The sequence below is a fragment of the Mustelus asterias genome, chromosome 16 (assembly GCF_964213995.1).
Source record: "Mustelus asterias chromosome 16, sMusAst1.hap1.1, whole genome shotgun sequence".
Taxonomy (NCBI): Eukaryota; Metazoa; Chordata; class Chondrichthyes; order Carcharhiniformes; family Triakidae; genus Mustelus; species Mustelus asterias.
The window spans coordinates 65,520,211-65,637,877 of record NC_135816.1 but is presented as its reverse complement, the minus strand read 5'-3'; the positions used below and the strand labels follow the sequence as shown (position 1 = coordinate 65,637,877).

Here is a 117,667-nt window from a genome sequence, read left to right as displayed (position 1 = left end):
CAGCAATAATTCAGCTGTGCAGTTGTATGGCAGTCAGGTAGTGGGTTTCAGCTGGACTGGGGATTTTGTTATGTGCTATTATAGCCAAAGAAGGACTCTAATTGCTGTGGTAATGATTAATTACTTTTATTTCTAGACGCTCTCATGCAAAGGTTCCCAAACATTACTCATTACATATCTCCTTCCAGCTGTGTGTACTTCTACCAGCATAGTTTTAGATGGTTTAATACCTAGGCATCGAACAAAATACACACATTATAATAAACACATGTATACAACTTAACCAATTACTTAACGGTGCCACTCACAATTAATGGATGAGGTTGTTTGTTTGAGCTTAGGTGCATAATGTTTGGAGGGATTGTTAATGGCTTGTTTTCTACACAAAGGCATTGACTGTACTCTGATTTAATTCCAGTGAGTGATGAAAATCCACTTTCAGGCATGTGGCAAATAGCAGCAAGAACTTGTAGCCCATTCAGGGAAAGGCAAGTCAGCTACGACTCTCACCAACATTTACAGATGCACCATAGAAAGTATTCTTTCTGGTTGTATCACAGCTTGGTATGGCTCCTGCTCTGCCCAAGGTCACAAGAAACTACAAAAGATCGTGAATGTAGCCCAATCCATCATGCAAACCAGCCCCCCATCCATTGACTCTGTCTATACACTGCCTCGGAAAAGCAGCCAGCATTATTAAGGACCCAGTGCACCCGGACATACTCTCTTCCACCTTCTTCTATTGGGAAAAAGATACAAAAGTCTGAGGACACGTACCAACCGACCAAGCTTCTTCCCTGCTGCCATCAGACTTTTGAATGAACCTACCTAGCACTAAGTTGATCTTTCTCTACATCCTAGCTATGACTGTAACACTACATTCTGCACTCTCTCCTTTCCTTCTCTATGAATGGTATGCTTTGTCTCTATAGTATGGAAGAAACAATCCTTTTCACTATATACTAATACGTGTGACAATAATAAATCAAATCAAAGCTCAGACAACAGCTTATGTTGGAACTTAATTTTGATTTCACTGCCCATTGAGTCATCTAGATTATTCTCTTGGTCTTGTATTGACAAGTTGTGTGGCATGGGGACTGCGGCAAAAATTTGTGGAAAGGGTAGTGGACTCAGTTGCTTTCAGTTCTCATGAAGGAAAAGTAAAAGGAAAAGTAGGGCGGCACGGCGATACAGTGGTTAGCACTGCTGCCTCACAGCCCCAAGGATCCGGATTCGATTCCCAGTTTGGGTCACTGTCTGTGCGGAGTCTGCATGTTCTCCCCATGTCTACATGAGTTTGCTCCGGTTTCCTCCGAAATACGTACTGGTTAGGTGCATTGACCATGCTAAATTCTCCCTCAGTGTACCCGAACAGGCGCCAGAGTGTGGCAACTAAGGAATTTTCACAGTAACTTCATTGCAGTGTTAATGTAAGCCTACTTGTGACACTATTTATTTTCTTCTTCTTCTTTCTTCTAATCACATAATGGTCTCCCGAGTTTTGTTCCTTGGTGTCACCTTTAACATGTCCTGCAGTTGGTGACCTGCATCCAAAAATTAAATCAATTAGTGCTGGTTATTATCAAAGATAATTAAAGCGAGAAAAGACAGAAGTAATTACAAATCAAGAAATGGCAATAGCGTCAATCTGGAACAACAAAAAACAAAGAAATGTACAGCACAGGAACAGATCATTCTGCCCTTCAAGCCCATGTCAAAATCAAAGTGGAAGAACAGCTGGAACAAAGTACTCAATTGTGTTCTGATGAGAAAGTCCCAAGGGCATGGAGAAAAAGCATTTTGGTCCCAATATTCAAAGAAAAGGAAGACATTGAAGATTGCAAAAACCAAAGAGGAATTAAACTCCTCCCACATACCTTGAAACTGAAAGGAAGAATCTATAAGCCAGTTGTGAGACAAATCTTGGGCAACATCAGGAAGAGAGGAACAACATCTGGATACTAATGAGATGCAGATCCTGAGATGGATGTGAGGAGGACAAAACCTGGAAACAGCACATCAGGAGATCAGTGAGGATTGTGGGAGCATTGAAGAAAGTAGCCAAGGAGAGACTGAAATGATATGATCACATGTTGCAGAGAAAGAGAGAGAGAAAGAGGAAATGCGATGAGGCGAGTGATAGAAATGGCGCTGCCAGGTAGAAGAAGAGGAAGGCCTGAGGCTAGAGAGAAAGATGCAATGGCAAGAGACAAACACAGCAGCACTGGAAGAGAAATAGGTGACAAGAGGATATGGAGAATGGTGATCATCCAGCATTGTGGTGACCCCAAGTAAAATGGGAGAAACTGAAAGAAGATTATCAAAGGGCACAATGTCACACTAAATTAATGACATGGCCAGCAATGTCTGAATTCACTTCAGGAACCATGTCATTGAAAGCAATGCTTTGCTCTTTAGCTGAACAAATCCACAGACATGGCAATAGCTCAATTCTGATGTACATGAGATATGTTTATAAAGTTGCAATACAGGCGGGCATTTTGATTAGTTGGACGCTGCCTACCAGAGTAACAACTTTTCTCCTTGCTTGACAGATTCATAAATCATCTGGTTACAAGGTAGTGGTATCTGCAATAATGGAGAAAAGTCAATGACTGGTTGGAGTGCCATGTACCAGAGCAGCTCCTATGCAATATGACTGTATTGCAGCACATATGGCGGGGAAACACTCGCTATCAAAACCATGCTTCTCAACTTGAAGGAGGTCCTGGATAATGGTGCAAAGATGGTAAACCTTCTGAAAGCTAAACCTTGAATTGCAAAATACTATCTGCTCCATCTAATGATTTGGGAAGCGGGCACATCAATCTGTTGCTGCATGTGGAGGCTCAATAGCTGTCATGTGGCAGGGTCTTGGCATATTTCTTTGAACTCCACTCTGAGGGCAAGTTAATCTTTACAGATTACCCATTCCGACTCTCTCACTGTCTGCATGATACAGCCTGGCTCTCATGGCTAAGCGCCTTTATATTCTCCCACCTGACTACGTTAGATCTGGGGTTACAAGGGCCAAGTGCGGCCACTTTCAATCCCTTCGATAAAATTGAGTCAACGATTTGTGGAGGAAAACAACACTAATTGTTTTCTGAACATACATGAATTCCTGACAATTCAGTGACAATTTCTGACAATCCCTCTGCTATGTATTAGGTTATCTGACTTTGCAACTCTGTGACTCACTAAGTATGGGGCCAATTAATACTAAAATCAGCAACACAAAACATTCTTCCTCACCAATAGCAGCATTCATGATTGTTTGAAAGAGTCTGGCAGTTTGTCTTGGTTCACATTTTGTCCCCAAATGTCTGTGTAAAAGAGTTAAAGTCTTAATTTTGGCCATTACTCAAGAGGTCTTTAACACACACACTGTGGCTGACGAGGTATTCAATGGTTCTACTCTAAGTGAATCCCATTTCAATGTACCTTTGCTCATACTTATGTGTCTGTAATATCAGTCTTGTTTTATGCCTGGTGTCAAAGTTTCAATGACATTTGCGGCTTGAGTCACTTGTTATCTTGCCAGTGATTTCACCAAGTAGACTGGCACTAGCAAGGCCGATTTCATTCCTTTACCACTTTGTGTTTTCTTCTTAACATGACCTCTCTGTTTATCGATTTGTCCATTTTCCACTATTATGTTTTGGCAGATTTAGTGATGTAGTTAGAGTGGAAACGTATACCACAGGTAAAAACTGCCAGCTCCCTACAACAAACAGCAACTATTTCCAAAACTCCTAAAAGCACCAAAACTGGCCCCAGTACCCAAACAAATATCAATTATCCCCCATTCCCCCAGATACCAAATCACCCACCTCCCCAGGCCACCCCACCACAGTGCTTCAATATCCCCTGAGGGGATGATGGGCTGTCAGGCACAGTCCATAATAATTTGCTTATTCTCCGCATTTGGAATTGTACACATGGCCCACATGAAGCAACTAACACACACTGAGTCTAAGAGTCAGAAATTCATACTGTGTCTGGATTCCTTCCAAAAGCAGCCCTAGGTGTCGGTGAAATCCTGAACTGAACAAAGTAGCCAGGATTCCAGACTGGCCATTCCACAGCCCAGACAAGGGGAGTAATGGGGTACAAAAACAGAAAATGCTGGAGAATCTCAGCATCTGTGGAGAGAGAGCATTCCAAGTCGGGATGACCCTTCATCAGAGCTGAAGTGGAGTAATGGAGTTGTTTTTGGTGAATTTGAATGGTGTGCAACAAAGATCAGAAAAATGATGTCACATCAATATTACCCTCTTTTTTTTGGAAAATCTTGAGACGCCAGCACCCTCCCGCGCAATAATTCTACTAAGAAATTGCACACTTGTGAATGAAGCGAAAACAACAGAGGGAGCACGGGTGAGAGAGCACAGAGGGGATTCACAAGAGAGTGTGTGCTTGGAGGGAGCGTGCAAGAGAGAGCAAATTGAGGGAGGCATGGGGGTGCAGGAGAGAGAACATGAGAAGTGGGGACGTGCAAGAGGATGCACCATTGGACAATTTCTCTTGCGCAGCCCCACAGATGCCCCATGTAGCCCCAGCTCCACACTACTCCTTCGGTCAAATAACGATGACCTTACTCACTGCAATGTGTTTACTCCCATCAGGGAGCCATCTAGTGTTCAGTGATTAAAATGCATATGTGATACATGTGTAACTTGTTTTCTCCTTTGCATTTCATCATGTTGGCATCCATAACCCGGTGGCTGTAAACTACAACCACATTGTTACAGAGCAGCATTCAGCAAACCAGGTCTATGCCAATATTTTTCTCCATGAGCTTCCCAGAATAAACCATCATCTTGCCACTCACTGTGACCTTTTAATATTCCTCATTTTCGAACAACTGATACTCTCCCTCAACAATTTCTTACTTTAATTCAATCATGGGATCCATCACTGAATAACCAGTATTTGTTGTCCATCCCTAATTCCCCTTGAGAAAGTGGCTCCCCTCCTGAACTGCTGCAATCGGTGTAATAAAACCATAGAAATAGAATCATAGAAAGTTTACAGCACAGATGGAGGCCACTCGGCCCATCCTGCCTGTGCCAGCTGAAAAACAAGTCACCCAGTCTAATCCCACTTTCAGCATTTGGTCTGTAGCCCTGCAGGTTACAGCACTTGAAGTGCATATCCCAACATTTTTTAATGTGCTGAGGGTTTACCGCCTCGACTACCATTTTAGGTAGTAAGTTCCAGACCCCCACAACCCTCTGGGTGAAAAAACATTTCCTCATCTTCCCTCTAATCTTTCTAACAACCATTTTAAACTGTACCCTCCAGTCACTGACTTCCCACCCACTCTATCTAGGCCACTCACAATTTTGTACATCTCAATCAAATTCTGAGGAAGGATGTTCTTGCTCTCGAGGGAGTGCAGAGAAGGTTTACCAGGCTGATTCCAGGGATGACGGGACTGATATATGAAGAGAGATTGATTAGATTAGGATTGTTTTCACAGGAGTTCAGGCGAATGAGGGGGATCCCATTGAGACTTATAAAATTCTAACAGGACTAGACAGAGTAGATGCAGGGAGGATGTTCCTGATAGTGGGGGTGTCCAGAACCAAGGGTCACAGTCTGAGGATACAGGGTAGACCATTTAGGACAGAGAGGAGACGACATTTCTTCACCCAAAGTGCGGTGAGCCTGTGGAATTCATTACCACAGGAAGTAGTTGATGCCAAAACATTGAGTGTATTCGAGAGGCAGCTGGCACTTGGGGCAAATGGGATCAAAGGTTATGGGGAGAAAGCAGGATTAGGCTATTGAATTGGATGATCAGCCATGATCGTGATGAATGGCGGAGCAGGCTCGAAGGGCCGAATGGCCTCCTCCTGCTCCTATATTCTATGTTTTGATGCCCCTCAGTCTCCTCTGCTCCAAGGAGAATAACCCAAACCTGTCCAGTCTTTCTTCATAGCTGCAATTTTCCAGTCCTGGCAACATCCTGGTAAATCTCCTCTGTACCCTCTCTACTGCAATTACATCCTTTCTATAATGAGGTTTACCAGATCTGCACGCAGTATTCAAGTTGATTTGATTTTGATTTGATTTGATTTATTATTGTCACATGTATTAGCATACAGTGAAAAGTATTGTTTTTTGTGCGGTATACAGACAAAACATAGCATTCATAGAGAAGGAAACGAGAGAGTGCAGAATGTAGCGTTACAGTCATAGCTAGGGTGTAGATAAAGATCAACTTAATACAAGATAAGTCCATTCAAAAGTCTGACAGCAGCAGGGAAGAAGTTGTTCTTGACTCGGTTGGTACGTGACCTCAGACTTTTGTATCTTTTTCTCAACGGAAGAAGGTGGAAGAGTGAATGTCCTTGGTGTGTGGGGTCCTTAATTACTCTGGCTGCTTTGCTGAGGCAGCGGGAAGTGTAGACAGAGTCAATGGATGGGAGACTGGTTTGTGTGATGGATTGGGCTACATTCACGACCTTTTGTAGTTCCTTGCGGTCTTGGGCAGAGCAGGAGCCATACCAAACCAGAAAGAATGCTTTCTATGGTGCATCTGTAAAAGTTGGTGAGAGTCATAGCTGACATGCCAAATTTCCTTAGACTTCTGAGAAAGTAGAGGCATTGGCGGCCTAACTAAGGATTTATACAATTCCAGCACAACCTCCCTACTCTTATATTCTACAGCTTGGCTAATAAAGAAACGTATTCCACATGCCTCCTTAATCGCTATGTTGACCTGCCTTCAGTGATCTGTGAATATCCAAAATTCTTTACTTCCTCTCCACCTTTGAATATTCTCCCATTAATTGTGCAATGCTTTGCCTTGAATGAACTCTCCAAATGCATCACCTCACACTTCTACAGGTTGAATTGCATTTCCCACTTTACTTCCCACCTGAGCAGCCCATTGATATCTTCCTGCAGTCTACAGTTATCCTCCTCATAATCAGCCATGTGGCCAATTTTTGTATTATCTGCCAACTCTTTTATCATGCCCCCTGCAGTTATATCCTAATCATTAATGTATACCACAAAAGGTGGGACCTAAAACTGAGCGCTGGAAACAGTCTTCCAGTCACAAAAACACTCATCAAAAATTGACCTTTGTTTCCTGCCACTGTGTCAATATTGTACCCAGCTTGTTACATTCCCCTGGATCCCATGGGCTTAATCATGGGCTTAATTTCTTTAGTCAGTCTGCCAATTCGGGACCATGTCAGAAGCCTTGCTAAAATCCATGTAGACCACATCGACTACACTCCCCTCATCAATCCTCCTTGTTACTTGTTCAAAAAATTCACTCAGGTTAGTCAGACATGGCCTTCCCTTAACAAATTCATGCTCACTGTTCTTGATTATTCTGTACCTTTCTAAGTGACAGCTTATCCTCATTGATTTCAATAATTTGCTCACTACTAAGGTGAGACTGATTGACCTGTAATTATTCGGTCTATCCCTGACTCCCTTTTTCTCAAAGGTTATTTTAAACAAACATTAGCAGTCCTCCAATCCTCAGACACCACACCTGTATCCAGGATTGGAAAGTGATGGTCTTTCCAACATTTTCTCCCTAGCTTCTTTTAATAAGCAGGGGTACAGTTGATCCAGCCCTAGTGACCTTTCCACTTTTAAGGATGCTAATCCTACTACTTCCTCTCTCCCTATGATTATTATCCAATACTTCACACTTCTCCTCATCTACAATGTCTGGATCGCCGCCTCTTCTGCGAACACAAACGTAAAGTATTCATTAAGAAACATACCTACATTTTCTACTTCTACAGATAGGTTACCTTTTTGGTCGTTAATGGGCCCTACTCTTATGGGCCCTACAATCCCACCCAGACCCTATCACCGTAACCCCAAGTATTACCCTGCTAGTTCCCCTAAGGGAACACCAAGGGGCAATTTAGCATGGCCAATCAACCTAACCCGCATATCTTTGGACTGTGGGAGGAAACCAGAGCACCCGGAGGAAGCCCACGCAGACACAAGGAGAACGTGCAAACTCCTCACAGACAGTGACCTAAGCCGGGAATTGAACCCGGGTCCCTGGCGCAGTGAGGCAGCAGTGCTAACCACTGTGCCACCATGCCGCCTCATCTTTTGTGATTATCTTAAATTAGTCCCCTATTGTTACCACTTGCTAACCGATGGAAATAATTGTGCAATGTATAAAAGTTTTTCAAGATGACCAGTTCACAACCTTTTTGTCTTTCAGCACTCGTCAGTTAACTTGCTCAACTTCTTATTTTCAAGTGTTCTTTCATAATTGTAAGTTCACTTCCCTGTCTAGGCCCTAAGGTCTGGAATTCCCTCTGCTCCCAATCCCACCTCTCTGCCTTTTTCACCTTCTTCAAGATGCTGCTTAAAAGCTGCCGCTTTGACGAGTTATTGGTCACCTATCCTTCTTTGGCTTAGTGCCAATTTCTGTCTAATTATGCTCCAGTGAGGTTCCTTCAGCTGCTTTGCCATGTGAAAGGGACTTCATAAATGCAAGTTGTTTCTTTGGATATGGCAACTGAGCCAGAACAACTCAGCGGCAATTCACGGCCATTGTCTTGACTTATTTTTTATTCATTTGTGGAACATGGGCGTCGCTGGCTGGCCCCCGAGAAGGTGGTGCTGAGCTGCCTTCTTGAATCGCTGCAGTCCATGTGCCGTGGGTTGACCCACAATGCCGTTAGGGAGGGAATTCCAGGATTTTCATCCAGTGACTGTGAAGGAACGGCGATATATTTCCATATCAGGGTGATGAGTGGCTTGGAGGGTAACTTGCAGGTGGTGGTGTTCCCATGTGTCTGCTGCCCTTGTCCTTCTAAATGGAAGTGGTCGTGGGTTTGGAAGGGGCTGTCTAAGGATCTTTGGTGAATTATTGCAGTGCATCTTATAGATAGTATACACTGCAGCTACTGAGCGTTGGTGGTGAAGGGAATGGATGTTTGTGGATGTGGTGCCAATCAAGTGAGCTGCTTTGTCCTGAATGGTGTCAAGCTTCTTGAATGTTGTTGGAGCTGCATCCATCCAGGCAAGTGGGGAAGTATTCCATCACACTCCTGACTCTTATTAAATACATTTCACATAAACCCAAAGCAAAAAGACTTTTCTCCCTTGTGTAATTGTTAAATGGTTCATTTTTTTGTCACAAATACATTCATTTGGGTTCCTCGCATGCAAGTCAGCAGGCTAGATTTGGGGTCTTCACAAAGTAGATGTGGAAAGGATGTTTCCTCTTGTCAGAGAATCTAGAATCTAGAACGAGGGATTACAGTTTTTAAAAAAAAGGGGTCGCTCATTTAGAACGGAGACGAGAAGAAATGTTTTTCTCTCAGAGGGTCTCTGGAATGCTCTTCCACAAAAGGCAGTGGAAGCAGAATCTTTGAATATTTTTAAAGGCAGAATTAGATAGATTCTTGATTAACAAGGGGGTGAAAGGTTATCGGGGGTAGGCAGGAAACTGGGGTTGAGGTTACAATCAGAACAGTGGTTAGCACTGCTGCCTCACAGTGCCAGGGACCCAGGTTCAATTCTGGCCTTGGCTCAGTGTCTGTCTGGTTTACATGTTCTCCCCATGTCTGCATGGGTTTCCTCCAGATGCTCCGGTTTCCTCCCACAGCACAAAGATGTGCGGGTTAGGTTGATTGGCCATGCTAAATTGACACTTAATGTCTGGAAGATTAGCAGGGTAAATACGTGGAGTTATGGGGATAGGGCCTGGTTGAGATAGTTATCGGTGCGTGCTCAATGGGCCTAATGGCCTCTTTCTGCACAGTAGGGATTCTATAATTCTATAAGATCAGACATGATCTCGTTGAATGGCAGATCAGGCTCGAGGGGCTGAGTGGCCTACTCCTGCTCCTAATTCGTATGTTCATATATATATGTTCGTATGGAAGCCAGGGTTATAACAGATGGGTCCCAGTATAATCTGGCTTAAAATGCTCCAAATCCTCTGTGAAAGGAACAATAATTGTCATTATAAAGCTTCAGCATGAGCAGCTGGAAATAACAATAGCCTTTTCCAAGTTTCTTTTCATGACACTGCTGACCTCTCCATTGCCAAATGCTTCAAAACGTTTAATGAGAAATTTTTGTTTACAGCAACAGAACAAGATCATTAAACCACCACCAGATGGCAATAATTTGGCAATGTACTAAAACCAGCATAGATTCTTTGCAATAACTTATAAAAAGGCAACTTTAAAAAATAACAACCTGGCGAACTTGCTCTCTTGGGCACCTGGACATTGCATCACACATCAGGAATTGACCATAGGAACATGGAGCAGGAGTGGGCCATTCGGCCCCTCGAGATACTCTGCCATTCAATTAGATCATGGCTGACCTTCTACCCAACCCCATTTTCCTGCATCATCTCCATATCCCTTCATATCTTTAATAATTAGAAACTTATCAACCTCTGTCTTTATCATGCTCAATGGCGCAGTCTTCATAGCCCTCTGGGGTCTCTCTAAGTCAATCAAGTCTTCCTCATCTCAGTCCTAAATGGCCTGTCGCTTATTAAACTGTGTCCTCTTGTTCTAAACCACCCCTACCCCCCTCCCCCTCCACCACCCCCAGCCAGGGGAAACATCCTTCTTGCCCCTACCTTATCAAACCCTGTAAGAATTTTATTTGTCCCAAAGAGGTCGCTTCTCATTCTTCTGAACTCTAGAGAGTACAAGCCCAGTCTCCTCAACCTCATACGACAATCCTACCATCCCAGGATCAGCCTGGTGAACCTTCATTGCACTCCTTCTGCAACAAGTATATCTTTCCTCAGGTAAGGTGACCAAACTGTACATAATATTCCAGATGCAGTCTCACCAAACGTCATGGTCAAGATGGAAAGAAAAATATATATATCCGCCAGCCAGACTATTTTATAAAATTAATTTTCTCTTTCTGTTTTTCAAAATGGATAATTGCTGGGCTGAGAAAATGGCTCCAGCTGGTCACATGGTGGCTTCTGGAAATTTCTGTGCAGCTTTGAAAGCAAACAAAGGCTAACAGCTCAAACAGCCTGGAATGTAAGACTCTTTGCATCATATAAATATTCGAGCCAAGCCAACACAATAGCTTAGCCTCAGCAGAACAAAAGCAGCTATTGGGTACCCCCAGTCTCCAATCTGGTGCCAATGATCTAAGCATTACCTGTTCAAACACACAATGGCTCTCAACCAGGGGCCTTGTTTAGTCAACCTACAACCAGTGTTTCCGAGAACAAAAGGAATCCTGACTCCCATTAAACACCTCAAGATCCCAGCCCTGGGAAAATTCAGCCTTTGTCCAAGAACTAGAAGAAGTGGTGGGAGGCATATAATCACATGACTTCCTCCTAGCTGCTGGAACCTATAATATAGTCCTGTGGAGCTGAGCTGAGGCAGTTACAGTTTGACCTCCAAAGAGAAACAGTAGCTCCAGACAAATAGCCTGCGCTGTCTACCATCAAGCAGGTGGCAGCAAACAGAACTCTGGCCCTCATCAAAACTGTGATACGAGAGGAGCATTGGACATTGCACCTTCAGCTCTACATTTCTGCTCCCCTGGCAGAATTCTCATTTCTGGAAAGACAGAATTGTTTCCTATATCATGATGCCATGGTCAGTTTGCTCATCCACCTTGCACACCCTGCTTTTGTCCACACAGGCTGCAAGAACTTCAAACCTGTTGGACAATTGCAAAGGCTGAGGCTCCTCTACTACTTTCTTGATCCCTTTACCTGCTTTGCTTTCTGTGTTGTGTCCCTAACCATGGGCCAAATTAGCTGACCCTATCCTTAGGCATGTGCCTGTCTCCTGGAACAAAGTGTCCCAGTAATTTTCTCCCTCCCTGATGTGCTGCAGTGTCTGCTGCTCAGCCTTCAGCTCAATGACTTTGGGCCAAAGTTCCTCCAGTTGCAGATACGTACTGCAGATGTGTTTGCCTTGGATCATACAGGTGTCCATGAGCTCCCACATTCTGCAGCCGCTAAACTTACCTGCCTTGCCAACTTTATAACAATTAAAGTTTAAAGTTTATTTATTAGTGTCATAAGTAGGCTTACGTTAACACTGCAATTAAGTTACTGTGAACAATTAATGAATTATTTCACTGATTAATTCAAATTAATGTCTCTACATCTTATGATCGTTATTTTAATAAATGTTCTAGAACTATGATTGAAACTCCCTAGTTAAGGTAAGTACAAAACACCAGCAAAATCTACTAAACTTTATTGCTATTAGTAAACTGTCTATTACAAATAAAATCTTCCAGTTACTAAAATTGCCCAAGTTTTGAACGATAATTGAGAAAAATATTCACCAACTAATCAACTACCTGTTTTCCTGTGACGTTGCAATTGGTTGTTCTCAGAACTTGGTCCAGTCCTTTCTGTGGCTCCAGAGTAGACGAGCCTGTTTCGTGGTTCTCTTCTCGCTGCTCCACTAGCTCATCACATGATGACAATTCTGCAAGCGTCTAAACTCACACCTTAGATCAATAGTCAAATTAGTTTAGGGAGTTAAGAGTTATTCATTTTTCAGATGGCAGGCAATGGGAACAGGTGGTGTGATTTTGTTTCTAATGGTGAAGGGACTGGCTGTAGACTTTGGTTATTGACATGGATAGTAATAGTACAACTAGATTGCATGCCCACAAAATACAAAGAGTCAGGTTAGATGCTAAAATCAGATATGCCAACCCTCTAACAAGTTACTGATACAAGTAGTAAGTGAAGGTACAGTGGGACCCTTTTAGAAGGCACTCCATATATTTGTGATGGAGCACACAGCAGATCTACATGGGTTAGTTAAGTTCACCTAGCAATATGGCACAGGTCTCTGGCATCTTGCTTGATTGCCTTCTCGGATCAGAGAGGAATTTTCCAGAGTTCCCCTGAAGTTGGCCATGGGCCAGTTGTTGTGCTTTTGCTGGCTTTCTCCCAGCGATTAGCATTTTGGGCGGTTGCACCATCTAGTGGATCACAGCATCAATACATGAACCCAAGACTTTTATTGGCCTTCCATTTTTTTTCAAACACCAGTACACAAAGTCATGCTCAAACCCCCAGATTGGCGAGAGGAGAGGAACCTGGCAGGGTGGAGAAACTACCTCTTCATGGTGCTTTCTCAGCAAATCGCAGTAGCCAAAATAAATAAACCACACAAGGCCTGAGAAAAACAGTTGGTACTTATGTTGTGTCACAAAATCTACATCGAACATTGCCAACTTTTCGCATGGATTTTGTAAAAATTGAGTAATTTAACTATTATTGAGCAACTTTGAAGTGCTGAGTCAATGTCAAACATTTAATTCTGTTTTTTTCCATTTCGAGATGCGGGTGTCACTGGCTGGGCCAGCATTTATTGCACATCCCTAACTGCCCTCCATTTCAGAGGCCAGTTGAGAGTTAACCACACTGTTGTGGATCTGGAGTCACATGTGGGCCAGACTGGGTAAGGACGGCAGATTTCTTTCCCTAAAGGATATCAGTGAATCAGATGGGTTTTTACAAATCACAACGGTTTCATGGTCATTGTTAAGACTTTTAATTTCAGATTTTTTATTGAATTCAAATCACCATCTGCCATGATGGGATTTGAACCCAGGTCCCCGAATCTTACCTAGAGTCTCTGGATTACTAATCCAGTGGTAATACCGCTATGCCACTGCCTTCCAGCAGTACATCAAAATCAATTGCACAAGTCAATCAATAGTAAGAAGGCAGCAATAAATACACCAAAGATAAGAATTTCTAAATGACCCTCTCTCTGCCATACTAAAACATGGTTTTATCATTTAAAATTTTATTTACCATTTCAGAAGGTGCTCCAGCTCTGTCTTTACAACATTAGTGAATACTCTCTTACAATTAGTTTCATGGCATTAAATAGACATCTGTGAGGGTGTTACAGAGCTTCCCAAGTGATCAGTGTGTCACAACTAAAACAGCACTGAATATACTGGTACAATATTCTTTCACTGACCTCTATTGAATTTTATTTTCAACAATGCCTTAAGGGAGTGCAGTCTGAACTGAAAGGGAAGATTCACAATGTGCTGTTCACAATTATAAGTAGAATCAGCAGCAGCCGTTTTTTTACAAGGCTGTGTGGGATGATAGCATACCACTTCTCACAAAGTTGCCTTCATTTGGTATCCAAATCTTTTGCGAGCCTTGAGCCATGTTCTGAATGCCTCTTTCACACTTCTCCAAGCTAACTGGCGGAGGAAGGTGAGAATGATCTATTTGGTGATCAGCATGATGCTGAAGACTGAGTCGAGCATTGGTACAGCATGCTATCACATCAATGCAATACAACAGCACTGCTGGCAATGGGGGAAACTGCATTTCAGAGTTAGCAGTCAAAAGGAGTGAAGATTGATGTACACAACTAGGTTATGGGCCAAGGCAATTGATGCACATTATAGGAGCTATATGTCTGTACTTACAAAACACACCATTGGTCATCAACAGTGAATTGCACTTCAGGATGTTTAATCAAGAAACACTTCATTAGGGTTGGCAAACTGGTTGGAAGTACATCTAAAGGTTCAATTTTCAGTCAGGAAATGTAGAGGTCATGGGCGAGGCCAATATTTATTGCCCGTCACTATCTTGAGAAGGTTTGTGACTACTGCAAGACATGTGGCATTAGGGAACAAGTTTAATTTTGATCTCGTGACAATGAAGGAAAGATGATTTGTTTCTTGGATGGTGCATGACTTACCAATGAACTTAAGGGGGGTGGGGGGGTGGGGTTGTGTTCCCATCTGCCCGCTGCTTTGTTCTCCTGGTCAAGGTCACAGGTTTGGAAGGTCCTCGATAAGGAATAAAAGCAAATTACTGCGGATACTGGAATCTGAAACCAAAGGAGAAAATGCTGGGGAATCTCAGCAGGTCTGGCAGCATCTGTAAGGAGAGAAAAGGGCTGGACTCATCTGGACTCGAAACATCAGCTCTTTTCTCTCCTTACAGATACTGCCAGACCTGCTGAGATTTTCCAGCATTTTCTCTTTTGGTTCCTTTAGAAGGAAGGTGAGTTGCTGCAATCCAATTTATAAATTGGGCATTTGTAGTGCAAGAGGTGCACTTTTAAAGTTGTATCTGGGCACCTATCAAGTGTTATGATTTATCCTGGGTGGTTTCTTGCTTTGTACTATTGGAATGGCACTCACCAGGCAAGTGGAGAACATTCTATCACATTCCTGACTTGTGCCTTGTAGATGGTCACTGCAGAACTCCTAGCTTCTGAATTGTTGCTATAGTTACAATATTTATATGGTCGATGGTAACCCCCAGGATGTTGATATCGGGGATTCGCTAACGTAATACCATTGACTATCATGGGGAGATGGTTAGATTTTCTCACATTGTAAATAGTCATTGCCTGGCACTTGTGTGCTACAAATGCTACTTGCCACTTAGCAGTCAAAGCCTGAATGTTGTTCAGGACTTTAGGCATCTGGGCGCACAGTTCTTCAGTATTTTGAGGAGTTGCGAGTGGGACTGAACACTGCAATCATCACTGAACATCCCATTCTGATCTTAAGTTGGAGTGAAGGTCACTGATGGAAGTAGCTGAAAATGGTTGGGCTTAGGACACGACGCTGGGGAACTCCTTCAGTGATATACTGGAACTGAGATGATTGGTTGCCACCATAATCATCTTCCTTTGTGCTAAGTATGGCTCCAACCAGTGAAGAGTTTTCCCAATTCTCATTGATTTCCATTTTTGCTAGAATTCCTTGATGCCACACTTGGTCAAATGCTGCCTCGATATCAAGGATGGTCACACTCACTTCATCTCTGGAATTCAGCTGTTTTGTTTGGCTCAAGGCTGTAATGAGATTAGGAGCCAAGTGCCCCTGGCGGAACCCAAAATGAGCCTTGATGAGCAGCTTATTGCTGATAATGGCAGTGCTTTCAAGTGACACTTTAACACCTTTCATCCCTTTGCTATAACTGAGGGTAGACTGATGGCGTGGCAATTCGCTGGATTGGATTTATCCTGTTTCTCTGTACGGGACATACCTGGGCAATTTTCCAAATTGCTGGGTAGATGCTGGTATGGTAACTGTGCTGGAACAACTTGTCTAGGGCACAGCTAATTCTGGAGCACAAGTCTTCATTACTATATCTCTGAGAAAACTGTCCATAATGTTCACATTTAGATCAGTGGACCTTCTCTGCTGCTGGGCAACTAACCAACAGTACTTTTCCGCAGCTTTCACTATATCTGCTTTACCATCATCAGGTGAAAGCACTTTCACTGTAGTTGAACATGATTAAACTTTTCACTACTATATCAGGGGCCAATAACCTCTGCTGTGCCTTTACTTGTTTCTTGCTATCACATGGAGTAAATCGAATCAGCTGAACCCTGACATGTGTTGCTGGAGTTGTGCTTTGAAATGTGATCCTAACCTGAGCATGACAATATTGAACATTCTTAAGTTACCAGCATTTATCTGCCAATAGATGTTCACTCTATTTGTGATCATTCTATCTTGCAACTGATATCTCTGCTCGCTCTCATTTAAATTAAAAGAGCAAACATTTCATTTGCAGTTTGCAAAGTTAACTGTCACATCTTGTTTCAGGAGCGGAGGAAGCAGGGTGAGAATTGGCATCAGGAAGGTGAAGACAGGATTGGAATCAGTTCTGAACCTCACACTCCCAAGTCAAACCTGCGAACACACCCTCAAGGCTGACACATGAGAATCAGCCACTTTGGTGAGGTAGTCTGGCCAGTGATATTCAGTCATCTACACAAACGAGCTAGCACTTTCAGGAACAGAGAGACAGGAGACACCAAAAGAAAATACGTGGGAAGAAAGTTCAAATCAATTACCCAGATCTTGGTTATATGCAGACATGACGAACCACTTTATACAAGTATTCCTAGGTCAAACTCAGTCTGCTCACTGTTCTGTTACTTTTCCATTCATATTCCCAATCTCAGCACAGATGAAACATTTCAGGCATGAAGTCTTTAACTGCTATAGACATTATTTACATCAAAGGAGACTAGTATTTCTGAGGCAAAATTTCCAAACATGCCCCTTCCACCAGGTAAGCTTTTTACTTATGGATCATCAGAGTAGTTGGACCACACAACTCTGTTTGCACTTCCAACTGTACGGCTATGGCAAATAGAGCACAACTTCACACAGCACTGCTATGTAAACACATCGCACTATGCAAAGAAGTGGCTCCACGGAGAGGAAGAGATGCACGTGCACACATTGACAAGGAAAAGGGAGAAGGGAATTGGGGGAGGGGCACTAATGGGTAGAAGACCGAGGGTGAGGAGGAGCGTGCCCTGTGAGGCGAAGGGATGGAGCAGCGCGCCCAATAGGGCAAGGGAGCAACTGGAGAGGACACCCAGCAGATGATGCTGAATATTTGCAAGAACTATCCAATTAGTCCCACTCCTCTTGCATCCTCACACTGCCTTGACAATTGTACCATTTTTGGTATACGAGAAATTCCCTTTTAAAAGTTACTACAGAAGCTATTTCCGCCATCTTTTCAGGCAGTGTATTTCAGGATACAAATGAACATGAAAGATAAAGGCAATTTTATATAGACATGGCGGCTCATAGTTAACACCTTTCGCCTACCCAGAGCATAATGAAAATTACCACTGGTTTTACATAACAAAATACAGTAACCGCCTGACAGGTTGTCTCAAGAGTTTTGTCTTTTTGTCGATTTTATTAAAATATTTCATACCAATGATTACAGCCACAAACATGATTTCTAACAAAAAAATGATCAAGGAGCAAGAGGGCGTGTGTAAGGGATAGAGATTAAAAATGTATTCAGCAATCGGACGCTGGGACTCACAGTATCAATGGCCGTAACAACACAACAAAATGATTCAGGTTGAATTCCTAGTCTGGTTTCTACTTCACATTACAACTGACATTATAAATTCTCATTCTAAACAGAAGAAAAAGAAATAACCTTGGACTTTTTTTCCTTTAACGTTAAAAAGGTATTTTGTGAAAATTCATGGTGTAAAGATAATACGGTTGCTTCAAGTCCCTTCAGGTACACCTGATGCAAGTTCTATTGCTACGTTTTAGAGTGTGCTGACTGATTTAATGCTTGCAGAATTAGACGTTAAAAACAAAGTTTAAATAAATTCATCGGCTTTTTCTTTTTAAAATTGAGAGATAAAGCAGAAAGGCCAACCTCTCATTTCCAGAGTCGTCACCCAATCCCCACACACTTACTGTAGTGCTCCATGCAACAAGCCAAGTAAAAGCTCACGTGCTGCTTATTTAATGAAACCCATTTCTAGTTCATAGTGATTGTATTCAGGGCGGGGCAAGACAAGGTGGGGGAAAGGAATGGCAAGATGTGAACACGCTGGCAGAAGGAAAGATGCAATCTTTGGGGCAGAGCAGGGGGGGGGGGGGTGTAAAGGAGTCAGGATCAGACTGCCCCACGGATCTCCTTTCAATTGGAGAAAGGATAGGTAGATGTCAACCTTACCTGAACGTGTCAGGTTGAACTTTGAACATACCAGATGCATTATACACAGGTTTCCTCCCCCCCCACCCATGGAGTGGGGGTACACGGTCAGAAGGCCCGGTATAGTTTCTGAAATTGGATATGATGCATCTTCCACCAGACACTGTAACTGGGAGAACTGCAGCTACCCGAGTGGGGCTCTCTGAACCTCTATAGCCACTATTAACAAAGACTCTGAAGGGACTTGGTGCAAGTCACCAAGTAAACTAAGACAATAAAATCATGAAGTTATTTTTTTTCGCCTGAGAATCTTGTGCACTGACAAAGCATCTCCATATGCAAAAGTAGGAAGTCTTGTATATTTTCACTTTTTCTTTTTAAAAAGTATATTCACAGCTAAACAAATCTGTGGCTTCTACAAAACTGTACACAGACAGAGTACATTCATGGCTGACTTGAGGTACTACAAGGTTTTTTTTTCCTTTTCATACAAGGTCACAGAATTACAGACGTCAATTGGAAATGCAGTAAGACTCCACACTTTGCTTCTGTTTAACTGCATAAACTACACTTTGCAGTCCCAGTTTTTTTTTGCTGTGAACTTCAGGGCTACTTCCTAGCGGAAGGTTAAAGGTCAAAAGGTGAGGAATGCCATTTCTTTTCTTTTCTCGAGAGTTGCTATTGGTCAGCTGGGATATCTCTGTCAGGTTCCGATTTGGCTGTCTGGCTTGGCGATGGCGTGTGCGAAGGGTGGGCTACTGAAGGCATCCCATGTTGCATGGGGATGGCACCTGCTACAATTCCTTCAACTGCAGCGGCTGGGATACCTGCTGCTGTTACCCCGACCACTCCACTTGGAAATCTGCAATGAATGAGACAACCGTCAATGAACTGTCCGAGTACAGGGTTGCTGAGCTCAGCAACAGAACTGTTACACAAAGGCCGAGATCCAGACGGGGTGGCTCAGTGGCTAACTCAGATTTGGGTCTAAGCAAAACTCACCAACAGATTCAAAGGGACATGATCTGAAAATTAGAATTAACCCAGTTTGGAACTTAACTCAAGAAAAAACGTATTCACACACTGCTAAGAGCATGTACAACAGGCAATCCTAAGGTTGTATTGGATGCAGAATCAACTGGCTTTCAAAAAACCATTCAATATTTGCCTGGGAAGTAAGGGATGTGCACAAAGGTGTGAAGAGATTAGAAATGCTTGGTCACTATCTGTGTAGAGTTTGCACTTTCTCCCTGTGTCTGCGTGGGTTTCCTCCGGGTGCTCTGGTTTCCTCCCACAGTCCAAAGATGTGCAGGTTAGGTGAATTGGCCACGCTAAATTCTCCCCTCAGTGTACCCGAACAGGCGCCGGAGTGTGGCGACTGAGGGATTTTCACAGTAATTTCATTGCAGTGTTAATGTAAGCATACTTGTGACGAACGAATAAATAAACTTTCCTTGACTTTAAATGGGATGAATAAGAGGAGACATGATTAAGGAAATGGCAGAAGAGGTTCAATGGGTTGAATGGCCTATTCTTGTACAAGCTTTCCATTCCTCAATGCTTCTGGAAAGCGCGAGGATGATTGCGGAGAACAGAATTAGATTCAGCATTAATTCCTCTTCATGACTGAATATTCCGCTGATGTCTATCGTCTAAATTTCCATGTGAGGAACGGTTTCTTGGTCAAGGTACTTGGCGGGGGGGGGGGGGGGGGGGGGGAGAAAGGAGGAGGAGAACAATAGAAATGTATGCAATGAGGTGGAGCTATTGGTTCATTTTAAATCTGAGATTTCTAAATTCTTATTATTCAAAGGTATTAAGGAATATGGGACAAAGACAGATATATGGATAAAAACAAAATTCTGCGGATGCTGGAAAATCTCAGCAGGTCTCACAGCATCTGTGGAGAGAGAACAAAGCCAACATTTCGACCGTTCGTCAGAGCTAAGAGCAAAGAAAATCAGAAGAGATTTATACCATAAGGGTGAGGGGGGGCATAGGACAAAGGGAATGTAAATAAGGATGAAGAATTTGATTTGATTCATTATTGTCACATGTAATAGTATACAGTGAAAAGTATTGTTTCTTGCGCGCTATACAAAGCATACCGTTCATAGAGAAAGAAAGGAGAGAGTGCAGAATGTAGTGTTAATCATAGCAAAGGTGTAGAGAAAGATCAACTTGGGGCGAGATAGGTCCATTTGGAAGTCTGACAGCAGCAGGGAAGAAACTGTTCTTGCGTCAGCTGGTATGTGACCTCAGACTTTTGTCTTTTGCCCGACGGAAGAAGGTGGGAGAGAGAATGTCCGGGGTGCGTGGGGTCCTTAATTATGCTGGCTGCTTTCTCAAGGCAGCGGGAAGTGTAGACAGAGTCAATGGATGGGAGGCCGGTTTGCGTGATGGATTGGGCTACATTTACGACCCGTTGTAGTTTATAAGAACATAAGAACTAGGAGCAGAAGTAGGCCATCTGGCCCCTCGAGCCTGCTCCGCCATTCAATAAGATCATGGCTGATCTTTTTGTGGACTCAGCTCCACTTACCCGCCCGTCCACCATAACCCTCAATTCATTTACTGTTCAAAAATTTATTTCTCCTTGCCTTAAAAACATTCAATGAGGTAGCCTCAACTGCTTCACTGGGCAGGGAATTCCAGATTCACAACCCTTTGTGTGAAGAAGTTCCTCCTCAACTCAGTCCTAAATCTGCTTCCCCTTATTTTGAGGCTATGCCCCCTAGTTCTAGTTTCACCCGCCAGTGGAAACAACTTCCCTGCTTCTATCTTATCTATTCCCTTCATAATCTTATGTTTCTATAAGATCTCCCCTCATTCTTCTGAATTCCAATGAGTATAGCCCCAGTCTACTCAGTCTCTCCTCATAAGCCAACCCTCTCAACTCCGGAATCAACCTAGTGAATCTCCTCTGCACCCCCTCCAATGCCAGTATATCCTTTCTCAAGTAAGGAGACCAAAACTGTACACAGTACTCCAGGTGTGGCCTCACCAGCACCTTATACAGCTGCAACATAACCTCCCTGTTTTTAAACTCCATCCCTCTAGCAAAGAAGGACAAAATTCCATTTGCCTTCTTAATTACCTGCTGCACCTGTAAACCAACTCCTTGAGATTCCTGCACAAGGACACCCAGGTCCCTCTGCACAGCAGCGTGCTGCAATTTTTTACCATTTAAATAATAGTTTCTTGTGGCCTTGGATAGAGTAGGAGCCATACTGTGATACAACCAGAATTTTTTCTATGGTGCATCTGTAAAAGTTGGTGAGAGTCGTAGCTGACATGCAAAATTTCCTTAGTTTCTGAGAAAGTAGAGGCGTTGGTGGGCTTTCTTAATTATAGTGTCAGCATGGGGGAACCAGGACAGGTTTTTGGTGATCTGGACATCTAAAAACGTGAAGCTCTCGACCATTTCTATTTCATCCCCATTGATGTAGACAGGGGCATGTTCTCCTTTACGCTTCCTGAAGTCGATGACTATCTCCTTCGTTTTGTTGACTTTGAGGGAGAGATTATTGTCACCGCACCAGTTCATCAGATTATCTATCTCATTCCTGTACTCTGTCTCGTCATTGTTTGAGATCCAACCCACTATGGTTGTGTCATCAGCAAACTTGAAATTCGAGTTGGAGGTGAATTTGGCCACACAGTCATAGGTGTTTAAGGAGTATAGTAAGGAGCTAAGAACACAGCCATGTGCGACACTGGTGTTGAGGATGATCGTGGAGGAGGTATTGTTGCCTATCCTTACTGATTGTGATCTGTAGGTTAGGAAGTTCAGGATCCAGTCGCAGAGGGAGAAGCCGAGGCCCAGACCACAGAGTTTGGAGATGCATTTCGTAGGAATAATGGTGTTGAAGACTGAGCTGTAGTCAATAAATAGGAGTCTGACATAGATGTCTTTGTTATCTAGGTGTTCCAGGGTTGAGTGCAGGGCCAGGGAGATGGCGTCTGCTGTGGCGGTAGGCGAACTGTAGTGGATCCAGGCAATCCAGGAGGCTGGAATTGATTCGTGCCATGACTAACCTTTCAAAGGCTGAGACGGTGCTAAAAGTGTCCATTAAGCAATCAGAATGCATGAATGCCAGAACAGTGGTACAGATGGTTAAGGCAATTGCTCGGGGGGGGGGGGGGGGGGGGGCTGCGGTACGGCAAGGAGAGCGGGAATGGAGAAATGGAAGTGAGAAAGAAGGATGCTAAATTGGATGAATGAGATGAAATAAAATAAAATAATTGGAAATGGGGTGAAGGTGGAGGGGAGAGTTCATGCTCTGAAGTTGCTGAACTCAAATGTTCAGTCAGGAAGGTGTAAAGTGCCCAATCGGAAGATGAGGTGCTGTTCCTACAGTTTGCGCTGGGGATCACTGGAACATTGCAAAAGGCCAAGGACAGACATGTGGACAGGAGAGCAGGGTGGTGTGTTGAAGCGGCAAGCGACAGGAAGGTCTGAATCCTGCTTGCAGATGGACCAAAGGTGTTCAGCAAAGCGATCACCCAGTCTACGTTTGCTCTCTCCGATGTAGAGTAGACCACATTGGGAACAGCGAATGCAATAGACCAGATCGAAGGAGATGCATATGAAGCGCTGCTTCACCTGAAAGGGGTGTTTAGAACCTGAGACGGTGAGCAGGGAGGAGGTAAAGGGGCAGGTGTTGCACCTTCTATGATTGCATGGGAAGGTGCCATGGGCGGAGGGTGAGGTGTTGGGTGTGATGGAGGAGTGGACCAGGGTGTCCCGGAGAGAACAGTCCCTGCGGAATGCTGCAGGATGATCCTTTGAATGCAGAGTCTGAGGAAGGAAGACAGACATATCAGCAGCACTATTTTGGAAAGTGGCATCACCAAAACAGATGCGGCAGAGGCGAAGGAACTGAGTGATGGGCTGGATTCCTACAGGATGTGAGGTGTGAAGAGCTGTAGTCAAGGTAGTTGTGGGAGTCGGTGGGCTTGTAATGGATACTGGTGGACAGCTTATCACCAGAAATGGAGACAGAGAGGTCAAGGAAGCGAAGCGAAGTGTTAGAGATGGACCATGTGAAGGTGATAATGGGGTGGAAATTGGAAGCAAAATTGATAAATTTTTCCAGGTCCGGACAAGAGCAATAAGTGGCACCAAAATGTACCAATAAAGGAGTTGTGGGAGGGGGCTGAAGTGGGACTGGAACAGGGAGTGCTCCATATAATCCATAAGAGACAGGCATAACTTGGACCCATGCGGGTGCCCAAAGTCACACCTTTTATTTGTAGGAAGTGAGACGAGTTAAAGGAGAAATTGTTGAGTGAGAGAACCAGTTCAGCCAGACACAGGAGAGTGGTGGTGGATGGGGATCGTTCAGACCTCTGTTTAAGGAAGAAGTGAAGAGCTTTGAGGCCATCCTGGTGGGGAATGAAGGTGTAGAGGGATTGGACATCCATGGTGAGGAGGCGGTGGTTTGGGCCGGGGAACTGCAAGTTGGTGATATGGCGTAGGGCATCGGAGGAATTGCGGATGTGGGTGGGAAGGGACTGGAGAAGAGAGAATGGAGTCAAATAGGAGGAAATGAGTTCAGTGGGGCAGGAACAGGCTGACACAATGGGCCTACCGGGGCAGTCCTGTTAGTGACATATACAAGGCATTAGGTACAGGCCTGTTGTACAAATTAATGCAGTCGATGTCAATGAAACAAGATTGTAAGGAAACCCTGAACAATGAGGTTCATACACTACAGGCTGCGGCACAATAATTAGTATGATCATGCTGGGATATACAGAGCCCCAGGCTCATTGTGCCCAAGACGGAAAACTGTAGTTGTAGAACCCGATCTACATTTGCATTAGATGTGAAAGACAAATGGAGGGTCCACTATGACCTGCTCCTTAAACGTCCTTTCGACAAAGCTTTCAGCCACCTCTTCGTTATATCTTGTTCTTTGGCTTGGCATTCATGTTTCTCTGATGCCAGCTCTGAGAACGGTGTCGGCAATGCACCACAGACAGACCAGCACGCTGTGACTGCTGCTCACTCAGGTGAAGACAGCATTGAGAGTGCAGTTCAGCAAGCTTGGCCCAGGCTTCAGAGTGATGAGTACCTGCAGCCAATTGCCTCAGTAAGAATCCATGAAGAAGCCCCTGCCCTACCTGTAAGCAGCTCCGTTCAGTTCAGGATGTACAGCCACAGGATCAATGCCAGTCCATTGAGCCGCTGCTGCCAAATACTCTTTGTTCACACAGTTTTTTAAGGTATCCGGAATGCGGCCTGTAGAGAAGTAAACATAGGAATTAGGAGCAGGAGTAGGCAAGTTCAGCACTTCCAGCCTGCTCCACCACTCAATCAGATCATGGCTGATCTCTCAAATCCACCTTCCCACCTGTTCCCCTTATCCCTCTTTCCCTTTTTTATTAGAAATATGTCTATCTCCCTTTCAAAACCATTCAGCGATTCAGACTCCACCAGGCGATGGGGCAGTGAGCTCCACAAATTCACTACCCTCTGCGAGAAGTAGTTCCTCTGCATCTCAGTTTTAAATCTACCGCCTCTCAACCTGTGACCTCTTGTTCTAGATTGCCCTATAAGAGGAAACATTTGGTCTACATTTACTTTATCAACCCTTCTTAAAATTTTATATCGTACCTCCATCAGATCCCCTCTCATCTTTCTAAACTCCAGCGAGTACAAGCCCAAACTGTTTAATCTCTCCTCGTATGTCAATCCCTTCATCCCCAGAACCAATCTGGTGAACCTCCTCTGAACTGCCTCCAATGCCACTATATCCTTCCTCAAATAAGGAGACCAAAACTGGGCACAATACTCCAGATGTGGTCTCACCAACACCCTATACAATTGCAACAACACTTTTCTTTTTATACTCCAGTCCTTTTGCAATAAACGTCACCATCCCACTTGCCTTTCTTATTATGTGCTGCACCTGCATACTGACTTTCTGCAATTCATGAACACAAGACACCCAGATCCTTCTGCCCAGGCGCATTTTGAAACTGCTTCCCATTTAGGTAATAATTTGCCTTTTTATTTTTGGTTTGCCAAAATGGATAAGCTCACACTTATTAGCATTAAACTCCATCTACCAAATTTTGGCCCCTTCTCCGAGCCTATCTATACCCATCTGTAGAATCTTTAGATCCTCTTCACTGTCTGCTTTCCTACCTATTTTAGTATCATCCGCAAATATTGCTATATTACACTCTCCCTGCTTGTATAGATTTATATAGATTGTAAACAGTTCAGGTCCGAGGACTGACTCCTGCGTCACCCTGCTAGTTACATTTCGCCAGCCAGAGAAGGACTCATTTATCCCAACTCTTTGCTTTCTATCAGTCAGCCAATCCTCAATCCAATCTAGTACTCTGCAATCCTCTGCAATCTCACCTTCTGGATGTTTGTTTTATGCGGCACCTTGTCAAATGCCTTCTGGAAGTCTAGATATACCACATCCATAGGCTCCCACTATGCAACTTGCTGCTTATGTCCTCAAAGAACTCAAGCAAGTTTGTCAAGCGTGACTTTCCCTTCATAAAACTATGCTGCCAATGGTGGATTGAGCTTTGTCTTTCCAAATGCTCAGTCATCTCTTCCTTAATGATTGATTCCAGCAACTTCCCCACCACAGAGGTCAAACTAACTGGCCTGTAATTTCCTACGTTTTGCTTCTCGCCCTTTTTGAATAAGGGTGTCACATCAACAGGTTTCCAATCCACCGGGACTTTACAGAATCCAAGGAATTTTGAAATATCACAACCAATGCATCACTATCTCTGCTGCCACCTCCTTTAATACCCTCAGGTGCAGGCCATCAACTCCCAGGGACTTATCTACCTTTAATCCCATTAGTTTATTCAGCGCCCTCTCCCTAGTGATGGTTATTGCATCAAGGTGCTCTGCATTAACTACAGTTTTTGGAAAATCTTCATTATTCTCTACCGTGAAGACAGAGGCAAAATATTGATTTAGTACCTCCGCCACCTCTAGGTTCCCCATTAATACCGTACCAGTATCATCCTCTAAAGGGCCAACATTTACTTCAGCTATTCTCTCCCTCTTTAGACGTCAAATTAATGCCTGGGCAAGCACAGGAGCTAACATGCAGGGGAGGATGGCAAGACCACCCAGTCAGGAGTCTGAGGCAGGTTCACCCTCATACAACCCCACTCCTCAGCAGCCTTGAGGGACAGTCACCCAAAATTACTCATGTACACCTTTCTGAAAGACATGATTAGGGAAATGACAGAGGTCTGGTCACCTGCTCTCTCTCATGAGTTTTCATCTAGAAGTGCCCTGCGGGGGTAGGCTGCCTTGGCAAACCTCTTCCTTTTAATTTAAAATCACCTAGTAATCTTCCCTTAGTTATAATATTCTGATTTTCTGTTCTATAACATGCACCCAGAATTACACAGAGTCTGAATAAAAACGAGGGATCAGAAAAATACATTGCAGCATACAATCATTTAAAGTATTGTTGTAATAACCAAATACTTGTGTCTTATATCGTGAACACAAAGTTATATTTTACAAGAATATAATTGATTCACCCATATAGCAGATCTTGCATATCTCTTCACATATACGTATGTTTATGGGTTGAAAGCATATCCTGTGATGCTGGCAACTTCCTTACTTAGATAATGCAGTTTGACATCCTTACCACACCACTAGGCAGAGGAATTTCATGTAAATCTGTTAACTACAACGAAATAGCGAGCGACGGGACAGGGGGGCCGCCCAGCGACAGAAAGACAGACCATTTATGCTACTCGAGCAGCCGTACTCCTTTTTTTAAACCAGTGGATGGCCAAAGTACACCTTGCAAGCGGAGAAGCAACGGCACATAACTGCCCTCTTGTGGCAGGATAAATACTTCGCTCAAGAGCAGAACGGCAAGAGCTCAACACAAATGATTGTATTTAATCAATTGTACCAGAGTTTTGTAACATCGATCAATCATTTAGACAGTACCTTAGTACTACACATAACAGCACTAGCTCTAGATCTCCACTCTCCCATCCAACTTTTCTTTCCCCCTCCTGAAGGAATCAATGCCCTTTCACAAGATGCAGTGAAACAATACCTGTGATAGCTCTGCGAATCTCTCGAGCTGCCTCCTCTCGCACTTCAATGGACGCTTGCTCGCTGTACCATGCTGTGTGCGGGGTGCAGATAAGGTTTGGCGCATCCTTCAGGGGTCCCTGATTAAAGCTGGAAGACGACAAAAATAAAATACCTTTTTAAAAATTCCAGAAATTTGATTTAAGAAAAACTACAATTCTGAGAAACGTACAGAAAAGTAGAAAAAAAGGTAGCAACACTACCAACACTATGGGCGGCACGGTAGCACAGTGGTTAGCACTGCTGCTTCACATTTCCAGGGACCTGGGTTCGAATCCCGGCTCGGGTCGCTGTCTGTGTGGAGTTTGCACATTCTCCCCGTGTCTGCGTGGGTTTCCTCCGGATGCTTCGGTTTCCTCCCACAGTCCAAAGATGTGCGGGTTAGGTTGATTGGCCATGATAAATTGCCCCTTAGTGTCCCGGGATGCATAGGTTAGAGGGATTAGCGGGTAAATATGTAGAGATAAGGGGGTAGGGCCTGGGTGGGATTGTGGTTGGTGCAGGCTCGATGGGCCAAATGGCCTCTTTCTGCACTGTCGGATTCTATGATTCACTTTGGAGGCACAGATAGCAATGTGTCATTTGTTCTTTTTCCAGCTGGAACTGGAAAAAAGTCTTTCCTTTGCAAGAACCCCCCACTAATCCCTCTCCCCGAATCCCAGCAAATTTTCTCACTTTAGATAATTATCCAATTCCCTTTTGAAAGCCACGTTTGAATCTGCCTCCATTACACCCTCAGGCAGTGCTTGCACGTTAACCAATCGCTGCATAAGAAAGCTTTCCCTGATATTTCCTTTGGTCCTTTGGCCATTCCTCTCAAATCAGAATCCTCTGGTTCTCTCCCTTTTATGTTAGTATCTAGTCTCCTCTCACAGCCTTTGCTTCTCTTATTAGTTTTTCACTTCCCCTCAACTTTCTATATTCATCCTGGTTCTCATTGTGTTGTCAACCTGATATATGTCACGTGCACCCTTTTCCTGCTTTGTCTTCCTCTCCAGTGCTTTCGTCGGCCAGGGAACTATGGCTTTGTTAACCCTAGCTTTCCTCTAGTGGAAAATTACCTCAATTGTGGTCCAACTATCTCCTCTTTAAAGGCAATCCACTGTTCTATCAGAGTTTTGCTGCCAACCCTTGACTAATTTCCCTTGGTCAGATCGGTTCTCAATCTACCAAATTGGCCCCCCCTTTACTAATGATACCTACGCTCCTTCGCTATAGCTTCTCTAAATCTTACGCTATCATTGTCCCCCAAATCTTCACTTGACTGATGCTTGATCCACCTGACCCAGCATACTTGCCAGAAGCAGGTCCAGCAATGCCTCCTTCCTTGTTAGGCTGGAAACATACTGATGTGGAAAATTCACCCAAATACACCTTGAACTCTTCCCCTCTCTGCCCTTCACTATTACTATCCAAGTCTATATTAGACTTAAAGTTTGCCATTATAACTACTCTATACGTTTTTTGCCCCTTTGTGATTTCCTTGCAAATTTATTCCTCTATATCATTTCCCCCAGTTGGTGACCTTTAGAATACACCTTGTAATGTATTTGAACTTCTATTGTTTCTTAGCTCTAATCAAATAAACTCTGTTCTTGACACCTCTAGGACATCCTTCTCTCTCCATCACTACAACATTCTCCTTCATCAATACCGCCACCCCTCCTTCTTCCCTATCTTTCCTGAACACACTATATGCAGGATTATTATTTGAGGCAGGTCTCTTTTCCTACTGCAACATCGTGTCCCCTGGTGATGCCTGAACCTCATCAATTTTATTTACCACACTTGTAAATTCACATACATGCATGACAAACATAACTTCGATCTTACTGCATTCCCTCTTGCACTGACCCTACCTAATGCCCATTTCTTACTCCAGTGCTAGCAGTCTCACCCCCCCACCCCCTCCTTTTGTGCATCCTGTTTCTCCTTTCTCCTCCTGCTCAGTTAACTTAAGTACTCACCAACAACACTGGCAAACCATCCCCAAAGATGCTGGTCTTGGCCCTGTTAAGATGCAACCCACCAGGCCTCAACGCCACTAGAACCAATACTAACATCCTAAGAATCACTAAAACTCCCTCCTGCACTATCTCTTGAGCCACGTATTCATCTGCTCAATCCTCCTATTTCTATGCTCACTAGTATATGGCATTGGGAGTATTTTGGAGATTACTACCTTTGACCTACACTGTAATACAGCATTATTCTAGCAGGTTGCTAGCATTACACTATTACACACATGCGTACTTTCTGCTGACTGATTGTGCACTGTGTAGATGCTCTTTCTGGGGCATGCTCTTTAAACTGTCTCACTCCAGAGGAGCTCCATAATAGACTATAATTTCTTTTTGAGAGGCAAGTCTGGTACTTTGCAGATACGTGTGATCTTAGCACATTTCTCTCCCCATCTTTCCTGAAGGTGCCGACTCCCTGTTGACATACTACTCCAATATCACATTCAAAACTATTTTTATTTGGGTAAGCTTGGGCAGTGAATGTCATCAGGTTACTTGACAATGTGGGGCATTAAAAGAACTTGAACCTGTGGGGATCTGAATTTTCTTTTATTCATTTACGGGATGTGGGTGTCACTGTCTGGGCCAGCATTTATTAAGCATCCCTGACTGCCCTCCATTTCAGAGGGAATTTGAAAATCAACCATTGCTGAGGATCTGGAGTCACATGTAGGCCAGACAAGGCAAGGATGGCAGACTTCCTTCCTTAAAGGACATTAGTGAATCAGATGGGTTTTTACGACGATTGACAATGGGTTTCATGGTGATCACTAGACGTTTTTTAATTCCAAATTTTTAATAAATTCTAATTTCACCATCTGCCATGGTGGGGTTCGAACTCTGGTTCCTCAGAGTATTACCCTTGGTTTCTGGATTACTAATCCAGTGACAATACCACTACGCCACCACTTTGCCTGTGGGTTCTTCTCAGTCTGTTTGGCTCAATTACTCACTGGGGCTTTGACAAAGGGTGATGGGGGCAGTAAAGTACACAAACACATTCTGGGAGAAAAATTATCTTGTCCCTTTCCTACCTGCCCGCTCGTGCCACCCAGCCCCACCAAACACAGACAATATAAAAATGAAGGAAACTAAACATGCACACCAACCAGCCTTGACCAACCCACCTCCCCTTCCTTTTTGAAAGCCACTTTGCCCAACATGCTGTACCTCACCTGAAAGGTTCTGATTCATGAACATCTAAAGCTGCCCCTCGTATCCGTCCATCCTTCAGCGCCTGGCTCAGTGCTTTCTCATCCACCAGCCCCCCTCGTGCTGTATTCACCAGGAACGCTCCCTGACGCATCTGCAAATTGCATTCACAGTATTACCAACAGAAACAACAGGGCAACATTGAGAGATCAGATGTAAAATAGTTCCATGAACTAATTTAACATCAAATTAAATAACACAATAACGTACTGTAATATACAACAAAGGCAACATTCTCTGATGCACAGATTGCCGCTCAATAAACCAGATTAATTAACCTCTGTAAAAGTTCTTATGCATTCAATGACACTAATCAGTTAGCATCTGAACTGACAGCTAATGTCTGCAGGAGTGACCCCAACAGAATTAAAGCCACTTGAAATTGAGATTGTGCGTATAAAGAATTAACTGCAAAGAGAGCGAGATTTACACATCATCAAAATAGCCAATTTTCAAATCAAGGGCTTGGCAACTCATAAGTATTCAATTAGCTGATTGTAACAATTTATTAAATTACAAACAATAGTTACAACTTTTAAAGCTTATTTATTAGTGTCACAAGAAGGCTTACATTAACACTGCAATGAAGGTACTGTGAAAATCCCCTAGTTGCCACACTCTGGCATCTGTTCGGGAACACTGAGGGAGAATTTAGCATGGCCAATGCATCTAATCAGCACGTCTTTCAGACTGTGGGAGGAAACCCACGTAAATACAGGGAGAACGTGCAGACTCCGCACAGACAGTGACCCAAGCCAGGAATCGAACCCGGGTCCCTGGTGATGTTAAACAGCAGTGCTAACCACTATGCCACTTGTCTTGACTCTCATTCTTAACAGATAATCTTGACATGGCATTAGTGGTCAATGATGCACTTATGGGCACAAAGACGATGAGCAGTGAGCTCTTATAAATTGTCATCTTGCACCACATGACATGAGTTAACTTAGTACAGACAGGGGATGAAACTTGGGGTCTTCACAGTCTGTGTGGTTTAGCTTGTAAGTGAGCCATGGGGGGAAACATCAGACTCGTGCGCTGTCGGTGGAAGTCTCAGCTTAAGCACAGCTACAGTGGTTACATTGCTGGAAAAATTCAAGAAATAATTCAGAAAACTCAGGCAGTTCAGGTATTTGAATTCAGTTTAAAAAAAAAATCTGGGAATAAAATCAGAAGGCGATCACAAAGCTGCTGGGATTGCTGCAAAATCCGAATTGGTTCAGTAAGGTCCATTAGGGAAGGAAACCTGCTGCTCTTACCTGATCTGGCTCTAGTCACACACCAACATAGTCGATTCTTAACTGCAGTCTGAAGAGGCCTAGCGAGCCATTCAGTTGTACCAAACTGCTACAAAAAATAATAAAACTCTTCTTTCAGTAGTTCAAGAAAGGACTTTAGGGGTGGCCAATAAATGCCAGCCTTGACAGTGATGTCCACAGCCCAAGAATGAATTTAAAAGCCTTCCCTGAAGCTACACCACCTAAATGTTTGTTCTCCTGTTTGAAAGAAATGGGGGTGGGGGGGGTGTATGTATTTAAAAAGGAGCTTGGAGAATGTACTAACAGCACACTCACATTCAAACAGCACAAGTGGTCTCCAAGGGTTTCACATAACAAATTGCTCTATTTCCCCTGTGACACACTGACACAGTAACACACAAGACCTTGTCCTCTCTCTACCTGTTTGATGGTGAAGTCATTGATGAGATGGTGATTGTGCTCATTCAAGCTGCAGTGCAGGGTCACACAGTCGCTGTGAACCAACAGGTCCTGTAAGGTGCTTATTCTCTGGAGACCAAGTGACTTTTCCACTCCGTCTGGCAGGTACGGATCATAGAAAATCACATTAAATCCAAATGTTTTTGCTCGTAAAGCCACCGCCTGACCAACACGACCTGTAACAGAAAAGGGTCACGTGAGGCGTCTGAAACAAGTACCACTCCCCCTTGATGGTTCAGTTGGGAAAAAGCACAGGGAAGGCAGTCCCAGGATCAATATCAGATCCGTGTAGGGTTAGCTAAGCTCAGCTGGGGCAGAAGTCAGGATAGGTTTGGGCACTGTTCCTGTACCTGATCATCAACCAGGAACTGCAGGAGACGAAATATACAGCCGAAGGCAGGATGGGTCAGCACACCACGTTGGCAATCTTTGTAATTTTCTTTCACCAGGCTCCTAGCTGCTGAAACCTGTTCTCCTTAGCCAGTTCCAAACATTTCTGTTTCTACCTGCTTTTCCTCCATCGCTTCATTCAAACATTGTCTCTCTCATGTCTTTCATTTCTCACGTTTATGCTTATTGTCTCATGCCTGATTTTACATGAGCCATTAAATCATTACCTTTTCACTGATGCGCTTTGCAAGCTCAATCTATTCAATGGAGGGGTGGGGTGGGGAGAGTTGTGGGGTGGGTAATCCTTTCCCCTCATTGTTCTGTTTTAAATGCTGAGTTCAATATCTTCCAGTTTTGGCAGAGCATCTCCGCTGAAGGCAACAACTCGTCTGTTCTCACTACAGATGTTGTTTGACTTGCAGAGTCCTTCTGCAATTTCTAGTCCTGCTGCACGAGTTAGCATCAATGCCCACAGAGCTAGAAGAAAGCCTTCAGAAAGGAAGAGAAATGGGTGGCGGGGTGTGTGTGTGTGTGTGTGTGTGTGTGTGTGTGTGTGTGTGTGTGTGCGCGCGTGTGTGCTTCACAGCATTACAAGGCATCTAGCTAACATACCCAGGCCAATGATACCCAGAGTCTCTCCACGGATTCGGGCTGCTCCTGCAGCTACCTCTCGGATCTGTTCAACACTCGATACCCTTGTCCCCTCTCGCAAAGCCTGGTGGAGCCACGTTGATCGTCTGTAAAGGTTTAATATGTGACACAGTGTAGAGTCTGCTGTCTCTTCCACCGACGAGGAGGGAATGTTACACACTGCAATCCCTGTGACGAAAAAGAGAGTCGTGAATTTAACATTGCCACTAAGTGCCCGCAACCCTACTTGTTACCGGATTAGCATATTCCCTATTAATCATAGAATCCCTACAGTGTAAAAGGCAGCCATTTGGCCCATCAAGCCTGCACCAACAACAATCCCACCCAGGCCTTATCCCCGTAACCCGACGTATTTACCCTGCTAGTCCCCCTGACGCTAAGGGACAATTTAGCATCGCCAATCCACCTAACCCATACATCTTTGGAGTGTGGGAGGAAACTAGAGCACCCGGAGGAAACCCACGCAGACACGGGGAGAACGTGCAAACTCCACAAAGTCACTCGAGGCTGGAATTGAACCCGTGTCCCTGGCGCTGTGAGGCAGCAGTGCTAACCACTGTGCTACCGTGCCACGATTGATCAAGTTGACTTTACCAGTATTATTAATTGGGCTGGGAAAAAGACAAGTCTTATAATTGAAGTGAAAGAATATTGATACTGGGGCATGGAACCGTTCTCATTTTGGCATACAATATTTGCACCAACCACATCCCAAATAAGTAGAGCAGGTTAGGCACAGAACTAAGTTCCATCTGGATTTGCTGCACAGGTTACACACAATATAATGCTCCCACTACATCGCTCTAAGTGGCAAGCAGCTTTCAAATTACAGCCTCTGGACTGGGAGTTAGTCTATTCAGCCTGCAAAGACAAAACCTACATGTAAACTCACCCTTCCCACCATGATGCTGCCAGTCCCTAACACTTGTAGCTGCTCCGAATACATTCCACTTTCAAAACCAAATTAAGCTACTCCAGCAAACTACCAGACCGGCAAACAGTTCTATTCACATTTACACACACTGCTCTCAGATCTCCCACTTTTTTTCATTCATTCACCTATCCAGCTAATGTTGACATTGCTGCCACTAATCCTGGAAGTCAATTCCACAGCATCAATTTCTGTGGATAAAGTGGCTTCTGACCATTGCTCTAAATCTCTTACATGTAATCTTGCACCTATGGTCACTCTTTTTTAACCACTCAATTAAAATAGTTTCTATCTATCCTCCCTCATTCTTTCAGTCCAAAACATGCTTATTACGTTGGTTCATAATAGGTTGTTAAAACCAGTTTCTTTTTTAATTTATTTTTCCTCAGACTGGGCAGCACCCTAGTGAATCCATACTATACCCTATTGGACAGTGTCGCACAGAGAGCAGGCATGTGAACTGACTGGGAGATGCGAAGGAGAAGCATTCAAGCATTAAAGAACATTGAAATGTTTTTTAAAAAGGACATTTCAAACAGGCTTCCTTTGACTATATTCAAAAGTGTTGTTCTCTGTGTAGCCATTCGGCTCAATGATTAAACGAACAGTGCCCAACCCTCTCATGTCAGATGCTTAAATGCAATCATTTAATCGCTGTTCATTGAATTTGATGACAACGGCTGTATGTGATATTATTGCTCTGTTGGGCAACACGATGGCACAGTGGTTAGCGCTGCTGCCTCACAATGTCAAGGACCCAGGTTCGATTCACTGTCTGTCCAGAGTCTGCATGTTCTCCCCGTGTCTGCGCGAGTTTCCTCTGGGTGCTCCGGTTTCTTCCCAAGTCTAAAAGACGTGCTGGTGAGGTGCAACAGCCATGCTAAATTCTCCCTCAGTGTACCCAAACAGGCACCGGTGTGTGGCAACTAGGGGATTTTCACAGTCACTTCAGTGCAGTGTTAATGTAAGCCTGCTTGTGACTAATAAATAAACTTTAACTTTGTAAGGAGCAGTGGATTGCTGGAATGCAGATTTCCAGTTCTGCGCAACATGGACATTTTCGTACGATATATAGTAGTGACAAGTTTAGTGAAAAGTGCTGACATTTCAAGGTATCCTGTCCAAAGTGTAGACTTGGCAAGAGGGCTTGCAATCAACGTGCTTCAAGGTGCCATTAGTCTAAATGGTACCTGAGAAAATCGTCATTTTAAATCTTAATCACCCTACTGGAAATGCCCTCATCACCCACTTATCCCCTCTCCCAACAGTGGGACAAGATCTGGAACTCACCAGTCAGGTCAAAACAAAAGGCAAAAAGCTCTCACTATTCTAAGGGACAGCACAGAATTCCAGTGAGCTGTCCCAACATGAAGGGAAAGTCAGTGATTATGGGAAAAGCAATTTATGTAGTAGCAGGGGAATAAATACACCAGCTACAATAAATTAACAGTAGTCACTAAAATCAATAAACAGCCAATACAAATAATTATTTGTCGCACTCAATCCTTAAATACATCAAACGGGACACGCATCAGACCAAACTATGCACTAACAAGGTGCCCATTAGCCACCATACGACTGCAGAGTGGGACAACACAGTAGTCTTGTGGTCACCACTGCTTCATTGGGAGTTGGTTTGATTCTCCTCCATCTCACAGCTCTCTAAGTGGGCTGTAGCCCGATCCCTTACCCAAATCTGCAGCCGATTTGATGTCGACATTGTCGTAGCCGCTGCCAATCCTGACGATAATTCGAAGTGCTTTGAATTTCTCAAGGTCCTCTCGTGTTAATGTAATGGTGTGGTACATCAGGGCACCCACTGCTTCATTCAGTACCTGCATTGAAACAGAGTCTGATCAGTCTGGCTTTTTCTTCATGTACACTCAGGGATGCAGCACAGGTGTAGATGCAGAGCTCACAGCTCCCCCTACGGTCTACCTTTGCAAACTTCAGTCACTTCAATTTAAAAAAACTGATTATTCAATAGTGCAAGTTAAGCAGTTTTAATATAAAAGTCACGTTTTTTCATTGCAAAGTACAAATTAAAAGGATAAGTCAAAATAAGAAACATCAAATTGGAGAGGAATAAACCACAGACCATTCTATCAAAGTCTGCTGGGTTAGGCACAACAGGAGATTATAGTACAATGTTTTCTGCACCATCCACCAAGCATTCATAGCTTGCATACTGCGTGGGTTAAAAGTTCTCTAAATACTGGCTCTTGCTGGATGCAGTTCTACAGGCTCAAATCACCCCTCCCACCATCCATTTGTTCAAACACACACATAGCGTGTGCAATATTCTTATACATCCGTTTCAACATCTGTCACTAGTGCAAATCTGTGTCAATGTCAATCTAACACCGCTTTACACTTTCCAAGCAACTCTCAATTGAATGGAGGAGGATACAGTAAAGCTTTGTGAGAATGGTTTCAGGAAAGAGGAACATCAGTTACTTGACTAGATTGGAGAGGTTGGATCTGGTTTCCTTAAAGAGATTTGGAAGAAAGTTGATTGGGGTGTTCACAACCGAGGGGCCTGGCCAGAGTAGATAGGGAGACTGCTCCCACTAGCAAAAGAACCAGGGGATGCCAATTTAAAGGCGATTGGCAAAATGAGCAATGGTGGCATGAGGTGACATGTTTTACCCAGTGAGTTGTTAAAATCTGGAATGCAGTGTCTTAGAGCATGTTGGAGGGAGACTCCATTAAAGCCTTCAAAAGTGAATTGGATAATTATCATAGAATCCCTACAGTGCAGAAAGAGGCCATTTGGCTCATCAAGCCTACACTGACAACGATCCCACCCAGGCCCTATCCCTACATATTTACCCCGCTCATCCCCCTGACACTAAGAGGCAATTTAGCATGGCCAATCAACCTGACCTGCACATCTTTAGACTGTGGGAGGAAACCGGAGCACCCGGAGGAAACCCACGCAGACACAAAGAACAAAACAGCACAGGAACAGGCCCTTCGGCCCTCCAAGCCCGTGCCGCTCCCTGGTCCAAACTCGACCATTCTTTTGTATCCCTCCATTCCCACGCCGTTCATGTGGCTATCTAGATAAGTCTTAAACGTTCCCAGTGTGTCTGCCTCCACCACCTTGCCTGGCAGCGCATTCCAGGCCCCCACCACCCTCTGTGTAAAGTATGTCCTTCTGATATCTGTGTTAAACCTCCCCCCCTTCACCTTGAACTTATGACCCCTCGTGAACGTCACCACTGACCTGGGGAAAAGCTTCCCACCGTTCACCCTATCTATGCCTTTCATAATTTTATACACCTCTATTAAGTCTCCCCTCATCCTCCGTCTTTCCAGGGAGAACAACCCCAGTTTACCCAATCTCTCCTCATAACTAAGCCCCTCCATACCAGGCAACATCCTGGTAAACCTCCTCTGTACTCTCTCCAAAGCCTCCACGTCCTTCTGGTAGTGTGGCGACCAGAACTGGATGCAGTATTCCAAATGCGGCCGAACCAACGTTCTATACATCTGCAACATCAGACCCCAACTTTTATACTCTATGCCCTGTCCTATAAAGGCAAGCATGCCATATGCCTTCTTCACCACCTTCTCCACCTGTGACGTCACCTTCAAGGATCTGTGGACTTGCACACCCAGGTCCCTCTGCATATCTACACCCTTTATGGTTCTGCCATTTATCGTATAGCTCCTCCCTACATTAGTTCTACCAAAACGCATCACTTCGCATTTATCAGGATTGAACTCCATCTGCCATTTCTTTGCCCAAATTTCCAGCCTATCTATATCCTTCTGTAGCCTCTGACAATGCTCCTCACTATCTGCAAGGCCTGCCAATTTTGTGTCGTCTGCAAACTTACTGATCACCCCAGTTACACCTTCTTCCAGATCGTTTATATAAATCACAAACAGCAGAGGTCCCAATACAGAGCCCTGCGGAACACCACTAGTCACAGGCCTCCAGCCGGAAAAAGACCCTTCCACTACCACCCTCTGTCTTCTGCGACCAAGCCAGTTCTCCACCCATCTAGCCACCTCCCCCTTTATCCCATGAGATCCAACCTTTTGCACCAGCCTACCATGAGGGACTTTGTCAAACGCTTTACTAAAGTCCATATAGACGACATCCACGGCCCTTCCCTCGTCAACCATTCTAGTCACTTCTTCAAAAAACTCCACCAGGTTAGTGAGGCATGACCTCCCTCTCACAAACCCATGCTGACTATCGTTAATGAGTTTATTCCTTTCTAAATGCGCATACATCCTATCTCTAAGAATCTTCTCCAACAACTTCCCCACCACGGACGTCAAGCTCACCGGCCTATAATTACTCGGGTTATCCTTCCTACCCTCCTTAAATAATGGGACCACATTAGCAATCCTCCAATCCTCTGGGACCTCACCTGTGTCCAGTGACGAGACAAAGATTTGCGTCAGAGGCCCAGCGATTCCATCTCTCGTCTCCCTGAGCAGCCTTGGATAGATTCCATCAGGCCCTGGGGATTTGTCAGTCTTTATATTCTCTAACAAACCTAACACTTCCTCCCTTGTAATGGAGATTTTCTCCAACGGTTCAACACTCCCCTCCGAGACACTCCCAGTCAACACATCCCTCTCCTTTGTGAATACCGACGCAAAGCATTCATTTAGGATCTCCCCTACTTCTTTGGGCTCTACGCATAATTCCCCACTTTTGTCCCCGAGAGGTCCGATTTTTTCCCTGACAACCCTTTTGTTCCTAACGTATGAATAAAATGCCTTGGGATTCTCCTTAATCCTGTCTGCCAAGGACATTTTGTGACCCCTTTTTGCCCTTCTAATTCCCCGTTTGAGTTCTTTCCTACTTTCTTTGTACTCCTCCAGAGCTCCCTCCATTTTTAGCTGCCTGGACCTAACATACGCCTCTCTTTTCTTTTTGACCAGTCCCTCAATTTCCCTGGTTATCCACGGTTCTCGAATCCTACCCTTCCTATCCTTCTTTTTTTACAGGCACATGCCTGTCCTGCAGCCCTAACAACTGTTCCTTAAAAGACTCCCACATGCCAGATGTGGATTTACCCTCAAACAGCCTCTCCCAATCAAGAGCTGCCAATTTCTACCTAATCCCACTAAAGTTAGCCTTCCCCCAATCCAACACCTTACCCTTGGGACACCACTCATCCTTTTCCATCACTATCCTAAAGCTAACAGAATCGTGGTCACTATTTGCCACATGTTCCCCTACCGAAACTTTGAAGACTTGACCAGGCTCATTCCCCAGTACTAGGTCCAGTATAGCCCCCTCTCTAGTCGGGCTATCTACATATTGTTCCAAAGAACCCTCCTGCACGCATTTGGTAAAATCATGACTGATAAGACTGTCGCCTCAACTCCACTTTCCTAATTTGCACCCCATAACCGGACTCCTTTGCTATCAAAAATCTAACAACCTCGAACAAATTAAATGACCCAGCCTCCACTGCTCTCTGGAAGAGAATTCCACATACTAGTGGACTCCGAGGGAACAAACTTCTTACCTCAGCCTTAAACGGGAAACCTTTAACTTTTACACTGTGTTCCCTGTTCTAGACTCCCTACAAGGGGAAACATCCTCAGCACCCACCCTGTCAAGGTCCCTCAGGATCTTATATGCATCAATAAAATCACCTCACCTTCTAAACTCCAATGTGTAGAAGCCCAAGCCATTCAAACTTTCCAATTAAAATTTTCTTCATCCCAGGAATCAGTCGAGTGAACCTTCTCTGAACTGCTTCCAATGCAATTATATCCTTTAAATAAGGAGACTAAAACTGTACATAGTACTCCAGATGTGGTCCATTTGATGGGTGCCGCATTTTAAAATTAATTAATTTCAGGTGGAAGCAGTTCGAGCTGTTCCTCAGTGACATGGAAACAGGCTGCACGATTGGACATCTCTCTTCTTTTTCAATCAAACTGGTGTGAACCTCACGTCGTCTCAGAACTCATTCTGTCAACGCAACCCACCTCCTGCTTCCTCGACTCTAATCTCATCAAGCTAGTGACCGTCCAACCTCTCTTCCTGGCCCCCACGCCAGCCAAAACTGTTGGAAGTTTCCTCTCCTCTAATAGTGTCCCCCTCCCTTTCAAATCTATCACCATTATCCCATTGACCCCAATGTTCTTGTAAAATATCATTGCATCTCCAACCTCTTTCCCCTCAAATCTATGCCAATCTTCCCTTCAATTCCATGTTTAAATGTCTCAAATCAAATGTCATCAGCGTCCGATGTAAAGTGTCTATAACACTGCAACACAGGCTGTACCGTCTGCTTGTTCCCTTGCACCCAGTTACAAGATATAAACACTAACTCCTGCCAAGGCAAGATGACCACCGACTGCACATGACCCAAAGAATGTTATTGGCAGGAAACACAAATCCACCCTCAAGTGGTGAAAGCTCCTTTTCCGCAGTCTTGAAATTTTTCATAATGAATTTTATTTTATTGCCCATGGTTCCCCAAAATGACTCTCACCACAAAAAGAAAACTCAGCCAGGTGGACTGTCCCTCTAAACTAGTTAAACGGTTGGTCTGAAATTTCAAGCGATTGCACAGTCCTGAGCCCCGCAATGGGCACCCGGACCATAACCCATTTTCCTGTCTTTGTCTCCGGCTTTCTCTCTTTTGTCCCAGATACCAGCTTATTTTAATTGGAGGTTGGGGGCGAGGATGGGCGGATGGAGTGGGTCCCATTTGCCCTGTCTAGCCCTGTGAGCTGTGGGGTGAGTTGCAGACAGAGGGAATTATTAAAAGTGCTAACTTGATGCTGCCAGTGCTTTAATATTTCAAATTCCAGGGCCAGTGATGACCGCACATCTGTCCTACTGCACACTGCTCCCTATAAAGATGACAGCCGTTCATCAAACTGCGCATGTGTGGCATTGGTAGGAAATGCAGCCATAAGAAAAACATGCACTTGCGGGATGAAAAACGAGGTGGATTAGTAATTTGAGTACAACATGTCATGGCTGAAAAGGACAGGGGGGGGGGGGGGGGCTTGACCTATATGCCACATACATGCAAAGACATGATTTTTGGGGTCGGAAAAATGAGGTAACTTATACAACGTGATTTACAGGTATATCATCTTTAAAAATATAGCTATTGCTGTCACTATCAATGCCTCTGCCAATTCCGCAAAGCAACGACTGAGTTTGCAGTTATGCCTTGACTGTGCTATACTTCTTGGGGAGGGAAAAGTGCAGTAAAATTCCACCATTCGTGACTTCCCATTTCGTAAACATTTTTACCTGCGCAAAAGTCTGTGCACACAAGATCACCCATTGAAGACTGAAATCATAGAAATCATAGAAACCCTACAGTGTAGAAAGAGGCCATTCGGCCCATCGAGTCTACATCGACTACAATCCCACCCAGGCCCTACACCCATATCCCGACATATTTACCCACTAATCCCTCTAACCTAACCATCTCGACACTAAGGGGCAATTTTAGCACGGCCAATCAACCTAACCCACACATCTTTGGACTGTGGGAGGAAACCGGAGCACCCGGAGGAAACCCACGCAGACACGAGGAGAATGTGCAAACTCCACACAGACAGTGACCCAAGCCGGGAATCGAACCCAGGTCCCTGGAGCTGTAAAGCAGCAGTGCTAACCACTGTGTGGTTTGAGAATTTCTTTCTGCATGTGGCCAGGCTTATCTGAGGGAAAATAACTTGTCCTTCAAGGCCCTACTTATTCTTAGGAACGCACCTGGACATCCACACTATTGCAGATCCAGATCCAGATCCAGATGTTGGTTTCTACACCCAAATACAACCTCACTTAGCCAACTAGTGGACCAGGGGGCCACTACATCCTTCAAAGCTTACTCCCCCCCCCCATACAAGTTTTAGCCACATTCACAACGTTATGAAAGCAAATCCATCGGCCACAGTCCATGATTGCTGGAAAGAATTCAACATCCTCACAGCAATAGGGATAATAGGTCTTCTGGGATGAGGTTAGAGAATCACCCATAAATGCCTGCTGGCTGTGAATGATTTCACAGGTTACTCCAAAGTGAGTGTTGAAGTGACCAAGATTTTTGAATTGGCAAAACAAGTAAATGGGGAGGGATTTGAAAACCTGGCCAGGAGTACAAGAGTTGCATCAGTCTCATCAAAAGGAACTCTCTGCACAGAAGTTGGTGGAACAAATTAAATTGAGTGAATTTAAACAGGTGCAGGGAGAAGAGCGTAATGTAGCTCATTTTACACCTAAGACGATGCTAGATCTCAAAAGATCAGCTGAAGATCTGAAAAAACAAGCAACAGACCATGATACAAACATGGAAAGAAGCATTGCATTTTGTAGAGTGATTGACATGGCTACTACTCCTTACTGATTTACAAAATTGAAAGGCAAAAGATGAAGCATTATTCTTTTTAAACCACATCTAAATCAGCCACTTCACCCATTTCCTCCACCCCCAAGTACAGTACTCAAATTGTGACAGATTTTCTATTGTTCTTGTTTTATTGCTTTGTTCAACAATTTCACCAATAAATTTCTCTACAATGTATTTCAGAACACAACTGTTTTTGCCTCTGTTCCTTCATAGATGTCGAATTGTGGGATAGCTGGAACCTATCTAAATTGACTCCTGTTGTGAAGTACGTTCACTGTTTGCAATTTCACCCTTTGAGATTTTGCAGGAATGTAACTCACGTGAACAGCGGGACTTTACTGTCTACAAATAACCCAAGTATCTTTCATCCTTCACCTGAACTCTTTGCTGGGATTTATTCTGAGCAGCACGCCCCCTTACTTGTCCAAGTCTTCACCAGTGAGCAATCTTGGACAGCAAGTATCAGCAGAAATGTAACCATGGAAGGCATCATAACCAAACCAATCCTGTCCTTACCTGATAGCTCCACAGCATACTTGGTAGCAGGAACTACCAAGAGTAAAGTTAAAAGCAAAAAAAATCCCCCCCCCCCCAAGATTTGGTTGGGACCAGAGAATACAATTCCATTTCATCCTTTCACATCAGTCTATTGAGCCATGTAGCACCAACTATGGGGACCTTGCTCCCAAGCCTTCACACCAAAACAACTTGCGATGGCTGTTTGGAAACAAGCAACAGCACACAGGGATGTGACTCGCCTGGGAATTGGTCCTCTTCTGGAAGAAGGCATCTACAACTTCCCAGAGCAGTGGTATGGGAAATAAACGTTCAGCAGTATTGTAATTGCAATTATCTGATTACAATTAAATATACCACCGCACCATATATTTTATTAAAAAAAAGAAAATCCAAGAAGAATGCATACAAAAGCAAATCCAGAGTCACCCTACCTTCCAGGTCTCATTGACACTATCATAATTACCAGCAAACATCGGTACCTGTGCTACTTAGTTATGTAATATTTATTTTATACACCTGGGACAATGAATTAGACATTTGTTCATTTGAAACAGCCAGGCAGGTTCAACTGCAGTTTAACAGGAAATGAAACATCCAGGGCAAATGACTGTCACAGAATGGCTGCATCACTGAAGGAGGCCTCCGTTCAACTCATCATGTCTGTGCTGGCCCTCCGAAGACACATTCACCTGGTGTCACTCCCCTATCTTTTCCCTGTAGCCCTGCATTTTTTTTCCTTTTCAGATAATGATCTAATTCTGGAAGTTCACCACAGCAACTGCATTACCCTCTTCAACCCTCTGTTACTTCATCAAAAAGCTCAAGCAAGTTAGTTAAACATGATTCGCCCTTAACAACTCCATGCTGAGTTTCGCTCGTTAACCTGCATTTGCCCAAGTGACCCGTTTCTGAACAAGAGTGTAACATTTGCAATTCTCAGGTCCTCTATCACCACCCAGAGTCTGAGGAAGATTGGAAAAATATGGCCAATGCCTCCACAATTTCAACTTTCTCTTCCTTCAGTGCACTGGGGTGCATATCATATGGTCCTTGTGCCTTAACAATTTGAAGTACAGCCAGCCTACTCAATACCTCCTCATTAGTTTTAAACTGCTCAAGTGTCTGAACCCGCTCCTCTTTCACCATGATCTGGGGAGCATCTTCTTCCTTGATAAAGATAGGTGCAAAGTACTCATTTAGTACCCCAGTCATGCCCCGTCTGCATGCATAATTCTCCTTTTTGATCCTTAATCAGCCCCATTCTTTCTCTTGTCACCCTTTATTATTTATATGCCTAAAGAAAACTATTGGATTCCCTTTTATTTTAGCCGCCAGTCTTTTCTCATGCTCTCTCTCTGCTCTTATTTCCTTTATCAATTCCCCTTCTACATTTGGCCTGGTTCTCAACTGTATTTTCTACCCGATTTGTCAAAAGCACATTTTTTTTTTGCTTCATCTTAATCCCCATCTTTTTTGTCATCCAGAGAACTTTGAATGTATTTGCCCAGCATTCTCTTTTGTGGGAATATACCTTGACTGTATTTTACTGAACCCATCTTTAAAGGCAGCCCTTTGTTAAGCTACAGTTTTTGTGCTAATCTTTGATTCCAATTGGCTCGGGTCAGGCCCATTCTTACCCCATGGAAGTTGGCTTTCCCTGGGTTAATTATTTTTACTCTGGTTCATTCCTTGTACTTTTCTATCGTCAATTTAAATCTTATGATACAATGATCACTTTTCTTTAAATGCTCCCCCTCTAAACACTTGATCTACTCAGCTCACCTCATTCTCAAGAACCAGGTCTAACAATGTCTCCTTTCTCATTGGACTGAAAACATGATACTTTAAAAAAATATTCTCCCGAACACACTATCAATTCTTGTGCTTCACTGCCCTTTACAATACTACTATCCCAGTCCATGTTCGGATAATTGAAGTTCTCCATTATAACTATTTCAAAATCTTTGCACTTCTCTGTAATTTCCTTGCAAAGTTTTACCCGTATATCTTTCCCACTAGTTGGCAGACAAGACTACACCGAGCAATGTAATTACACCTTTATTGTTCCTTTGCTCTAGCCAAATAGATACTGCCCTTGACCCCTTTGGGACATCTTTTCTCTTTCTTCAGCATTAGAGATATTCTCCTTGACCAATACTACTCTGCCTACTCCTTTCCTATCTTTCCAGAACACCTCGTATCCAGAAATATTTAATACCCAGTCCTGACCTTCTTTGAGCCAGGTCTCTAATTGTCACGGTCATTTTTGAGCATTGCCGAAAAATACATTTTGTTGAAGCTTTTTGTCTTGTACTCATCAGGTCAATTATAAGACTACAAAATGTAACGGGAGTGCTGCTTGATTGGCAAGTGGACGCCGATTGGTAGAGATATTGCCATGAAGAATGCACCAGTTAATGGTGACTGACAGTTGACTGCCAAGCATCATCTGAAAATTTAAACCAGGCAGTGTGACGCTGATTGGTCAAGGCATTATCCTGAGTAATGAACCAAATAGTTATCACTTAACCATTTCAGTGCCAGTGCAATGTTAGGTATGCAGGCTGCACATCCCAAAGCCTGGCAAATCATAGCAAACAACATGCCCCTTCTGCTGTTTGCAACTGGCAAGGTACAGATCATACCCAACAAGCCCATGCTTGCAAAACTCAAAAATGTCCAACGTCAGATGTCATTTTGCAAGTGGACAACATTTGCTAAATAATCCTCAGTATGCTAAAGATTACACTGACAATCAGGCTCGGTATGCAGCAATTACACATACTGGAAGCTATAAGTATTAATACATAAGGCCCTGTTCTTTGCACAGATGTGAATGGTAAATAAGATTGAGTTACAGGGCTAAGTAACCACATTGAAATATATAATGGTTGTTTGGTATCACAAACTTGATTGCTGAAAATAGACACTGTGACAAAGCTTTTTGTCTTGCGCTCATCAGGACAATTGCAACAATAACGATGTCAGCGGAAAAGAGCAACTTTATACTGTATGAGAAGAGAATGCTGATTGGTTGGCAGGTGGATTCTGATTGGCAGAGGCATCACCATGGAGACTGCATCAGTTAATGAAAGAACATATACACACATTATACCTGCTTCAGCTAAACTATTTTGTTTCAGCAAAATAAGCGATAACCATTCGCTGGTTCATTCCTCAGGCCAACGCCTTGATCAATCACAGTCAAGTTGACTGGTTTAAATTTTCAAACAATGCTTGGCAGTTAATTATCTGTCACCTTTAACTGATGCATTCCCCATGGCAACGCCTCTACCAGAGTCCACCTGCCAACCAATCAACACTCTCTTCTCATACAGTATAAAGTTGCCGTTTCTCCTGATGTTGGTATTATAGATCATAGAACCCGACAGTGCAGAAAGAGGCCATTTGGCCCATCGAGTCTGCACCGACCACAATCCCACCCCGGCCCTACCCCCATATCCCTACATATTTTATCCACTAATCCCTCTAACCGACGCATCTCAGGAAACTAAGGGGCAATTTTATCATGGCCAATCAACCTAACCCGCACATCTTTGGACTGTGGGAGGAAACCAGAGCACCCGGAGGAAACCCACGCAGACACGAGGAGAATGTGCAAACTCCACACAGACAGTGACCTGAGCTGGGAATCGAACCCAGGTCCCTAGAGCTGTGAAGCAGCAGTGCTAACCACTGTGCTACCGTGATTGTCCTAATGAGTGTACGACAAAAAGCTTCGACGCTATGTCTATTTTCAACAATCTTCAAGTTCTATACTACTAAACAACTATCATACTTCAATGTGACTATCTAGCGCTGCAACTCAATCTTATTTACCATTCACATATGCGCACTGCAGCCCTAAACTCGACGTTATTATAGAACATAGAACAGTACAGCACAGAACAGGCCCTTCGGCCCACGATGTTGTGCCGAGCTTTATCTGAAACCAAGATCAAGCTATCCCACTCCCTATCATCCTGGTGTGCTCCATGTGCCTATCCAATAACCGCTTAAATGTTCCTAAAGTGTCTGACTCCACTATCACTGCAGGCAGTCCATTCCACACCCCAACCACTCTCTGCGTAAAGAACCTACCTCTGATATCCTTCCTATATCTCCCACCATGAACCCTAGAGTTATGCCCCCTTGTAATAGCTCCATCCACCCGAGGAAATAGACTTTGAACGTTCACTCTATCTATCCCCTTCATCATTTTATAAACCTCTATTAAGTCTCCCCTCAGCCTCCTCCGCTCCAGAGAGAACAGCCCTAGCTCCCTCAACCTTTCCTCATAAGACCTACCCTCCAAACCAGGCAGCATCCTGGTAAATCTCCTCTGCACTCTTTCCAGCACTTCCACATCCTTCTTATAGTGAGGTGACCAGAACTGCACACAATATTCCAAATGTGGTCTCACCAAGGTCCTGTACAGTTGCAGCATAACCCCACAGCTCTTAAACTCCAACCCCCTGTTAATAAAAGCTAACACACTATAGGCCTTCTTCGCAGCTCTATCCACTTGAGTGGCAACCTTTAGAGATCTGTGGATATGGACCCCAAGATCTCTCTGTTCCTCCACAGTCTTCAGAACCCTACCTTTGACCCTGTAATCCACATTTAAATTAGTCCTACCAAAATGAATCACCTCACATTTATCAGGGTTAAACTCCATTTGCCATTTTTCAGCCCAGCTTTGCATCCTATCTATGTCTCTTTGCAGCCTACAACAGCCCTCCACCTCATCCACTACTCCACCAATCTTGGTGTCATCAGCAAATTTACTGATCCACCCTTAAGCCCCCTCCTCTAAGTCATTAATAAAAATCACAAAGAGCAGAGGACCAAGCACTGATCCCTGTGGCACTCCGCTAGCAACCTGCCTCCAGTCCGAAAATTTTCCATCCACCACCACCACCACCCTCTGTCTTCGATCAGATAGCCAGTTACCTATCCAATCGGCCAACTTTCCCTCTATCCCACACCTCCTTACTTTCATAAGCCGACCATGGGGGACCTTATCAAACGCCTTACTAAAATCCATGTATAGGACATCAACTGCCCTACCTTCATCAACACACTTAGTTACCTCCTCAAAAAATGCAATCAAATTTGTGAGGCACGACTTGCCCTTCACGAATCCGTGCTGACTATCCCAGATTAATCCGCATCTTTCTAAATGGTCGTAAATCCCATCCCTAAGGACCTTTTCCATCAATTTACCAACCACCGAAGTAAGACTAACCGGTCTATAATTACCAGGGTCATTTCTATTCCCTTTCTTAAACAGAGGAACAACATTCGCCACTCTCCAGTCCTCTGGCACCATCCCCGTGGACAGTGAGGACCCAAAGATCAAAGCCAAAGGCTCTGCAATCTCATCCCTTGCCTCCCAAAGAATCCTAGGATATATTTCATCAGGCCCAGGGGACTTATCGACCTTCAGTTTATTCAAAACTGCCAGTACATCCTCCCCCCGAACAACTATTTCCTCCAGCCTATTAGCCTGTAACACCTTCTCTTCCTCAAAAACATGGCCCCTCTCCTTGGTGAACACTGAAGAAAAGTATTCATTCATCACCTCGCCTATCTCTACTGACGCCATACACAAGTTCCCACTACTGTCCTTGACCGGCCCTAACCTCACCCTGGTCATTCTTTTATTCCTCACATAAGAGTAAAAAGCCTTGGGGTTTTCCTTCATCCGACCAGCCAAGGACTTCTCATGTCCCCTCCTAGTTCTCCTAAGCCCCTTTTTCAGCTCATTCCTTGCCAACTTGTAACCCTCAATCAAGCCATCTGAACCTTATTTCCTCATCCCTACATAAGCTTCCCTCTTCCTTTTCACAAGACATTCCACCTCTTTCGTGAACCATGGTTCCCTCACTCGACCATTTCCTCCCTGCCTGACAGGGACATACCTATCAAGGACACCCAGTATTTGTTCCTTGAAAACGTTCCACTTTTCATTAGTGCCTTTCCCTGACAGTTTCTGTTCCCATCTTATGCCCCCTAATTCTTGCCTAATCGCATCATAATTACCTCTCCCCCAATTGCAAACCTTACCCTGCCGTACGGCCCTATCCCTCTCCATTGCAATAACAAAAGACACCGAATTGGGGTCACTATCTCCAAAGTGCTCTCCCACAACCAAATCTAACACTTGGCCCGGTTCATTTCCCAGTACCAAATCCAATGTGGCCTCACCTCTTGTCGGCCTATCCACATATTGTGTCAGGAAACCCTCCTGCACACACTGCACAAAAACTGCCCCATCCGAACTATTTGACCTACAAAGGTTCCAATCAACATTTGGAAAGTTAAAGTCCCCCATGACAACTACCCTGTGACCCCCACACATATCCATAACCTGCTTAGCAATTTCTTCCTCCACATCTCTATTACTATTTGGGGGCCTATAGTAAACTCCTAACAACGTGACCGCCTCTTTCCTATTTCTAACTTCAGCCCATATTACCTCAGTGTGCAGATCCCCTCGAAGTGCCTTTCCGCAGCCGTTAGACTATCCTTGATTAACAATGCCACTCCTCCACCTCTTTTACCAGCTTCCCTACACTTACTGAAACATCTATACCCCGGAACGTCCAACAACCATTCCTGTCCTTGGTCTACCCACGTCTCCGTAATGGCCACAACATCGTAGCCCCAAGTACCAATCCACGCCCCAAGTTCATCTACTTTGTTCCGGATGCTCCTTGCATTGAAGTAGACACACTTCAACCCACCTTCCTGTCTACCAGTACCCACCCTTGACCTTGATACCTTCCTTCTTGTGTTGAATACTCAATACCATTACTATTTTCTACCTTCGTTTTATCTGTTTCTTTGCACCTTGGTATTAGTCTCTAGTATTACCTCAATTCCCACACCATTGCCATGAGTTTAAACCCTTCTCAACAGCACCAACAAATCAGCTTGTTCTTACCTTTTCGTGTATCTCCTGAGTAGACTGCGCATCACAGAATGCCACTGTTGCGACATCTTTCAGGACTGGCATCTCGACAGTGCAATCCCGGCCATCCAACAGCGCCACTAAGGGCCGCGGGTGCATCGGGCCATTTAAAATGGGAGGACGAATGCCTGGAAACAAATGGAGCATGAATCAATGATTCCACCAAGTCGCAAGAACTGACTGTCAGCTCCTTTGTAAGTTGATTTTCTATGAATCCATCAGCATTTGACTGAATCACCCTCAATGTTTCTGTCACTTTCAACACTGGCTTTCCCGTGCTTGACTCAGTTTTAGCAATCATGCCTCTGAGCGAAATGGGGTTCAAACCCCATAGTAAGAACCTTGGCACACAATCTAGGCTGAGAATACCAGTGCAGTACCAAAGGAGCGTTGCACTATCAGAGGTGTCATTGTTGAATGGGACATTAAATAAAAGATCATAGAAGATCATAGAAACCCTACAGTGCAGAAAGTGGCCATCTGGCCCATCGAGTCTGCACCGACCACAATCCCACCCAGGCCCTACCCCCATATCCCTGCACATTTACCCGCTAACCTCTCTAACCTACACATCTCAGGACACTAAGGGGCAATTTTAGCATGGCCAATCGACCTAACCCGCACATCTTTGGACTGTGGGAGGAAACTGGAGCACCCGGAGGAAACCTATGCAGATACGAGGAGAATGTGCAAACTCCACACAGACAGTGACCCAAGCCAGAAATCGAACCCAGGTCCCTGGAGCTGTCAAGCAGCAGTGCTAACCACTGTGCTACCGTGCAGCCCTGCCTTCCCTCTTGGGTGTACATAAAAATTCCCAAGATACAATTCCAAGAGAGGGCAGTTCTCCTGTACGTTCTGGGCAATACACATCCCTCAACCAACCTTAGCAAAACAGGTGAGACTCACTGTCATTCTCTGACTATAATTTCAAGGTAGTTAACAGGTTGCTAAGAGCTTTGAGACTGACTGAAGAAATGAAACGCATTATTCAAAAAAATGCAACTTTTCATTTATATATATTTTAATGTTATATAATATGTTCAGGTGTGACACTAAACTATTTCCTCAAATTATTCCCACCATTAACACCACCAGTTAGTTAAAGCCAAATAACCACCAGAACTCTGTCCTAGTTTTGTATAGCTCAACATGTTCTTCTCAGACACAACCCAAGTTTGAAAGGAAATAGAACTTGGCATTTTCAACTTAAACGCAGACTTCAACAACTTCAGTCACCCCATATAACACCTCAATAAAAATCTCAACATAAGCATTGATACGTCCTTCCTGTCATTCCGTGCCCAGAGCTGGATATATGATTCTAGATCAATTTGTTTTTGACATGTTTACTGAAAATTTTCTTATATTTTACAGAGCAAACAAACACAGATACAGATCCACACAGTGCTCGCGTGTACATTCCAACCCGACTGGGCACAGGGCTCACCGTGGCCAGGGGACAAGCCCCTGGTACCCCCGGCACCCACCCCACCCAAATCCCGTCTAATTGCACCAGCAATTACAGTAATAATATAAAAAACAAAAAGACAGAGGAACGCCGCTGGAGATCCAACTGGGTGCCCAAAATGATTCTAGGTCAATTTAATCTGCCATTTACCTGCCTGGAAGTGAAGCGGGTATGATGAGCCTTCGACCAACAACTACTGCCTCAGACCACCCATGCTCTCTTCCTTTGCAACTTGCCATCTGCCCAGAATTGTAATATTTTCTTGCAGCAGTAGTCAAGATCATCAATACTGTGAATTCTGGGAAGGCTCTGGGGACATCCCATCACCCTCAATAACTAGTTGGGATGTAAAATTTCAAATTATGTTTCACCACAGATGAGCAAACTCAGATTCAAATAGCCAAGGTTACTTATGAGTCAGTTGTAATCTCAAATCAATCTGGCGAACAGGGCACCTAAAATCAGCACAGTTCCACAAAAGTCAAGTGAAACAAGTAGCACAGTGGTTAGCACTGCTGCTTCACAGCTCCAGGGACCCGAGTTCGATTCCCGGCTTGGGTCACTGTCTGTGTGGAGTTTGCACATTCTCCTCGTGTCTGCGTGGGTTTCCTCCGGGTGCTCCGGTTTCCTCCCACAGTCCAAAGATGTGCGGGTTAGGTTGATTGGCCATGCTAAAATTGCCCCTTAGTGTCCCGAGATGTGTAGGTTAGAGGGATTAGTGGGTAAATGTATAGGGATATGGGGGTAGGGCCGGGGTGGGATTGTGGTCGGTGCAGACTCGATGGGCCAAATGGCCTCTTTCTGCACTGTAGGGTTTCTATGAAACGAGTAATGTACTATTACAAAGGCGGCCAGGCACATTTATTTCACATTTGAAAATAGTGTTAATCAGTGGGGCACTCTATACAAAACGCACTCCTGACATAGGCTATTCTGACTTAATCCTGGGAGTTTTTCCATGTATGTAATATTTATTCTGACAAGTGACAAAGTTAGCTGCCTGCATATTGAGCATCACTACAATCATGGATTCGGCCTGGGTGTCCCATATAGGTCACCAGGGCACCACATTCTGACTTCAAAGACGGTGCTAGCGCCTAAAGTTAAACAACTTTACCAATGCAGTGGTTTTTTTCTTAAAAATCATCTTTGTGCACAAAAAGACAATCACAGCACGTCAAAAAATAAAGAAAGCCGAACGACTTTGTTCCTTTAAGTGGGTGGGGACTCAACAGTTTTGAATATGTATGGTCTAGGTCATTGCGAATCATGAACAAATGTCAAGGCTGATAGGAATTTAGCTGCAGCACAGCCCTGACAGTTCCTGCAGTCTAAAAATAGGTGCTTATCATTCCAACAGTAGACAATCAGATTCAATGCAATGCCCATGGCAACAAGGCAGACCATACAGGAAAAGAAGCACAGGGACTGTAACGTTGGATGGTTAACCCATTAAGAGGTCAAAATTAAATATCATCACCCGACTCAAAAGTTTCACATGCCATGAAGAGTTAAAACAGAAGTTTTCCAAAATACGCAATGAAAATATGACATCTTGAAAACAAGAAGAATGAGCAACTTCACTTTAGTTAAACGACCCAAGGCACTTCACAGAAGCTTTAAACAGAATTTGACACTGAACCTTAAAAGGAGAGATTACAGCAAATGGAAGTAGGGTTTAAGGAGCTCTTAAAGAGGTGGAGGTGTTTGTTGGGGGAGAAGTGTGGTGGATAGAATTCAGGCTTAGCCTTAGCAACGGAGGACACTAACTGGAAAGCTCTGAAAAGAACCACCCGGTTTCTCTTGTCCCTCCACACACCTGAAGTCTGTTGTCCCTGGTATGATTCTGGGAAATCTCTTCTGCAATCTTTCCAAAGTATTGCCATCCTTCTTGAAAATAAAAGAGTGGTTCCAGAACTAGGCAATAATGGGAATCCTAACCAGTAATTTATGAAAGTTTAGCACAACTTTGCTGCTGTACTCTCTGTTGCTTCTTATAAAACCAGGATCTAGTATGCTCTTAAAACCATCATTTCAATTTCTTCTCTCCTCTTCAAAGATGTGAAGCTAATCCAAGCTCTACTTTGGAACCATGCCGAAACTTGTACATCAATGCTATCATCTTCGAACATACAGGGCTCCGGGCTAAAGGGAAAAAAGCGATGGTTGGAGCAGATGGTTGAAACAGGAGGAGGAAAGGAAGAGTGAAATCAAAGGGCTAGAAGGGAAAACTAGCTTTGGGGGAATGATTGGTGACAGGAGAGCACAGAGAGCATGCCACTGAGGTACATGAAAAAGACTCGGCAAGAAACTGCAAGCAAGCAAACACAAGTATATTTTGTAGACACAAGGAGTTGGATGATTGGCTTCTGCAGAAGACTCCACCCCTACAGCTCAGCTGCTTGCTGTTGGGTAAGCAGTGGCGAGGGTCCACTGCAATAGCAAAGTGTTTTCTCACGGCACTGCCTGCACACCTGTGCCCCCACAGCGTACACAGGTTACAGCTACTGCCAAGTTTTCTACCAACAGTTCCCATCATGTTGCAACAGCTGCGGTCTGATGGAGATGACAGAAAGTGAGGAATGCAAGTGTCAGACTGAAGCACTGCTCCCTTTGGAGCAATAGAGGGAAATTTGATACAGTTGTGCAAGAATATGACAGGTTTAGATAAGGGAGACAAAGAAAAACTGTTCACCTTAGCTGAAAGGACAAGAATTGGGGGGACACTGATTTAAGGCTTAGGGCAAGAGATGGAGAGGGGGATGTGAAGATGCAGCGAGTAGCAATGACCTGGAACACTCTGCCTCAGAGGGTGGTGAAAGCAGAGATGCTCAATGAGTTCAAAAGGAAATTAGATGGGCACTTGAGGGAAATAAACCTGCAGGTTTACAGGGATAGAGTAGGGGAATAGGACTGACTGGAATGCTCTACAGAGAGCTGGCATGCACTACAAATATACAGATACTACCTACATGTTCATTAATTATGGATTCATATATCATTCAAATCAGGGCTCCCATGTTACATACTAGTATTGTTGTGTAAATAAAATTTAAAAAAGAAAACTGATAAAAGGCAAAATGATATTAAATTCATCATTCTGTTCAGCAATATTTAGTTAAATAAAAAGGGTGTGCAGATTACTAGATGAAATACAGCCTTTTCCTCCAGCTGCTATCAAATGTATTTGCCTTCGAACGGAGCAGGAGAAGAAAAGCAAAAGCGTCTCACTTGAGACCATCAGTAGAGCTGGACCGAATGGAGACTCTTTCTCTCAACTACGCAGTGTGGTGCTAACACAAGTCTTGTTAGCAGATAGGGATGAGCCTCCAGTGCACCGCATTTCACCTGAGGCAAAGGGTTTCACAAATGAATCATTACCAGCTGTGTCATTTGCTACTTGCAACAAAAAGGATTTTATCATGATTGATGGGGACAATGCAGTTTGAAAATCTCTATTAGTCATCATCACATAGCAACACCAGGCTCTCTCTCTCTCTCGGCTGAGTGGTTTAAAACAGAAAAGTAGCTCAATTTTCCCTTCTATCCTCATCAAAGATGGGCAATTCTCCTCTTCATTTTCCAGGAAGTATCACTTTAATAAAATTGCTTCATTTTCTCCCAAAGGTAACAGCTCTTACTGGAGCACAGTCATCATGGAAGGGGCCATTTCCTTTTTAACCCTATGGCAGCAATGGAGGGAGCAGCAACATGCAGTGAGGTCTGAAAGTAAGCAAAGTACATGCTAGGGCTTATTCAGTTTTGTTTCAGACAAAGCAGGCCACAAAAACAATAGCTAAAAATGTTTAGAAGCATCATATTTGGCCAAATTTCAACTCAGGAATCTCTGAAGTGCCAGGGGAGATTGCGATAGAAACAGCACTTCATTCAACATCACTCCAGGTCGCAATGCACAGTGCCAATAGTGGCAAAGACACCACTCTCGGAGCAGCTGTTACAAATGCATACATTTTAAGATTATTTTTAGTTTGGAAATTGTACTTTTTTTATATGCAAGATAAATTAAAGAATGCCTGGGCTGAGGGCATCACAGAAAGGCATGGGGTAATTACTGATTAAAGGGGTGACGTCACAATGTGAGGTGTTAAAATTAAACAATGGAAGTCTCGTTAACAATCTCTCGAGGAGACTGTCTTTCTGTGAGGGTTTATGAGATTCATGCAATTTCCTTCGGTGAGCTTGAAGGTCACTGTTACTCTCCTCCACTTTCTTCCGTTGGGATCTCGGCCTTTTGGCTAAGATCAAGTGTATGGTCGGCACCCCATTGTCGGCCGCACTTGGTCGAGGTCATTAGGTTACGCTGAGGCTTCATATGTTTCATATGAAGCAATTTTTTAAAGCGGCATCTCGGCCTTTTGGCTAAGATGCAAATGAGCTCAAGTCTTGGAGGAGGAACCTCCCCCTTCTCCAATCAGCTTGGCTCATGTAGATCAGGCCCAGGACAGGGTGGTTTGGTCGCTCGCCCTGTCTTGTCAGCCTGGATCTGAAATGTCTCAACTTGTTGAGACTCTGAATTGGATTTGATTTGATTGAATTGGAAAAGTATTAAAAAAAAGATACAAAAGTCTAAGGACACATACCAACCAAGAACCACTTCTTCCCTGTTGCTGTCAAGACTTTTGAATGGACCTACCTCACATTAAGTTGATCTTTCTCGACACCTTAGCTATGACTGTAACGCTACATTCTGCACTCTCTTCTTTCCTTCCCTACATACGGTATGCTTTGCTTGTATACTAATACATGTGACAACAATAAATCAAAGGAAAGTTTTAAAGTATCCATATACTCATTTCGAGTAGTATATGGATACCCAGGTTCAATTCCAGCCTTGGGCGACTGTGTGGAGTTTGCACATTCTCCCTGCATTTCCTCCGGGTGCTCCAGCTTCCTCCCACAGTCCAAAGATGTGCAGGATAGGTGGATTGGCCATGCTAAATTGACCCTTAGTATCCCAAGATGTATAGGTTAGGGGTGAATACATGGGAGTTACGAGGATAGGGCTTGGGTACGGTGCTCTGTTGGAGAGTCGGTGCAAACATGGTCGGCTGAATGGCCTCCTTCTGCGGTTTTGGGATTCTATGACAGGCGGTGGGTCACGTTGCCATGGAGATAGCTTGAGTGGAGTATTGTTGTATCTGGCAGTCTGTGAATCAGTATGTGTCCGGAGCAGCTTGGAGAAGAGGATCTGCCAGCAGATAGAGCAAGGAGCCGAGGGCCATCAGGAATCAAGGATGCTTCTGATTTGGAGTCACTCGCAAGGATGCGAATGAGGCCCATGCTTTCTTAGGCGAGTAAAATCCAAAATCATGAAGTGTTGAACGAGGGTTGGAGGATTCACCTAACCGGATGTTCATGAGAGAATCCCAAGAAACCTCTCACCTCAGGAATTAACTGGAATAATGGGGGAAAAAATGCAGTAAATCCATGGAAGTTGGTTGGGTTTCAGGAAACCCGAATGGACACACAAAACTATAACATTTAAGGAGCTCTTGGTGCAAATTAAATATAGAGTTCGGTTTGGAATTGTGGTTTAAAATATATATGCTGACAAGATAGTGTTAAATGCTTGCTTGCTCTCTTCAGTAAAAGTTTTTACCCCTTTAAGACACTGGTGTTGCATTGTCTTTTCAGTTAGTAACTGGCATTTTGATTTTTTTAAGTTACCGATTCACCCAAGATTGTAACAGCGCAGTGTGGCAACCACGTCACTTGCAGCATCAGTGCAAATTACACAATTAAGTACACTGGATTAAGTTCAGGACAAGTACAAAACAGTACACACTTCACATCTATCTTGGGTGTTTTGCTGTTTTATCAAATTGCTTTTGGTTGTGTTTTCAGGATATCTGATGCCACTGTCATACCATAAAACTATGGTTTCCCCTGCCAGAGTGACACAATGAGCTGGAGTTGCACTGCACTGGAATTTATTGGATTTGGCAAGGTTTTGTTGAGGCTGTGGTGGATTGTCTGGGGGCACTCCTTATCCATCGACCTTGTACCCTCGATCCCCATGAGTTCCTGTAGCTGACCCCAGGCCCTTGAGGAGAGGCTCACCATTGTGCTCACCTCGGGCTGCAGTATCTCAGCCAGTTCAACAACATGAAGCAGACCAAGCTGACCCGTTGGGTTTATACTCACAATCTGAACCACATCTATCCCAACTTTCAGCCAATTAGCCAAAAAAGATAAAAAGTCTGAGGTCACGTACCAACCGACTCAAGAACAGCTTCTTCCCTGCTGCTGACAGACTTTTGAATGGACCTATCTTGCATTAAGTTGATCTTTCTCTACACCCTGTTTCCTTCTCTGGGAATGGTGTGCTTTGTATGTATAGTGCGCAAGAAATAATACTTTTCACTGTATGTTAATACATGTGACAATAATAAATCAAATCAAAATCAATTCCCAAGACATCACTGATGGGATTTGTCTATGGTTCATTGCATCTAATTAGAATCCACAGAATTCCTACAGTGCATAAAGAGTCCCTCCAAAAACAGCATCCCACCTAGACCCTCCCCTCCACCCTATCACCATAATCCCGTGTATTTAGCATGGCCAATCCACCCAACCTGCACATCTTCGGACTGTAGGAAGCAACCAGAGCAGCTGGTGGAAACCCACATAGACGCGGGGAGAACATGCAAACTCCACACAGACAATCACCTGAGGCTGGAATTGAACCAGAGTCCTTGGCGCTGTGAGGTAGCAATGCTAACAACTGTGCCACCACGCTGCCCCTGTCTCGTACTATGTCTTCAAAACTGATCAGACAGATAAAGAAATGCTCATCGGGGAGAAAATTGAGCCATGATTTAGACCATCATCTTGAGAACTCAAAGCAGAAACAACGACGGGATTGGTACAGTATATACGGCAGAAATTGTAAAATATCTTAATGCTTTAATAAATGAATTAATAAACAATCTGGTAATCTGTGGGCAGACATCATTAAAAGAATAACCAGACTGTCAATTAGTTCACTCATGACTGCCACCCCAGATGATACTATGTTCGGAGGCAGAGTATGTTATGTAGAGAAAAGGGAGTTACAAAGAGGCACAGGCTAAAGTGAGTAAATCTATAGCAGAGAGTTCAATGTGGAGGAGGTCTGAGCTCATCCATGCTGGATCTCAGAAGGAAAAATTAGAATTTTTTTCATGGTGCAAGATTAGGAGCTATGGAAGAACAAGAGAGATAGATGTTCCTGTATACACATCGCTAAAAGCTAGTGCACAGGTACAATAATAATCAAAGTAGCTAATGGAATGCTGCACTTCATCTCAAGGGAGGCAGAATTCAAAAGTGAGCAAGTAAACCTTCATTGGTACAGCCATGGTCATACCCCATCTGATGGCACAGTGGGTAGCGCTGCTGCCTCACAGCACCAGGGAGCGGGGTTTGATTCCCTGTCTGCACGTTCCCCACCATGTCTGCGTGGATTTCCTCCGGGTGCTCCGGTTTCCTCCCAAAGTCTGAAAGACATGCTGGTTAAATGGATTGGCCATGCTAAATTCTCCCTTAGTGTACCCGAACTGGCACCAGAGTGAGGCGACTCGGGGATTTTCGCAGTAACTTCACTGCAGTGTTAATGTAAACTTTCTTGTGACACGAATAAATTTTTTTTTTTTAATCTAGAAAATTTCTGTTCGGGCACTAAAACTCAGGCAGACGCATCAACCTTGGAGGTTGTGCAGCTCAGATTCACCTGAGCAATAGAAGAGATTAAAAGGTTAAATTATCAGGACAGGTTTCACAAACTTGCCTTGTATTCCCTGGATTTTCAAAGGTTAAGGGGGTGATGTAACGGAGTTGTTTAAACCGATTAAGGGATTCTACAGGGAAGACGCTGAGAAACCGTTTTCTCTGGTGGGGAAATTCCGAAGCGGATACAATCCGAAAATTCAAATGAGGTCACTTAGGAGTGAAATCCAGGAAGCATTTTTTCTACACAAAGGGCAATGGAATGCTCAAACGTTCCCATTGAAAAGGCTGTGGATACAGTCAATTGTAATTTACAAGATTGCGATTGACAGATTTGTTAGATAAGTATCAAAGGATATGGGGGAAAAAGGCAGGTAAACGGAACTGCATTACAGATCAGTCACACCGTAACCATGTTGGAATGGCCTGTGTTGACCCTCCAATGCTGTTTGGCTGACCAAACTGTTCAGTTGTAAATGCATTTCAGAGCAGCCATTTTCTCAGGGCCCACAAGGGGAGAAGCACCACACACACTCCCAAAAACTAAATCCTTTGTCAGCCTGCCATACTGTTGAGGATTGGACTCTCTCTCTCTCTCTCTCTGACTTGTCAAAAGATTCAGCAGCACATAAATAGCAGCTCTAGCAGCCTGTGCTCAAGTACTGCCTACTCTTCACTGCACAGCCTGTGGTGTAAAACAGGGCTGTGTTGGCAGAACATTAGCCCCTCTCCCACTGGCCCATCTGTCCCACATGTCGAAGCAATAACAGACATCAGTGCAGACATCTTGGTATTCCGGAAACCTCTACAGGGTTAAGCAAACTGGGAGGGTTGCCAAGGGAATACACTGCTCAGGCATAGGCCTGCCCTTGTTTTCACTTGCACACTCGAGATTCCAGTTCCAAAGAGTTAACCCGAACTGAAATCTTACTGCAGACAGGAAACCACAAATGTAATCAGGAGCGCACACAACATTCAAACAGGCCTCTGCATTGTTAAGTAAACAGAACTCTCCCAGACTAGTCCAAGCAGCACAGATTCCTACTACTTTTTTTCAAATCGCTCCCGTTTCCCCTCCGTTGGAACAGACAGTATTCAAAAGCTGTGATAACGAACAAGCTACTCATTCACAAACCCTGCCACTCCAGCTGATCAACATAGGCAAGGTTTTGAGAGAAGGGGTGGGGGGAGAGTCAAAGGAATCTGTTCAACCAGCATTGTTAAATTAAGCGGCTGCCCCTTTCATTGTTCCTGATTGTTTTTACTGCAGCTTTTGAAAAATTCGTGCCTACCCTATGAAATGTTTTAATGTCTTTTCTCTGCATAAAATGATCAGCATTTCAACTTTCCAGGGATTAACTTCAGCGAGTTAACAAACCAAGGAAAGCAAACCATATATCCATTTCAACTCACCAAAATGTAAAGGCGCTTTAAAAACTTTGCTCGTGATTCAAGTGATTTCCAGGAGGAATGTGATTCTTGCAATCAAATTAAACATATTTCTAATAAAATAAAGGGAAAGAGGGATTTGAGGAACAGGTGGGGAGGTGGAATTGAGATCAGGGAGAGATCGACCATGATGTGATTGAATGGTGGTACAGGCCTATTTCTGTGCCTAATTCCTATGTTCCTATTCTACATTTATGTATGACACTACCTAAAAGCAATTCAGGAGGAAACTTACAATGCAAAGCTGCCCTTTCAAGAGAAAAGGACAAATTTGAGAAGGTTTTTCAGTACTTTTGAGCAGAATTAGCTGAAAACGTGGTCCACAAAACAAGGTTTTAGCATACCGGTACAGTAATATCTTGTGCAGTTGCATTCTTGAAACATACAACTTTAAAATGAAACAAAGTAAATTGGATTTGCCCATTACAATCAATGTAAAAGATGTAATGAGGCTCTGAAGGACCTTTCCCATCGGAAAAAGACATTAAAACATAATACATACATTCCTAAATACATAAAGTAACTTTTAAAATAAAATCCATAGAAGAAATATGCTAACTCTTGCTACTTGCCTCTCATTAATTTCCTCTCCATCTCACCAGTTTTCCCACTCAACTCTCCCACTCCCTCAACTCGCTGTTTCCCACTCGCTCTCACTTGCTGCTTCCCTTACCCAAACCCTTGCTGTGAGCGAGCGGGAGAGGTTGCCAGAAAAATGGTGATTAGGCCTAGCGCAAAACAACACTAAACCAGAAATTCCAATGGCAAATGCTCATACTGTTCCATTATATAAATTGCCCCTGTAAAAGCAGGGCAACGTAAAATGGAACTTGCTGTAGTTAATAACCCATGAAACTCAAATAACATCAAGAAATTATGAGAGAAACCTGGGATGCATGCCTTAAAAGATGTTTACATTTATTCATTATGGGATAATAATAATGTTCCAAAATATGGAGATTTTTCAATTAAATTCCATTCTGCTTAGTCTCGATTAATGAACCTGTACCTCAAACTAATTACTGTGGCACAGATTCACATGAAATCACCCTGCAGTAATTCCCATCAAGTAGTCTTTTCTTCCTTATGCAAATGAACATCACAAGTTACTTGTGGACGTTGGTGCAGTTTATGTCCCTCACCTCACGTATACACATATATATGCACTAGGCAGGTGGTTATTTGTGGAGGGCAGCACGGTGGCACAGTAGTTAGCACTGCTACCTCACAGTGCCGGGGACCTGGGTTCGATTCCGGCCTTGGGTAACTATTTGCCCATGTCCGAGTGGGTTTCCTCCGGGTGCTCTAGTTTCCTCCCACAGTCCAAAGATGTGGTTAGGTGGATTGGCCATGCTAAATTGCGTATTAGTGTCCAAAGATGGGTAGGTTAGGTGGATTAGCCATGGTAAATGCACGGGGTTACAGGGATAGGGTGAGGTGGGGTGGGCCTGCGTAAAATGCTCTTTCAGAGAGTCGGTGCATACCCGTTGGGCCGAATGGCCTCCTTCTGCACTGCAGGGATTCTGTGGCAGGGATTAAGAGGTAGAACACTGGCTAGTTTTCTCCTTACCTTCTGATCCAAGCATATCAAGGCCATTCATGAAGCTACCCCAGTTACGATCATCTATCTTGGAGAAATCAAACTAACTCGAATCATAGAGTCCTACAGTGCAGGAGGCGGCCATTCAGTCCATCGAGTCTGCACCGACCACAATCCCACCCAAGTCCTATCCCCATAACCCCTTGCATTTACCCTAGCTAGTCCCCCTGACACTAAGGGGCAATTTAGCATGGCCAATCCACCTATCTTTGGACTGTGGGAGGAAACTGGCGTGCCCAGAGGAAACCCATGCAGTCACGGGGAGAATGTGCGAACTCCACACAGACAGCCAACTAAGCCAGGAATCGAAGGTCCCTGGCGCTGTGAGGCAGCAGTGCTAACCACTGTGCCACCATGCTGGCCCTGTTTGAAAACACACATACTTTCCCACCCTTCACAGGAAAATTCTGGTGAATACTTAGAATTCCCTGTGCTTACTCATCTCCATTGGTTCCAATACCAAAATATTTCAATTTTAAAATTCACGTTGGCCTCAAATCTATCCATGGTCTTGCCGCTCTGCATCACCAACCTCCTCCAACAAAGCAACCATCCAAAACATCTGCAATCTTCCAATTCTGACCCATTTTTAAACTGGTTCATCATTGGCAGTTGTGCATTCAGCTGCCAAGGCTGCAAGCTCTGGAATTCCCTTCCACCTTTCTGCCTCTTTCTTCAAGGACCTCCTTCAAACTTAGCTCTTTGACGTGGCTTTTCGGTCACCTGTCTTAAATTTTGTCGATAAAATATCCTGGGATTTTTTTTCACTTTAAAAAGATCACATATAACTGGAAATTATTCATGCATCACCAGGCACCCTCATATTTCAGAGTGTAGACTGGTAATTATTCTCTGATTTCACCTTTTGGAATGCCTAGTCCCCAATCAATAGCTTGTGCAAAGCTAGAACAAAACATAAAATATTGTGTTGCTATGTTCAGAAATGACCCGACTGCAGCATGCTCAGCTAATTTGCTTCCTCACTGCTTAGTTTGGGCATTTGAAGAGCTAAAATACCCACAAATTATTTCTTTGTTTTCCATCATGAGATTCCCACCCCAAGTGCCCACCCTCCTGTGCTAAAATATTTTAATGTGCAGAAATATAGACTGATGTCCATATTACAGGCTGAGGTTAAAATAGGACCTTGTTAAAACATTCCCACCGTGGTTCAAGACATTGGAGCAAGCTACAAACTACAAAGGAAGTGACTAAATAGAATAAGAGAGAGAGGCAGAACGATTTCCCTGTCAGACAATGGACTAGGCTGTGAGCTACAGAGGACAACTGATTGGTCTGTGAACAGAAGAGGAATAAGTCGGCAGTGAAGGACAAATCTCATTAAATTGAGTAATTTTGATGTCAGGTTGCAAGAGCCAAACTCAAGCTACATGTTCATGTCAGCACAATATTGAATTTGAGCTTTAAACCCCCTGCCAGGTATTTATTATAAATATGCACTGTATAAATATAACACATTGATTGCCTGTCTTACTCTGCAAGGTCACAGAAACTGGCAACTTTTTTCACTTGTGCAGCACTCTCCTTCACAGGACGAGTTTATGTCTCGTCGACGTTTCACTTTGAATCAAACTTGATTAGGTCAGACCTTGGACTGAGTGATCAGAGAAGACAGACTGAATTTCATTCATCTAACTTTGCTGATAATGACTAATAATGTGACCCATTCTTCACTAGAAACACCTCCGTTAGATAACCACAAATTATGCCAAGGTTTAAAATCAAGTTGGAAACACAATACAGCGTTTCTAAATTCCCAGTCTACTTCAGGCTTTTTTTGTCCATACTTGGTCGAAATGGCTGGAAAGACTACATCCCCAAGGAAATACTTACATGGAGACATGAGACAAAATTCTACAACAGTAATACAGAATTGAAATCTGAATGTTGATGGCCATTCTTTGAAACAAAACTCAGAACTATTATTCTATTAACCAAAGAATTAAATCAAAATGTAGGTCTTCAATGAATTACAATAGTCATCTTGTACCAAAATTTCCATAGAAGAATGACCATCATGGGTGAATGGGTGCAGGACAGTCAAGCATTTAACAATGATGATCATGTAAAGAATAACCACTTTGACATGGGGGAAGACAAGGACAAATACGTTATTTGAAGCTCAAACCCAGCTAGTGGCAACTCTAGCCAAGAGAAGGTCAACAAGCTTCACTCTGTTCCTTGGTTATAAGAATGCAACAACGCTAGTGTAGTTCAGAATACAATAAACAATGACCCAGATCTCATCACAACTACAGCTCTCCCATTATTTGGGAGTGCTGCATGCACAAAAGGAACAGCAAACCAAATTTTTAATTCTCAATACCTCCACCTAAATTAAAGACAGAGAAGAATAAGTAAAAATGAAGGACAGAAATACAACTTAGTTGTCACATAAATGAATAGGCCACACCAAACAAGAAAAAAATGTTGTTTGTAATATACAAGTGATCTGGTGGAAAATGTGGGTGGTCTGATTAGTAAGTTTGTGGTTGCCACAAAGATTGGTGGGAGTTGCTGATAGTGCTGAGGATTGTCAGTGGATACAACAGGATATAGATAGATTGGAGACTTGGGCACAGAAATGGTAGATGGTGTTTAATTCGGACAAATGCAAGGTGATGCATTTTGGAGGATCAAATTTAGGTTTGAATTATACTGTAAATGGCAGAACACTGAGGAATGTTAACATACAGAGGGATTTGGACATGCAGGTCCATAGTTCCCTAAAAGTGGCAACACAAGTGGCCAAGGTGATTAAGAAGGCCTATGGCATGCTTGCCTTCATCAGTCGGGCACTGAGTACAAGGGCTGGGAAATCATGTTGCACCTATATAAAACCTTGGTTAGGCCGCATTTGGAGTATTGCGTGCAGTTCTGGTCACCACACTACCAGAAGGATGTGGAAACTTTGGAGAGAGTGCAAAGAAAGTTCACCAGGATGTGACCTGGTCTCAAGGGTGTTGGCTATGAGGCGAGGTTGAATAAACTAGGAAGTTTTCACTGGAAAGACAGAGGTTGAGGGAAGACCTGACAGAGGGCTACAAAATTATGAGGGGCATAGACAGCGTGGATAGTCAGAGGTTTTCTCCTAGGGTGGAAGTGTCAGTAACAAAGGGCCACAGGTTCAAGGTTAGAGGGGGAAAGTAAGGGAGATGTGTGGGGAAATTTTTCATGGAGAGATTGGTGGGTGCCTGGACCACGCTGCCAGAGGAGGTGGTGGAAGCAGGCATATTAGCAACATTTAAGAGGCATCTAGATGGGTACATGAATAGGGAGGGAACAGAGGGATATGGTCCGAGTAAGGTCAAAAGGTTTTTTTAAAAAGTTTTAATTAGGGCGTCATGATCGGCATAGGGTTGGAGGGCCAAAGGGCCTGTTCCTGTGCTCTACTTTTCTTTGTCCAGAGGGAACATTGCTGAGGATGAGCTGATAGAGGACTTTATTATGAAAGTATCTGATAGGGTAGACAAGAAGAAAATGTTTACACTTTGCAGCCGATGCCAAAATCAAAGGCCTAACTATAAGATGGTCACCTATAAATCCAATGGGGAAATCCAAGACAAGCCGCTTTAGCTGAACAATGCTTAGGAATGTAGAGCTCATGACTGCAAGCAGTAGTTGAGGCAACAAGCATGGATACATTTAAGAGGAAGCTAAATAAGTATATAAAAGGATAAAGAAAGAGAAGGATGTGCTGATGGAGTCGAGGTGGGGAGGAAGGAGGCTTGTGTGGAGCATAAACACAGACACAGACCCGTTGACCCAAATGTCCTGTTTCTGTGCTATAAATATTATATAATGCTATGTTTTTAAACTTCCTTCAGACCAGAAAGATCTCAGCGTGACAACATTTATCCCACTGTCAATTTATCAAGGCTACCTTTCTTTCATGGCCTGGTATTCCTGCAGCTTGCTTTAACATTGCAACACCATTACCAATCAGCTTTTAAGACTGCAATACCTGTTCCATATTTTATTCAGATCAGCAAGCCATCGACAACAAGGCTCAAAAATTTGCTTACACTGGGTTTTATTCCATTCAACAAACTATAGAATGCCTGATTTCCAGGAGATGGTGAGCAAATGTGTGTTTGCCTTCAAATTTCTGATATTTTTCTTTCCTTTGTTAATTCAACTAATGTGCCATTTCTGTCGCTGTCCACTAACAATTTTTTTTTTGCCCAATGCTTCTTTGGGTCACTATCATCATCTATTTGTAAGTTGTAATGGAGGGGAGGCCCTCAAGATGTTGTTACCATGTGTAGACAAGTTCCCAGGAACACGTCAGCAGTCACAGACATTCCTAACACAGAAAAGCTCAAACATCGAGCAAGCAAAGGTCGTGGACACAAGGGACCAGTTATGATGACTTCCTTGTCCATTTTCTTAGCTTTTCTCAGCCAATGTTTGCTGGGCTATGGTGTGTGTGTGTGTGCTGGTAACCCGATGAATCACCCAAGAGGTAATTTGTCTTTTGCAATGCTAGACTAAATTAAATGTAAAGCTGAACAGGTCCTACAGCCAATATCCACATATGAAGTTTCCGACCAGATACCACATTGGCAGGAGGTGTCCAGGACACCATGATCAATTACAACCCATCACGCGTGGGCAAGCTGACTGAGCACAGACCAGGAATTGAACCTGTGCCCTGCTGCTCTAAAAGGCTCTGTACTACAGCAGGCCTTCAAGGTAATTTAATGCTAGTTTGACAACCCGTTGCTGCTCCAAATATTCTCTCTCACGGTGTGTATTTGAAACATCACACGGTTTAATTGAGTCATACAGAGCTAAAACAGCCCCGCTTTGATTCTACGCTTACTCTGCGGTGGCAGTAGTTGGGTGGCAAGAAGGGCATCAGTACCATCTTGGTGGAAACATGGCAGGAATTGAGAAATAGAAAAATCAGCAGTGGACAGTTTTCCCAACTTCTAACCAACAAATTGTAGATTAAATCCAAGGATTGGTTGCTATGAACAGCACACTGTTGAATATTCTGCCAGCACAAACTATTTATGTTCATGGGGAAGTAACCATTTTAGCACAGTACAGAGAAGTCACGACGCTTCTGAAACCAAATCCCAGCATTATGGAACTGGAGACAGTCAGTAACACAAGGTGCTGACTGGGAGGGGCTAAAGCCCAGGGCAAAGAAGCTGAATTATTAATAACATAGGTTGGTAGGTGACTGGGAGAAGTTACTGAGCTAAACATTGTGAAGTGGGGGTGGGGTGGCGGCATGCTGCTATTTTGTTTGGGTTTTGTCTCTAATTTTAAAATGCTGATTCAGTCTAGCCCCTTGGGTGAGACATTGGCACACACCATGAAGTAAAAGAAAACAGAAAATAAGCATTAACAGTTCATTCCAACTTTTCCACCTCTTGAGACCACAGGCTTCCACTGGCTCCCTGGACACAGCCCCACCTTCCAAAACACTTGGTTGTTAAAATTAACCTCAGGTGAGTGCATGCAAATCACTCTCAGCCCACACCTTGGATGAGCCCAATCTGATTCTTATCTTGCATCCATACCCACAAGCTCTCCCAGCAAGATGTTGGGATGGTTGTCGTGAGTGGGAACTCCGACCAACAGTTTCCATCACTAATCAAGAGGCGCAGACGTCAATTCTACCAGTCTTACTGTACGATTTCTGCAATGAGTATGGAATACTTTACTGCAAAAGCGTAGATAGAGTTTTACACTCCAGCCCATCATGTCAATGTATCAGCATATGTGATACCTCTGGAGATTGTTTCCTCTGGATCAACCGAACAGATATCCTATTCTGAAAAACATGACCATCAATTTAGCTTCTGAGATGACCACCCATACTTGTGCAAATTGACTCACTTGCAAACAAGGAAAACTCAGCTCAAAACAGAATTTTATGAGATAAAGACTCAATATTTGAAATATTAACAAGAGATGCAGGAAATCATGTTAACCAGCATCTAATACTAAGCCTCCTTTGCATATCAAAGGTCCGCTACAACAGTGACCATGCCTCAAAAGTTCTTCATTGGCTATAATTTGGGATGGTCTCAGATAGTGAAAGACGCTCTTGAAGCATAAGCCTTTTTTTCTTGTTTTCAGCAGATTAGGGAGGGAAAATGACAGGGAGCCCAGGAAGAGATGCAAGTGACCCAGCCGCAGCCAGTGAGGAAGCACCCGCAGAGTAACTCTGGAAATGTGCAGCTTGCTTACGACTAGCATAGGAAGAAATTCCACGACCAAGTTCACATCCCCAGAAGATCACTGTATCATATCTTCATACTCTTCCCTGTCACAGGGGCTGGATATGCCGCAGCATTAAAAGCATCTCCAAGAAAATGGGCTTCATCCTACAGGCAAGTCATATGCATACCAGCAAACTGTAAATGACTGGAGGTGACCGGGTAGGTTGGCAAATAGGTGAAGCCCTTTCTGGATCCCATTTATAGGTAAAATCCACTTACAAGTAGGTTCATGCAGGTTCACATACATTTTCTGTTTGATACGATGCACATTCTCCAACCCCTCCAATACCCAACTCAACAATGAAAATTTTCAGGCCCCATATTAATGCCACCTTCATTAATGTTTCACTTTCATCAACCACTACATCACCAGAAACATTGGGAACATCAAAAGCCATTGGGCCGAACAACTGAATGGTAAAGTTTAAAATGTATGTATTTGAAGCAAAACAGATGCACTCCATAGATTGCAAAGGATAAGAAGTGTTTAACAAGTTACACACTGTATTGAGCCACACACCTTTCGCTCTCAGTCATCAAGATGAATTGTAATAGCTGGTTCAGCACTTGGTTCCACAGCCATTAACCTTTTTGTAATTCTTGGAGCCCCTTTGCCTGTCATCCTTGAATTCCTACCCCACCACTTTTGCCCATTATCCTCTATACAACACTAGCCACTTGATTGCCCACTACCACTCATTACTCGCAGTCCTGTCACTGTGAAGCTTGCAACCCAAGCCTTAGTACCATGGAAATACAGCGTACCCATTAAGAGGACTGCTTGACTAGAATGCTTGAAATGGCGATGGAAGAAACGCAGGAGTCAGAATGAAGGAACAGCCAGAGGATGTGTCCAATAACCTCTTCCAGTGTTGTACGATTCTATGGTATTAAAGGTTCAGTCTGCACATAAACATTCAAATTCTATTAAAAATTAATTGAATCATTTCACTTCATTCCATAGTTCAAGGAATCACAACCCGTTAACGGTGTATGTTTGTAATCTGATGACAGCATAAATAAAGATTCACAACCAATACCGGGATATTTGTATTAGAGTCAAAATCAAACTCCACTTGTTAGATTTTTTCAACGACTCGGGGTGATTAATTGTAGCCTACTTGTCCCACGAGCTAAACAGTTCTCATTTCATTTCAGTTCTCATTTCAGGATCTTCAGGGATAGTTTACATGAAACTGCCCCCAACAAAACCACATTGGCAAGTCTAGTAACGAGAACTTTAAAGATGATATTAATTATTGGGCAATTCCATCAGCAGCTACTCAAGAAAAGAACAATTTACTAATCCTCTCAAACTCTCGATCTCTTGACGGAAGGCTTTCATTTAAAAAGACACGCATTTTCAGGAGGTCCTACATGAACTGTGGATACTTAATACACTGCTGCATTGGTGGGCCTGTCATTCAGACTGTGGTTAGCTTGTCTCATAAGGGCGGCACGGTGACACAGTAGTTAGCACTGCTGCCACAGAGCCAGGGACCCGGGTTTGATTCCCGGCTTGGGTCACTGTCTGTGCAGAGTTTGCACGTTCTCCCCATGTCTGCATGGGTTTCTTCCGGGTGCTCCGGTTTCCTCCCACAGATCGAAAGACGTGCTGGTTAGGTGCATCGGCCATGTTAAATTGTCCTTCAGTGTACCCGAACAGGCGCTGGAGTGTGGCGACTAGGCGATTTTCACAGTAACTTCATTGCAGTGGTAATGTAAGCATACTTGTGACACTAATAAATAAACTTGAACTAAGGTTTCCAGGGCTTCCCCATTGACTTAGCAGATTTGCATGTTAAGTCAATGAAAAGTTCTATGGTCTGATCTTGTCTCTGTAGTGTGTGCTGATCTCAACTAATGTTTCTGCTCCCAACTACCACTCAGCATTTCTTCCTAGGGGTGCGTGATTGCATGCAGTGAATGGAGTGATAGGGCTCTTATTTCTCCTGCCAATCAACAAATAGCCCATCAACCTTTTTAGAGATGCGAAGAGGGGTGCAAGACAAGAATAGAAATTATCAAGAACAAACAACAATTTCCCACACAGCTTTAACATTCAACCTCGCCCCAAATGTTCTCCTTTTTCCTACCAAGACACTGGCCTTAAGTTGGAGTACAGTCTGATGGCAGAGTACTAACATATGAACCTAGACGACGCTAGCAGGCTATTAAATGGTGGAAAGCATTACAGTCAGAACCAAATCCTCCCCACACCTAACAGGCACACTACCAATACTTTCCCAACTGTGGTCACCGGAGCGATATTCCCTACCTCGGTCCCAGCTGACTTGGGAACTTCTTTCTGCAACTATCCAGTAGAGGACTTTCCAGTGCACTTCCAAGGCAATTCAAGTTTTCATCTCAAGGCTAGGATATAGGTTTGCAGTTTTTCCTGTAACAGTTCTCTGGTTGGCTGATCAAGAGCACAATCCAAAATGCATGCAAGTTGGACCGTACTGCTGCTTCCAGTGCCCTGCTGGAGAAGTGAAACAGCTCACACGGACATACGCAGAGCTGCCTCAGTGTCCAGCAACCCTTCAGTTCAAACCAACGAACCTTCCTTGCTTCAGCTACGAGTTCACTTCTAAGAATCCCTCCCAGTGTTTGCTGTACAACATTAAAATTAACGCAGCTACATCATTCATTGATAAGCACTCACTAAAGTTCAGCATGTTCTGATTGGTAAGGTCTGCCAGCACTTCCAGAGACAGATGTAGCTCATCTTAGATTCAGAGTAAAGGCTTGTATACAATGCCCCATCAAGCAGTCTTAGACCCAGCACAGGATACTCTACTTTGGGGCAGCACGGTGGCACAGTAGTTAACACTACTGCCTCACAGTGCCAGGAACCCGGGATCGATTCCCAGCTTAGGTCACTGTCTGTGTGGAGTCTGCACATTCTCCCCGTGTCTGCATGGGCTTCCTCCCACAGTCCAAAGATGTGCAGGTTAGGTGGATTGGCCATGCTAAATTGCCCCTTAGTGTCAGGAGGACTAGCTAGGGCAAATGTATGGCGTTGTGGGGGTGGGGTCTGGGTGGGATTGTGGCCGGTGTGGACTTGGTGGGCCAAATGGCCTCCTTCTGCACTGTAGGATTCTATCAATAACATACTTCAAATGTGAAAAGACTAGCTCCTCGCACATTAGTGTGACATCTGCATATCAAACTTGCCGATTGAGATGAGCATGCTGAACTGTGGGGCTATTCTTTTCATTGAGCACACACTGGTTACCAACCAGCTCTCACTCCAGAATCATACTTTTTTTTAGTCTAGCCGCTGGCTAGAGTAGAATTTATTGCCCATCCCCAACTACTTAGGGGTCTGCCAATATCATTGTTTAACGGAAGAACCAGCAGCATTCAGTCCCAAACCAAGGCACAAGGTAGATGGGTCACTGGGTCTCCTGGAGTAACAACGCCTTTAGGAGTGGGAGCCAAGAGACGAATATCCCAAAGTTTTCTTTTCCTGAATTAGTCAGAGGAAGGGGCTCTGGGTGATGCTGCATAGAAGTAAAAGAAGAATGTGGTAGTTGTGATGAACCAGCTGTCTTTCCTCACACTCCTTTTTTCCAAGTGTTTGGAAAGTGAACAGAAGGGAGGAACTGCAAATATCCAAGAAAAAAGGAACAAGATTGAGTTAGATACCTGTCACTTGGCACCATAATAACTTAATCTCTGGAACGGAATGCCAGGTTGTGCAGTAAACCCTAACTTAGCTAGAGCACACTGTTTATGGTCGGGAAAAGATAACTCAAGTGGGAAACTGGCATTTGATTCCTGATCACAATTCAGTAACAGAAGATGAATCCAGATATCAGGCTAACTCACCTACAGTTCCCAATGCAGTGGGAACCTCTCAATGCCCAGATTTGTTCATGATGAATGGCCAGTTGGTGAGGTACTGCAGTAAATCAATGGTCTCAGGAACTCCATGCCAGCACAAGTTAACAGATCTATTTATTTATTTGCCACAAGTAGGCTTACATTAACACTGCAATGAAGTTACTGTGAAAATCCCCTAGTTGTCACACACTGGGCCTTTTTCGGCTATGCTGAGGGAGACAAAAAAATTCAAAACCAAAACAGTCCAACTCCTTGAGTCAAGATCAAGTCCTTGCACGATTTGTACAAGGGACCTTGTCCATCAAGAAAGTAAGCCAAGACCTCAGGTCGGCTCCCTTCCCAAGATCTCCACTAACAGCACACCTTCAGCTGCGTATAAAGACCATGTGGATGGTAAGTCATTACTTCAGCAGGAACACATCAAGCCGCAGACTTGTACTTCCTCAGGCAAGGCATTTGCACATACACAGACACTTTCCCATGGCAAACTGCCAGTCACCTCCAAGGCAAACCTACACACACCCACTGGCAAACAAGCTAAACTTTCTCCCCTGAAAGCACTTGCAGAAATTGGAAATCTGCAATACCTCAATTTGACTTTGCCAGCCCTTGCTTCGTCGATCTGAATTCTGCCACTGGGCAAGACTGCTGTTCCATACAGATTTATTTTCGTCAACCACGGGCGAAGAGACTCAGTCAACTACAAACTGATTATTTCCATTGTTCCCTTATTTCCATCTTCTTCCACATGACACCCCACCTAGTAAACAAGTAGAATTATATCCAGTGCTAAGTTTCCTTTAGAAGTAATTTTTTTACCATTGTCCTTGACTTGTCCCACTCGTGGAGCAATGCAACACTGAACAAATCCCACAGATGATGCAGATGGTTTAGCTCACTTAACCCTCAGGCTTGTGTGTTGTACAGTGAGTACTGATTAGTTCCCTCGCACTATTTGGTTCAGTAACTCCTTCTAACCACCACCCTGGGACACTGACTGCAGCTCTACTGATGTTAATCGTGCTTCACCACCCCATCATTCAGTAACCCCTCCTAGGCGGCACCCTCCAATACTGACTAGCCTGACTGATCCAGCTTCCTCAAACTCAACTTCCAGAGTTTCCTCAAGCTCCGCGACTCGATGTTATGTAGGCATTATTCACAAAACCAACTGAAACATAATGAGGGAAAAAAAATCAAAGATGCCAGTTTAGATATTTAAAAAATTAAAAGTGGTCCTGGAGCAGAGAATTTCTACTTTAATTTGTGTCACTATGAGACACCATGCCTTATGAGACCACGACCCGGAGAATCAGAGAACAGAACCGTAGAATTCCTACAGTGCAGAAGGAGGCCATTCGGCTCATCGAGTCTGCACCACCTCTCCAGCAGAACACCTTACCCAGGCCCTATCCCTGTAACCCCACATATTTACCCTGCTAACCTACACATCTTAAGACACTAAGAGGCAATTTAGCATGGCCAATCAACCTAACTTGCACATCTTTGGACTGTGGGAGGAAAACGGAGCACCCGGAGGAAACCCACATTTAAAAACCCACCAGAGTTTGAAAAAATTATGGAAAATAGTTAAGTAGATAGAAGTGCTACAGAATTAATTAGCTGAGAGTGAATGGGCCATACTCGAGTCGGATTGCCACTCCTTGAAGTTACTTACCTGGAAATCCAGGTGAACTTATCTAGTCCGAGCTTCCGTCTCAGGTCAGCCAAGATGCGTGCAGCACAGCACGCTCCTGGAGCCTACCTTCAAGGTAAACTACGCCTTTTTTTTTACAGCACTAGCTGGCATGGGGTGTTTGGGGGTGGGGGGTATGGAGATTACCCGAAAGGGAGAAGTAATTTTAATTTTAACTTTTTTCTAAGTAACTAAGTAACTGGGCTGAATGGCCTCCTTCTGCACTGTGGGGATTCTATGATCCATTAACAGTTGGACCCATCTGAAGTCAACACATATTACATTTAGGCAGCACGGTGGCACAGTGGTTAGCACTGCTGCCTCACAGTGCCAGGGACCCGGGTTCAATTCCAGCTTCGGGCCACTGTCTGTGTGGAGTTTGCACGTTCTCCCTGTGTCTGTGTGGGTTTCCTCCGGGTGCTCCGGTTTCCTCCCACACTCCAAGAATGTGCGGGTTAGGTTGATTGGCCATGGTGAATTGCTCCTTAGTGTTAGGGGGATGTCAGGGGGATTAGCAGGGTAAAATGTGGGGTTATGGGAATAGGGCCTGGGTGAGATTGTCGTCGGTGCAGGCTCTTTGGCTGAATGGCCTCCTTCTGCACTGTGGGGATTCTATGATCCATTAACAGTTGGAACCATCTGAAGTCAACAATTTTAAATCATATTTCGGATGGTTCCCAGTTAAGGGAAATTGTACATCAAGACGCTTGAACTTCCTGGGCAACTGCCGTGCAATCCTTACCCGAGAACGACTGGGGTGGGGGAGGGAACTGCCCTGGAGCTCACAAGTTCCAGCCAAATATGCAATATGTCCCTGGATAATGTTTAGCCATCAATGGTGGTGCTAAATCATTAGTTGCAAAATACAAATATAACGTAAATTATCACAGAACTTTGACAACATGCCCCATTTTCTAAAAATAATTGCAAATCAATCCTGTAGTGACAAAATGATTTATAAAATGCACCCATGCTGTCCTTAATATATCCTCATCAACAAATCAGCAGAATATCAGCAGAATTTCATCAGAACTCAACACTCATCCTACTGGGTGTAAAACTTCATGGAGGTTAGATGCAAGGCAACTCCAAGGTCAGACCATTAAAAATGATGCAGTGTGTTTTCCTCACTGCCTCACCCCAACTCCACAAGACAAAAAAAAAGGTTTTATAAATCCCATGAAATGGATTCTGCATCCAACCTGGCACAAACACATACTTTTCCATCGAAGCATCGCATACTCAGGACCTTGGGGCGGGGGGAAGCTTGCAATGCCAGTTTAAACAGGCTAATTCCACTTCCTCCAGCTCATAACACCACTTCCTTTTGGATGCAGATACTGAAAAGCTTGGAACAAAACCAAGTCTATTTTCTTACACTGCTTTACTAGAAGGATAATTGCAATTGGTGAAAAGAGCGGGATCTTGCCAAGCAAGCTACAAACAGAGGGCGTTAACATGTCCCTGGCTGTACTGTATGACATTTACAGCGTACTGTGGAATGTATTATCAGGCAATTTAAGTAGGGCGGAATACAAATGGCTTGGCATCGTCTACTCTTATAAGCAGAACAGTAAGAATTAATTGACAGGTTAGAATTACGATCTTCATTGTAAAAGGGGGCTGACCATGCATTTGCAACTCCATTTTGACTTGCACCCATTTAGTCTGTTCACCAAGCTTCTGTCCAGCCCGCACCCACCTAACACCGGTCAGTACCTTGACTCAGTGTTGGCCTCAGTAACTCTTCGCAGTCTCAATGTCAGTCAGCACAGCATCAGAACATCAAACTCAATCATTCCTCTAACCTGTACCTAACCTGGGAGTATTTTATGGAGCAAGGTAGGTTTAATTTAATTGCTCTACCTAACCTAGAAGTATTTGAAGAGGAAAACAGAAGGAATTTGACCCAACATTCATCACCACGAGCACTTGTTGGGGCAATGTAGTGAGAGCTTTACTTGCTTGCAACCAATCCCAATGCTAAGTTCACAGTACTCGAAGGAGTGGTGTATATAATCTAGGGATGGTTAATATGGTCAATAAAAGCAATGGGAGCAGGCAGGTTTCCCCTCCCAAAACCTCAAAGAGAACTAAATACAAATTTTGTGGGGTTTTATGTAAAAAGGGAAACGATAGCAGTGGATATATCTGCAATAAACTATGATGCTTAATCCACTTTTGCATCATACGAGCCAGTAACTCTTGCGCGTGTATAACCGTCTGCAGTTTCCTCAGCCGTGGCTCAGCTTCCATTACCGATTAGATTGTCTTTTAAGGTTAGTGCCCACCTATTACAAGACTCATTTGCAATAGTGTACATCAGTTTAAAATGATCACCCATTTTAATAAAATAAATCCTACATCATACATTTAAAAACGGCCTGCTCTTTCTGGTAACTCTAATTTCCACCATTTCCTGCCCAGAGTTGACAGCGCAATTAGTCAATGTGTGTAGATACACATAGGTGTGGAGCTAGGCCCAGTGCCATCACTTGTAGAAACATCACATCCAAATAGGGCTGGCAACTGACTGGGTGAATTATCAAATTTATCTATAAATTTGCTAGATGCTGGAATAGAAGCACACCCTGTTGTACTATTCAATGCAGTACCTGATGAGTTTAAAACTTGCAGCATCATTTGAGATGTCACCAGAATATTGTTCCTTCAAATGGTGAGAAATACCAATGCATCAATTACACTCTATAGACTTCAAGTACGCTGCGTAATCTTCGATTTCTGTGTTCAATACAACTATCACAATAAGATTATATGGAGGGGGATGGGAGTGTCTCAACTCTCTGTCTAGAACTCCAGTTGCAAACTGGAGGTAGCTCTGGGGATCTTTCTTTAGATGTGGGAATCACTGGCAAGGACAGCATATATTGCCAATGCTGGATTACCCTAGAGTTGGAGGTGGAGGGGCTTTCTTCTTGAACTGCAGCAGTCCTTATGAGGAATGTGCTTCCACAATTCTATCAGATAGGGAGCTCCAGGAATTTAATGCTGACAATAATGGAATAGCACAGATATATGCCCAAGTCAGGATGGTGTGCGATTTGGATGAGAATTTGGAAGGTGATGGGGGTTTACTTGCCGCCCATTACATGCACATCTTCAAACATTGGGAAAGAAAAGACACAAGTACTAAACAAGGGGTTCCAAATGTTACCTTATTCAAACAGAAAGCAACCCTTCAAATACAATAATGACGCGGACCCTAAACCCACAACTTGCTGAATTACTTTTACGGTCAACATGTCTCTTGCAGAATAGTCATGGACATAAAAACATTTTTACTGCACTGTAATAAACTCTGGATCGATGCATACTTGGTCCGTGAGTTACTGCCTCAATCAACACGACCATTTCCCATTCACTCCAGCACAGAGCTCTAAACTCTAATGGGCATAATCACTCACAACAATCACCGATAAATCAGAGACATGGAATATAACTGAAATTCTTGAAGTAGCATGCCTTCAATATAGCAATTTCAAATGTACCTTGCACTGTGTTAATTAAAAAGCACTAAGAAGCCATGCACGGCTTTTACTTTACAAATTTACTCCATCACAAAATGTCACAGACAGCCCACACTCTGGAACACACTTTTCATCTGGCTGCTGAAGCCAACATTGCAGAGGATCAAATACGCAATTATGTCATTTTAGTACCAATGGCAATACCAAAGTAAATGTCAAATTCACTAAGGCCTGTGGTAGAAAGGCTCTCTGCATTTCACAAAAAATGAGCTTTACCAAAGCATGCCATGACCACCATCATCTAGAAGGACAAGGGCAGCAGGCACATGGGACTCCCCTCTAAGTCACTCACTATCCTGACTTGGAAATAAATTGCTGTTCCTTCACTGCCGCTGGGTCAAAATCCTGGAACTCCTTCACTAACAGCAGTGTGGGTGTATCTACACCTCAGGAACTTCAGCAGTTCAAGAAGGCAGCTCACCACCACCTCCTCAACGGCAACGTGGGATGGGCAATAAATGTTGGTCTCCCTAATGATGCCCACATCCCATAAATGAATTTTTAAAAATGCTTTCATGAATCTAACATTTCAGTGCTGCCACAAGCCACGCAAGACCTGCATGCAAGGAATTGGCAGCAAGACTGGTAGTAAAACGAGCAATATGAAAAAAATCAAGACAATTAGAATTCCGTATCTCTCGATATATAATTACAAGGCACGGTGACACTGATGCCTCATAGTGGCAGGGACCCTGGTTCGATTCCCAGCTTGGGACACTCTCTGTGCAGAGTCGTCACGTTCTCCCCATGTCTGCATGGGTTTCCTCCAGGTGCTCCAGTTTCCTCCCACAATTCCGAAAGACATGCTAGTTAGGTGCACTGGCCATGCTAAATTCTCCCTCAGCGTACCCGAGTGTGGCGACTGGGGGATTTTCACAGAAACTTCATTGCAGTGTTAATGTAAGCCTGCTTGTGACACTAATAAATAAAACTTTTTTTAAAAATTGTACTGACACTACATTAAATGCCGTCGTCAGGCCATAGCTCAGTCGTAAAACTCCCACCAAAGAATTAAAAAACTGTTGTGGCATTACAGTGGAATGCTGGGGGAGCTACAGTGCGGTTGGAAAGACTCCAAAGCTCATCTTGTGTACATGCAGAAGTTCCTACACCACTATTCGCAGACCAGGGAACTTTTCCAATCTTCTGGTCAACATTTATCCTTCAATCAGCACCTAAAACAGGCAATCTTGTTATTTATTTCATGAGCATTTACGGGACCTTGATTTGAACTAATTGATAGCTGCATTTCTTATGTTACAACAGTGACTTCAAAATGGAGGATTTGATAGCACAAGTAAGAGAAACAGCGTCTGCTGGAAAGTGGGTCGGTAAATAGAGAACAGTTCAAATAATTGGCAAAACAACTAATGGTGAATGTCGTGGTGGGATTTGAACCCAAAATTCTGGTCCTCTGTACTACTGTTCCAGTGCCATTACCGCCACGCCATCATCTCTCTGCCAAAGGGGATAAGAGAAGATAAAATGATGCCATTGGATTTCAAATATGGACTTAAAATTCAATGTGATTGCAACTTTACCCCACAAGTGGCAATGCTGAGCACGCTGAAACTGAAGTATTGTAAGTTGTTCTTTTGTACTTGATTCATTGTCTCTTACATGTACATGAAGAGAACTAATTTGCACAGAGAAGAGGAAGGACAGGGTTGAGAGGTTAAACTTGTCCCTTTCAAAGAGCCAACAGAGGAATGACATGCTAACTGCCCCTTTTTTGCTGTATGATTCCATGCCTATACTAAAGCACTGCATTTTTTTCTTTCCAAAAGCATACTTTATTTATAAAAATTATAAAACTACATTGCAAAATATTCTGAATTGAATATATTCACAGTGGCACAGTGGTTAACACTGCTGCCTCACAGCGCCAGGAAGCCAGGTTCAATTCGACCTTGGGTGACTGTCTGTGTGGAGTTTGCACATTCTCCCCGAACGTGCATGGGTTTCCTCCCACAGTCCAAAGATGTGCAGGCTAGGCTGATTGGCCATGCTAAATTGCCCCTTAGTGTCAAGGGGATTGGTAGATTAAATATGTGGGGTTATAGGGATAGGGCCTGGGTGGGTTGTTTTCAGTGCAAGCCTCATGGGCCGAATGGCCTCCTTCTGCACTGTACAATTTCTATGATTCTCCGTACAGCATGTTCCACTCATGCCTCAACACAATTTAAATACTCTTGATATTCACATCACACTATATAGCCTGAGGGGTTCTGCAATTTCCAACCCTGCGGTGTTCTATAGCTAAAACGCCTTCTTAGACAATGACCTGTCCCAATGCACTCCTGTATCAGCTCCCTAAGGTTTAGTGCGCTCTTCAGCTTGTAGTCCTGGACCTTGGAATGTGCCAGTCTGCAACACTCGGTTGAGGATAATTCTTTGCACTGGAAGACCAGAAAATTTCGGGTAGACCAAAGAGTTTCTTGCCCTGTGAATAACCAACCTTGACAAAAACCACTGTGTCTCTCTCCAGCCCTTCTTTGCAAAGGCATGTTCCAGAAAGCGGTGGCTAATGGCCTCTTCCCCACCACAGCCACCTAGAGGAGGGGAGAGACTCCAGGCATGTACTAAAGTAAAACTGTAAAATGCTTGAGGACATCAAGTTTATCCTTTCTTGACGGATCATTTTACCACTTTTAAATTGTTCCAACGACTACCGACCTACCCCAAAATCCATATTAATTAGAATATACAGCATGTTCCTGAGCTTTTATAACAGATATTAGAACAGCTTGCATTTAGATAGCCACTAAAACATAGTAATACATCTGAAGTGCTTCTTGGTAGCATCATCAAACAAAGCTCAACAAACCATAGGAGTTATTGGGCGGGCGGGGAGGAGAGAGAGAGAGAGAGAGAGAGAGAAAAGAGAGATGAAAGATGGGTTTTAAGGGATATCTTAAAGGAAAAATAGTACAGAGGTTTAGAGGGAGAATTTGAGCTTAGGGTCTCATCAGCTTAAGACATAATGATTGGTGATGGATCAATGAAAATCGGGGATGTTCAGGAGGCCAGAATTAGAGGAGCACCATTAGATCGGACAGCCGGAGAGCTAAAAAAAAAGGAAAGATAGGAAGAGAAAAAGCCATGCAAGGATTTGAAAAGGACGACAAAAATGGTTAAATCGTGGCGATGTAGGTCAGTTAACACAGGGGTGACAATGAACGGGATTGGTGTGAATTAGGACAGCAGAAGATGGGCAGCTGGCAAGGCTTGCAATAAAATAGTTACGGCCACATGTAACAAAGATAGGGATGAGGGTTTTGACAGGTGAGCTGCAGTGGCAAAGTTGGGAGATGGAAACAGACGAACCTAGTGATGGCAAGGATGTGTGACTGGAAGCTCATTTCAGGGTCATCATATGTCACAGCTCAGTCTCAGACTGATCGAGGGAGAGGAATGGAATCAGCAGCTAGGGAACCATTGCAATACATAAATATATATAGTTGGAGAAAATTTTCACTGAGGCAGGGTATCAGACAAGTTTTCTGACAATTTAGAGAGTGTTGGTGAGGTAGATTACGATGCTACCAGCACACTGAAGAATGATCATTCTTTTAGGATACGGCTGCCGAATGGTAACTTGTAGACACCAGAGAAATGGCGCAGGAGTGAGAAAGGATGCTGAGTCAAGTGATTATCTGGCTATGGCTGTGGCCGAATAAGACTCCATTTAATGGAGTCTTATTCGGCCACAGACATTGGGGGGGGTGGGGGGGTGCTGTCAATGGTATCGTCAACGGTGTCAAAGGCTACAAACAAGCAGAAACGAACAAGGAAGGAGGTTATCAAAATCAACTGGGATGTAATTTGTGACATTGACATGATCTGTTTCAGGACAGTAGTTGGGCAGAAATCAACCATAGGAAGCTGGGAAAGGCGGACACCAATTTGGGACCAATTTGGGAGGCAACAGCACATTCAAAGACTTTGGAGATGAAAGGAGTTGGAAATGGGGCAGTGGTTTAGGAGGCCAGAGGGGTCAGTGGTTGGTTTTTGAGTAGAAGGGCGATGATGGCAGGTTTGGAAGGGAAGACAGTACCCAAGGAAAGAGAATCATTAACTATATCATTTAATAAGGCAGCCAGTGGGGAAATTGGGTGGTCTGCAGTTTAGTGGGGATAAGGTTGAGGGCGGGGGGAAGGCGGTGGGCCTCAGACAAGATGAGCTTGTAATGATTATGAACACACTGCATAATATAGTACGTCATACATTACAGGGAAATTGTTACATAACACAGAGTATGCTGATGTAACGTAACATCACATTTATCAAAATACATTGAACATTACTGAGGTAAAGCACTCCTTTGTAGCATTTCTTTAAAACTTAAACATCAATAATGCTTTTTTAAAAAAAGGCTTAACACTTCCTGTCCACTGCATTTCAGCCAGAACTGCTTGGAGCAGTGTTGGTTAATAGAACTAGTCAGCTTCCAGCAACCAAATGTAGGGGCTAAGCGAACTAAGCCTGTCAAGAGACCTGCCAGAATCACAACTTCAGATGGTTGTGAGAAGCACGATCCCAATCAGTTGGTATAGGAAGCGAGAGGGCATCAAACCTAGTGGCTAACATCACAGCCAACTACAGAAAAGAGTTAATCACACAGAAACATCCATTCATTGCATCAGTTCCCCCTGCGCAAGCACCTTGCCCTCTACTGATCAGGCTACATTTCCATTAAATATTTTCCCCCTTCCTCCACACCGAATGTTATGCAGCAACTCGTGTGCTGTTAAATTTTAAATCACTCCACATTGCCTTGACAGGCAGCACTTATCTAATTCCTTTCAGAACATAGGTTGGGCTGGGTTGGGCTGGGGTGGGGTGGGGAGGGGAGGGGGGGCTGGGGAGGCAGAAGAACAACAGTTAAGTTTTACAGGATGTTAGAACTACATTTCATTTACGTTCTAGCTTCTAGGCCTTTAACTGAATTTTTTTTTATATAAAGAAAACCGTTCTTGAATTGGCTGTTTGCATCCCAGCAACAACATGGTGCTCAATGTTCTGCACTCTGCAACAATAAAGCAGTAACCTCCCTGCCAATAGCTCCGAGGAATACACAGAAACCTCTGTTCAAGTCCGTGTTCAAAGAGCGGCAGGAACAGTAGCAAGCCAGCTGCTGCAACCCCACCCTGACCTTACTAAGGGAAAAAAAATCAATCCCCTCCCCCTACAACCCTTGCAATATCAGTACAGCACAAGCGAACACTACAAATATTTGAAAGTCTGCATCTAAAAGTGCGGGGAAGAGCAGGAGAGAGAGAGAGGGCAAGGGCATGTGAAAGGGAGAGAGAGAGAGAGCGACAGCGAGTGAGAAGGGAGGAACTAACCTTGCATTCCTGTCTTTACAGCTTTCTCCACAGGCTAGGCCAGTTCAGGGAAGCAATGGAGAATGTGCAGTGTGTGGATCTACTCACTTTCCACACACACACACTGCTTCAAGACAAACCAATCAGACGCAGACATTATTCAGTGCTAGCCAACCATGACAAAGCTCATTAGCTATACATCTTGCTCTTTTGGTTAAAGAGCCCGAACCACTAACAGTGGATTTTATTCAGTGGGATTTTTTTTTTAAGCCATTAATTCCCACCGGGAAAAAACCCGAACAAAGCGTCAGTCAGCCTCCCTTGGGAGAGGCTAAGGATAAGATGTCGGGAACAGCACAGCGGCTTTTGAGTTAATTCAGCCAGCCTCTCTGCCTACCGTCTCACAAAAATGTGCCTCGTACATCCCACAGCACCTAGAGAAATAATTATTGTAAATAATATATTTACGCAACAAGGAATTTGTAGGTCATATCTCAAGAATAGCCATCAGCTCCCTGAATGTGAACGATAGCCAGAAAGCTACAGAGTCCCAGAAATCCTCAACTTTAAAATCAAATTGATTTGAAGGCAAACTTAAACCGTGAAAGATGCTTTGGCTCACTGTTTAGCAACACAAATTAGTACCGTCTTAAAAATGTTTGCATCCTGTTTTGGCATTTTTTTTTTACAAAACCTCACCAGGTGAGGGGTGCCCACATTGGGAACTGGAGCATTATACATCAGACTTATCGCAAATCACAGGCAGAAGTCCCAGAGTTTACTCTGTTCAACCCCAAATTAGGGGCAGCATGGTGGCACAGTGGTTGGCACTGCTGCCTCACAGGGCCAGGCACCTGGGTTCAATTCCGGCCGCAGCTGACTGTCTGCGTGGAGTTTACACGTTCTCCCTGTGTCTGCGTGGGTTTCCTCCAGGTGCTCCCATTTCCTCCCACAGTCCAAAGGTGTGCAGGTTAGGTTGATTGGCCATGGTAAATTGCCCCTCGGTGTCAGGGGGATTAGTTAGGTAAATACGTGGGGGTTACGGGGATAGGGCCTGGGTGGGATTGTTGTCAGTGCAGGCACAATGGGCTGAACGGCCTCCTTTTCCACTGTAGGGATTCCATGATTCTTCTATTCTGAGATATAGCACAAGTTAAATTCTGTGCAAAGCTCCTTCTTCAGAAAATGCCCAGAGCCACTGATTTGATACTCAGTATCAGTCTTCTTGTTGTCACAACACTTGTGACTTCATCACTTTTGCATACCTGGCCTTGACTGCACTGAAGATTACCACAGACGGTGGTCAATATTTCCCCCGCATCTCCCCACTTATCAACACACAATAATTTCATGGATACAGGGATTCGCAAAGAGCAAGGAGCTCACTGCTTTAAGATAAAACCTCCAAGTCACCCAGTGACTCAGGTTTCAACACGAGGTGAGGATGAAGAATGGAGTGACTCCCTGAAGATCGTTTCAAGCCCCTCATTATCTGGAAAAGAAATCTCACGAGTGTTTTGACATTTGCCACGGGGAAAATAGAACACGGACGTAGCTTCCCAAGTTGTCGAACAACCTACTGCTGGCAGAGGTTGTTATAATGTAACTAATGGTAACATGCCGAGAAGGTCAGCTGACCTGGTATAAATGGAAAGCAACAACAGAAAATGCTGGAAAATCTCAACAGGTCTGACAGCATCTGTGGAGAGACGATAGAGTCAACACTTGGCGTCTGGATGATCCTTCGTCAGATTAATTGGATAGTTCATCCACTGGTAGGTTAGTTAGTCCATTCTGACGGAGGGTCATCCAGACTCGAAACGCTGGCTCTATTCTCTTCACAGATGCTGTCAGACCTGCTGAGGATTTTCCAGCATTTTTTTGTTTTTGTTTCAAATTCCAGCATCCACAGTATTTTGTCTTTGTATAAATAGAAAGACAAAGGGGATTGTGGGCAGGCATTTGTGGCTCAGGGAATGGCCCAAGTGGTTTCTTTATTAAACCATTTCTTTGATTTACTTTGTGAAGTTAGTTCTTTTATTGCTTGCAACTGGAGTTATCCTCACTGCCGGATGAACAGAGGTGATCTACAAAAAGAAAATGCCAGCCAAAAAGAGATGGCCAGAAGATTATCTGCCCACCTTTGCATCTTCCACAATAGCACAATTCCGGAACTGGTCATCAAGCCCTGTAGACTTGAATCAAATCTCAGTAATTGAGACAGTTGAGCACATAACAGAGAACTGTACATTTCTAATGTGTTTGGGGAAAAACAATATGCTAAATGAAAATCACTTTCCCATGACAATGTAATGTGGACGTGTAAATTCCTGACCTGTAATTTTTAGATTAAAAACCTACCAAACACTGATCCTGGATCAGGATCACCAGACATCGAGAGCTCTCAAGAACCTGTGGTAGATATGTTTCACAGTCCATGTCTGCCAAATACTACAAACCCACCACCATCTCCACAAACCCCCCTTTCCCAGAAGTTGTTAATTTAGAGTTATGGAAAACACAAGAGTGATGACTGCCTTTGGGTGTTTATATGAGAAAGGGATCAATACATGACTATCACTGAACAAACAAGGGTGGTGCAATAGAAATCAAACTTTTCACTTGCAGAAAAACAAGGATTTGGCTAACAGAACTCCACGTGTGACTACATAACATGTAATTCAGAGCCCGTTCAGACACATACATCATACTCTCCGAAACAGTGACTGAACTTGCCTACAAAATTCCAGTGCTGAGTTGCAGATTGCACCCTTGTTGCTGCCCTGGTAGTGACAAAATCCAGAGGCACCAGAAACACTGGGGAAAGTTAACAGGTTTGAACGCTGATGAGTAAATTTAATTAGTATCAACTTGTCAGCGTAGGGTACAGCTGACCCAAATCCTAGAATCCTATAATACAGAGAGCCATTCAGCCCATTGTACCCCTGCAAGCTCTTTTAAAGAGCTAATAAATTAATCCCAGTCCCCTGTAAATTTTCCCCTTCAAGCATATCGCCAATCCTTTTGAAAGTTACGACTGAATCCATTTCCATCACCTTCAGAAAGTGCATTCCCGATTAACACAACTTTGTTTTTGCACTCTATAGCTCAGTTTATAAAGTTAAGGACCCCATATGCTTTTTTAAACAACTTTATAATATCATCCTTCCACTTGCAAAATGCAACTTGATTATAAACGACATGCATTATTGAAATTGGTTTCAACAAGGAAGAAACCTAGAGCTAGGTCCAGTGGGCCACAGAGAGGCATACCACCGAACCTCTTGGCTATCAATAGTTACTCTGAAATACAACAGGGGAATTTAACTTCACCAAAAGGTATTGAATAGTTCAGATCAACTGCCAATAAGATCTCAGGGAACCTGAGAAAAATTAAAATTTGGAAACTCCTGTTTCATTGTTGGTTTCCGACAATTAGGAACATACGAGTTAGGAGCAGGCCATTTGGCCCCTCAAGTCTTCTCCACCATTCAATAAGAACATGGTTAATCTGATTGTGGCATCAACTCCACATTGTGTCTACCCCAACCTTTGACTCCCTTATGAGTCAAGAATCGATCTACCTCTGCCTTATGATTCAATGCCCCTCACTCCACTCTACTCTGGGGAAGAGTATTTCAGACACTCACAACCCTCAAAAAAATTTCTTCTCAACTCATCTTAAATGGGACATTCCCTTATTTTTAAATTACGGTTCCAGTCTCTCCCACAAGGGGGAAATTTCTTTCAGCATCCACCCTGTCAAGTGTCCTCAGTATCTCATATGTTTCATTAAGATCATTTCCCATTCTTTTTAACTCCAATAAATACAGGCCCAGCCTGTCCAACCTTTCCAGGTATCAGTTTAGTGAGCCTTCTCTGAAATGTTTCTCATGGATTTTATATCCTTTTTAAAATAAGCACACCAAAACCATACACAATGCTTCAGATGTGGTTTCACCAACAACTGTGGCAATAAACAGCATTCCATTCTCCATCCTCATCACTTCCCGTAGCTGCATACTAACTTTTCCTGATTCATGTACCAGGACACCCAGATCCCTCTGTACCTCAAGTTCTGCAATCTCTCACCATTTAAACAATGTGCTGGTTTTCTATTCTTCCTGCCAGGGGTGCAGATTAGATGAATTGGCCATGCTAAATTCTCCTAACTGTACCCGAACAGGTGCCAGAGTGTGGCTACTAGGGGATTTTCACAGTAACTTCATTGCAGTGTTAATGTAAGCCTACTTGCGACTAATAAATTAACTTTACAAGTTCATATTTTCCCACATTATACTCCATCTGCCAATTTTGTGCCCAATCATTAAAGCTATCTATGTCCCTTTGCAGACTGCTTATGTCCTTTTCACAATTTACTTTCCAACCTATCTTTGTGTCATCAGTAAATTTAGCAACCATACCTTCGGTCCTTCAATCAAGTTATTGATATAAATTGTAAATAGTTGAGGCCCCAACATTGATCCCCATGCCACACCATTCCTTACATCTTGCCAACCCGAAGGTTAATGCCTACTTTGTTTCCTGTTAGCAACCCAATCCTCTATCCACGCGATACCTTGTCAAATGCGTTCTGAAAAATCGAAGCCGAGCACACCAGCAGGTTCCCCTTTACCCACGCTGCTTATTTCTTCAAATAACTTCAATAAATTAGTCAAATACGATTTCCCTTTCACAAAACCCTGCTGACTCTACCCGATTTCATTGAGATCTTCTAAGTGCTCTGCTATAACCTGTCTATAAATGGATTCCAACAATTTTCCTAGGAGAGTTGTTAGGCTAACCGGCCTAAAGTTTCCTGCTTTATTCTTCTTCCTTTCTTGAATAGAGGAGTTATATTCACTAATTTCCAATAAGATGAGACCTTTCCAGAATCTAGGGAATTTTGGAAAATTGAAGCCAATACATCCATCTCTGACTTTAGGATGAAGTTCATCAGGATCTGGAGGACTTGTCAGCTTTTAGTTCTTATAATTTTCTTAGTACCTTTTCTTGGGGATTATAATTGCTTTAAGTTTCTCCCTCCCTTACACCTCCTGATTCACAATTATTTCTGAGATTTTTTATATGATCCAGTGAAGACAGACGCAAAATATCTATTTAATTCATTTGCTTTATTTTCCTTTGTCAATTACCCGTTCTCATTCTCGAGAAGCCCACGCTCACTTTATTTACTCTTTCCCTTTTCAAAAACCTGTCACAACTCTCATCTGTTTATATATTTCTCACTCGCTTTCTCTGCTACTACAATTTCTTCCTCCTTATTAAGCTTTTATTCATTCTTTGATGTTCTTTATATTCTGTCCAATCTTCTGACCTGCCACTTATCTTTGCAGAATTGTACTTTTTCTTTCAATTTGACACTATCTTTAACTTAATAAAAGCAAATTACTGCAGATGCTGGAATCTGAAATCAAAAGAGAAAACGCTGGAAAATCTCAGTAGGTCTGGCAGCATTTGTAAGGAAAGAAAAGAGTTTTCTTTGGTACAGGGATGATGGTCATCTTCTTGAAGCAGGCAGGAACCTCAGATAGGAGTAAAAAGAGGTTAAAGATGTCTGTCAGTACCCCTGCCAGCTGGTCTGCGCAAGATCGGAGTTGCCTTCTGTGGGTTAACTTCCAAGAAGGCTGATCTGACATCTGCAATGGTGACCTCAGATATCGGTTTGACCGAGGTTGTCGGGATGGATGACAACCCAATCGGATTCTAGATCTTGATGTCACCCTCAAAAATTGTGCCTCTAACATGGCTGCTTTTTTCCTTAACCAAGATTTCCCCCACCTGTGGCTGACAGTGCACTCAACTGGGTTCTTGCACCTCGTCCACTTTCCACCTCATTAGCCTTTGCACGCAAAGGATAATCCTGCGCCATTTCCGCCAGCTCCAGCACGATGCCACCACGAAACATATCTTCCCCTCCAACCCCCATCAGCATTCTGCAGGCACCCTCAGTGACACCCTGGTCCACTCCTGCATCATGCCCAACTCCCCGCCCCTTCCCACCACTCCATCCCTTGCAATCGCAGAAGTGCAATACCTGCCCCTTTATCTCCTCATCTTTCAAGGCCCCAAACACTCCTTCCAGGTTAAGCAGTGTTTCAATTCCACTGCTTTTAATTTGGTCTATTGTTTTCACTGCTTCCAATGCAGTCTCCTTTATATTGTGAGGGACTAAACACAGATTAGGTAACGCTTTGCAGAATACCTTTGCTCAGTCTGCAACATGACTTTCCTGTTGCATGCCGTTTTAATTCAGCACCTGGCTCTCATGCCCGCATGCCCATCCTTGGCCTGCTGCAATGCTCCAGTGAAGCCCGGCGCTAGCTGGAGGAGGAGGAGCAACATATTATCTTCCAGTTACAGCCCTATGGGACTCGCCGCTGCGTTTGGCAGCTTTAGATTGTGACCTTCTCCTCCATCTCAAACCCCTTTTTAAAAAGAAATTCCTTACATGTTTTGCTCTGAAGTGATTTTATTGTCACGTGTACTGGGATACAGCGAAAAGTATTGTTTCTTGTGCGTTATACAGGCAAAACATAATACTCATGAAGTACATAAGGAAAAAGGAAAAGGATAGGATGCAGAATATAGTGTTGCATAGGGTGAAGTAAAAAATCAGCTTAATATATGGTAGCTGCATTCAGAAGTCTGATGGCAGCAGGGAAGATGCTGTTCCTGAGTTGGTTGGTACATGTCTTCAGACTTTAGCATCTTTTTCCCGACAGAAAAAGGTGAAGAGAGCATATCCAGGATGTGTGAGGTCCTTGATTATGCTGGCTGCTTTTCTGAGGCAGCGGAAAGTGTAGACAGTCAATAGATGGGAGGTTGATTTGCGTGATGGACTTGGTTACGTTCACAACACTTTGTAGTTTCTTGCGATCTTGGGTCAGAACAGGAGCCATACCAAGCATCCGGAAAGGATGCTTTCTATGGTGCATCTGTAAAAATTGGAGTGTCGTAGCGGACATGCTGAATTTCCTTCGCCTCCTGAGAAAGTAGAGGTGTTGGTGGGCTTTCTTAACTATGATGTCTGCATGGAAGGACCAGAACAGGTTGTTGGTGATCTGAACACCTAGAAACTTGAGGCTCTCGACCATTTCTACTTCATCACCATTGATGTATACAGGGACATGACCTCCACTACGCTTCCTGAAGTCGATGACTATCTCCTTGGTTTTACTGACATTGAGGGAGAGATTGTCATCACATCGTTTCACCAGATTCTCTATCTCTTTCCTATACTCCATCTCGTCATTGAGATCTGACTATGGAGTTGGAGCAGATTTGGCCACACAGTCCTAAGTGTACAAGGATTATAGAAAGGGACTGAAGACAGAGCCTTGCAGCGCATCGGTATTGAGGATAATTGTGTAGGAGATGTCATTAGCTATCCTTACTGAAGGCAGTCTGTGGGTTAGGAAGTCGAAGATCCGGTCGCAGAGAGAGGAGCAGAGCCCTCGGCCACGGAGTTGGGAGACAAGTTTTGTAAGAGTAATGGTGTTGAAGGCTGAGCTGTTGTCAATAAATAGGAGTCTGACATAGGTGTCTTTGTTAGCCATGTATTCGAGGGTTGAATGAAGGGCCACAGAGATGGCAACGGGTATTGCAGTGATAGGCAAACTGTAGTGGGTCCAGACAATCTGGAAAGACTGGAGTTGATGCACTTTGAAACACTTCATAATGACGGATGTCAGAGCCATCGGGCAGTAGTCATTAAGGCTCGCTGCCTGGCTTTTTGTTGGTACAGGGATGATGGTCGTCTTCTTGAAGCAGACAGGAATCTCAGATAGGAATAAGAGGTTAAAGATGTCTGCGAGCATCCCCGCCAGCTGGTCTGTGCAAGATCTGAGTGTTCGTCCAGTCGCCTTCAGTGGATTAACTTCCAAGAAGACTGATCTGACATCTGCAATGGTGACCTCAGATACCAGTATGAGCAAGGTTGTCGGGGTGGATGACAACCTCTCACTGATCCCCTGCTCAAAACAAGCATAGAATGCATTGAGCTCATTGGGGAGGAATGCATTGTTGCCGGCAATTATATTCACCTTCACCTTGTAGCCTGTTATGTCTTGTAGGCCTTGGCATAATTGATGGGTGTTCGTGTGGCTGGCCTGGGACTATGGCTTCAATGCAACTCTCCCTCCTCACACAAGGCCCAGGCTATCTGTCTTTTGTTCTTAAAGCCGCTACTTTTTGTTGCAATCTCACACAGATCTAAGACATTCTCCCTCCCGTCAGTTCTGAGAAAGGACTCAATATTAATTCTGCTTTCTTACTTTCTTTCTTGCCAGATCTTAGTTTTTCGAGCATTCTCTGTTCTTCAGATTCCAGCATCTGCAGTATTTTGCTTATTCTAGATCTTGATCTCCAGAATTAAGGTCATCCTCTCTCTATTGCACCAACATCATCCCTAATTAACATCCCTAATTACCCCTCCACCGTTGCTTAGCTTCCTGTCCTTCCTGAATGTCACGAAGCCTTGAATATTCAGGATGTAGTCTTTGTCATGCTGCAGCCATGTCTCTGAAATGACCATACATTTATTTGTATTTGCACTGTCAATTCATCTGTTTTGTTGCAAATACTACACGCATTTAGATATAGTGCGTTCAGTTCAGTCATATTACAATTTTTGTAACCTCTAGTCTAGCCTTATCTGCTGTGCTTAGATTTGTGCACTCTGTCCTTCCCTATCACACTCTGATTTCCCCTATTCCTACCTTGTTCTCTCATCTTGTCTTCTCTAGTTATCACATCTTCTCAAACTCCAACCCTCGTACCGTGCACCCCACACTATATAGTCTAAAGCTCTGTCTATCACATGGTTATATGACATGCCAGCATGTTTCAGACGAAGACCATCCAAACGTTACATCTTCCACTTTCCCCCATACTGGTGCCAGTGCTCCATGAATCAAAACCCATGAATCATTTCTCCCACACCAATCTATGAACCACATATTTAATTCCTTTAACCTTATTTACCCAATACAAACTTGCTTGTGGCTCAGGTAGTAATTCAGAGATTACCAGCTTTGCTCCTCATACTTTAAGCAGAACCTCTTTCCTAGTTCTACTTTTTGTTGTTGGCACCTACATGGACCACAAATACTGGATCCTCCCCCTCCCACTGCAAGTTCCTCTCCAGTCCAGAGCAGATCACAGAAATCATAGAAACCCTACAGTGCAGAAAAGGCCATTCAGCCCATCGCGCCTGCACCGACAACAGTCCCACCCACACATTTACCCTGCTAATCTCCCTGACACCAAAGGACAATTTAGCTTGGCCAATCAATCTAACCCGCACATCTTTGGACTGTGAGGGGAAACTGGAGCACCCGGAGGAAACCCACGCAGACACAGGGAGAACGTGCAAACTCCACATAGTCACCCAAGACTGGAATTGAACGCAGGTCCCTGGCGCTTTGTGGCAGCAGTGCTAACCACAGTGCCACCACACTGCCTTTCAGAAATGCTGAACCCTATGGTCAGGTAGGCAACACAGCCTAGATTCCCGCTCAACTGAAAAGCTATGTCTACCTGTCTATACTGCCCCCAACTACCTCTGCATTCCTATTAATTCCCCCACTTGAATGGCTTTTTAATAACATGGTGCCATGGTCAGTTTGCTCAACCATACTGCAGCCACAGCTTTCGCCCATACAGGCGACAATAACCTCAAATCTGTTCGACAATTGCAAAGGCTGAGGCTCCTCCACTTCTACATGTGGGTCCCCATAGTTGCCTCATTTGCAATCGCACGCTCCTGTCCACTGACCAAATCAGAAGCTTGTATCCAAAGTGGTGTGACTCAAAAACAGAAAATGCTGGAAAATTTTTGTTTTTGTCTCAGATTCCCAGTATTTTGCTTTTATCCAAGTGGTGTGACTGCCTCCTGCTACGGAATGTCCAGGTAACTTTCCCCCTGCCTCGTGCACCACAGCTTCCACAGTTCGACCTCTAGCCCAATGACTCGGAGCTGAAGCTCCTCAAGCCACAGACACTTACCGGGGAGGCACGGTGGCACAGTTAGTACTGCTGCCTCACAATGCCAGGGACCCAGGTTCAATTCCGGCCTCGGGGGACTGTCTGTGTGGAGTTTGCACGTTTGTCCTCGTGTCTGCATGGGTCTCCTCCGGGTGCTCTGGTTTCCTCCCAGTCCAAACATGTGCAGGTTATGTGAATTGGCCATGTTAAGTTGTCCCTTAATGTCAGGGGGATTAGCAGGGGAAATACATGGGGTTACGGGGATAGGTTAGGATTGTTGTTGTTGCAGACCCGGTGGGCCGAATGGTCTCCTTCAGCACCATGGGATTCTATGAGTCTATATGTTTGGTCTCTATCACACCAGCATCCAGGAACTCCCACTTTCTGCAGTCGCATTATATCACCTGCCTTGCCATCTTAGTTATGTTAATTATTCATTTATTTTTCTTACTTTACAATTAGTAAACACTGCTACTCTCAATAACCTTTATTGTTGCAAATAAACGTTACTCTGTCTAATAAAACCTTAAAAATAAAACTTTACAATTACCAATTAGTTACACAGGATTTGAAAGTACCAATCACTTACCTGGTTTCCCTGGGATGTCACACTTTTGACTTCTCCCAGAATACAGCTGCTCCACTCTGGAGCCATGGATTGGAATGGACCAGACAGCTCTTGTAGGTGCTGCTGACTGCCTTCAGGTCCTCTTTTCGCCTGATTCCCTGCCTGCTGGTCTCCAGGACAGACGGATATCATATGGACAGCAGCTTCCATTTATATAGCACCTTTCACTTAGTGAAACGTCTTGAGACATTTTACAAGCAAAATCTGACACCAAGTCACATAAGATGATGTTAGGCCAGATGATCAAAAGCTTGGCCAGATGTAGGTTTTAAAAGAATATTTTAATAAGAGGTAGGTAAACAGGTGGATAAATTTAGAAACGGAATTCCAGAGCTTGGGGCCTTGGCAGCTGAAGGCTTAGCCGCCAATGATGCAGCGAGTAACATCTGGAATGCTCAAGGCGGCAGAATTTGGAGGACCAGAGATCTCAGGGAGCAGCAGGGTGTAAGGCTAGAAGAGGTTACAGAGCTAGGGAGACTGAACAACATCTCCCTTCTTTGTTTAGTTATGAGTAACTCCACTTCAGACTACTGCAGAAGACTCGCTCAATATTCATCTTCTGCGAAAGCAATCTTATAACCATACTGACTTAGCTTCAAATCTTACAGTCCAATGTTCACTCACCTAAATGGGCTCCCAATTATCTCAAATGTGTTGATTCCATAAAACTAATTGTCCAGTGAATATCCTTCTGGAGCGTTCCCCATCTCTACAGCTCCGAGAACACCAATCTCTTGTCTATCTATCTCCACTCCCTTCACCTTACTATTTATTGGTGGCCACCTCAGCACCAATCTCCACAATTTCCTCTTTATCTTACTCTCCTGCATCTCCATTGATTTCTTCTCCTTTCAACCCATCTCCAACCCAGCTGTTGGTCACCTCTCCCAAAATCTCCTTTCGCGAGTGTGTTGCCTAATTGCGTTGTTGCTGAGCACTCTGGAATGCTTAATGCATTAGAGGCACTCAACAAACATACAGATTAAGAGTAGGCGACTCACCCTCACAAGGCTGCTCCGCCATTTGATAAGATCATGGCTGATCTGATTGCAATCTGTACCTCCCTATGCTCTTAGAGTTTTGACTGACATAAACCCAAGTTGCTATAATAGTCTTTTGACACTTGAAAGTCCCGTGCGTGTGCGTGTATAAATTGTACCTCAGCCAGCTTTGCAAGTTGTTTTAAAAAATAAGTTTTGTTTCATACAGATCAATTATTCGGAGTTTATTGAAAGAAGCCAGTGTCTAGCGGTAACAAAGGTGAACAATTGGTCATTTTAGTGAGCCAGTTAAACATTTATACTTATGGTGCTGCCTGTGGAGGAGTGGGGCTAGTGAAATCGCACACTCCTCCCATCCTGCTCCTAAGTGATGATATTGGAGGATAGTTGGTGAAAGACATGTTGATTGCAGCACTTACCACTCAAAGGAAACCTAATAGTGATAGCTCATTCTAAATTGTAGCTAACATTGCAAATGTACTTGCTTTCCGTTCTGGCGGAAAATAATTTCTCTCCCCAAGTACTACATAAAGCCAACATTTTCAAGTACGAATGAATTTTTACTCTGGGTTCACATCACAATCGCACATCAGTTTTCCTGTGCATAGAATTATTTTACCAGCTTTATACAAGTTACTTTGCTCCTGATACACTTTTGTCCTTTAGGCTTATCTGAATGGGATCGACAACGGTCAGAACTGAAAGCAAGTACACTTGATACCCTCGGTTAAACTTCTTGCATCAGATGTCAATTAACCCTAGTTACGCCGCTCGAAAAATTCAAGAACCAAAAACTAACCAAAAGGTTTGATCGACAGCTAGGAGAAGCAACTTACATTAAGTAGTTTGAAACTGTACTGCACAACGTTGGCAATAAAGTATTAGGTTGTTTTAATAACAACATTCCATGGCACAACTTCTGGTGTTAAAGCAAAAATTCACCTCAAATTGATGGGAGATATTTCTCTTTCCCAATTAAATATTCCTCTCACCTTCCCATATAAATGCAAATTGTTTCTCACTTCTCTTGAAGCTGCAACTAAAAAGTGCACAATTCCACAGGCCTTGCATCAGTTGGCACTTTAGAAGCATACCCACTGGAGAGCTTGGGTGCTTTGGGACCAGCAGCATCCCCAATCCCGAGACTTTCCAATATGCATGGCTCACCACAACAGGCAACTTTCCGATTCTAGTTTAACGCATTCGCCGAATACAAGTTAGTGCAGATTCAGAATTTTCAGTCAACAGCTTAAGTTATTTTGTACCTCGAAAGAAAAGCCCAATTTGTCTTGCAAGCTTCAGATATGAAGTTTCATATATTTTTAAAATAAAAAAATATAATAATGGAAGAAAACTGGGAATAACGGCTTTTATTATCAGTTGTGTGAATGTTCAAACCCCTCTCTAAGCCTTAAGCACATAATCGAGGTGAACATTATAGTTCAGTGGGCAAGAAGTGCTACATTCGCGAGAGATACCACCAATCTTTCAGCTGAGTCATTATGACAAGACCCTGTTGGTAAAGATCCTACAGCAAAGAGGAGCACTAAGTTCTCCCCAAACAGCATCAAAAGATCATTCATCCCACTGGTGTTTGTGGTGTGGGGCTGGCACAAAACAGCTGTGCAACTGTCCACAAACAATTATTACACTTCAAAATTTGAGACAGAATAAGGGGGCTTACAACTGCAAAGCTTTTCTTCTTCAGTAGCGTATCTAACCTCACTTGAAGCCTGTGTACTAGATCATATCAAAAATAAGAAAAAGTGAATTGATGCATCAACGCAGGATATTTCATGAACTTCCTTGACACCTGATAAATATCTCCACTGAACAGACTGATCAGATTGTCAGAATCGATAATCTAATTCTCATCAAGAGTCGCAGATTTTTGTTTGCGCTGAACAAGACAAGGCTTGGAAATGCCGCACCCTTCCGTGTCAGATTAATCACAATCCTCCTCCAAAACCAGAAGAGCACTTTCTGCATGTAGCACAATTTCCATTTCCCACTCACTCATTCTTATAACCAATTGCCAGCTTGCACCAAATTACAGGCAAGTTTGCCTTGTGGTCAGGAATCCCCCAGACTCATTACATGTACAGTACGTACACAGGCACATGACATGGCAAGGAAAGACCAATCTCACCCATGATTGCTCACTTTATTCAGTAGACGGTGAAACCTTGTACACCACCTTTCCCAATCGCTAACAATGTTAACTCCTTGAGATAAAAATAAAATCTTCTGGACAATTACAGGAAGGAACTTTGGAAAATTCTTCCCCAATTCCCTAAAGTAAACAAGCAAGTTCTAAGAGATTGTGGTTGCCCATGACAGCCATCTGATATAATTAACCTTTGCATTGGCTCAATTTGTTATAAAGATCACAAGAAAATATTTTTAATAATCAGATTAGTTCCAGATTTCATTTTCAACTTCAGCTGCACGGTAGCACAGTGGTTAGCACTGCTGCTTCACAGCTCCAGGGTCCTGGGTTCGATTCCCGGCTTGGGTCACTGTCTGTGTGGAGTTTGCACATTCTCCTCGTGTCTGCGTGGGTTTCCTCTGGGTGCTCCGGTTTCCTCCCACAGTCCAAAGATGTGCGGGTTAGGTTGATTGGCCATGCTAAAATTGCCCCTTAGTGTCCTGGGATGTGTAGATTAGAGGGATTAGCGGGTAAAATATGTTGGGATATGGGGGTAGGGCCTGGGTGGGATTGTGGTCGGTGCAGACTAGATGGGCCGAATGGCCTCTTTCTGTACTGTAGGGTTTCTATGATTTCTATGATCTCCCATACCACAGCCCACTTGATCTCCCGATACCACAGCCCACTCGATCTCCCGATACCACAGCCCACTCGATCTCCCGATACCACAGACCACTTGATTCCCCATACCATAACCCCCTTGATTCCCCATACCATAACCTCCTTGATTCCCCATACCATAACCCCCTTGATTCCCCATACCATAAACCCCCTTGATTCCCCATACCATAAACCCCCTTGATTCCCCATACCATAAACCCCCTTGATTCCCCATACCATAAACCCCCTTGATTCCCCATACCATAACCCCCTTGATTCCCCATACCATAACCCCCTTGATTCCCCATACCATAAACCCCCTTGATTCCCCATACCATAAACCCCCTTGATTCCCCATACCATAAACCCCCTTGATTCCCCATACCATAAACCCCCTTGATTCCCCATACCATAACCCCCTCGATTCCCCATACCATAAACCCCCTTGATTCCCCATACCAGAAACCCCTTGATTCCCCATACCATAAACCCCTTGATTCCCCATACCATAAACCCCCTTGATTCCCCATACCATAAACCCCCTTGATTCCCCATACCATAACCCCCTTGATTTCTCAACTTTTACTTCATCCATCTCATTCTTCATTAGTCCAGTCAGTGATCAAATAGATCCAACTTCTTGAGATTTGCTCTGTTCACTGTCAGTCTTGGTTGGATTGAAACTCCAGTAAAAGGTTAGCAACACAGAACACCAGCATGATCTTTCATAGACGTTTTCAACTAGAGTTATCTTGAGTATTTTTCAATTCACATCAGTTGAAGCTGATTTTTCCTAATCCTTAATTGCAAAAGCAGCTTTTTGTGGTTGAATGCTTACATCAACGACTATCGTGGAAACACTACAAATCTAGGTTCAAGGAATGCAGTCCATTCTATGGTTGACAACTGAATGGAGCAGCAGTAAAGCAAGTTTGTTGCATCAGAATGGTTTTAGAATACAATGGTCTGCAATTTCTCCAGGGTTAAACCCACAACATATCCAACTGACAATTTTAAGAAGGAATCTGTACTGTGCTCTAGATACGAGTCAAGCTGGTAATAACTCACAAAATTCAAGAATCAAGATGATGCATTGCTAAGTGCAGCAGTGTGAAGCCTACAGTAAGTTAAGAAAGATTTCAGTTATGTGGAGAAATCTGGGGTTGTCCTTCTTAGAGCACAGAAGGTTAAGAGGAGATCTGATGGAGGATCAAAAATGTGTTTAGAAAGAATAAATAAGGAGAAAGAGTTTCTAGCAGAACTGTGCATAACCAGTAGAAATAGATTTACGGTGATGACAAAAGAACCAGAGACAACATGAGAATTTTTTTTTAAAACAGTAAACAGTTATGATCTAGAATGGTGTCAGATTCTGACACTATTCAGAATAGTGAATTCTGAAGAGTGAATTCAGAATTCACTATTCTGAATTCAGAATCGATTTGAATCACGCCCCTGCCCCCCCACCAACATAACGTGGACAGTAATACGTGCTATATACAAGCAACTATGGATCTACAGCAAATGCAGCCTATAATGAACCAAACAGGATTAACAGGACTTTTACACACAATGTTTGGCTCTCCACGTTCTTAATAATACAGCATTGTAAGCGAGACTATCTACTCCTGTTCCAAGAGGGTGGATGGAGGGCTGCTGAATGGACATGGGGTGGGGGATGAGGAGGGGAGCGTGCCGAGTAGGTTGCAGAGGTCTGCTTCTCTCGCCTTGGCCGCAGCAGGTGATCCAAAAGCGATTGGCGATGGCGCAGCCCATTGGCAGCAGCGGGACCAGCCAGGATAACTGCTCGGCAACTTCCAATTACAGGTTTCCTCCCTCCAGCCCTTGCTGCTCCTCTAATCTTCTACTCTGTCTCTGCAGGAATAGCAAGAGTGGGAAGAAGAGAACCTGTGGAGCAAGTGTGGGATAGACAGTATTGGTGATTGGAGGAGCAGGTCTGTCTCTCCTGTATTCGCTACTCTTTCAATCATAACTCTACAGTCAGTTCTTGCTCTCTCAAACCAACAAGAGTTGTTTTTGTTTTTAAATCTTGAACCAACCTCAAAGGCCGGAACGTGTGTTTAATGGCAGATTTCCAAGCTATCAGAGTCAGAAATCCACCAAGAGGTAGAAATTTCTCATCCCTGCCCAGTCTCTCATAAGGTCCTCAGATGAGACGTGTTATGCATGTCCCTTGTCTCTCACCTTCAGTAATTCATTACATTCTGAGGCAGTTCCCTTCAATAGGAAGGAGGGTAAAATAGTTCCCATCTTAAAACACAAGATAAGCCAAACCCTGTAGCTTAGGTAACTGTGGGCTCTTTAATTGAACCCAGTGGAAGGTAAGATGCTTGAGAAGACCATTACGAATGCAATACTTACAACTTAGAAGGAGCAGAACACATCAGAGACAAATAAAAACAGACAATGCTGTATACACTCAGCAGGTCTGGCTGCATCTGTGGAAAGAGAAACAGAGTTAACGTTTTGAGTCCTCAGAAGAGTCATATGAACTCAAAACGTTAACTCTTTCTGCGTATGCTGCCAGTCCTGTGAGTTTATCCAGCATTTGGGGTTTTTATTTCAGATTTCCAGTCTCCACAGTATTTTGGTTTATTACTGTGGACAACTAACATGGCTTCAAAAACAAAGTCATGTCTCACATGTTTGATTTCTTTTAAAATCACTGAGATGAGGGAGGACCAGTCAACACTGTCTAATTAAACTTCCACAAAGCTTCGGGCAAGGTAGTGCTTTGGCAAGAGCCTTCTTCAGTATTAACCATAACATATTGAGCTGGATTGAGAAATAACTGGAAGATTGTAGTAGATGGGGTTTGGTTCTTCTTGGGGACTGGCGGCCAATGATATGCCACAGGGTTCAATGTTCAGACCACTGATCTTAACTAATTTTATTTATGCTCTAGATGTAGGCTTTGGGAACATGATCAGCAATTTTGCAAAGGTGCTACTATTTGTCTGAGTATTAGCATTGCAGATGATGAGTGCCTGCTCCCAGATCTTGTGTTATGAGATATGGCTCATGATTGTACTTTTCAATGTTAAACAACATTTGCCGCCGTTAAGCACGTGGGCCGGATGAATTCCAAACATCCTTGTGTAGAAGGAAATTTGGTTACTTTAATGCATAGATCCAAAGGTTCATGAGCAATGCCTTGAAGCAACAGCGGGTGTGGTAGGGGGGGTTAAGATCCATTTGAGGCAATTGACTGTAAGGCAATGTTCTCCATTTTATCCTTCTACAAGACATTGGTTAGGACTTCAAAATGTACAGTTTGGTTTCCTCCCACAGTGGGTGATAGTGAAGAGGGTACAGAGGCGGGCCACAAGGTTAATTTCCAGGTTAAAGGGTATTAGTTATCAAGATAGGGTAAAATAACTGGGACCGTACAGCTGAGAGAGGACTTTGGGGTAGAATAGAGATGTTGCTCCAGTTAAATAGGCTAGGGAGGACCAAGCTGGAGGGGAGGGGGATGGTAGTTACTGGGCCACATCTAGGATATTGTCAGCAAGTAGTTCTTTTCTCAGCGAACTGTGGACCTCAAGGATAGGCTGTTGGGCTCATGTAGTTGATGCTGATTTCTTTCATTCCCTCAAGAATTGAACATGTTTCTGGCTGGGGCTGAAAACACCTTGTTCAAATGTTCTGTACTACATAGATGATCAAAACTAGATAGAAATTAAGAGTGGGGAGAGGAAGTTCCCAGTTATTCCCCCCTCAGACATTGACCTGGGTTTTTTAAAAAGTGCTTTTGAGCCTCTCCCAGGAAATATGGTTTCACATGTAGTGGAGAGCGTATAAAAAGCAAGACAGAAGGAAGGCATTATTGCTGTGTAGGAAAAGCTGGATGGGCTCGAGTGTCTTTCTCGTCATTGTTTGTAATTTCAATCCAATCAGTGATGCAGCATTTCCTCAACAATCTCACCAATGCCACATATTACAATAATTCCAGTATATCTATTTCGACGAATACAGTCCTCCCCAGTTTAAGTGTCAGTAGTAGCACTTGCCTTGGAGTCAGGTGAGGGGGAATTAAGCCTCACTTCAGAGATTTAAGCACCCATTCCTCTGGCTGACACTGCATTACAGAGAAGAGATCTCCCTATTGGAGGTGATATGTACCAGGTGAGATCCTGCCTGCTGCGGACAAAAGGCTACTCTATATAACCAGTATTTATCCCTCACTAAATCACATTACCTTTCACTGTGCCTCATCTCGATTTGTGGTAGCTTGGTGTGCAAATTAGCTCCTAGGTGTAGTAATATAACCACAATGACTATACTTCAAAATCCTCCATTGATAATATGGTTTTGGAATATATCATGTCCTTACAAAAAGGCAATGTGAGCCCTTTATTTATCTTCTTCTACCCACTCCCAACTGCGAGTGAGCGGCAAAGCAAAAGATTGAGAACTACCAGCTTGCCACTTGTGCTCATCTTCATTCCCACACCTAGGTATCGCTATACCACATGTAAAATCAGGGGATTAAGTAGGCCATTCCGCTCATCAAATCCAACAGAGCATCTTACGCAGACCCACCAACTCCCGCCCTATTCCTGTGACCACGCACATTTAACATGACTAACCCACCTAACCTACGTATCTTGGGACTGTGGGAGGAAGCTGGAGAACCCGGAGGAAACCCATGCAGATAAGGGGAGAACGTGCAGACTCCACGCAGTCACTGAGGCTGGAATTGAACCGGAGTCCCTACGCTACGAAGCAGCAGTGCTCACCACTGTGCCACCCTTATTATTTCCTATATTTTGATCACTAATGAAGATTCCATCTTATGGTTGGAAAGTCCATGACATTTTGTATGCTTGCATGTTTCAACTGAAGAGCACTTTCATTGTATCATATCAAATTTTGTATGCATTTCATACACTTTAAAACAAAAATGAAGTATAAATTGGGTTCACCTTCTCACCACCTGCAATCCGGAGTAGTGTTCAGTCAATGCAATGCACTATTCTTGTAGTCAGAACAAGGCTTCAAGACAGCCGAGTGAGCAAGTAGCAGAGTGAGGGCTGAAGGGCTTTGGCTCAACGGGCTTAGTCGGAAACGGGCGAGGCAGGGTAAGTTTAATTCTTAGTTTTTAAAAACTTAAAAACAAAGCAAATAAAATAAGGATGGAGGGTCAGGTGCTGTGTTGTTCCTGTATGATGTGGGAGCTGGTGGACCCCATTGTGGTTCCCAGTGAGCATGTCTGCAGTAAGTGTTGGTTGCTTGAGGAACTCCGGCTCAGGGTTGATGAGCTGGATTCTGAGCTTCGGACACTGCGACACATCAGGGAGGGGGAGAGTTACCTGGACGCTGTGTTTCAGGAGCCTCAGTCCCTGAACCTGTCCAACAGGTTCGAGATTCTTGCTACCTGTGTGGACGGGAACGGGGACTGCAGGGACGATGAGCAAACTGACCACAGCACCGTGGTACAGGGAGCCTTTCAAGTGGGGGGAGAAAAATGAAATGCAGTCGTAACTGGGGATAGTATAGTTAGGGGCATTGACACTGTTCTCTGTGACCAGGATCAAGAATCCCGAAGGTTGTGTTGCCTGCCTGGTGCTCGGGTTCAGGATATCTCATCTGGGCTGCAGAGGAACTTGGAGTGGGAGGGTAAAATCCAGTTGTTGTGGTCCACGTAGGTACCAACGACATAGGTAGAACAGGAACAGAGGTTCTGCTAAGGGCTAGGAGCTAAATTAAAAAGCAGAACCAAAAAGGTAATAATCTCTGGATTACTACCTGAGCCACGAGCGAATTGGCACAGGGTCAATAAGATTAAGGAGGTAAATGCGTGGCTCAAAGATTGGTGTGTGAGGGATGGGTTTGAATTCATGGGACATTGCCACCAGTATTGGGGAAGAGGGGACCTGTTCCGATGGGATGGTATTCATCTGAATCGTGCTGGGACCAGAGTCCTGGCGAATTGTATAACTAGGGCTGCAGATAGGGCTTTAAAATCAGTACAAATGGGTATGATCTAGTGGCCATTACAGAAACGTGGTTGCAGGGTGACCAGGACTGGGAACTAAATATCCAGGGGTATCAGACAATTCGGAAGGATAGACAGGAAGGAAAAGGAGGTAGGGTAGCTCTGTTAATTAAGGATATCAGGGCGGTAGTGAGAGACGATATAGGCTCTAAGGAGCAAAATGTGGAATCAATGTGGGTGGAGATAAGGAATAGTAAAGGGAAAAAGTCACTGGTGGGCGTGGTCTATAGGCCCCCAAATAATAACTTCAAGGTGGGGCGGGCTATAAACAAACAAATAACAGATGCATGTAAAAATGGAACAGCAATAATCATGGGGGATTTTAACCTCCATATTGATTGGTCAACTCAAGTCAGACGCAGTGGACTTGAGGAAGAGTTCTTAGAATGCTGTCGCGATAGTTTCCTCGAACAGTATGTTACAGAACCTACGAGGGAGCAAGCTATCTTGGATCTGGTCCTGTGTAATGAGACAGGTAAAATTAACGATCTCCTTGTGAGGGATTCTCTTGGAATGAGTGATCACAATATGGTTGAATTTCTAATACAGATGGAGGGTGAGAAAGTAGGGTCCCAAACCAGTGTCCTCTGCTTGAACAAGGGGGATTACAATAGGATGAGGGCGGAGTTGGCTAATATAGACTGGGAACACAGACTAATTGTTGGGACAGTTGAGGAACAGTGGAGGATTTTTAAGGAGATTTTTCTCAGTATTCAGCAAAAATATATTCCAGTGAAAAAGAAGGAATGTAAAAAAAGGGATAACCAGCCATGGATAACTAAGGAAATAAAGGAGAGTATCAAATTAAAAACCAATGCATACAGAGTGGCCAAAATTAGTGGGCAACTAGAAGATTGGGAAGGCTTTAAAAAACAACAAAGAACTACTAAGAAAGCAATAAAGAAAGAAAAGATAGATTATGAAAGTAAACTAGCACAAAATATAAAAACTGATGGTAAAAGTTTTTACAAATATATAAACGGAAAAGAGTGGCTAAAGTAAATGTTGGTCCCTTAGAAGATGAGAAGGGGGATTTAATAATAGGAAACGAGGAAATGGCTGAGGCCTTAAACAAGTTTTTTTGTGTCGGTCTTCACAATGGAGGACACGAATAGCATCCCAATAATTGACGGTCATGGGACTGTAGGGGGTGAGGACCTTAAAACGATCACGATTACTAAAGAGGTAGTGCTGGGTAGGCTAATAGGACTAAAGGTAGACAAGTCCCCTGGTCCGGATGGAATGCATCCCAGGGTACTAAAAGAAACAGCAGAAGTAATAGCAAATGCATTAGTTGTAATTTATCAAAATTCACTGGACTCTGGGGAGGTGCCAGCTGATTGGAAAACAGCTAATGTAACGCCTCTGTTTAAAAAAGGAGGTCGACAAAAAGCAGGTAACTACAGGCCAGTTAGCTTATCAGTAGTTGGGAAAATGCTGGAATCTATCATTAAGGAAGAAATAGCAGGACACCTGGAAAAGAATGGTTCAATCGAGGAGACGCAGCATGGATTCATGAAGGGAAAGTCATGTTTGACTAATTTACTGGAATTTTTTGAGGATATAATGAGTGCGGTTGACAGAGGGGAACCGGTGGATGTGGTGTATTTAGATTTCCAGAAGGCATTCGATAAGGTGCCTCACAAAAGGTTGCTGCATAAGATAAAGATACACGGAGTTGGGGGTAAAGTGTTAGCGTGGATTGAAGATTGGTTATCTAACAGAAAGCAGAGAGTCGGAATAAATGGGTGCTTTTCCGGTTGGCAATCAGTGACTAGTGACGTGCCGCAGGGATCGGTGCTGGGGCCTCAACTATTTACCATATACATAGATGATCTGGAGGAGGGGACCGAGTGTAGGGTAACAAAGTTTGCAGATGACACAAAGATGAGCGGGAAAGCAAATTGCGTGGAGGACAGAGTCTGCAGAGAGATTTGGATAGACTAAGTGAGTGGGCGAGGATCTGGCAGATGGAGTATAGCGTTGGTAAGTGTGAGGTTATCCAATTTGGAAGGAATAATAGTAAAATGGACTATTATTTAAACGGTGAAAAATTACAACATGCTACTGTGCAGAGGGACCTGGGGGTCCTTGTGCATGAATCACAAAAACTCAAGTTTGCAGGAGCAGCAGGTAATCAAGAAGGCAAATGGAATGCTGGCCTTTATCGCGAGAGGGATGGAGTAGAAAAGCAGGGAGGTCATGCTGCAACTGTACAGGGTACTGGTGAGGCCGCACCTAGAGTACTGTGTACAATTTTGGTCCCCTTATTTAAGAAAGGAGATATTAGCTTTGGAGGGGGTACAGAGAAGGATCACCAGGTTGATACTGGAGATGAGGGGGTTAGCTTATGAGGAGAGATTGAGTAGACCGGGCCTGTACTCATTGGAGTTTAGAAGGTTGAGGGGAGATCTTATAGAGACATATAAAATAATGAAGGGGCTAGACAGGGTAGAAGCAGCGAGGTTATTTCCACTTACAATGGAAACAAGAACTAGGGGGCATAGCCTCAAAATACGGGGGAGTCAATTTAGAACAGAGTTGAGGAGGAACTTCTTCTCTCAGAGGGTAGTGAATCTTTGGAATTCTCTGCCCAATGAAGCAGTAGAGGCTACCCCGCTAAATGTTTTTAAGTCACAGATAGATAGATTTTTAACCATTAAAGGAATTAAGGGTTATGGGGAGCGGGCGGGTAAGTGGAACTGAACCCACTATCAAATCAGCCATGATCTTATTGAATGGCGGCGCAGGGTTGAGGGGCTAGATGGCCTACTCCTGCTCCTATTTCTTATGTTCTTATGATACCCAATGTATTAGTGGTGTACAAGCGAGTTCAACGAAGGTGCTTTTTGGCAATTTAACAGAAGGCTAAAATATTATTTTACATCCAAGAGATGAGGTTCCAGATGAAATGGATATAATGAGATGAGACTGAGATCAAAAAGGGCAGGACTTGTTTAATCAGAAGATCCAAAAACCGACAATAAAAATCATGGCAGGTTGGTTAAGAAGGTTAAAGCTCATGGGATACAAGGAGAGGTGGCTAGATGGGTAGAGAACTGGCTTGGCCACAGGAGACAGAGGGTAGCAGTCGAAGGGTCTTTTTCCGGCTGGAGGTCTGTGACCAGTGGTGTTCCGCAGGGCTCTGTACTGGGACATCTGCTATTTGTGATATATATATAAATGATTTGGAAGAAGGTGTAACTGGTGTTATCAGCAAGTTTGCGGATGACACAAAGATGGCTGGACTTGCGGATAGCGATGAACATTGTCGGACAATACAGCAGGATATAGATAGGCTGGAAAATTGGGGGGAGAAATGGCAGATGGAATTTAATTCAGATAAATGCGAAGTGATGCATTTTGGAAGAACGAATGTAGGGGGGAGTTATACAATAAATGGCAGAGCCATCAAGAGTATAGAAACACAGAGGGACCTAGGTGTGCAAGTCCACAAATCCTTGAAGGTGACAGCAAAGGTGGAGAAGGTGGTAGCAAAGGTGGAGAAGGTGGTGAAGAAGGCATATGGTATGCTTGCCTTTATAGGACAGGGTATAGAGTATAAAAGCTGGAGTCTGATGTTGCGGCTGTATAGAACGCTGGTTAGGCCACATTTGGAGTACTGCGTCCAGTTCTGATCGCCGCACTACCAGAAGGACGTGGAGGCTTTAGAGAGAGTGCAGAGAAGATTTACCAGGATGTTGCCTGGTATGGAGGGTCTTAGCTATGAGAGATTGGGTAAACTGGGCTTGTTCTCCCTGGAAAGACAGAGAATGAGGGGAGACCTAATAGAGGTGTACAAAATTATGAAGGGTATAGATAGGGTGAACAGTGGGAAGCTTTTTCCCAGGTCGGAGATGACGATCACGAGCTCAAGGTGAGAGGGGCAAGGAGATATCAGAGGGACGTTTTTTTTACACAGAGAGTGGTGGGGGCCTGGAATGCGCTGCCAAGTAGGGTGGTGGAGGCAGACACACTGGCATCGTTTAAGACTTACCTGGATAGTCACATGAGCAGTCTGGGAATGGAGGGATACAAACGAATGGTCTAGTTGGACCAATGAGCGGCACAGGCTTGGAGGGCCGAAGGGCCTGTTTCCTGTGCTGTACTGTTCTTTGTACCGGCAGAGTGCCAATTATATAACACAGAATTCTGACCATTGCTCTGGATAACCTACATCTCCAACCAAGACACGGCTTAACCCTGGGCACCAGACACCAGGTACGTACAACCCTTTGACAGTCCCTGTAACCACCAGCTACCACCATTAAAGGTTAAGGTTATTTTATCTTGAACAGTGGCCATGGCATGATTGCAATTTGTCAATGTTGATCAAACTCAGTGAAAAATACATCTAGCTCATTGAAATCCATTGTGAGATCTCAGATTTGATTGTCCTGTTGATTTTAAACCCAGCTTTAGAATCCCTACAGTGCAGAAGGAGGCCATTCAGCCCATCGAGCCCACACCAACAACAATCCCACACTTGGGTGAGCTAAGAAGCTGGATCTGGGTTCAGGGAATGCACAAACTACTACAGATCCTGCTGCAATAACTGGGTTAACTAATACAATCAGATTGCATAATAGTGTAACTGGGAGGTGACATTTGATTATTACACCACAACGTCACTTTGGAAAGGAAAAGTGGGATATTAGATATGGAACAGTCATATTTCACCCATTCTATCACACTATGTTTGTGCTCCAGTTCATCTCACCGGCTTATAATGCAATGAAACCATCATGAATTCAAACGTTACACCTTTTCCAAGGGCACTTGTATCATTCAAAAAGCTTTGGGGACTATTTCTAAGTGACATAACAAGGGAAGGAAATTTGTCTGAAAATAACTCTGACCCCCAAACATCAGCTCCTGAAGAATCCAGTAAAGTGGCACCAAAAATTAATCTGTGACTGTTGCTGATGGTATTACTTTCTAGTTTTCCCACTGGGCAACGATTCCACCCAGATGTTGCCAGCGTACTCCCAGAGTGCAAACTTTAAACAGTCCATCCACCCCATAATAGACTTTTACTGCTGCAACCAACATTTCCATGTGCTGCCGAAGTGTTATCAACAAGCAACCAAAGTCATGGCCTGGGTATCCACCAGCTGCAGGGTTGGATTCCCCTGCATCACCCAGAACACTTCCAACTTCAAGAGAATCGTTCTCTCCACTGCACCAGTGTGACATTTCTCACAGTGCCAAACAATGCAATCCCACCGATAAAGGCCAAGACCAAAGCATTTGGATTTTCAGTCAGAAATGACAAGTGAGTGATGCATCTTGGCTTCCTCCTGACACCCCAAGCATCACAGAGCCCAGTCTGCTGCCAAATCAATTCATTCCACATGATATCAAGAAACAGCTGAAGGCACTGGATACAACAAAGGCTAGGGGCCCTGACAACATCTCAGCAGGATTACTGAACACTTGTGCTCCAGAACTAGTGATGCCCCCAACAAAAGCTTTCCAGTACAGCTACAAAATGGGGGAAAATGTCCAGGTGTGCACTGTCCCCAAGCATGCAGACTCAATCCAGCCCATCAGCATACTATCAATCATGAAAGCAATGGAAGGTGTTATCAACAGTGCTATCAAGAACTTAATCTGCAATAATCTGCTTATCGATGCTCAGTTTGGCTCCACTCGGCTCCAGACCTTACTACAACCTTGGAATAATCATGGACGAAAGAGCTGAATTCAAGAGGCAAGGTGAGAGCGATTGCCCTCGACGACAAAGCACATTTGATTGAGTTTAGCATCAAGCAGCCCTAACAAAATTGAAGTCAATGGCAATCAGTGAGAAACAACGGTTGGAGTCATAACTAACACAAAGGAAGGTGGTAGTGGTTGTTGGAGGCCAATCACCTCAGCCCCAGGGCATTGTTGTGGAAAATTCTTCAGGATAGGATCATAGGTCCAACATCTTCAGTTGTTTTACCGATCTTCCTGTCAACTCAAGGTCAGAAGTACCATATTTGATGGCTGCATATTGTTCAGTACCATTTGCAAATTCTCAAATACTGAAACAGTCTGTACCAACATGCAAGATCCACCCAACACCAGTCTTAGGATGACAAGTGGCAAGCAACATTTGTGCCACAAAATTGGCAATGGCCACGTCCAAAAGAGAGAAGCGAACCATTTCTCCTTGACATTCAGTGGAATCACCATTGCTGAATTCCCTACCATCAATATCTTGGCATCACCATCACCTGATGAGAAACAGAACTGGACTAATCGCAGAATTGCTATGGCTGCAAGAGTAGGTTAGAGGCCAGGAATTCTGTGGTAAATCACCTTCTGACCACCCAAAGCCTGTCCACCACCTACAAAGCACAAGTCAAGAGCATGATGGGATATGCTCCACGTGCCTGGATGAGTGCAGCTCCAACAACACTCAAGAAGCTAGACTCCATCCAGGACAAAGCAGCCTGCTTGATTGGCATCTCATCCACCAGCACCAATATTCCCTTAGTTGGTGTTCCACATTTATACACAAAGAAAAAACTATACTCCAAAGATTAATATTTAAATCCAAACATTTCAACAAGCACTGGGCATTTGGAACAACTGAGTTGTCCATTTGATTTCAGAATCGGGTGGCCTATCAAAACAACTCATGTTTTGAAGCCTTCAACTGGAGCTTAGCCATCAACAAAATCTCAATGAGATTTTGTAATAGCACTGGTCACAGCTATCCCAATAGGTAGTATTTTGAATGCCTTTTACTTCAGGCTTAAATGTATGTTATTGACTTCCCACACAGCAAGTTTCAGAACTTAACGCACATTAGCTGGGCATAAGGAAAGCACCAACGACACAGTAGGCTGCCAGTCCTCACAGGGAAACCAATATCAAAATTCAGTGGAGATGAGAAATAGACTCATAAATAATCAGAAGCAACACGGACAAGTAAATTCCACTTCAAATGCAGAACACTAAGGCATAACCTCACAATATATCCTTTTCAACTGTCTTTAACCTCTTACCTTCGCAAATGCGATCAAGACGTGCCCTCTTTACTTTGTGTTTGTCCATGACGGGCACAGACATGAGGACTACAGCTCGTTGGTGACTGAAGGTGGGTTAGCTTTTAACCACAGCAAAAACCGGAGGTATCAGACATCAAAATTCACAGGTTTCAATATTTCCAAAAGTTCCTGTTAGCCTGTTTTGTAAAAAAGAAAGTTGAATAATCTCCAGTTAGGTACAAATAGGATTTTCCTTTTCCCCTAATTAATTCCCACATGTGGTTTAGCCAAAAAGTGTTTTAAAACTTGCAGCTGAGGCGTTAGCATATAAAGATGACAATCCCCCATCTTCATGCTGCACCATTTGCTTTTCACCCTGTTTATTTGACTCCCACACAATATGCAATAGCAAGCGACATTTTGAATGTTAATTTCATGTCCTATTTACAGTGTAATTTTGTACATACAACTCACAGCTCTGTGGTTACCTACTTACACACAGAGTGCAATCCGAGGCAGCCCCACATTGTATGGCCAAGCTGTAATGTTGTAATTTTGAAATAATTCAAATGACATTCTCTTCTAGTCACCTTCCCATCTTCCATAACATTGAGCTCATCCAAAACTCTGCTGCCCGCCTCCTAACAGTCCAAGACCCCATCATCCATTAACCCCGTAATTGCTCACCTACGTTGCCTCCCTGGTCCAGAAAAGCTCCAATTTTAAAATTCCCACCCTCATGTTCAAATCAATCCATGACCTTGCTGCTCCCATCGCAGTCTTCTCTTCCAGCTCTAGTCCCTAAAAACTCTGGAATTTCCTCCCGAAACCTGGTCATCTTCTTTAAGATGCTCCTTAAAACCTAACACTGACCAAGCTTTTGATCAGCTGTCCTAATTGTCCCTTGCTTAATATGTGCCTAATAATACTCCCATGAAGCAGCTTCAAATTATCCAAATCCTTGAAGCCCACATCTTCATACGCTAGTCCCAATCACCCTTGACCTTCCTGACCTATACTGGCTTCCCACTGAATGCCAAGAAGTTAGAATTCTTATCATGTTTAAATCTCTTTAGAGATTTGACCCTCCCTATATCCAGTGTCCTCTAACTCTGAGCTTATCTTCACTGATCCAAGTTCTGGAATTCCCTGTCCAACTGCTTCCATTTCTTCACCTTGGTCTTTAAGAAGCCTCGTCAAACCCATCTCTTTTTCACTTCAATGTCAATTTCTATTTGCAGTGAAAAGACTTGGGAAGTTTACAAACTTAAACGGGACAGTTGTTTTAAAACTTCTTTATGAGATGGATCTGCTCATCACTGGCAAGGCCAGCATTTATTGCCCACCTTAAATTGTCTGTGAAATGAGTGGCTTGCTAGTTACTTAAGGGGCAATTAAGAGTGAGCAATACTGCTGTGGGTCTGGAGTCACATGTAGTCAGACCAGGTAAGGATGGCAGATTTGAGTTATTATTGTCACATGTATTGGGATACAGTGAAAAGTATTGTTTCTTGTGAGCTATACAGACAAAACACATCGTTCATAGAGTGCATAGAGGTGAAAGAAAGGAGTGTGCCGAATATAGTGTTACAGTCACAGCTAGGGTGTGGAGAAAGATCAGCTTAATATTTCCTTCTCTAAAAGACATTAGTGAACCAGATATTTTTTTCTCAAAACAGCAATATATGATAGTTTCATGGTCAGAAGTCTCACAACACCAGGTTAAAGTCCAACAGGTTTATTTGGTAGCACAAGCCACTAGCTTTCGGAGCGCTGCCCCTTCATCGGGTGAGTGGGATTTCATTCACCTGAAGAAGGGGCAGCGCTCTGAAAGCTAGTGGCTTGTGCTACCAAATAAACTTGTTGGACTTTAACCTGGTGTTGTTAAAACTCTTACTGTATTTACCCCAGTCCAACGTCGGCACCTCCACATCACAGTTTCATGGTCATCGTTACTGAGACTAGTTTTATGCTCCAGATTTAAATTCCACCAGCTGCTGTAGAGGGATCTGACCCCATGGCCACAAAACAGTAGTCTAGGCCTCCAGATTAATAGTCCTGTGACATTACCGCTAGATCACTGCTTCTCTCCAATGCAAGTTGATGTTGCAAAACTACACGCAATGGTAAAGAACAGAGATTTTAAACCAAATTCGACTCTCCTTCCTTTGACCCAACATAAAGTGATTGTATCCATCTGAAATCAGCTAACTCGGCACACGCTGGGGAAAGAACACTGCCTGCTCTGTGACCGTGAGACGGTGTATACACTTGAGAATTCAGGGAAACAAAGCACAACCCATCACCAGAAAGAAACATTGATCTTGCCCTCGCCAGAGGTTCATGCACACACATAGCTTCCAGGCCAATTATGGGATTTTTCCTTCTTCAATTTCCAATTCAGCCGAGACCAGCTAATTTAGCTGAAAACAGGGATATGTCTAAACAGCTCATCAGCACACTTCACAATGCCTTTACACACAAAATCAAAATCTCGCAGCAGCAACATCGGGTATTTGCACTTCAGAAGTAAAAATTAACCTTTAGTAGTTCCATGAAATAAAATCAGCCATGAAAGAACTACAAATGGCCACAGTGCATCAAATTAAGAGGGAGGCAAGGCCCCTGTTGAAAAGAGCACGTGCAGAGAGGTACGCCCAGAATTGCTCAGTTGAACGCTGTCCCAATATACAACATCGAGAATCTCTGTGCTTATGGGACTGTAACCTAATAATCGCCAATGTCAGGAATTTGGGCTATAGGGAATATTTATTTAAACTCATGGGTGAATAAGCACAATGATGCTTATTAAGCAGAAATATTTTAACAATTGAGCCAAATCAATATTGCAGTGTGTATAGGGCCTGCATGCTTATATACCGAGGAAGTGAATAAGAAAGGAAAGTTGCACACCCGAATAACATCAATGTCAATCTGTAATACTTTCACATTACAACGGACCAGTTACTGGCTCCTGACAAAATATTTTTAATGAGTATGAAACATTCGAGCAGGAATATCAATCCAAAGCAGCAAAACACCCTGAAATTTTCTCACTTACACTGATGCAATATGCTGGCAAAGAATCATGATTCTGCTTAGGTGCCTGTTTCTAAACCGAGCTCAGCAATAATAGCCCCACTCAGCTTACAAGAACAGTGGGTAGATTTTGGTCCTGACTTTCCTAGCTCTATAGCTGGGACATTCAACTTTTCAAGCAGTGTTCAGAATTGAGAGAATGATCAGCTTGCTTGTGTTAAGCAGAATCATACTCAAGACTACTGGTCAATGATAATAGAATTTGTGCTTCCAAGGGATCTCTTTAGTGTTATTTATTAGTATCACGAGTAAACTTACATTAACACAGCAATGAAGTTACTGTGAAAATCCCCCAGACTCCACTCTGGCGCCTGTTTGGGTATATCGAGGGAGAATTTCGCATGTACCTAACCAGCGCGTCTTTCGGTTGTGGGAGGAAACTGGGGCACCTGGAGAAAACCCACTCAGACACGGGGAGAATGTGCAGGCTCCGCACAAACAGTGACCCAAGCCAGGAATTGAACACTGGCACTGTGAGGCAGCAGTGCTAACCATTGTGTTACCATTCCACCCACAGGCATTGCGGCAAGGCTGGCATGTTACCCAATTCCTAGATACCCCTTGTGAAGGTGGCATTGAGCCATCTTCTTCAACAACTGCAGTCCATGAGATTAAGGTTGTGATTTGTGTTTCAGGAACTTGATCCAGCGATGTAGAATCATAGAATCCCTGCAGTGCAGAAGGAAACCATTTGGCCCATTGAGCCTGCACCGACACGGCCCCATCTAGATCCTATCCCCATAACCCCACATATTTACCCTGCTAATGCCCCTGACATTAAAGGGGCAATTTAGCATGGCTAATCCACCTAACCCACACATCTTTGGAGCGTGGGAGGAACTGGAGCACCCAGAGGAAACCCACTCAGACACAGGGAGAACATGCAAACGCCATACAGTCACCTGAGGCCGGAATTGAACCCAGGTTCCTGGCACTGAGAGGCAGCACTGCCTTTGTCACCATGCTGCCCGCTTACAAAGTCAAAGTCAGGATGGTGCACACCTTGGAGGAAATATCTGGAGGTGACGTTATTTCCTCGCACCTTGTCCTTCCAGACACAGGTAACTTAAAAAAGTTCCTCTAGTTAATTTGAATGTTCTGGGCGAGTCCAGAAATCCAAATCCAGATTGATACTGCACTGGAATTACAGTTCAAGCACAGACATATGCACATGATTCAAGTCCACCAACCCAGGACATTTCAAAGCACTTCATAAGATGAGTACCAACCCAACATTTATATTGCAACTTATATATTGGGGTAAATTACTAAAATCACAGATCAGCAACATAACAGTAAAGAACATCAACAGATGAAATTATGCAAGGACCGATTGGTCAATTTACAAGTGAAACCCGAGTCAGTCTTTAACTCTGCAATTTAATGAGTGAAAAACTATAAAAAAGGGGGCTTTTCAATTCACATCCCTAGAGTGTTGGAATCGGCAAAGTATGAAATCTGGGCAGCACAGTGGCACTGCTGCATTACAGCACCAGGGACCAAGGTTCAATTCCCGTGTCTGTGCGGAGTCTGCACGTTCTCCCCGTGTGTTTCCTCCAGTTCCCTCCCACAGTCCAAAAGACATGCTAATTAGATGCATTGGCCATGCTAAATTCTTCCTCCGTGTACCCAAACAGGCACCAAAATGTGGTGACTGGGGGATTTTCACAGGAACTAACACAGTAAGCCTACTTGTGACACTAATAAATAAACTTTAAACGTTAAAAAAAAAACTTTAAAATGCTGGCTGGTTTTATTGATGTGAAGTAACATGTGATGAATTTAAGACCCCCCCTCTCCCACTCCCACTCCCAAAACTGGCTTGCAAACATCCAAGATCCTAACTTTTCTCTGATCCTACTTCAGGTGGGCCTTGGAAAGTTTGCAAATCTTTGTAGCTGCGATGCTGTAAAAAAAAAACACCGACTGTGGGGGGGGCTTTGCAGCTCACCCCTCTTCCCCTAAATAAATAAGGACAATCCCCCTTCACTCATGCTGCATTTACCTTAATCCTGTCTTTTTCAGCAAAGTGGGCTAGCTCCTTAAACCATGCTGCTTCCTGTTGGTTCCCACAGCGAGGCTGATCCTACCGGAAATACAAAGAGAGGAGGGGGAAGAAAAAAAGCAGATGAGAAATAACTAATAAAAGCGGGTGTTTGTGCTGCCATTGGGTGCAGCCGGGCAGACACAAAGTGGCCACGCTGCCTGGCAGCAGCAACAACACTTTCCCGGCGCCTTTGCCACTCACATTAGACACACAGCGTTCCACACGCTCACGCTCACTACAATCTTACCGCTCCGCACGTCCCAGCTTAGCGCGTGACCACCGCAGCGCAATGGTGTCACTGCGGTCCGTCACGTCAGGCCCCGCCTTCCCCATCTCGCGGGGGGGGGGGGGGGCTCACGCGGCCATGTTCAGGCCCCGCCCTCTCTCCCGGACGCCATTCCGCTACCGTGCCAGGCCCCGCCTTCCCCGCACGCTGGTGTCACTCAACCACGTCAGGTTAGGCCCCGTCCATTCCCCCAGGGCGTCATTCTGTCACGTCAAGTCCCGCCCCTTCTCCCGGGCGTCATTCCGTCACGTCTGCACCCCCCCCCCCCCCGCCTCCCTTCCGTCTTGACGTAGAGCCCGTTTCCCATTGCCCATCGGGATCGCTTTTCCCCGCGCGGTCGGGCGAAAAAAAATTAAAGTGTCGATTTGAATGTTCCCGCCGCCATGTTTACTTCCCCCTAGCGGTTTAAACTGGGAGGAGGGGTCAGGGTGACAATGATATTGTAAGTTTGGATTTTTTTTGTCTCTCTTCTGGGGACCTTGAATTAGGTTCAATTTGAATTTGGTTTTTGGAGCAAGTCCACTCTGAACATTGGCTTTTTAACTTGAAGGATGAAGTAAAACATTATTTTCAATAAATGAGCAATAGACTGCTTCATGACCCGCTGGAAAATGTTCCTGAGTGTTCTCAGCTCACCACCCGCCTTCCCCAACACAGCCCAAACTAAAAGTTTATTAGTGTCATAAGTAGGCTTACATTAACGCTGCAATGAAGTTAGTGAAAATCCCCTCATTGGCACACTCCGGTGAAACACTGGCTTGTTCCAGGGTGGCACAGTGCTTAGCACTGCTGCCTCACAATGCCAGGGACCTGGATTCAATTCCCGGCCTTAGATGACTGTGTGGAGTTTGCATGTTCTCCCTGTGTCTGCGTGGGTTTCCTCCGGGGGCTCTGGTTTCCTCCCGCACTCCAAAGATGTGCGGGTTAGGTTGATTGGCCATGCTAAATTGTCTCTTAGTGTCAGGGGGATTAGTAAGGTAAATGTGTGGGGTTATGGGAATAGAGCCTGGGTGGGATTGTTGTCGATGGGCTGAATGGCCTCTTTCCACACTAGGAATTCTATGATTCTATCTTTCCCACTAGTAGCCTACAGACTAACCAAGATGACACCGGAACAAGGCGACTTCTTGCAAGCTGTGCCAGCATACCTTCTACACCAAATAATGCTTTTTTCTCGTTCCTTAGCTCTAGCCAAATAGATCCTGCCCTTGACCCTTCTGGGATACCCTCTCTCTCACTAGCACTGCAATGTTCTCTTTAATTAATACTGCTATCGTTCCCCCCGCCACCCCCTTTCCTTCCTTTACTATCTTTCCTGAATACCTCAAATCACCACTAATAGTTATCCATACTCCACATGTTCACATACATGCACAGTAACTCTAATTTAGACTTTTATCACTGTCCCTGTAACACCAAACCTACCTAATACATTTTATTATTTCCTACTGTGACTCACGGCCTGAACAACTAGGCCAGATATAGAATTGGAAAATCTAAATA

At 43.8% G+C, this 117,667-nt stretch overlaps 1 protein-coding gene across 5 annotated transcripts; it reads right to left on the bottom strand.

Moving 5' to 3' along the window:
• Positions 1-17,669: 17,669 nt before the first annotated feature.
• Positions 17,670-116,194, bottom strand: LOC144505226 (C-terminal-binding protein 1-like). 5 transcript variants are annotated; one of them, XM_078231233.1, is made up of 11 exons: positions 116,126-116,194; positions 115,837-115,917; positions 110,751-110,929; positions 50,330-50,484; positions 36,192-36,336; positions 33,532-33,738; positions 32,491-32,705; positions 30,775-30,905; positions 27,541-27,668; positions 24,596-24,713; positions 17,670-19,328 (listed from the first exon to the last, which is right to left on the bottom strand). In XM_078231233.1, exons 3-11 carry the CDS (start codon positions 110,812-110,814, stop codon positions 19,145-19,147), a joined length of 1,347 nt encoding a protein of 448 aa, XP_078087359.1. In that variant the 5' UTR covers positions 110,815-110,929; positions 115,837-115,917; positions 116,126-116,194; the 3' UTR covers positions 17,670-19,144. The 5 variants fall into 5 exon arrangements, with proteins under 5 accessions (XP_078087359.1, XP_078087360.1, XP_078087363.1 ...); XM_078231234.1 differs by having other exon boundaries at positions 116,080-116,166; XM_078231237.1 differs by lacking the exon at positions 110,751-110,929.
• Between the last annotated feature and the right edge of the window lie 1,473 nt (positions 116,195-117,667).

Coding starts and splice junctions, on each gene's coding strand:
- LOC144505226 (XM_078231233.1), bottom strand. CDS start 110,814: ATGTCTGTGCCCGTCATGGACAAACACAAAGTAAAGAGGGCACGTCTT. Junction 50,485..110,750: donor TCTTGATCGCATTTGCGAAG/GTAAGAGGTTAA, acceptor ATTTGTTTCCAG/GCATTCGTCCTCCCATTTTA. Junction 33,739..36,191: donor CAAATCGGCTGCAGATTTGG/GTAAGGGATCGG, acceptor TTTTCGTCACAG/GGATTGCAGTGTGTAACATT.